This window comes from Podarcis vaucheri (genome assembly GCF_965113315.1).
Source record: "Podarcis vaucheri genome assembly, chromosome: 4".
Classification (NCBI taxonomy): domain Eukaryota; kingdom Metazoa; phylum Chordata; class Lepidosauria; order Squamata; family Lacertidae; genus Podarcis; species Podarcis vaucheri.
This window is the reverse complement of record NC_138762.1, coordinates 26,778,552-26,916,249: the sequence shown is the minus strand read 5'-3', so window position 1 is coordinate 26,916,249 and position 137,698 is coordinate 26,778,552. Positions and strand designations below refer to the sequence as shown.

Genomic DNA, 137,698 nt, shown 5'->3' with positions numbered 1-137,698 from the left:
AGAGGAAACATAGCTTGGTTGGACAGGAAAAACTGAAGCAGAAGTACCTTGCAGTTTGCTAGTAGGCACATCTGCCACGCAAGCTGCAGAAGCCTGGAGAAAGCTGCATGTGTCACATCAGTGGCCGGACTTCACTTTTCAGCAAAGTCAGAGCTGAACTTTCATCACCCAGTCAATGGCAAATAGCTTTCATCTGCTGTAATTTGCTGTGTGTCGTGAATGAGTATGGTGTAAAACAAAGTTCACTCTTTTATCCAATACTGCCTGTAGCTTCCAGGGTTTTTCCTTTTAATATAATTTTTTTGCCTTACTTTTTATTGATATGAAAGTGAAGATTTTTGTCCTTTTTTACTTGAACAGGCATTTCCTAGTTAAACGTTAATCTGAATGGGCCTATGGTGGGTCACACAAAAGCCATTCATCAGTGTCCTTTAAAAGGGAACAAGCTGTAAACAGAATAATGTGCTTTTCAAATCAAGACCAAAGAGACCATTGGAGTAAAACATCCCATTCTTTCAATGTCGTGGAAAATGTTACACAAAAACTAATTACATTCCAAAACATAACCATGCTAATAAGAATAATGCAGAAATCTTTGTGGTGTCCTTTTATTGTTTTATAAGGACAATGGATATTGTATAACACAGCAAGTGATGTTGACAACCTTGAAACTGATACAAGGTCGCATTGAGTTTGAGATCCTTTCTCTTTTGCATTAATGCCTCCATATAAAGCCTTAAGCAACGTTACTTGTGCCGCCATCTTTTTATGACCAGTATTCAATACTTCATGCACAACTAGAAACTATGCTTCCCTGTACATACATCACTTATAAGCAAAAATCCTGAGGAAATATAACTATTTCATTGTACTTACTGTACTCAATTCATAACTATGAGAGATACATGTGAAACAACCTCATTCTACCACACAACCTAAACCCAAGATCTGTAGACTACCTTCTGGATAAAACACAGACAGTATGTAGAAAAAACAGCAATGCATTTTTGGGAGGGCAGTAGGAGGAATTCATTGCATATCCGATTCAGTACCATCTAATAAGTGGTAAGGGATGATGGCAAAGTTTTGAGGGAGTTTCCTTCACTTGTTGTTTAGTCGTTTAGTCGTGTCCGACTCTTCGTGACCCCATGGACCAGAGCACGCCTCCTGCAGTTTGGTCAGACTCATGTTTGTAGCTTCGAGAACACTGTCCAACCATCTCGTCCTCTGTCGTCCCTTTCTCCTTGTGCCCTCCATCTTTCCCAACATCAGGGTCTTTTCCAGGGAATCTTCTCTTCTCATGAGGTGGCCAACGTATTGGAGTTTCAGCTTCAGGATCTGTCCTTCCAGTGAGCACTCAGGGCTGATTTCCTTCACTACATATTTTTATTTATTTTCTTAAATTTATATCCGACCTTTCTTCCATCAATGGAACCCAGAGCTGCAAGATCACAGACATACTGTCCATCCAGACCCTCACCAGCGTGAATTTCTTCTCCCACCATAACTGTGGTTAAGGGATATGTTGGCACATCCCAGTGAACAAGCCAGGTTCCCTGCTTATCCAGTATCCATCCATATTAGTCAGGATTCTTAACCAGAGTTTGAAGCAGGTCACAAATGCTCATTAAGTGAAGGACCTGGTTGTCCTTCACTGTGATTAAAGCATCCCTTAAAACTGCACAAGCTCTAAGAGAATAAATAGTGCCGGAAGTTAAAACTTCTTCGCACTGTGCGCACAAAAGCTCATGACATAACGAAGTGGTAAGAAGCCACAACTGTTGCAAGATCTGTGGACTATGCTGCAGACAGTTTACTCTTTTGGAATGCATTCCACTTTGCAGAATTGTGGTGGAAGCTCCACCTTGTGGCAAAGTCCCTGTCTTTTCTGCCAGCCTTGTACCCTACTCAGGAAATTTCTGTTTCTCCAAGCTATCTAACGTGTCATGGCCCCTGTGAGACTTATGTGAGCATAATATGGTGACTGTGGGCATGTGTGTTTTCTCTTGTCATTTTAGTCGCTTGAGCGTGAGGGACAAATAAATTTGGGAAGCCCAGTTTAAAATGTTGTGTTTGTGTATTGCACCATGACTGTGTATGGCACTTTACACTGTGGGGTCACAAAAGAAAAAAAGGAATTCCCATCCCCTGAAGAAGTGTGCATGCACACGAAAGCTTATACCAAGAACTAACTTAGTTGGTCTTTAAGGTGCTACAGGAAGGAATTTTTTTATTTTGACTATGGCAGACCAACACGGCTACCTATCTGTAACCATCCCCTGACAGTTTAGTATCTAAATGTTGACTGTGCATGGGAAGGCAATGAGAGGTAGGGAAGAGAGAGGCAGTGTTCACAAGGCAGTCATTTGCAAGCAGATGCACCTGCACACACCTAGGCTTAATTTCAGTTGCAGTTGAGGATTAATACAGCCACCTCAGACCCTACAATTGACTGGTGAGGCCTTGTTGGTGCCGCCACCACCACTGGGAGCTCTCTGGTTGAAGCTGACCTATAGCAGGGCCTTTTCAGTGATGCCTCTCCATTTGTGAAAGACCTTCTCTAGTGTGGCCTGTCTGTCTCCATCATAATTAACTCTCTGGAGGAATTTGAAAACATTCCTGTTGGACCTCCGGAACGAATTAAGTACGTAACCAGAGGTACCACTGTAAAAGAGAGGTGTTGTCAGATCGGTGTTGTGGGGAATGAGTTCTGAGGATCATGGACAGCAAGAGAGAAATGATGGAGTCCTAGGAAAATTGAAAGCTGCCTTATACTGAATCAGACCATTGATCAATGTGGTTTTCTAGGGTTTCAGGCTGGAGTCTTTTCCAGCCCTACCTGGAGATGACAGAAACCAAACATGGATGTTTTTTGCACGCCCTTTAGCACTGCATCCATCCCCTAACAAAGCGTTGAGACAAATCAGAATACCTTTGTGAGTTTAGGGTGATACAAAGAGCAAAGGCCAAGACCAGGGATGTCAACAAGGCTGTAGACAAAAGGTTTATTCTGGAAGTGCTAAGAAGCCACTGTGGGGGATGCAACAGCTTCCTGGGTTGTATGTATCACCATGCATACCTATGAAGTTCAGAGCAGCATCCGCTGGGTTCTCAGGAAGCCTTCTGTCCAAATACATCTTGGTAGGAACTCCTAAAACATTTTGCTTAGTGCTCTTGAAATATTTTTCAGTGCTCTTTCTTCTTTCTGTAACATTTGCCATTCTCCTGCTACTGGCTGAAACAGCTTTGTTTGATGCCTGCAATAATTTGGTATCTATTATATGACCTGAATTGAAGGGATCGTTGGTTTAAATTTCAGAAGTAAGCACAAATAACTTCAAAAGTAATTGATTTTCATAGGGGAGGGAATTATTGGGTAACTCCAATAGAAGCTTCTGCGAAGGTCAGTTTTGCATGGCAGAGTTCTGTAAATTGTTACAGATGCATTGTTGCACTTTGAAATTCTGGAACAAATAGCTTGCTTTGAAAAATGTGGGGGAAACAGAGAACAGAACAAATTAAATTACTCACAGCACAGAAGACACCAGGAAGAATGGCAGATGGTGTCAAATTAACTTCTTATGGACCAATTCAGAGATGAATGTTAACAGAAAACCAGAATGGCTACATGGATTAGTGGTGACCGGGCAACAATATAACCCAAAAATGTTTGCCATGATAGCTGAGGTCTCATGGATCACAGTGGACGAATTAGGAACATAGGAAGCTGCTTTATACCAAGTCAGACCATTGGCCCATCTAGTTCAGTATTGCCTACACTGACTGGCAGCTGCTCTCCAGGGTTTCAGGTTGAGGATACCTGGAGATGCTGAGGATTGAACCAGGGACTTTCTGCATACAAGGGAGATGCTCTACCACTAAGTACGGACCTTTCTGCACTAAAAACAAACCAGTTTAAAAGTGGTTGCTCTTGGCATGTGATCCTAGGAATGCTATAGTGTTTGTTACTAGGGTAATTACTAGGGTAACCAATGGGTCTTAACCCCTCAGTGAGTTAGGGACTTCCCCTGCATGTGAAGATAGTCTCTGGACGATAGAGCGGGCAAGACCAATAGTGGGTCCAACAGCCAATAAGACAGTGTCTACACGTGCTGTAGAGGGAAGTGAGGGGCAGATGGGGCTCGCTCACCTGGAAAGGTAGCCATCTAGGAGAAGGAAACTCTGATCCTAAACCTCTGCTGCCTTGCAAGATATCTTCCAGAGAAGAAAAGGCTAAGGGGTAAACCCTACACAAATCTGGAGCCCCTAAGACAATTGGATAGCACCTTGTATCCCTCCTTCCAGCAACTCCTGCAGCCAAGCTGGTTTCAAACATATTGCTCTGCTTTCCTTTGGACCAAATCTGCAACAGCAGTCTTGTTGTCTGGGCAGCCCAGGACCACCATACACGCTGCCCAGGTTTGCATCCCAGGAAAGTCACTTTGGTGCAGCTAACACAGTGGTTCGATTTCACCCCTGGAGGTGCACTCCATTGTCTCTCAGGACAGACAGATGCTAACAAGTGTTACTAGTGTTATAGGCAAATATGACAGGGAAATATTTTGAATGGGGACTTAATTTAAACTGAGTGCGGTAGAGATACTGAAGAGTGTTACAGGCTAGCAAGCGTTAGTGCTGCCTCTCATCTTTTTGTGAGCTAAGAGGAAATTGTTTTGTCTCAATTTTCCAATATTTCTCAGGGCTAACGGTACGATACCTTACAGCAGCAGTGGATAACACTTTGTCAGTCTGAGGGCTGCATTTCCCAGTGGGAGCTTTCTGGGGGCTGCATGTAAGGAGTGGGTGGGGTAGATGCAAAAGTGAGCATGGCAATGAGATGTTCCTCTTGCCTTTGGACAGTAGGATTCATTCCCTTCCATTTGCCTGGGCAAATAGAAATGCCTTAACCTGGTGGAGGAAAAATGTTAATGTCAGCCATTATGTCCTGTCTCTTTGGGGAGGTCATTTAGACTGGGGGAGCCACTGCAGAAAAGTTTCTCTCCTGTTGGAGATACACAATATACCTCCATTAAGGAAGGATTTCCTGTTTCCTTTGTGTGAGCCTCTTGACTTACTGAGTTCTGCTGATTCTGATGGCTGCATTGTGCATGGTTATTATTTATTATTTTGCTGTTTTTATTGGTGGCTTAATTGTCTTGGCCATTTCTGCTGTAGCCCACTCTCAGATTACTTCTGTGATGAAGAGCAGGCAATAAATATCCTAAATAATTAAGGAAGGTATTCAGGAAAGGACTTCAGCTTGGAAGGTTGATGGTCCTTCTATCTGAGGGGCTGTTTGGTCCAAGCCCAGCTTAAAGATTAAGAATTGTTACGAAGAGAAAGCAGAAGGGACCTTGAAGCTGCCTATCCACCATTACCTTCTGGATATTGCAAGATATATTGTTTTTCTGTTTTCTAGTAATTATTTCTACATTTGCATATATACATGTAAATTAGCATATGAATTTTTTTGGGAAACACCTGCCCTCTTTTGTCCTCTCTTTTGGTGATGCATGTCCCCTTTCTGGCCACTCTAGCCTCAAGTGAAAAGCTTAAGATTTGGGGAGGCTGATACGTGAAATCAATGCAGCAACCATGTGGGTGGGTGGGTGGGTGGTAATCACACGGGTCTTTCCTAGCCATCCTTTTCTTCTGCAAGGTTTAATATTTAGAACCATGGTTGAGCATCTGCTTTACACACAGAAAGTCTCAGGTTCAATCCCTGGTATTTCCAGGTAGGCTTGAGAGAGTAACTCCTTCCTCAAATCCTGGAGAGCCTCTGTCAATCAGTGCTAGTCAACACTGAGCTAGAAAAACCCAATTATTTGACTTTGAATCAGCCAGTTTCCTATGTTGCTGTGTTCATTTGTACCCAATGTTCAGGGCCAATCTAAGGTTTCTTTTATTGTCTCATCTGCACATGAAATCACACCATTTTCTTTCTCTCTCTAAATAATGTTACTTGCATTGACCCCTTTGGGTCTGATGAACTATAAATCTAAATAATGCCTGAGATGATGACCAAGGCATTTTTGCGGTACCAGGGAAGTCAAGGACATCTCATTATCCAGGCCTTCCATCCCTTCCCTTCTACTTCCTTCAGCTTTTGATTAACCTGCAGGTTGTGTAAACAGATCAGAGACTGAAGTGAGTTAAGGGGCCTATTATCTCAGGATAATGAACCGTGTAAATATGTGTTCGGGTGAGAGCCTATGTTGAATCAAGACATAGATTTTATCCATTTTCTGCCACTTGTAGCCAACAGAAATGCCACAGCCCAATTAACAGAGATGTAGCCAATTTGCTTGCATCTGAGATGATTAATCATCTTTTGCAGCAACATCACAGCTTACATGTAGTGGTTTGTTCCTCTGTCAAATGATACACCACTGATTCAGATAGATGGAGAGAAGGGTGTCTCTCCAGATCAGGGGATTTCAAGCTTAGGTTCTGTGATGAAACAATCAGTCAAGGTGAGCAAGCTGCCCCGAATATAGCTTTTTTACCAATAATGATCTTTTTCTGCGATCTGCAATTTCAGAGAAACATTCTGTAACATAGGAGCCAGCTCTTAAGGGCTGAGGTCCCTTTGCCCCCCTCCCCATAAAATATTTGAGGGGGCCAGGCCTGTGCAGAGTTGGTGGGCATTGCCATTCAAATGGTGTGCATGTGCCACATCTTGTGATCGATTATGCGGGGTGGGGCTTACCTGGGTCTGCTCAATATTTCACTCAAGTTGGCAGCCCTGTTCTGCGACATATTTATTTGGTGGCCTTTGCCAGTAGCAAGGCCCAGCAGGTCACATTGAGCTTCATAAATTGCCCTGGAAAAGTAGTGGGTCGATATCTACCATAAACTGTGATGTGCTCAAAAGGAATAGTTAGTCCCCCTGAACTGTGATATCCCATGGAAATTTATCCAGAGTTCCTCAGTGTTCAGTGAAGGCTCTGGAAAGTTTACTTATCAAAGCAAGAATATTTACTTTTGATCTCATGAAAACCCCTGCTGTTATACCCTTTAGATGGTTAGTTAGAGTAACAGGCCAGGACATGGGAGACTGGGGTTCAAATCTCTTCAGGCATAGGCAAACTAGGACCTACAGATGTTTTGAGACTATAATTCCCATCACCCCTGACCACTGATCCTGTTAGCTAGGGATGATGGGAGTTGTAGTCCCAAAATGTCTGGAGGGCCGAGTTTGCCTGTGCCTGCTCTACTGGGCCATGAAGCTCACTGGCTGACCATGGGCCAGTCACTGTCTCTCATTCTATCCTACCTCATAGGGTTGTTGTGAAGCTAAAAAGGGAAGAGGGAGAATTATGTGTATGCTACCGAGCTCCTTGGAGGAAAGGTGGGGTATGTCTGTAACAATCAATCAATCAATCAATCAATCAATCAATATTTGGTGATAGTGAACAACAACAACAACAACAACAACAGGCAATCTTTTCTTTAAAAACAACAGACCTACCGTTACTCATCTTCCCCTCTTAGTGGGGTACATTCTACCTTCTCTTTATCATCTAAAAGTTCCATGGTAGCTGCATGGTAGGAGTTGCTGTGCTGGAGGCAGCCCAAGATATTTTGGTGGCTGAGAAAATCCAAATAGAGTAACAGTGGTATATTAATAAATAACAACCCCCAGTTTCCAGTCCTTGAATGACACCCTGTCAAATTGTTGCCCAGTCCTACTTAATATGCCTCGGCTGATATAAAAGGCAGGATGCTCCCCCATTCAAATCACTATCCACACACCCAACCAGCTAAAAGTGTTCTTGTTGTGGCTACATCTTCTGAGTCATCATCTCAACCCTTCACATCTGACAGTGAGTACCCAAATGAAGAGGCCATGCTCCTGGTGTCTTTCTGGATTGCTGCCAAAGTGTTCCCGAACTCAAGCTGTAAATTCACAGATAAATAATAAAGGCCACAGTTTTAATGGGCAAAACTACACGTGACCATTATTCATGTTTTCTGTGGTTGGTTGGTTGTTTAAGTGTGCTTAACCTGGCAGCATTTATTTTGAAGAAAAATAGGATCCAATTCAGAATCTGCTCCTCATCTGAATCAGGGCCCAGCATAGTACTGGTTTTCTTGCCCCTGTTTAGTATAAATAGCTCTGCAAAGTGCTGTTTTACTGCAAACAGCACTTTCAGGGGCAAAGAGCAGCCAGTGGGCTATTCTGAGTGCAGGACCCCAATTAGACCTGGGAGCTTTTGGATTGGGATCCATGCAGATTAATAGCCCCACCCCACTAATAAACACCACCAGGTTAAGCACACATACCGCTTTTTCAGTGTGAGTAATTGACACAGGTAAAGGTAAAGAGATCCTAAAAACTGGGCATTTGATGCTGCAATTGTTATTTGTACCACTAGAGGTCAGAAGAAAACACAGCCAGAAAAAAAGAATTGCATGCAAATGACACAGGAAGCATCACATCAAAACTGCACTTTCCCGGGCAGCTTATGTTCCCAATTAACAAGACAGCATGTTTCAATTTTTCAAAAATAATTTTACGTTTCCGTTGCCTAGCAACCAGGAAGCACATTTTTAAAATAAAGCATATGCCAAGATTTTCCATTGTACTTTATTCTAGTTCACAAGAATACAACTTCGCAAGGGTGGTGGGGAGAGAACCACCCTGGCAGTATGTTAATTATGTCTTTGTCAAGATGCAACACTCTAGTTAAGAGCCTTATACTTTGAGACTACAGGTGCTTCAAACCAACAGATAAAAAAACCCCCAGATAAAACTATGTAAATTTTCACTGCACTTTTCCTCCCAGTTGGCAAACCAGATCTTCCACCCTCTGTTTTGCAAGTCAGTTGGCACAAGAAGTGATAAAACTAGATTCAGTCCATTTCCAGATGCCCATGTACTGTGGCTTCACTTTTGGTTTCCATTCAAGATGCTGACATTTCCTTCTGGCTGATTTTATGTGAGATGGTGGCTCCTTTATTTAGCGATGCCCTATCTTGGTGTTTTGTCCTTAGGAATACCCAGTCCCTTCTCTTATGAAGTTGCATCAGCAGCATAAACTATACAGTGGTACCTCGGGTTAAGTACTTAATTCGTTCCGGAGGTCCATTCTTAACCTGAAACTCTTCTTAACCTGAAGCACCACTTTAGCTAATGGGGCCTCCTGCAGCTGCCACGCCGCCGGAGCACGATTTCTGTTCTCATCCTGACGCAGAGTTCTTAACCTGAGGTACTATTTCTGGGTTAGCGGAGTCTGTAACCTGAAGCGTGTGTAACCTGAGGTACAAGTATATTCTACTTTTTGTACCTCCACACGTTTTCCCTGGTGCCCTTCAGCTGTTTAATAACTAATCCAGCAATCAGCACCATTCATCACCACACTGAAAGAGTAGGAAGACTTGAGTGTAAAAGAAGGATTAAAGGGTGTGTTAGGCAAAGTCAGCTGTGATGGTTCATGGTAAAAAAGGTAAAGGTACCCCTGCCCGTACGGGCCAGTCTTGACAGACTCTAGGGTTGTGCGCTCATCTCACTCTATAGGCCGGGAGCCAGCGCTGTCCGCAGACACTTCCGGGTCACGTGGCCAGCATGACAAGCTGCATCTGGCGAGCCAGCACAGCACACGGAAACGGCGTTTACCTTCCTGCTAGTAAGTGGTCCCTATTTATCTACTTGCACCAGGGGGTTGCTTTCGAACTGCTAGGTTGGCAGGCGCTGGGACCGAGCAACGGGAGCGCACCCCGCCGCGGGGATTCGAACCGCCAACCTGACGATCGGCAAGTCCTAGGCGCTGAGGTTTTACCCACAGCGCCACCCGTGTCCCTGATTCATGGTAAGTAAATCCAAAATCCACTGTCAGGCCATTAGGACAAACCAAAACATTGCAAACTTTGACCTTGGTTTGCACATCATGGTAGCCAAGGTTTTTCCTATGGTTACAGGTTGTGGTTAAGGAGAGTTCTTAACTATGATCCTGTTGAAATTTCGGCTTCGCTGCATTGCCACACTGTGCTAAAAGGATCAGGGAGAAGCAAAGTGGGTGTGAAATCATTTCTGGGAGCCAACACTTTGTCCTGGAATAAACTGTAGTTTGGTTTTCTGTGACATCCAAATGAAACCTATGAAGGAGCAAGCTTTTAACTTCTCCAGAATCTGCCTACCTCCCAAGTAGAGCCAAAACTATTTAAGTCTTTTATCTCTTCCCATATGCCATCTTAAGAATGTAGTGTAGACTTCATGGCTTTGACATTAAGGCCATATTCAATGCCATTCATTTAAAGCACTATGATATAGTCATGACTTCCCACAAAGAATTCTGGGAGCTGTGGTTTGTGAAGGGTGCTGAGAGTTGTTAGAAGGTTCCCATTCTTCTCAGTAGTTTAACTCTTCCTCCTAGGCAACCCTAACTCATCTACACCTGCTTTGTTTTACATCTAGCCTGAGAGAAAGTTCTGGAAAAATTCAAATGCTTTCTTGCTATTTTGGGACATTTTGGTTGGTCTAAGAGATATTCACCTGGCTGTGGATATTGGATCTTTATCATCTGAAGACGGTAAAGATTTGCAGCATGCTTCCAAGGCTTTTAATTAAAAGGATCTGTATATTAATTAATTATTATATATTAATTAAAAGGATCAATATAACATGGTGGTAACAGTATCTCAGACTGAAAACTGCATTTCAGACTTCTTTCAGAGAAAAGCCCACACTTCAGGATTTCAGTTAGCTTTTCTGCAAGAAAGTGAACAGTATTTTTTAATTTCAGTTGAATTTTCCATGCATTCTTATTGCTCGGTGCAGTGAAATCGTAGTGCTTCATAGGATGTGAATGACATTTATTTTCATCACTGCATCAGAAAAGAAATGTGTCCTGACTCCCTTCAATATGTCACCTCAAAACCATTTGGCAAGAAGGGAGAGAGATTTTCTGAAAACAACAGTGGCTTCCTTTTTTCTTTTTCTTTTTGCAACTGAATATATTTGCAGCTGAGTATTAACCTACAGCCATTACTCATCACCACTGAATGCAAGTTGATCTTGGACAAACAATTAACATGGCACATCGCAACAAATGGAAACGAATTAAAAATTAAGCTGCACACCACAGACTACAAACTCTGTTACTAAACCAGAGGGCAGTTTAAAACAATGAAAAACAAAACCCCGAACTGCTGTATTGGCTACTAATGTACAGAGCAATCCTAACTATAGGAAGCCAGTGGAAATTAATGTCGAGTTAAGTAAAGCCAGTATAAGCTTTGCACTCCCCTAGATTTTCCTTTGGCATAAGTTCTCCCATTTAAATCCCCTTTCAGGAGTGAGGCTGCTGCCAGCTGAGTCTGCCTGAGCCTGGTAGAGGGACAACAAAAAGCTTTTAATATACTGTACAATTTGACTTACATGACCCTTACTGCTAGTGTAAGTTCCGCCAGGTAACCAGATCATATAGAATCATAGAATTGTGGAGCTGGAAGGAACCCCAAGGTGGACAGAATGGGACGCTTCATGCTGGCAGATGGCAAAGACAAGCACTGGCCAGCAGGGCTGGGCAGAGGGCCACCTTTGCCTAGTCCAACCCCCCTACCCAGCCCAGTGCAAAGGTTGGCTTAGATTGCAGTCGCAGCATGTGCAGCTGCAACCACTGCATAATGCGTCCCAGTTTAGCCCTGCTTTTCCTCCCTTTGTTGTCTGCCCTGTGTTTGAATGTTATATTGTAAGCTCCTTGGGGAAGAGCCCTCTCCTCTTATCCTCTGCAAAATGTCATGACTACAGATGGCGCTATGTAAATAATTAGAATTGTAGCAAAGGCACTAACAGCTGCTGAAGTCAGGGCATCTTGAGAATATAGGCTTCCTCGCAGTTCCTAGGCAAGGCATTTTTTTGGCATTAATCTGGGGTGAAACTGCTTAAAAAATATCCCTTTGTATTTGAAAGGGGAGGAAAAATGACTCACTGGGTTGGAATTGTTCACTTCTCAATGCTGGCATGGAGGAGGTCCATCTAGAACAGCTCTTTTTTGTTGCAAGTATTTTCCTCCTATGAAGATAATAAACCTTGACATTCAAGTCAATTTGTCCCCTTCTGAGACAAGGCTCTGATGCTGGCAAATAGAGACACACACTGGCACGTAGCCTTATTAGTATCGATGGGAATTTTTGTAATGTAACAGGTTTAGAAGGGGCCAGTGTGTGTCAGCTACCGAATGCTCAAAGCATGGTTGGGTGTGCTATATCAAAAGTCCAATTTCAAGAATGACACATCCTTCAAGAAACTGTCCCAAACCATCTCTATAGTTATGTTGTATCATCTCAGTCTTCATGTTTTCCTCCATGATTGTAGAGTACGCACAGTGCATGTTGAAGGACTAGATGGACAAATAGTCTAGCCTAGTATAAGATCACTTCCTAGATTCCCACCAATGACCTCATTCTCCTTCCTGAGCAATTTCCACGCAGGCTGATGTCATTGTTGAAAGTCATTAGAAATTATTGCCATGTTCTTGGATTCAGTGGAGATGTCCAGCTACCGATGACTCCAAGAGACTCTGTAGGGAGGGAGCAGTAAGGTTTGGAACAGCATTGGCAGAGTTTAGTTCAGAAAACCCATCCAACTTCCTTTCCCCAATGCTTTATTTATCTGGGGCTGCGGGGTAAGTTAGGCTGAGAACCAGTGGCTGCACAGGTTCACACAGTGAGCTTCATGGCTGAGGTTGGTGGTACAAAGTGTGGGATATTGCTCTAGCGGAAAAGCTGGCTGGTGTGAGTAGGACTGGGAGAAAAATGAAAGTAAAATATATGTTAGAAGGTAATATCCACTTACTGTGTATGCAACAAAGTAGGTTGATTTTGTGGGGTGCTGGAGGCAGCGGGCTGCAGCTTAGAAGGCCACCTCTAGCTTTGAGTCCCCAGTGCCTCATCCCTCCTTGCAAATGTGCTCAGCTTAGGTTTTTTGGGGTTGTTTTTTTTGAAGAAAGTGTTTCTGGCACTTATCCTGAGTAATGGGAACCAATGTTTCAGTGCAAAGCATTAGATGAGACTGCTGCAGAGGAGGATCAATATTCACAATGAAGATTGCAGGTTTCACAGATCGAAACACATTCTGTTTCCCTGAGAATCAATAACTATATCAGCTACCAGTGACTTTCCAAAGTACCTTTCTTTTATGCAAGGTGGTGCCACCACAAATGCAATTAAGTACAAACATTTATAAATGCGCACTAAACAGCATATCTTCATCCTGGTTGGAATTGCAGTGTATTCAGTGAATTTAACTGCGCTGTTCTGTAGGTCCTTGAGACGTCTGTAAAACTAAAGCTAGGACAAATGGATCTGCATAGTAATAGTGAGAGAATAGCATCTGATGTCAGTATAAAACACTGTTTTCCTTCCTAAAGTAGCATACCAGCATGTCTAACACCCAGGGCAACAGGTATTATTATTATTATTATTATTATTATTTATTAGATATAAAGGTAAAGGGACCCCTGACCATTAGGTCCAGTTGTGGCTGACTCTGGGGTTGCAGCGCTCATCTCACTTTATTGGCCAAGGGAGCCGGCGTACAGCTTCCGGGTCATGTGGCCAGCATGATGAAGCCACTTCTGGAGAACCAGAGCTGCACACGGAAATGCCGTTTACCTTCCCGCCGGAGCAGTACCTGTTTATCTACTTGCACTTTGACGTGCTTTCGAACTGCTAGGTTGGTAGGAGCTGGCACCGAGCAACGGGAGCTCACCCCGTCACGGGGATTCGAACTGCCAGCCTTCTGATCTGCAAGTCCTAGGCTCTGTTGTTTAACCCACAGCGCCACCTGCGTCCCATTATTAGATATACATAAAACTTAATGTCAAGAGAGGCTTGAATGCCCCATCCTCACTTTGATATTTGAAAAATCAGCATAAGCAGCCAGTAAGAGTTAAAAGACAGCATGTTGGAGCCAGTGGCTGGGCGGGCCAGGATGTGGAAGAAAGGAAGCCTTCATGAACCGAGCCCAGAGCACTGACCCATCGAGCTCAGCATTGCCTATCAACAGAATCATGGAAGTGTAGAGTGGGAAGGGGCCATGAGGATCTTCTAGTCCAACTCCCTTTGAGGTGCTTTCAAACTGCTAGGTTGGCAGGCGCAGGGACCGAGCAACGGGAGCTCACCCCGTCGCGGGGATTCGAACCGCCGACCTTCTGATCGACAAGTCCTAGGCTCTGTGGTTTAACCCACAGCGCCACCCGCATCCCTACTCTGGCACTCGTCACGGTGTCCCGTTGCGCTAGTAGCAGTTTAGTCATGCTGGCCACATGACCCGGAAAGCTATCTGTGGACAAATGCCAGCTCCCTCAGCCTGAATCGAGATGAGCACCACAGATATGAATGCCGCACCCCATAGTTGCCTTTGACTGGACTTAACCATCCAGGGGTCCTTTGCCTTTAGCTTTGCCTTTACCTACCCCTAAAAGAATGCAAGGCCTTACACCCCAAAATGAAGTCTCCTCACACCTGGAAGAGAAGATGTATCCCATCATGACTTATGAAAGCACTTAATGTTGCAATTGTGCTCAAAGCTCTTTGGAGAGCTGCATTGTGCTATTATGATGGTTGAACAATACAATCCTCTGAGATCACCGAAAGTCCTGCACCTCTCACTTGTTGATTCTCTTCTGTGACTCTGGTAGAGAAACCTGGGGCCACATTAGTGGCCTGGTCAGGCCAGCTTGGCAGGCTTCTCACAGGAAGTAATAAAAATAGCAAGCGCTTTACTAGAAGCACAATAGGGTGACTGGCAAGTTTTATAACTGGTTCTTCTACATTTGTTAGGGGGAGAAATAAATCCCTGGTTTCTCTGGGGCTTTTCAGTGGTTCTTTTTTTAAAAGCAGTTTGTAAATAAAGCTCTTACATGTTAAGGGAGAGAATGAAGTGTGCTGCTGGTGGTTGGGCAGACTTTATAATTGAATGGCTGTCTCTCCAAGCAGGGTTCATGGACTCAATAATTCCACTTCCAAAAGGGATGCATTCTCCTGACAAGCATTTATTGTGAGTCCTATTCTGTATGAATGGTAAGATTTGAAGACTGCAGTGGGGAAGAGAGTAGGCTGCAGTGGAAGAATCCTAGAATCATAGAACTGCAGAGTTGGAAGGGACCCTGAGGTCAACTTTCTGCAATGCAGGGCTCAAGGTTTCACCCCTGCCCCAGTTACTTCTCTTACTTCTTAAAATTAGGGACATGAGAAGCTACTTTTCACCAAGCCGGGCCAATTGTCCATCTTGTGCTAAGCTCTCTGACTGGCAGCTCCACTCAGGCAGAGTTCTTTTGTATGACCCTCTGACTAAACACCAGGAAGGACTTTCTGACCAATCAGGGATGCTTTGGTTTAGATTCCTGCATTGCAGGGGGATGGACTTCCAAATCTATGATTCTATGGGTTCCGTTAAACTTGGGATACCAAAGATTGCATTGGGGGAGTTCTGCATGCAGAACATTTGTTCCATTACTGAGTTGTGGTTCAATTCTCCCCATACTCCACCTCTTTACATTTTATATCCCATCCTCTTCTGTCTCCGCAACTGTTCCTGTATAAGGTTGCCAAATGTAGATTTCAAAAATTCTGGTTCCTGTCAGGTCAAGGGGCCGTGGACATTGTTAGCAGGACCCACACATCGGGTCTTTTCAGTGCAGCTGGGCATATCACAAAACAGATTTCTGTGGAGAAGTCAGCCACCCACTGTCTTAAAATTGCTCTGAGACATACATACAAATTAGCATCTGCAGTGTTTAAGCAAATATTGCCATGAGCCAATGCCCCAAGGCCTTTAATTACTTAGCACCAGTGGAACTGGTGGATTGGACTCCACAGATAGTAGAGGTAATAGTAAAAGCTACCTGTTTTCTCCTGTGGCAGTGCTGGTAGATGCAGCTGGCTGAAGATTAGGGTTCAGTTGCCCATGCAGCAGTGAAGCTCACCAGGTAACCTTGGGCCAATTCCTGTCTTTAGGTGTGACCTAGCTCACAGGATAAGAGGGGGAGGGCAACATAAGGCAGGATATCAGTGGAATATAAATGGAGGGATATAAATGGAATAATAAACTGGCGGAGACCCACCAAAAACCACAGGCGGGAGAAGCCTGTGGACGTGGGATTCGGCTGGCACCTTTTGCGCCTCCCCTACTTGCGGGGGAACCCGGTTTCGGAGATCTGGAGCGACGTGGGGTGAGCGGCGCGGTGCTTCGAATCGACTGCTCTTTTTACGAAGCGAAGCCGCATTGCTGTTGCCGGAGAGCGCTGACTTTTTCCTGTGGACAATTGGACTTTAAACAACTACCCGTGAGTAGAACGGAAAATTGGATTATGAAACATCTTAATTTGGCACTGAAATGGGAAGGTCTAAACAGGAAGTCCGCCTTCCGCTTTTGTAAATAGATTGAAGCAGAGACATTGCAAGCTAAAGTCTGGAAAGTCATTTGTAAAGGACTAAATTTCCATCAGCCCCCCTTGGAAGTAGGAGAAGAGGGGGGAAATTTTAGACTGTTTAAACCTGCAGGAGAGAGAGTAAAGAAAGACAAATTTCCACCGTCTTGAACCTGGGAACGGGGTGTCAGAGACAGGCGCTTTGGGGAAGTTCATTGACTGTGAATAAAACGTTCTTTGACAGATAGTTAAAAAAGAGAAACATATTGATTCCAATGTTTCCTTTTGCATTTAAAAGGAACAAAATATCTGAAAAACGAAAGGAATTTGGTTGCTGGATCTGCTTTTAAAAAGATGGATACAAACAGAAATTGTTTCCTCTAGAGGGAGCTTGTGAAACTGTTGCTGGAGTCGATCTGGGGAATTCTACAGCTGTAGAGATTAAGATCGTGAGAACCAGACATTGACCTTGAACAAGAATGTGCCCAGAAGAAGCCTTAGTGCTTGCTTTTTGCAAGACAAGCGCTTTACTGGAACAGCTACATGAGAAGATGGATCTGATGACTGTTGCAGTTAGCAATTTTGGACAAACAGTGAATACCTATATAGAAACCACTCAGGAACCAACCCAGGAATTTGCTTTGACAGGGCAAGTTGTGCAGAAGACAAAGGAGGAGGTTGTTGCTGAACCTCAAGTAATAGAAATGGAGAGAGCCGCGGCCTTGCAGGAACATAAGTTGTTGTTTCTGACGACTGAACCTGGAGAAAGCCAGATTTGGAGAGATGGAGTACTGCTTGGTTTGGAGATGGGAAGTTGGATAGATCCCCCTATGCAGGGATGTTTTGACCTTTGGGATCTGGTTTCGGGCCAGGGGGAGTTTGGAGTTGTGGGGGCCCTTAACCTTGGAGGGACTTTGAAACATGCCTTCAAATATTTTTTGGATTTCAGTGCTGACTATGGAGAATGGGCTGACCAGTCGAGAAGGGATAAAGACATTGTCAAGTTGGAGTCTCCCTGAGATCTACCCCTCAGTGAGAAAGGAAGGAAATTAAGGATAAGATCAGCAGAAGACAAAGTAAAGTGCAGGTATGAACAGGAAGAAGACCTGCAGAACGGACATGGAAAAGACTTAAGAGCCTCGGATAGAAGGTCACCAGGTTGATGGACTATATGGAAGGGATAGAAAGGACTGACAAAACCCGAGACCAGGAAGAAGAGACGATGGATGAAGATTGGAAGAAAGTTTAAAAATTCATTTAGAGAATTATTGTAAAAGTAATGAGTGTTAGAAAAAATGTTAGAATGAAACTATTTGGCTTTAGTAGAAATGCTAAAAGGAATGTGTATAAATAAGTTATAAGTTTTAAGCTTTAGGGCTTTTATGGTAAGATAAGGTTAAAATAAATTAAGGTAATTTAACGACAGAATATAGTGAAAGATGGAAAGGGTTTGCTGAGATAATTAATAACTAGAATACAAAGAAGGGAGGTGCGAGGAGGTCAATGAAACAAGTTAACGAAAGATAAAGATTTGGGAATATTGGATTTGTTTTTAATTTTTTGTTTGCTTTTGTTTTTGGTTTGGATGTATTATGTGTTTTGTTTTTTCTTTTTTTTTGTTTTTTGTTTTTATTGACCTATATTGTTTAATTCCTTTTTTGTCTATCTTTTTTCCTTTTCCTTTTTTTCCCTCTGTAATTTTAAATTCTCAATAAATATCATTATATATATATATATATATATATATGGATGGAATAATAAACCAACCAAACAAATGTTTTTACAAAACATGCACAATGCCCATTTGGGTGGCATCCATGTTGTAAATATAACATGTGCTCTAGCAACTGAAACATAGGCAAGCACATCAATGTCTATAACTCGTCCTGTTGGCTCACCAGTAACTGAACTGAGCTGCAGTCTGTGTTAGGGTTAGTTCAGTACCAGAGAATATGCATTGCATGGATATATGCTGAAGGCGCAAGTTTAACCCCTGAAGTCTTCCGCTTATAAAAGGATCCCATTGAAGGAGCTCTGCCTAACATTTTGGGGAACCCAGAAGGGTCGTAGCTCAGAGTACAGCCTGCAGAGGATTCCAGGTTCAATCTCTGGTATCTCCAGATAGGGCTGACCGGAGAGCGACTACCAGTTAATGTCAGCAATTCTGAGCTAGATGCATCAAAGGTTTGAATCAGTATAAGGCAGTTTCCTGTGTTCCTGTATTTCCTATGTTCAGACTTTTCCTAGCCACTGCCTGTCCGAGTGGCCACTTACTTGCAAAATGGACCAAAAGGCATGGTGGTGGTTGTTTTTTTATGTTCAGATCAATCATTCTCCAAATACTCTCAGCCAGTGTGAGAAAGCTGTGACCTGCCTTGCACAGAGGAGCATGATTACGTAAGCCCAAACCAGACAGAGGGCACTATCTTTTGTTTTGGAACAGAGGGGTGCAAATGGGACCAGAAGCAACCCAGGGAGGAGTTAATTAAAGGAGGGGGGAAGAGTAAGGGGGTCCCATCTTATTTGTTTGGGGAAGCTATTAACTCTTCCGCTGTAGCAGTCTTGGAGGTGTTTGCTGTGATGGGATCATAGCCCACCCTCCTCAATCATCCCCCTCCCATGGGGTTTGGGTGGGGAATCACAGATGTCAGGAAAACTCATTTGGCGGCATTAATCAAAATGGATTAGATTGAGTGGCATCAAGGCTACCCTGTTAGCACAGCATCAAAGAGATGTCCTCTCTGCCCCAGTGGCCTGCATTGTCCACTGCTTTGAAATTCTGGAGCCATCCAAACATTTACTGAAGGGGCAGGGTTGCTGCGTTGTGGCTAAAAGCTCACTGGAGCCTAATCCCTCATGCACTTCTGTCTCCTCTGTTTACAGTATAACTGAGTTAAGTAATCTGGTGCATTGGGGTGTTGGTGGCTGGAAGAGTTCAGAGCCCCAATTAAGATCCCAGCCAGCTTGTCCGTTCCAACTGTTTCGTGATGGCTGGACTGCCACAGAGCCAGTTCGTGCTGGAATGAACAAATACGCTCCCACATTTGTGACATTGGTACAATGTTTCTAAAGCCAGAAGGTTTTATTGGCTGTTGCTTGAAGAAGTGCCTTTCTTTTTCCCTCTGCCCAGGAAGGAAAACAGATTGGGATTAGATTTTTGAAACAAGCCTGGTTCCCGCACCCCACTGTCGAACAGTGGGGGGCAGCGGCGTTAAAGTACCACAGATGTTTATTTGGAAACGTGTTCTGGGGAGAATATAAAATTATGCAGTAGATATGACATTGCAGTGGGTGCTGTATTTTTATTTTAAATGCCACAAATGAATTTATGCATTGAGTAAATACAGTCACCAGCTACCATACGTGTGACATTTCTCAGATGAAAGTAAGGCAGATATACATTAATATATCTGTGGCTTATGGCAATTGTCTTTCCTAGAAGACAATGAGCGTCATTGACTTGTGAGGCAGGTGGGTGAAGGGTTTGCCAACAAAAATAAGCTCGGAAGTGGGGCTGGGGGGGGCAGGACCTGACATTTCAATGGACACCAGTACTCACAGCATCAGGGATGGGGGGATATGTTATGCCCCTTCCACAAGAGTGTTTGGGTTACAGTCCATTTGCTTTCTGCCATAGAAATCGATGCAAGCACCATGGACAGGCAGGGTGCTTGCAAAGTGTTCCTCAGGGTTCAATATGCATGGGATTTATTCAGTGCAATTCCTTTTGGTTTTCTTCCCTAGACAACATCTTCCATTGACCCTGAGAGAGCTCTCCAGCTATTCATGCATTTTCTAAATTGTCCCTCATGATCACAAAGGGACATAGTGGTAGCACTCAGGGATATTTATTGGCTGTGTTGACCTTTTAACACTGTGACAAACAACACTCATTCATTGAGGGGAGTGAAAACAGGCTGTTTTCTAGTTTTCAAAAAAATGCAATTCAGCAATCTGACTGCCTTCTTCACATGGGGCCACAGACACGGACTCTCTGTCTGTCTCTCACTCACTGTCTCACTCACACATTCTACCAAAAAAAAAAAAGTGCTTGGAAAAGTTCACCTGATTTTTAGATATAGCAGCGTGATTACGTAAGAACATCCTGATGGAAATGACAGCATTTGTGGTGCTTATGGAGATTATCAGTGGCTATTAGCCACAATAGCTATGTATCTACCTCCACTACTGGAGGCAATATGCCTCTGAATTCCAGTTGCTGTTGGACTCAGATCCTTTTTGTGGGCTTCCCATAGGTATCATGTTATGGGAACAAGGATCCATTGGCCTGATCCAGCAAGCTCTTCTTATGTTCTGTGTGACAGCTAATTCAGGTAAACTCTCTAGATTCTTGCAGGCTAAATAGTTGTGTAGAAACTGGGGCTTCTCTCCCAATCCTAGCATCCAAGATGGAGCCATAGCTATGGGGGAGGGCTGGCCAGGATTTTTGTCCCGGGTGAAGCCTCCAGAGGGGCACCATTGAGGTTCCCATCCTCTGTGTGTGTACGCAAATGTGTGTGGGGGTGTGTGTGTGCCAAACTGGGTCTTTGATCTGGGTGAAATAAAGCCCAGTTTCGCCCCTGTCTAAGAGAATCTGCAGGGAAGGAGGTATCTTTTGAGATATTTGGGGCCTAAGTCATTCAGGGCTTTAAATACCAATGTGAGCAACTTGAATTGGGTCTGGAAATGAACTGGCAACTCATAGAATCATAGAATCTTAGAGCTGGAAGGGACCCCAGGATCATCTTGTCCACCCCCTGTAATGTAGGCATCTCAGCTAAAGCATCCATGACAGATGGCCCTCCAACCAATACTTAAAAACCTCCAAGGAAGGAAAGTCTACTCCATAATTAAAGAGGAGGCTCCAGTAATGCATAATTAGCCTAAAGCTACCTTACAGGGTTGTAGTGAGGATGAAATCGGGAGGAGAACCATCTGCACCACCTTGAGAGCCCATATAGAGTCCTTACATAGGTTCCCTATTGGTAGGAGAAAATAACAGAGGCCAACCAGAGAATATTGAGAAGCAAAGCAGCTAGTAAGCCTGATCTTTATTGATCTGTTGCAACAGGGTGCTCCCCTCACACACAGGAGAGGAAGAGGACCCCTTAAAATGCCGTGCAACAAGATCCTTGGAAGATAAAGGTAGCATAGACATGCAATAAATAAATAAATAAATAAAAATAATGCAGGGGAAGGGTGTAAGAATAAAGGTGTTGCACACATCCTATTTTCATCTTCTAAAGTTTGGAAGACATGAATTGTCCTTAGAAGTATTTTTTTAAAAAAAATAATAATCCTTGGTGGTCAGATTTGAGAAACTCTGCTTTATATAGGTTGCTGTGCTTTGTTGAAAGTCCCTTTAGAACATGCTCAGCAGTTTGAAAGACAAACAAACAAACCTTCCCTCTTATACAAACGATGTTTGTTAGCTTTGGTACCTGAGGCAGATTAAGTTTGGAATCTGTGTCCATGTTGTTTCAAACACATCCCAAAACATCCCACAGTTAATTGCTCAGGAAACTGCTGAAGAACGGTGTGGGAACTTGTGGCGGGGGAGATAACTTAATTTGAAACATTTAAGTGTCTCGGAGAATAGAATCTCTTATTTTGAGCTTTCAGTTTTTATTAGTTTCCAAATAACAGACTGCAAACCAGGACACAGAATGTTGTACTGGAGAGAATTAATTGTGTTCTGTCAGTGGTGTACCAGCAACTAGCATAATGGAACTGTTACAGTCACTTAACCGTGATGGAGTTCATCTTGTCCTTTGGACTATGGCAGAGGTATATTATTATTATTATTATTATTATTATTATTATTATTATTAATTTCACCTGCCTTTCAACCCAAGTTCCCAGAGCAGGTAACAACAATTTCAGATACAATATTAAAAAGAGTCTAAACCCCCAGCCACTCAGAAAACTAGGAATAGACTTTCAATAAACTTTCAGACTCTTGGGTTCTTACCCCAGATATTACAAGGTTTATCTGCTGTGAGCAACAACTTTATTTCCCTCTCCAAAGCTTTTCCCTTGCTGGCTTTATCCCATTAAAATTCTTGCCCTTGATAGTCTTTGAGTGAGCCTAAATCAAACACCTTCCCCTATTCTGACAAAGTCTCTTTTAACAGGCGTTCCAAAGAAAGTTTTCATAGTTCATTCTTCATCGCTTTGTTAATTATCCTCCCTTGGTAGGAGAGATAATGCAGCCCACCTACATTATGTCTTGGCAACTGAAGCTTTTTTTTTGCAGAGTGCATATTCGAAATAGGATAGAGGCGGAAATTGTATACACATCTACCTGGCTTTTAAGAGTTTTATACACTGTTGTATACGTTCTGGTTGTATAGGTCCTTCAATTCACAGCAGGTTAAGGGGGGGAAATAATTTATGAAATGACTCAAAAGTATGCTTGTTATGCCTAGCAATGGATTTTGTGGGATTTGCTGGGTATTTGAAAGGTATTAAGTTTTAATCTTGCGGAGCAATATTTGTCTTAAACCTGGTAGGAATGTGTCAGTACTGGCCCGGTTTTGTTGCTTTTTTAAAAAATGCACTGAAGGTATCTATGTGCTGGTAAATAGGCAGTTGGAGCATATATAACAGATTATATCTCATATGCTCTAACCACCCCTATTTACCAGGGATGGTCCCAGTTTTCTGGTGCCTGGCTCTGGTAAATCATTGGCCCGGCTTGGACAATTATGCATTGATTTATTGTTTCATGCAAACTTGGAAACTATGGTTACCAACCTCAGCCCAAGCAAGGTTATTAAACCAACTTCAAAGGAAACAAGGAACAATGTTTAAGAAGCAGAGCTCTGCAACAAAATGTGGCAGTGTATCCCTGGTGTACAGGGACACAGGTGGCGCTGTGGGTTAAACCACAGAGCCTAGGGCTTGCCAATCAGAAAGTCGGCGGTTCGAAACCCCACGATGGGTTGAGCTCCCGTTGCTCGGTTCCTGCTCCTGCCAACCTAGCAGTTCGAAAGCACGTCAAAGTGCAAGTAGCTAAATAGGTACCGCTCCAGTAGGAAGGTAAACGACGTTTCTGTGCGCTGCTCTGGTTCGCCAGAAGCGGCTTAGTCATGCTGGCCACATGACCTGGAAGCTGTACACCGGCTCCCTTGGCCAATAAAGCGAGATGAGCGCTGCAACCCCAGAGTCGGTCACAACTGGACCTAATGGTCAGGGGTCCCTTTACCCTTTATCCCTGGTATACATGCATCACCTGGTTCCTTTGCTCCTCTGACCCATCCTGTGTCCTTTCTCAATAAACTGAAGCCCACCCACCTACTCGTTTCACACTGCCCTCTCTAAGACATGTTGTTCAGAAACCCACACATACTAAAACACATTACAATAATGCCCATTGGAAACAAGGGAACCGTATCTGAATGCTCACTGGAAATAACGGGAGCTCTGAATGTCAGCTTTCATGACAGGGCTCCATTGAAATAAATGCAGGCTTCAGTGTTAAATGTAATGCAAACATGTTAACTACTCACTTGAATAGAATGGGAAATGGTCAGAAAAGAGTCTGGAAAATTTCATTATACCCAGTTCTCACTTTGGTCCTGATGCTGGAGGTGATGGAAGAAATCTATCCTGCCTTGCTGAATATGTAGCAAATAATAAGAAAGGTCAAGGGGAAAGGAAAGGAGAGACTTGGCTTGCTTTAATCTACTTTGGAAATTCTCATATACTCCATTGCTGCATTCAGATGGCACTTTATCCCGTTTTCCTGATGTTTCCTTACCTTGAAACCATGCCACACTGTTGTGGCATTTTGGTTGTTCCTCCTAATAAAAGTGTAGGTATCGTGGGGGGCCACTAGGGGGCGCATTGGAAGATGGCCAACAATACCATCTCTCCGACCCACACGGGGTAATTAAGAGGCTGTTATGGGAGTAGGCGGCCTGCCTTGTTGCCCCAAGGAAATGGGGAACACTGCCCTTGCCTGCTGTGCCCATAAATCACTCCCTAATTCGAAAGAAGGGGTGAGGGCCCTAGGCAGAATGCCCCCGTGTGGACCTCGGCTCTCCTGGACGCTGTCTCTGATCGCACACTAGCTGCAGCAATTTGGAATAATTAATTACAAAAGAAGCAAATGCATATATTTCAAGTGAAGAAGGGGAGTGAAGTCTGCTAATTTAAGTGACCTCTGCGAAAGAAGACGACAGGTTGGAGAAACAGGAATATTTTACGATGAAGATACACCAAAGGCTGGGTATGTTGACAACGGGACTGAATGGGGGGACGGACCTTTTTTACTTTCCTTCTATGTGATTTACAAGAACCCCTCCTCATTAGAATCGTCGGTTGAACTGACCCAAGCAGGATGAGTAAGGTCTGTGTGGAGATAAACTTTAACCAAAAGTGTGCTTTATGGAGATCGGGAAGCAATAAGAGCTTTTGGAATGGCGCAGCAATTAATTCGGAGTCGCCATCTTGCCAAAGGATTTATAGCCGAGAGAAGGAACGGACTTGTTTTCAGACTGCATTCCTGGTGAATCTCCTCAGAGGTTTTGAGAAAGGAGGCAGATTGGTGAAGATTAATGACGCTAAGACTGTTTTGATGTATGGAAGTGATGTTACATGGAAAACGTCTGGATATGGCTACTGGATAAAAAATAATATCGACGCAGGATTACAAACTGTCTAACCAGCTTGCGGAGATTATCAGAGGTCACAAAGAGAAAGGAAAAATATATGAAAATAACAACAAGAGATGTGGAAAAACAAGAAGAAAGGACTGGATAGTATTGTGAACATCATAAGGTTAGATTTGTGGACATTAAAACAGCAGAAAGAAGCAAGAAGTTGATTGGATCCCCTTCAGAACTTGAAATATGGGTACCCCCAACAAAAAATTTAAATTCGGCTGTGTAATTTGGAATTTATGTAATTTGGTTTGATTTGATGTGATTGGTCGGTTAATAAAAAATTATTCTTAAAAAAAAAAAAGTGTAGGTATCGCTTAGCTGTGGATTTGGGAGTTGTTGGGTTTTTTTTGCCTATGGCCCAACATGCCTGATTCTGCCTTTTTTATGTGCATTTTTTAAAAAGACAGTTTTGGAAGCATGATCTGCCAGTGTGGAAATAATAACAAGCTGCCATGGGGCTGCATATTTTCATTTGTAAAGAGTTTTCGGTTGTCTCTTGAATGTATTGCTGGAATGAGTCACTCACCTCAAATGGCTTGCCAAGGAAACTAAGTGAGAGCTGATGAATTGACTGCTGTCCACATAACAGCTCCATTGTAATAGCTTCCTCCACTCCCACCCCATCCTTTAATTGTACTCATTACACCATCAAGTGCACTTACCTGTGCAAATTCTCCAGAGGCACCACATTAAACTTTTAAAACTCTTATAGTTGTATTGCTGTCCTTTTCTTGCTGTTGTACCAAAGGGTAGTACAAATGTAATGCAGCTGATCTCATTGTTAAGAGCATGGGTAGGCAAACTAAGGCCCGGGGGCTGGATCCGGCCCAATTACCTTCTAAATCTGGCCCGCAGATGGTCCATGAATCAGCATGTTTTTGCATGAGTAGAATGTGCCCTTTTATTTAAAATGCATCTCTGGGTTATTGGTGGGGCATAGGAATTTGTTCATTTTTTATTATATTTTTTCAAAATATAGTCCGGCCCCCCACAAGCTCTGAGGGACAGTGGACTGGCCCCCTGCTGAAAAAGTTTGCTGACCCCTGGTTAAGAGAGTTAAGGTAGACCTGGGGCCCCCACATTTCATGCCACCTCCCTTTTCCCCTTTCTGGTGGTCTGTGGGAGAGAATATTTTCTCCCTCTTCCAACACTAGAGCCCAGGGCCACTCAAGGAAGCTGAGAAAAGAAAGTACAGGAGAGACAAAAGGAAGCTCTTCTTCACAATGGGTATACACTATGGAATTTGTGACCACAAACTGTAGTGATGGTTACTGACTTGGATGGCTTTAAAAGGAAATTAGACAAATTCATGGAGGATAAGGCTATCAATGGCTATTGGTCACGGTGATGACTGTATGCTACCTCCAGGATACTTCTGAATGCCAACATCATGAGTCTGTATACCAGTACCTGGAGAACATGTTCTGCTTGTGAGGTCTCCAGAGGCATCTTGTTGACCACTCTAGGAACAGAGTGCTGGACTAGAGGGGCTTTTGGTTTGACACAAAATGGCTCTTCTTATGGTGCAAAATTCCACTTTATTTATTATCCACTTTAGCTGTGCATTCATGTTATATCTGCCTCCTTCAGCACCATGATTAATGCAGGCCATCTTCCCTCTTTTCCAGGGATTTCCAATCCATCTACAACCCATGATTCAGATACCTTCTCTCCTCCTACCCTCCTGTCTCAGCTCCTTGTGGGTGAAGAAACTAGGGACTGAACTTGGGAGGATAAGCATGTAAATATGTTGTCTGCCAATGATCTCTACCATCCCTCTACACTTAGACAACATTAGTAACTTGCCTGTAGTAATGGGAAGGAGATGTGCTACTGCTGGACAGAACTATACTCATAGCTGTCAACTTTTCCCTTTTCTTGCGAGGAATCCTATTCGGAATTAGGGAATTTCCCTTAAAAAGGGGGGGAAAGTTGACAGCTATGACTATACTTGCCTCTTCTGAAAGAAGAAATCTCTATGTCTTTTCCACAGGCTTACCAAGTTTCTTGTCCAAGACATTAGCAGAGCCAAAATTCTCTTTTATGTTGGGGAGGGGATGACCAAGGGCAATAGTAGGTTTTGGAAAGAGATTACAGTTGTCAATCCCTTCCTGAAATCAGCATTGGCCCTAGATGTTTCGCTGCTTGAAACAAGAGTCCAAATGGCCCTAGACACAAGACTTTTAAAAGCCTTGCTGCACCATTCAGACACCAATTCTTGCTGTTGTGTATCCCCCAAACTTCTGTAACCGATTCACATTGTTGTATGGTAGACCCAGAGTACCTGGGATCTGGCAGGCACAATCCCCCAGTGTAAAAGGAGCTTGCTTTTTAATAGGGAGAACTTGAAAGGGCTGAATTCTCACAGCTTTGTGTATCTAGCTACAGTTGTAGCACAGACAAAAATAGCAGTGCCTAGTTGTTTGCAATAGTTGTCACTTGCCACTGATATCATCTATTAAGATGGAGCAGAACATGATCATAAAGTTCTGTGTGCTTCTAAATTGGAACCTTTATGAAACCGGCAATGGTTATATAACCATCATGCTACTTCATTAAATGTGGATTAATGTCAATAACATTCTTTTTTGTAGGCTTCCTTCCAAAGCAGAACAGCGAGATTCTTAACAATCTGACACACAGCGGAAGGAATATAATTGCCTTTTTTTTCAAATTTAAATGAAGTGCAAATACATTTCCATTTTGGGCTTTTCACTGCTGTGTTTGAGCCAGCCTTTCTTCAAAAGGTTTTGAAAAACCTACCTGGGGGCATGTGGATTATTCTGAGTTGCAAAACTGTGCTGTGTTTCCTAGGTGCCTTTTGCAAATTGTCAGATTCTTTAATCAAAATCAGAATATTTAACAGTATCTCCTGGGCTACATCTACTGTGTGCATGGGTGTGTGATTAGCTGCTTTCCCTACAGCCCAGGTTACACTGGTGAATATGCACATGGGTTTGTCTGAATTGCTCAACAAGACTTCAAGCTGGTTGCCTATTTAGTATTTTATGACCTACCGTATGTCAAAGAGTTGCAGTGAGGGTGGAGGAATCATGTCTCACCCAAACTGCTTCTGGGAGGAGGTCAGGAGAACCCCCAGAACAGCATGCAAGGGGAGAAAATACTTCTGGCTTGCATGTAGAATGCACTGCAAAGCCCAATCTTACTACTGGAGTCCCTTTTAGCTGGAAATGCCTGGAAACTTCTGCCCTAAAAGCATGTATTGCTCCCACTACACTAGCCTCTGGCCTCTCCCCTTCATAAAGGCAGCAGCGGACTAATATTTTCAAAACTGTAGTGCTTGTAATATATAGGGGATGGATATGCACCAGAGCCAGGCCAAGTTAAGACATGTTGAGGCTCTAAACTATGACTGGTTTAAGAGGCTCATAAGCAATACAAAAAGGTGTATTAATCTAACAGAAAGGACAATGAAAATAGAAACAATAAAGTTTTAGATGTGCAAATAAGTGAGGATGCAACTAAAAACTAAATCTAACTAAAACGTAACATTTTAAAAATATTCTTTAGAGGCCTTGCGTAATCTGATGCCCTAAAAACTGTAGTTTATTTATGCATAAATCCAGCACGAATTGAAGTTCTACCTTCACTACCCCTAGAATCCAGCAAAAATGGAGCTTTAGGGTCAGTTCTAACAGGTGTACATCAAGTTCATATTTGGTGTTTTGCATCTCCCTGTGTGGACAAATTCAACAGAAGAGTGTACTTGAAATAATCCGCATGTTATCTTTGCAGAGTTTGATCTGTGTTGGCTGATTCAGACATGCAAGTTGGTGCTGCAGTTGTCAACTGCTGAACATGTGGGAAGGGGTGTGGCTCAGGCCTAGAGCAATAAGTTTTGCATGCAGAAGGTCCTAGTTTCCCTCTCTGACATCTTCAGGTAGAGCTGGAAGGAATCAATACTGAGTTGGATGGGTCAGTATAGTGCAGCTTCCAGTCCAAAACCAGAGGAGATGACAGAGTGAATGCTCAATATTAACTTACAATGGTGACCAAGGATGCTATATGCACATCACCGCCAGCAGGGTTCATTGATGATTTACAGGTGACATCATAATTGCATCCCTGCTGAGTGAGCTTATCTGTTCTTAGTACTATAGAGGAAGTACTGTGGGAGGAAGAAGTGTGTAGGATCTGGGAAGAGAAGATACAGAGGAGGTAGACAGAGAAAGCAAGGAAGGATGGAACTGAATGGCCTGAGGTGTAACAGCCCATGGATTTTCCCCAGGTATGACATGTTATTTTATAAGAATTTAAAAGGGAGTGGTGAATTTAATAGAATGCTAAACATAACATACTTCAAGCCATAAGCTTTCTTTCAGTTCATAAGCCTGAACTGAACCTGCAGTTGACACACCTCATTTGAAAACCGAACTACATTTTCCGGCAATAAAGTGGTCTGACTTTGCTCTATCAAGCCTGCTTTCTCATGTGGAAAATATCAACAAGCCCTCAAGCTCAGTAATTTAGTGGAACTCCTTGAAGTGCTTACATTGTGCAGCAGGTGTGGTATGGTTGTGTGGAGTTATTGCATTGGGGAAAGAGATTTGTTGCCCCTGCTCTCACATTTCCTCAGTTAGGCTTGGGAAGCTGAGAAATGGCATCTGTGTGATGACTTCTTCATGGCGCTGCTATAATGTGTATGGGTGGAACTGACTTTTATTTTTTGCTAGGTAGAGTTTCTCTGCCAGAGTTTCCATGACATTCTATTTCGGCTGGCAGCAACAGCTACTGGCATGGAAACTTTCCTTTTGAAGAACAAGATCAACCATGGGATCAAATGCAGAGTGCTGCATAGTCATCACCTAGAGAATCTACCTAGTCTCTCCATGTGATAAGAAATAACACACCCATATGAAAGTTCCCATGTGGATGAGCAGTTTCCCAGTGCTACATTCTGGAGGTGCCCTGTGAAACAGGAGCAGAAGCATTGGAAAATTAAGGTGCCTTCTACCCACCCATATTCAGTCTCTGCAAATACTCCAGAAGGATACAATTATGGATGGTATCAATGGACTTTTCACCCACCCACTCATTTGGCAAGCAGAAGGAAGAAGTCTGAGCTGGCAGAAGACCAGCAGAAGTGAGTAGAGGATAGCCTCCACTCAGTCCAACACACAACCCCACAGCCCAGCATAATCAGGGGGTTGGACTGCAATCTGAAGCAGCTTCCATCCTAAACCCCAGCCAGAAGCCATATTGAAATGGATATAAGTAATCTGGTTCACTCAAGAGTACTTTGAGCTGATTATACTACTTTGGCTTTGAAAGAAAGGTTCTTTCATGTGAGCTTCCCTAGAAATAATCAGTAGGGATTGATGTGGTGAGGCATCACTGTGGAGCCACCCTCCCAATGCCAGTGCCACCACTGCTCACCTAGATAGCACGTGGATGAGGCAGGGCGGTGGCAAGGTCAGGGCTGCACTTCTGCTAATAGGTCCATGCAGCCCCCCTCAACGCCACCAAAGGTGCAGCGAGGCCAGTGTGGGGAGTACAGCTCCATGGCATTGTTCCACCATACCAGCCGCTATTGGAAATGCTTATTGAAGGCAATGAATTGATCTTTACCTTCAATTAAGCCATTTTGTAGTTTTTAAAAATTGTGTTCAATTACCTTGAATTAATGTAAATTGCCTTGAAATTACTTGTCATTGACAAACACCATGTATTTTAATGCAAAGGATAAGCAGACCTAAGGATCTTGTGAGAGGCACAAGGTTTTTGATATAGAGGTATTGGCGCATGGCATTTGGCATCTGAAGGTATGGGTGACAGTGATTGAAATGAGTGTGTATAGATAAGATCTACCAAGATGAGGAGTACTTCTCTCACTAGAAGGATTCCAGAAAGAAAAAGAAAGAAAGCCATGGAGGTCATTCCGCATTTGAAGTACAAAGTGGGAAGTGCTGTCTTTTGTGGGATGAAAGGGGCCTACTAGATTCTCCCTCAGAGCGCTGGCACATTAATTCCTCTGTTCCCATGTTTGATCTTTCCCTGTGCCTGTTTTAGCGGTGAGGATCTTAAAAAACAAATTTTCTATTCACAACACCCAGTATGCCACTATTCAATAAAGCCCTTTATTGAAATAAGCAGTAGGCAGGAATGAATTGATTATGTCAAGTATACTATAGAATAATATAATAGGCTCTTCTGTACCAAAATTATCTGAATTCTCACTAGGGGCAAAGACTTTGTTAGCCTGTTCCCTTAAAAAAAAAATTCCTCAGAACAAAGGGCATGGTGACTGTTTCTTTCATCACTCCTTCTGCATCTATCTCGTGTGATGTGGGTGGAAGCTTTGTCAAAATGGATAACTTTCAGGTTGGGTTCTGGGGTTGGAGGAATTATGGAAGATCTACAGTGTCTTGGTGTCAACACTATTCATTTGGGCACCTTGTTAAACTCTTTTTTATTTGTCCAGGAAATTCAAATTATTGTATTTTTTACTTATTTTTACTGGTTTTATTCCTCTCAATTTTAATGTTAGGCAGAGTGAGCATATCCTCCAAGTGTCCCTATTTTCCAGGGACAGTTCTGGAATCACAAAATCTATCCCAGCTTCTGATTTGATGCCGGAGTGTCAGGGAGGAGAAGCAACTGCAGGGGTCACTATTCCTTCCCCAGCCTAAAAGGCAAAGGTAAAGGGACCCCTGACCATTAGGTCTAGTCGTGGCCGACTCTGGGGTTATGGCGCTCATCTCGCTTTATTGGCCGAGGGAGCCGGTGTACAGCTTCCGGGTCATGTGGCCAGCATGACTAAGCCGCTTCTGGCAAACCAGAGCAGCGCACGGAAATGCCATTTACCTTCCCGCCAGAGCGGTACCTATTTATTTACTTGCACTTTGACGTGCTTTTGAATTGCTAGGTTGGCAGGAGCAGGGACCAAGCAACGGGAGCTCACCCCGTCGCGGGGATTCGAACCTCCGACCTTCTGATCAGCAAGTCCTAGGCTCTGTGGTTTAACCCACAATACAACCCCCTCCACCAAAATCCTGCTCTCTGTTACTTCCCCATGAAGCATGTGCTTTCATTGCCAAACCAGAGGAGTCTCAGGGGACAGATTTTTTTCTGTTTTTTCATGAGCTGAGCTAGATAGGCAATTAGGTAGCAGGAAGCTGGGATTTATTTTTCAGAAGGGTAAAGGTAAAGGTAAAGGTACCCCTGCCCGAACGGGCCAGTCTTGACAGACTCTGGGGTTTGTGCGCCCATCTCACATCTATTGGCCGGGGGCCAGCGCTGTCCGAAGACACTTCCGGGTCACGTGGCCAGCGTGACAACGCTGCTCTGGCGAGCCAGAGCCGCACACGGAACGCCGTTTACCTTCCCGCTGGTAAGCGGTACCTATTTATCTACTTGCCCCCGGGGGTGCTTTCGAACTGCTAGGTTGGCAGGCGCTGGGACCGAGCAGCGGGAGCGCACCCCGCCGCGGGGATTCGAACCGCCGACCTTTCGATCGGCAAGCCCTAGGCGCTGAGGCTTTAACCCACAGCGCCACCCGCGTCCCGTTTCAGAAGGGAATGCTATGCTTTAACATTATTTTATGGGTGTGTTTATGTTTTGTGTTTGTTTTAAATACAACCATTTTGAGGAACATGTGGATTTCTAAGATACAGTCATGGGCACTACAAAATATAAATTTTATGGAAGAAAAACCTGTGGTGCTCAGAATACCCATACTCCCCACTCCCAATAAAATAGACACAAAGAAAGCAGCTCTCAAAACAACAACAGGCAAGCTCCCCCTCCTGTAACCAACCCCTTCAAAACTCAATAAAAAAATTAATCACCCCATGTAGTTGGGACCAAGGAGTTTATCTGAGGGTGCTGTACATGGGCCTGGGAATACTTCAGAATAAAAAGAAATAAGCAAAATTTCTAAAATTCCTAGTGTACCGTATGAATAACACTGAAGCAAAAATGCTGCTGAGGGCAATGCTCTTTCCAAATATAGTGCATTATTTAGCCTTCGGGTTGGTATATTTACTTTCTAGCTGATACTGTTACAGTCAGTTTTACACAGGGAGGGGAATTCTGTACCAGAATGTGACTTAATCACAAATTAGGTACCATGTACACGATACTGTATGTAATGTTTGCCGATAAAGATAAAGTTAACTTGGGCCCCAATACATTGCTTTAGCAGCTACCCACTCAGCTTTTTTAAAGCAACCCACAGGGGGAAATGAAATGTTTTGTCTTACAAAATAGTTATTTCAAATTATTTTTTGTGGCAGTTTAGAACTTGTTCTGCTGGATGGGACTCCAAAGATCCACTGGATACATTTGAGGCACATCCAATGCACATTTAAAACACAGGACTTTCCTCCCAAAGTATTCTGGGAACTGGAGTTTGTTACGGGTGCTGGGAATTGTAGCACTGTGAGGGGAAACTACCATTCCCGTGATTCTTTGGGGAAGGTCATAGAACCATATTTAAATGTGTGGTTCTGCCCTAAGGAAACAGTGTTTTTCTTTTTTGTGCAGTGTGAAGTGGCTTCCTACTCAGTTTTGCTCCGTTGGTGAGTACAGCCAGATGTGTAGCAAAGTGTGGAGATTATTTATACCACTCTTTGAGGATCAGGCCCTGCCTCCATCTGAACTGACTTCATTGCCATAAATGTACATTTCAACAGATCTAGAGCAAACAAGGTTATCTGGCACTAATAATTCTTCCAGTGGGGAAAGTCATCCCATCAAAGTGCCCCAGGCTTCCTATAAATTATTTTTTACTCAGTCTGTAGGTTAGATGTTTCCTTTCATGCAAACATCAAGAGATATTTGTAAAACAAGTCTAAAGTTTCCTACTAATGAAATATGGTGCTTAAGAAAGCAGAACTGTTTTAATGAGTTTGTCTTTGTAAGATATATGCTGCCTTTTAGATCAGGGTATGATGAGAATAAAATAACTCGCATTAAGAGCTGGAGATTTGCAGTATTTTAAAAAAATGTATAGCAAATAAGAAAATTTGAAAGAAACAGAAGAATTAGAGAAAATGTAGCATACTCTTGAAATTGCAAGTCTATGTTGCTCAGACTAAAAGTTGCTACTACCGCCATAGCTGGGAGAGCAGCAAAGCAGCAGTGCCCCATCTTACAAATACCACAATTGCGGTAAATTTATGTAAGTTTTAAAACCAATTTAATTTTCATGGCTTTCTACAAAAAAATGGTGGGGATTGTAGTTTGCCCACTGCAATACAGCTTCCTGCCCAACAGCTGCTGAGCAGGGTAGTACGACTACTGGACCTAATGGTCAGGGGTCCCTTTACCTTTACTTACTTAAAGATGCCATAGTCTCTTGGTAGAGCAGTGCAGGAGATCACCGACTGTACTGTATGCAGTTTCCAGAAGCACTTCCTGTTACTTGGGTATATGTACAGTGACTTGCATGTATGGCTTGGGCATCTATTGGTGGCCTGTGTACTAACAAATTCTGACAAATGGCAGCTTTAAAAACCATCAGAGATTAAACAGCATGCACTAGCCATTCACACTGAAGTATATCTCATGTTGTTTGAACTCACCTTTAGTCATTTAAAGGTGATAAAAGAACTGCATAAGCAAACAGTGTAATCGGGTACCCCTCAGAAGGAAATAATAAAATGGAAAGTAAACATGGAGCAAACTATAACATGAGTGAATATGTGTTCAGTACATTTCTATGATGAGCAGCAGGTGTGAACTGTGTTTCCCTATGCTGGCTTTAGGCTAGATTGTGTACTCCTCACAGCAGGAGTTACGGTATCCTTTGCTTATGTTATACAATATTACACCATACACACTTATCACACTAATTAATAATAGGTAGCCTAGCAGTTCGAAAGCATGCCAAAAAAGTGCAAGTAGATAAATAGGTTCCACTCCGGTGGGAAGGTAAACGGTGTTTCCATGTGCTGCTCTGGTTTTGCTGTTCCGTTGTGCCAGAAGTGGCTTAGTCATGCTGGCCACATGACCCGGAAACACTGTCTGCAGACAAACGCTGGCTCCCCCCGGCCTATAAAGCAAGATGAGCGCCGCAACCCCATAGTCGTTTGTGACTTGACTTAACTGCCAGGGGTCCTTTACCTTTAGCCTTCGCTTAAATAAATATCCACAATTTACTCATATCATGTGCTCCCTGCAGAAGAGCTCTGTGTAACTCAGAAGCTTGCAGAATTTCACAAACAGTGTGTCTTAGGTTAGCCTCACAGATTACTCTTTTTCTGGGGCCAGTGTGGCACAGCCACTACAGATAGGGCTGGGAGAGGCCCCTGATTGAAACTCTGAAGAGCCACTGCCAGGTAAGATAAACAATACTGGGACTAGGTGGACCAATATTTTGATTCTGTATAAGGCAGCTTCCTATGTTCCTATGGCCACCTTCTTTGATTGCGCGCGCACACACACACTGCAGAGTGGTCCTCCGTTGGGAACACTTAGCAGCAGAGTCCTGTTGCACTCATTTCTTGCTTTTGGGCTTCCCATAGGCATCTGGTTGGCCACTGTGGAAGCAGAATGCTGGACTAAAATAAGGCTTTGGTCTGATCCCTCAGGGCTCTTGTGTTCATATCAAGAAGCAATCTTCTAACAATTAGTTCCCATTGAGAGATAGCACCTGAATATCTCAGGCTATTAACATTCTATTGCCAAGTCCAAGATTATGGCCAGGCATTACCTTAAGCCAAACCCATAGTGATAGTTCTATTAACAGAAATCTGATAACATAATAATATCCAGAGGCTGAGCCATGTTAGACTGTTGCACTAAAAACAATAAAGAGTCATTTGACTCCTTAAAGGCTGAACTTTGGGGCATAAACTTCCCTAGACGACACAGCCAATCAGATCCACAATCAATCAGAAGTATATAAATTGTGGCAAGCAACAGTAGAAGTGGTAAGCAGTGAGATCAGGGAAAAATGAAATGCAAGAATTACAGACCGTGACAATTGAACCAGAGGTAGAATGCATGCAAAACACAGAAAGTGACCCCTTAAGAAAGTGTGGTTGCTTTGCTGATTTAGTTAACATTTATAGTGGAAAACTTGCTTCTCTGTTCAGGCCAAGATGAATAGTTTAACTTCTTGATTGATTGTAATTTTGCATTCTCACCCTGAAGTGTCCCTTTGAAATTCTTTTGCTCGAGTATGACCACTTCATGTTCAGCAGCAGAGTGCCCAGGTAGATTGAAAAATGTTGTTCTACTAGCTTATGAATGTTGCCATTTTCATGTCAAATTTGGATGCATTGGTCTGTTTTTCCTGTGTACAAGGACATTGCTGACAGATAATGATATACATTACACTTAAATACAGGAGTATATTTACCTGCTTAAAATATTGGGCATTCATATATGCTGTCTTTCCTTTTTTTTGTCATTTCAGCCCCAGTTAAAGTCTTAAAATAGTTTAGGCTTTTGTTGGACATCAGTCCCATAAATGAGTCCATGCGTGGCTCCAAACTATTCTTATACATGGTAATTTTGAGGATTTGTCATGGGGTTTTTTACCGTATTTTTCGCCCTATAGGACGCACTTTTCCCCCTCCAAAAATGAAGGGGTAATGTGTGTGCATCCTATGGGGCGAATGCAGGCTTTTGCTGAAGCCTGGAGAGCGAGAGGGGTCAGTGCGCACCGACCCCTCTTGCTCTCCAGGCTTCAGGAGAGCCCCACCACCAGCCCCGCAAGCTCGGGGGACAGCGGGGAGGCGCAGCGCGCCCAGGCTTAGCTTCGTGCAGCTCTCCGCAAGCCGTGGGAGCCTGGCCTGGGCTCCCATGGCTTGCGGAGAGCTGCATGTTCTGGGGGCTGGGGTCGGGGGAAGCTCGGGCTTCCCCCACCCCAGCCCCGTGCCTGGGGGGGAAATAATTTTTTTTCCTTTATTCCCCCCCCCCCCCAAAATTAGGTGCGTCCTATAGGGCGAAAAATACGATATTGTTCTTTTGATAGTATTGGAACTATTCAGATTTTAATTGCTTCTGCCCCTCTCTGGGTTCTAAGGATAAAGAGTGAGCTATGTTGCAACCTGGCAGGCAGGGGCCATCTTCTTGTTATGATCTTAACGTATGCTGCCTTGGAAGCCTTTTTGGCTGAAGAGTGAAAACCCTTCAAATATATAAATTAAACAGATACAGTAATTCAAACTATTTGTCTTTCTGCTAGAATTATCTATTCTGACTGGCAACAGGTCTCCATGGCTCAGGGGTTTGACATCACTTATTGCTTGATATTTAACTAGAAATGTCAAGGATTAAACCAGGGACCCTCTGCATATTGTCCTGTTTCATGTGACCCTGAAGCCAGCTGTCCCAAAGCCAATCACAAGGACAGTCAGAAAGGCCAGGCCAGGTCATGGTCCAAAGTCAAATTCCAGGGGAACACAAAAAAGGCAGGTTTCAGGAGAAGTCAGTGGTCAATGCAACTTTCCCACTTTTGATTAGGTTTCTTTTTAGTGTTCACTGTGAGTCTTCACATTAATTGTGCTCTTCATTTAGACTTCTTTCACTTTCTCAAAAACATTTCTTTGAATTCATATTTACTTCTGGAGCAGCTTTTTTGCCCCGAAAAGCCTGATCAAAGTGTATGCATGCTGTCTGTTTGGAGAGAGAAACGTCTCTGCAATTCTCTTTGTCTGCAGTTATTTTGGTATGCTTGATGGGGCATAAACACCCACACAGCATCTCAGCAAAACGTGTATCATGTGCAGAGCTATTAGCCATGTATTAGTGCTTACCCATCCACCTTCCACTGCTCCTGGCATGACTTTCCAGATGGTCAGGCTACTAATGTGCTGCATGTACATAGCTAGAATGCTCTGCTGACAAGCAAGGAGGGCATGCAAGATTAATATTGTTGGCTGCCTTCCACGGCTGTGCCAAGCAGGGCTGAGCTCAAGGGAGGAATCTCAATGGCTGTAATCAGGAGGACCAAACTGTCCACACTCTGCTTTTGCTCAAGAGTGTACATTCTTTAAAGATGCAAGAGGCATTAATCGAGTTCAGCTATCCATTCTAGCCAGGCAACAACACTTGGGGTGAGAAGCTGCACCAGTGAGGGGTGAGGCCTGGGGAGAGTTTTGAGGACCGGCAAAGATCCTCACATCTGAAGTTCCCCACCCCTACTTTGGATGAACTTGTCTTTAGACAAATGAAGCCTTTAACAGTGCATCCCTATCCATGTTTTCTCATAAATCTTACAGTGTGCAATGGGGTTTACGCACTACTAGACTGCAGCCTTGTGAATCGTACCTCAGCTTTCTGCACATTAAATTCCAAAAGCCATTTCTTCTTTTGATTGATTGATTTTTACAATAATTTCTATACTGCTTTTCAGTAGGAGGAGAGAGTGATCTGTCGCTCGAATCCTGCTTACAAGCTTTCCACAGGCATCTGATTGGCCACTGTGAGAAGAGGGGGCTGGACTAGGTGGGCCATTGGCCCAATCCATCAGGCTCCTCTTACGTTCTTAATATAAATTCACAAAGTGCAGAATACAATAGAAGCCTGATCAGCAAACGGTAGAGTTTTCATTCCCTTTTTGCACATTAACTTTCAAGACAAATCCGTCCTTCAAGGTTGAGCAAGAAGAGTAATTTAAACCGATACTTTAGGAGTTCCTCAAAAGTTTATGTGTCTATGACACTTGCATAGCCTGAGGCTGTTGTACCACTCATAAATGTACACCACGTAGGCAGCTGAAGAATCCACAGAACAGATCTCTGATGGACTAAGTTGGCTTTTGAATTCCCAAGATGAGGGCTCTCCACAGAGAATGCCATGTCCCCAGCTGACTACCTCCCTATCAAATAAGTATTTGCAAAACATGGAATGTGAATTATGCAAAGTACTTCTGTTCCTTCAATGCTATGGTCATACCAATATATCTACTACTAGTGCTTGGTGAAGTGAAGGTGTTGCAAAATAAATATTTCAGTGGTGATATTCATTAGAATATTCTATCTTGATTCTGTAAACTGCCCTGAAAGCTCCACTGAAGGGCAATTGTAATATTAGTTGAACCAGACAGTAGTATTTATATTTAAAAATCACTTTAGTTGAATTTTTATTATTTTTGTACACCGCTTTGTAAACATGCATTGAAAAGCAGCATAGACGCATTTCAAATGGATGGGCAAAAAATACCGTAATTTTTGAAGTGAATACAAGGAAAACTAAAAAGGGAATTAAAAACTGTTTGGGATTTGTAGGAAATGATTATTCGCTCCCTATTTAAAATTCTCTACTAGCGTCAGCCCTCTTAAAGTGATAGGGACCTGTAGTAGTGATACACTCCTGAACATGACATTTATTGTGGGGCAGGGAATACCAAATTTACATTACTGTTTGTATAAGTCTAACCTCCCAGATACATGTACATTCATACAATTTGTTCAGCCTCAGTCTTACAAATATATGTTCTGCATTGGCCCCAAATCCCTCCACAGTATTGCCTTTGCTTTTCAGCACTATTGAGATTACCCAGAAGTTGCCACTGCCAGTCTGTGCTGCACTCTTGCCCTGAAAACTGCGCTTTTTCAGGGCCACGCAGGATCTAGACCCGAAAAAATCACTTGGGAGGGGGGGGCGAGAGTGAAGTGCAGGTCACGGGACTCGCCTGGGAGTGCATTCTGACAGATGCATGTCTCATTTTGGGATGTATCTCAATTCACTTGGGGAAGTCCTACTGAAGATGAGCCCTTCTCACTGAGAAAGAGACCACCCCCCCAAAATTTTTTAGCTTCCATCACACAAATGCTTGAATCTTCTGCTTGAGCCATTTGAAAGGGCCTATGGTTTGACCCCAGTTTAGGAAGGATCCTAGTAAGGAAGAACATTTTTAAACAAATGATACGGCCCTCATAAGGTAATAATGGATCACAGCAGGATCTGCCTGGCAAAACACGCAATCTGAAAAAAAGCAGCTTTGCGGTGGCTGGTTTCAGTCACAGTACGGACTTACTGGCAAAAGAAGACATTACAACCCACCAGCGAAACGAAACACAAACAGGTCCTACCACTTCTAAGGCCAACTGGGCAAGAGCCCCAGAGCATGAATGTTCCAGAAGAATAAAAGGGGATTTTCTCTTTGTGAAGAGTCCAGACAACTCTCACATTCCATTAGCAAATCAAATCTCTAGGATGAAACTTACATGAAATTCTTGGCTAAAACATGACTTTCACAAGCAAACCAAGTCAAATGGAGCAGCTAGGTAATTTCCAGGATTTGGGTGACTTTGATTTCTTTAAAGGTTCAAATCCTTCAAGATGGCCCTAATGCATGTAGTATTTTCAGATGCAATCCTAAAGGCTCTCTCACATCCGACATCCTACCAGGCTCTTGCCCAGTACCTGCTTTTCCGTCTATCCCAGTACCTGATGGGCAGAGGCTCCTCAAGATCTCAGACAAAGAGAGAGGTCTTTCACATTGCCTGCTGGATATTTTTTCACAGGAGATTCCAGGGATTGCAAACCCTTTCTCTATATGCAGCTTTGTACTATAGTGCTGTGGCCGCTCTCCTTGCTCCACATGGGGACACTGCAGCGGCAAGGCCAAGTCTTGCATTGGGTGGCTTAATTTTCATGAAAAGGGTTCCTGCAAGAGCATGAGGAGCGTACAATGAGTTCCTCTGCACAGATCACGCAGAGAAGCAGCCCTTGGTCAGAAACACACACTCCAGGGAGCCTTTTACATTATAGAATTTATCCCACAACACCCCTGCCAAAACAGGTATTTTGCAGGTTCTATTTGGAAGTGAAAAGCAACCGCTTGTTCAGCAATTGCATATACCATTTAAAAAGGTAGCAAAAAAATAAAACAGGTGCTTCCCAAAGCAGCTCTTGGGTACAGTTATTTAATTATTAACACAGTTGCATTGCTGGAGTGGGGGTTGCAGAGGTGTTTTTTAAAGCACCCTTCAGACTTTGCCCTTAAGCCTTTAGCAAGCCAAAGTAAACACAGGTTCTGCTGCTTGGATGCTGTCATCAGGTCCTGTTTGATGACTGCTCACTAGCAGGGCTAATGCATTCTCTCTTTTCTCTCGCCACCACGGAGTTCCTGGGAACCCGTGTCCCTCCGTGTATCTCTGAACACCAGTTGCTGGGAATCACAAGTGGAGAGAGCACTGTTGCACTCAGATCCTGCTTTCAGGCTTCTCATAGACATGAGATTGGTCACCGTGTGAACAGGATGTTGGTTGAAATGGTCCTTTGGTTTGATTCAGCAGAGATCTTTCTATGCTGCTTGCCTGCATTGGCAAGTGTTATGGAAGGCAGACGTTTTCTGAATGCCTCAGCTACTACATATTTAACCTGAAGCACCACTTTAGTTAATGGGGTCTCCTGCTGCTGCCGCGCTGCTGGACCATGATTTCTGTTCTCATCCTGAAGCAAAGTTATTAACCTGAAGCACTATTTCTGGGTTAGCGGAGTCTGTAACCTGAAGCGTATGTAACATGAAGCGTATGTAACCTGAGGTACCACTGTACTTGGAAGTAAGCCCTATTAAGGGACGCGGGTGGCGCTGTGGGTTAAACCACAGAGCCTAGGACTTGCCGATCAGAAGGTCAGTAGTTTGAATCCCTGTGACGGGGTGAGCTCCCGTTGCTCGGTCCCTGCTCCTGCCCACCTAGCAGTTTGAAAGCACATCAAAGTGCAAGTAGATAAATAGGTACCGCTCTGGCAGGAAGGTAAACGGCGTTTCTGTGCACTGCTCTGGTTTGCCGGAAGTGGCTTAGTCATGCTGGCCACATGACCCAGAAGCTGTACGCTGGCTCCCTTGGCCAATAAAGCGAGATGAGCGTCACAACCCCAGAATTGGCCACGACTGGACGTAATGGTCAGGCATCCCTTTACCTTTACCTTTAAGCCCTATTAAACATGGTAGAACATCCAAGTAAACGTGAACAAGATCAGCATTCTCATGTTGACTTTAGAAAGTTTAGAGTGTTCAGTGATTTTACAGAACGGTGCTAAATTAGGTATGAAGGCCCATTTGCTACTTTCAAGAACAATGTAAAGTGTAATTAACTCATTTATCCTGTGTTGTTTATTTATTTAGGATGTTCTCATGCTACCTTTCAGTAGAAACTCTCAGGTTGGTGTAAAATAATACAGTGGAAACAAGTAAATGTGTAAAACATTAGAAAAGTAAAACAGCAGAAGTAGCAATTAAAATTAATTGTTATTTATGAAGGGCACAGTCCATTGCAATTTTCTGCGCAAGCATCATTAAAATTAATAGAAGTTGCAATTAATAGAAGAGAGCATGATGGATTGTGCCATTTAAGTCACATGAGTAACAATTGCTTTCCTTAAAATGAAAATACAACCACCCCTAAATACCTAGGACTAGAATTTCTGCAACAGGTCATTAAAATTATATATTTCAGCGCTAAATTTATTGACAGGAATAAGAAACTTAGGATGAGGACATCTCTCCCCATGAAAGTGGAAAGTGTGAGATGAAAGAGCTGAACATCTGTAATGTTGGCATTTTCATTTTCACATTTTGTGTGAACTCTTTTTATCCTCTGCTGAAGTATTCTCTGTTGGCACTTAATTACTGCCAGGTATAATAATGACAGCGTTGTTTTGTTGGTGGCACACGCATAAAATAAAATAAGAATGATTGTGCTTGTACTTAAGAAATTTAAGATTCCTGGGGCAAATAACTGTTTTTCTTCAAATACTGATGCAACCAACCTTACTTAAAGCTGCACAAAGAAGTCTGGGAGGAACAGGTTTGGCTCCCTTTGTTGCCCAGAAAATGCTAGGAGCAAACCTTCCTGGCAGCAGGTTATCAAGTTACAAGCATTACATCATCAGAATATGTTCTCATTTGCAGAACTGTGGCCTGAAGCCATTTCACAGTTGGTTGCTGAGTGGTGCAAAGTTGTGCCCGTATAGCAGTTAACTCTTTCATGGGATATGATCCAGAAGAGCTGGTGTTAAGCCATAATAGGAGGAAGTGAACCACAGTGGGGGGACAACACGCTTTAAAGGGAGCTTGTTTGTTCTTGAGGTGTGTAAACTTTGGTAGGCAATTGCCTTCTTCATTGGATTCATGCCATGGAAAAGGGAGTGTTAACACATTAAGTTAAATAAATCACAAACTAAAACGGAATGCACATGCCTCAAGCCTCTGCTGAAGTGAGGCTACCTGCTTTCCAAAAGCAGAAATTGCAGGGTTTATACTCAGATACATGTGATTTGAGCTGCAGGTTCCTGCAGTGTTCCATTCTTTTTAACATTTAAATGTGAAATGCCCTCCTATGAGAGATACGCCTGGCACCGATATTGTATTATTTCTGGTGCCAGGTTAAAACTCTTTAAAAATTTGCCCAGACACTTTCAATTATGGGATTCTTTTACCTTGTTGAATAGTTTAATCTTCTCAGTTTTATTGCTGTATTTCGTACTGTATTTGTAGAGTTAAAGTCACGGTAGAACAGTTGCCATGGGCACAATACCACCTCACTGCTGCCCACTCCTCCCGCCATAACACTGCCTCCATTTCCTCTGTGGATTCCTCTGTGTCTCTTCCTGCCTCTCTCCCTGCTCTGTGTGTGAGGTCTCACTTACCCACCCATGTGCCAATAGCAGACTTTTATAAGATGTGGGGTGGAAGGACAAGAGAGGACATGTGTCCACCTGTTGACCACTGCAGTGAGGAGCTTCCTGGCATGGAGGGGGCCTCCTGCTGAATGTAGGATTGGGCTTTGAATGCCAGTTGTCAGAGACTGGCAGGGCTTTGACGTGTGTGGCGGAGGCAAGGGACCCAGGGAGTGACCCAGGAGAAGGGTCCAGTAATTTATGGGGTTTGATGCAGGAGCCAATGCAGGTAGGAGAGTCAGGGCAGTCCCAGGTGGAGGATGTGGTGGAAGAAGGAGAGTTGGTTCAAGTGAGGGACAGGTCAGTAAATCTCCCACCTTCTACTGCCCCACTGTCTCCTAGAACTAGGAGGAGCTTGAAAAGAGAAGTCTTAAGTTTTGGGTATGCAACCCATCAGAGGATGGTATAAAAGCCAGAGGAGGTGAGGGACCCTCTGCCGCTGCAACTGCTCCATAGGGCCCAGACCTGTGGATGGATGCCTAGAGGTTAGAAGCACTTTGTTTATCTGAAGCACTGTGGAAGCTGCTGTGTTTCTCTTGCCAATAAAGAGTTAACTGTCTGATGTGTGGCTTCCTTATCTGGGGTACCAGTGGACCAATTACCTACGTATTGGGAAGTGTTAATAATAATAATAATAAATATTTATACCCCACCCATCTGGCTGGGTTTCCCCAGCCCATTGCAGAGAGACACAGATATTTGGACTTTATGCAGCCTGTAGGATCTATAAGGCAACATTATTTAGAAGATTTATAAAGCGGAATTCATACATTCCTAAGACTTTATGTGGGTTTGTGTCTGATAAATAGTCCCATTAATTTCTATATCTGTGATTCACCAAGCACTTAGCATATGTTTAAATCCCATCTACTTCAAACTACTACATGGTAAAATGTTTTTGATTAATCTGGTTCTAAGTGTACAGTTTGGATTGATGAAACCATTGTTCAGATATTAAAGGCATTGGCCACAATCCAAATAAGCATCCCCATGCCGGCAAGACAGACTTCCTCTTTGCTGGCAACAGAATGGGAAAGAGCCCTGGGGGCTCCTAGAGCACCATTTGGGAAAGCCAGCATGGAAGCATATGGGGATCTGGATTGCAGCCATTACCTTTTAATTGCATTCATATATCCCCACTCTTTTTTCATACTCAGAGCTAGTATTGTCTTGGTCTGGCTGTCCATACATCATTCTTTTCTCCTTGACTTCTCTCTTTGGCTATTAGTGATGTGGGATTTACATTTGCTGACCTGATAAAATGTTAATTATAGTTCTGACGCACTTGTTGAAAAAGTATAGGAACCATATGAGAATTAATCCACTATGCTAATATAACCGTTTAAAAAAGAGAGCTAGGAGTAGCCAGGAAATCTTCTACTTCTTTTGTTCCTTAATACAAAAGAGCCTAAGAAACACCATCAGCCGTGTTCTGTGAGCTTTGACCAAATAGGTTGCTTGCTTGAATTAATGACAATGCAAAGAAGACTGTCCATTTAGGTCTACCTTTCCTATTTGGACATGCATCTTTGGGCAGCTGCTTATAAGCACTAGCTAGTGTATTTAAAAAATGTTTAGGGTTTTTTTTAAACCAAAGCCCCATTAATTTCAGTGCTAAGATTAAGCACATAAAAGTGTTTTACTCATGACATATACAATTTTCAATCTTGGTTTAGTTTAGTTTATTAGTCAACCGAAAAGGTTTAAACTTTCAAGAAACATTAACAACTTGGCACAAAATGTAATATAAAATAACAAAAAATCGTAGGACAGACCATCATTCTGGCCATCAGTCATTTGAACCTCCATAAAAGTGTTTGAACCTGGTAGTGAATCTAAACACAGTAAGGACATTGTAATCAGAAAGTAATAACTTAATTCCCTGAGTGTCATCAACTCCCCTGACCTGAGTTTAGCAACCCCTCAAGCATGTTTTTTAATTGGCAGTGGCACAGAACCATACAGCCTATAGGCATGTGCTGCTTTTGCAGTTCACTTTTGTACCGCCCTTCTATTGACTAGGCAAAATGTGAAAGTGGGGAAAGTTTGACATGGTTGCACTGTGAATGTTGTTTGTATTTACTATGGTTTTTGGCCCAAAGGCCCCCAAAGCAATGCCCAACATTCAATAAGAACAACATGGAAGAATGGCGCTTGCAATATTTTTGGCCTCTTGGGATTTTATAAGAATTGATTCAGTCCTGCAAGTACTCAAGATATGTTAAATCTTATATTTAAATACTGAATGTATTCTAGCTTATTGCAATATGTTTATAAGATAAAGTTTTTCTATTTAAAAAGGAATTTGATTCAGTCCTGCAAGCTGTAAATTTTGGAACATATAGATATACGTACAAACATCTTTCCTCACCAGATTTCATGAAAGGTTTCCACAACTGGTCAGTAGATTCTTACTGATATTTTATTCTTGGGTTATCACAAGTGAAGCCATGATTTTTGTTGGGGGGGGGCAGGCCTTTTGTTAGGATGGAGGCAGAACCTCAGTTAGCTATGTATTTTTATTGATGTTTATTGATGGGGAGGCAGCTGCCCCTCCCTGCCCCCCTTGGCTACGCCCATAGGTGCTCATAAGAAGAAAGTAAACATCCATAAGTACAATATTTTGGTTGAAACCTGCTCTAGATAAGCAAAACTAACATTGAGCACATTCCCGGTATGTATTTTTCACTAGGAATGGTATGTTAAGCAGACCTAGTAGTATCTTATAAAATACGAGTCAGAGGAGTTGCAGTTGTTGTCTCACTTGGGCTATGTACACTTTAGTGGCTCAAAGCGCAGTGAGGTTGCCCTCCCTCCCCTGCTGCATTTCAACGCACATTCTTGCATTGCTGTACAAACCAGGGAGAGGGTGGGGATATATTCACTCGAAACCTAATTTGTTTCCCTACACCAAACTCCAATTCACTGAAGTTCTAATCTGCGCATGCGCTGTACTTTGCACCTGCGCAATGACTGCCCGAAATAAATTCATGGGCCAGGGTGAGTAGCAAAAGAGAAGCTCCTGATTCATAAGTTGATCTTTTAGCCACTAGCTACACCAGTTCCTAGTCTTTTTCCTTGTCCTCAATGGAACTCAAAACTGTTTAACTCCTTAGATCATGCCCACCTAATAAATGGTGGGCTAAAGGAAGATTATGAAGTTGTTATAATGATACTAGCATAGCACTTGGAATATTTCATTGAATCATAGAAGAGTTGGAAGAGACCACAAGGGCCATCGAGTCCAACCCCCTGCCAAGCAGGAAACACCATCAGAGCACTCCTGACATATGGTTGTCAAGCCTCTGCTTAAAGACCTCCAAGGAAGGAGACTCCACCACACTCCTTGGCAGCAAATTCCACTGTCGGACAGCTCTTACTGTCAGGAAGTTCTTCCTAATGTTTAGGTGGAATCTTCTTTCTTGTAGTTTGGAGCTTCACATACATTATCTTAATAATTATTGTTAGAACTCTGCAAGATAGGCTTATATAATCCCCATACTGCGGATGGAAGGGGTCGATAAGGTCTGAGAGATAGTGGCTTTCCTACCACTGCCTAATGCCCACATAAGAAAGAGGGATTCCAAACTCACAGCTCAGACTTCTACCAACTACACCTTTCAACAACTGATTCTACCTGCAGTGACCACCGGTATGTAATTACACCCATTCACATCATCAAACACACTTGACACCTTTTACAAAGGCAAATGGCTTTAATCCGAATCTGAAAGTGATCTAGCAGCAGTATAATTTTAGCCCTTCATTCCTTGGAAGCACTCACATATCTGCATGACAGATGGATGCCTCAAACAGGAGCTGGCAACTTTTCTTCAAATACTTACATTTGGTGAGAGGAAGGCTTAATTGAGAGAGAAAAAGGAAATGGTTATTGCAGGGTGGACAGAATGTTCTGACTAGCTGAGATGCTTAAAAGCACAAATGAGTATCCAGAATGAACTGCAGAGATTTGCATCATTTGTGCTTTATACCTCTGATGGCACCCTACCTGTACCCCAGTGTTTCCTGAGGGTGTGCCGCACAAGTGCCGGATGTATGTCACGCAAAAAATAATGTGCTTCGTATTTGAATCATCTTTATAGGTGACTGCACATTGTAATGCAAGTAGATTCTGTGCCCACGAGGTGCCTCAATACATGCCAGGAAAATCCTGTGCAGCATGGAGGCTGCAGTCTGCCCATATATGGGCTGAAACATCATCCCATATGATTATGCTAGGATTCTTCACGTTCATCCCAGCCGCAGCCCAAGTAACTGGAAAATCCCAGAAGCAGGGGTCTTGCTAGGCACCATAAAGTTCCTATGGTACACATTTGCACATGCTAGTTTATATGAATAGATGTCTCTTGGTCACTCAAGATGGCTGGAGAATAGGGTTGTGCCAACAGTACACTTAGTGGTGTGCCCAATCACCTTATAAGGCAGCCTTTGCCAAAATGGGGAAGCCAAGGTTGGCAAAAGCTGCAGTAACCAAAGTAAACTATATTAAAAAATAAGTTTAAGTGGAGGGAAGGCAGCAGGGAAGATGGGTCTTAGCAAAAGAAATATGAGCAGTGCTATTTTTCTAGAAAAAGAGGTGCCGGAACTCACCATGAATGCCTCCATTGTTCCCTTATAATGGCAATGGTGCCCACCTGAGATGTGCTGGAACTGAGTTCTGGTGCGTTCCAGCTGAAAAAAAGTTCTTCATATGAGAATATGCAGGTTAGCAAACACCACCCCTTTCCCTCTCCCTCATGTTGAGTCAACACCTGGAGGGAAGGTGAGAACAGGTCTAGAATGGGCATAAGAGTATGCTGCCCATTTTAATCCAGGAAAATGTACTCTGTTTTTGTAAATGCTGTTGTATCCACCAGACATCCTGCCATTGAAAAGAAACTAATCTGCTTGCTTTTTTTGTTCAAGGAAAAAAAGGTCCCATTATACATAAGAAAACATGGCACATATTTTTGCGTTGTCCATTTTTGAGACCTGTCCTCTCTGCATCCACAAGGATTCAATGGTTTGTTACACACTTGAAGTCATTTGTGGAGATTGGCAGAAATCTGTTAAGCAAAATAGGGTTTAAGAATATTACCCTGAATGACTGAGTTCATGTGGCACTATTCCAAAACTGAATTGACTGTTTTTAGCATCCAGCGTCATCACAAAAATTTGTGAGCCCCACCCCACAATAGGTGCAGGAGATTACCCTATTTAGGTTTGCAAATTATATTGCACTTGGGCCAAAGATGACTAAATTCTGAGGATGAATGTAAAGTGGTTAGGGACACAGTCTTCCTAAGCAGCTAAAAAAGTATGTATAAGATCACATTCTGATCTTCACATTAACTAGTTGAGAAGAACAGCCGCATACATGCACACATATCCGCTTTCATACTTACATTCGCCAGCGTGGATTAGGAAAAAATACCACGCTATGGGGAATAAATCAAGCCACCCTCAGGAGGAATCTGTGGGGGGGGGGGAAGGATAAACCCACTTTTCATCTTAACTGTGAGTATAATGGTGATTTTGGAAAAGCACAGACAACAAATTTTACTTTCTCTTTTAAATTTAAATCCAACACAAAGTGCCTTAAAGTGAAGAAAAAGGAAAAAGGCTATATTCCACCACAACATAGTTGTCAACTTTTCCCTTTTCTTGCAAGGAATCCTATTTGGAATAAGGGAATTTCCCTTAAAAAAAGGGAAACGTTGACAGTTATGTATCATAATAACAATTGTTAACAGTTAACAATTACAAATGTTAACCTGCTCTATTTTGTATAAATGGGTTCCAAATTTCATTATACTTTCGCACAAACTTGATTTTCATGATTAAAACATATTTCAGCATGACATTTTAAGAGTTGACATGTATTCTTCTCTTCATCTTTAGATGAATTTGGCTGATGAACTTGGTTTTATCTGCTGGTGCTTATTCTGTTTTCTTTTGTAGTCTGTTTCTAAAGTTTATACTTAGTGGGCTGTGTTCAATGGTGGCTTTGCCTTCACAGAAAGCACTTCTACTTGCGCCACGTAGGCACCCAATTTTCACTGATACAGTGGTGCCTCGACGAGTCTCTTCGTCTTGCGTTTTTTTCGTCTTGCAAAGCACGGCTATTAGCGGTTTAACGGCTTAGCGGCTTTAAGAAAAAGGAAACAAACTCGCAAGAACTTGCAAGACGTTTTGTCTTGCGAAGCAAGCCCATAGGGAAATTCGTCTTGCGGAACAACTCAAAAAACGGAAAACTCTTTCGTCTTGCGAGGCATTCGTCTTGCGAGGCATTCGTCTTGCGAGGCATTCGTCTTGCGAGGTACCACTGTACTTCTTACCTGCTGAACCCCGCTCCATGAAAAGCTCCTCCTAAGGGCAGGGAGACCCACTGAAACAATATGGAATATGGTGCAGTGGGCTTCCGTAGGCAGGAAGGATGAGCAAAAAGTGCTTGAGTGGAAGCACTTTGCAGTAAGACAAAACCACCACTGGATATGACCCAATATTTCTTAGTTTAAAATACAACACTTGTAGAGAGTGGGGAGCAGAAGTGATTTTGGGGTAGCATGACCAGATCAGCCGCACTGGGTACCAGCGCCACAGGAGGTACCACAACAATGATGTAAAAGCAAGAGCAAGAGGTGTGTGTGTGGGGGGGGTGAATTTTAGTGTCACACAGGGAGCCGATGAAATTTGAGAACCCAAAGTTTCCCTGTGGGAGGATTATTATTATTTCTTAGAACCTACCCTTCCCCTCATGAGGAAAATAAAAATTGGTAAGGGGAGTATTGACGTTGTTATAATGGTACTGGATGTTCTGCCAACTTCCGAGTTTTGGGTTGTGGTGGCCTATAAACAATACAATTGGTATTGCTATTCTGAAGTAGGAAGGTGTGCCTGTAAAGAAAGGCAAAAATAATTGAAATAAAATATTTGGCATGATTCTGGAATTTGGGGGAGTAATGCCCTCTCCAATTCCAGGATGTGGGGTTCTCTATGTCTGTCGTCTCTGCCCCTTCATTAGGCTGGGGCGGAGGAGAATGTGAAAGACACCTCAGGATCCCTTTTCCCCACAGAAAATAATTGGGAGGTTGGCCTGGCCTAGCCTCCTGCAGTTCTCAGAATTGTGCCTTTTATTTCATTATGTTTTGCATGTAGCTACAGACTGCTACAGGCCGAGGCGTACTTCCTTTCCATCGTGTTCATACAAAAAAAAGAAGGGGAGGGGAACCAAAACAACCCCGGGGTGGTTACTATGCCAACAAATTACGGGAACTGGGTCTATGATTCCTGAAGGAAAGAAGGCTGCAAGTCTTAAGATGGCAGAGGGAGGACAACAAAATTGAGAAGCGTGCTCGTTTCGTGCTTTCACACTCCGTTCCCAGTCCTGCCGCCGCCTACACCGGAGCGAGGCGAGGGAGGCAGGACTGGGAGCGAAAGAGGGAGGAGAGGTCGGCTCCGAGGCCACTGATTGGCGGAGGAGGCTGGCTGCTGGAAACAGCGAAGTGCACTCCGTACTCAGAATCCATTTAAAAAGCTCGAGATACCGACTGCACTTCGCCCAGGCTTAGGAAGGGTAAATATTAGTCACAGGACCCGAAAGCTTAGCTGGTGGTTTAGGGCTTGCGGGGGAGAGGAGAGGCTGAAACAGTAACTTTTATTGATATGTTGCTGGGGAGGAAATAATTCGGGATCCGTTCCGTATTGCTGTGAGGAACTTGCAGGTGCCTGGGGTTTTCCCTGCCTTCTCCACAGACAGGTAAGAGAGGACTGTGGTGTTTGCCCTCCTCTGACTTTTTTTTTGCTTTTCTCCTGTTCTCTGGAAGTGTGTTGCAGCCGTTTAAAAGGCGAAGTGGGCTCACGGTGGCACGAGTCGTGGTTTGAGTGTGGCGATTAAGCTGCATCAGCCGGGTGCTTTTGCACCCAGACGCGTAGAACTTTTTAAAAGATCTGTCGCAATAGTGTGCTTGTGCTTGCTGCTGCATCTACAGCGGAGACGGATAAAAACTGAAAGCCCGAGGGCGCGCACTGGAAAGCAAGTCTTCGTGTGCTCAGTTAGCAGGGCTCGAGGGAAGGTGTGTTGTGCGGGTGCTGAATCTTTACAACAAATACAAGTTTTATTTAAAAAACAAGCCAACAAACCGGAAAGAGGTTTTAAAAGACTGAAGCAGACTTAGCTTGCAGTGGTGTATTCGGGTCCAGATGCTTAATTTTGATCATTGATGCAGTTTGAAATCTTCCAAAGTTCGGAATTTATGGATATACGAGGTATATGGATTTGTATGTATGTCTGGGTGCCTTTGGCTACAATGCCATTACAGTACAATACTTGCTTATTTGGGAGTAACAATTTGACACACACACAAACTCCTCCAGTGTTAATGAATCCGAGGCAGTCAAGGTGTTTGGTTAATGTATTCAGGATTAGGGTGCAATGTCTCTAGTAACTTCTAAAAAAACTAAATGGCATGTTCAATTACACGAGGAGAGTGTTATTTACTCAAGATTACCTTGATTTCATGGCCATAGGATGAATGGGCGGAAAGCAATTTGTGCAAATTTTATCATCATGAATAACATAGGATTTGGATGACTGAATATTTATGATGTGGATTATCTGTATGTACTGTACCTACTTGATAAAAACTGAACACACCACCTGTGCGTTAGGCAAGCACTGATAATGTACATGCCCAGTATTCCCACTTCTCCTTTGACATTCATGTTTCATGTGGTGTTAAATTAGTGAAGTGGGGAGAATGGATTGGCTGATGAACAACAAAGTATAGGGGAACATAAGAACATTGTTTAAACATGTTGTTGAGTTTTAAAACAGGGCAGATCCATTCAATAGTCTCCCTTCTATCCCTCTAACTCCTCCCACCCACCTGTCTGCTCCTTCCTTCTTCCCCAAGTTAACTTCACAGCTCTTAGCTGAGCTTTCTGTTTAGATCAGGTACACATCATACATTTAAGGGACACACTGCTCTGGGACTGTAGCTTGCTAAGGGTTGTCACTGTAGCTCTGTGAGGGGTGGACTACAGTTTCCAGGAATGGGGGTGGGAATGTACTTTAAATGCAAAGTGCATATGCAGCCTTTGTACCATTAAGCAGGGCTCATGTGTCCCAAGAAATAACTGAAAATCTTTATTAAAAGCTTGAGATAATAATAATAATAATAATAAAGATGTAATCCATGCAACCAGGCATCCTGCTTTTCCAGGCACATGTGCGCTATATGTACAGTTCAATTTGTATAGGCCAGGGGTCTGCAACCCGCGGCTCCGGAGCCGCATGTGGCTCTTTTACATCTTTGCTGCGGCTCCGGGGCAGATACTAGCGAGGGGAGGAGGCGCATTGTGCGCCCCGACACTCCTCACTGTGGCGGACGCTGTACTGGCTGTGACGTCACATGGCAGTGCGTGCGTTAGTCACGCACCGTCCCGACGTCACCTTCCCGCCCGCTGTCAGCTCGTGGCTCCGGAGATATATTTGTTTTAAATGTCGAAATGGTTTTGCGGCTCCCAGTTGTTGTTTTTTCTTCGGAAACGGGTCCAAGTGGCTCTTTTTGTCTTAAAGGTTGCAGACCCCTGGTATAGGCCCTTGTTGACACAACATGAACATATGCAAGTTGGGAGCAGGGATAATGTATTTGACCCTGTTTCTCTCAAGTGTATGGCATGTTGGAGGTAAGGGGTGCCAGAATATCTTTTGGTGCAAGACCCTCATGATTTTTAATTGGTCCTGCTCCCAATAAAGCAGAACAGCTAGCAGGGCAAGACTGGTAAATGTTCCCAGCTAATTCTGCAAATTGCAGTATTATTTCTCTATGGTCAAGCTCCCCACATAAGAGAAATTGAGTGATGGGGCAGACAGTGCTCATGTGCTTTTGGGTAGTTCTCTTGTGAATTCTTAAGTTGATGAACAGGATGAAGACACAGTGGCTCCTTGCCTGAATTGCCACAGATCCTAGGTTTTTAATTTTATGTGGCTTTTAGTGTGTGTGCATGTATAATTATTGTAAACCACTTTGATATTTTAAAAATGAAATTGCAGTATACAACTAATTAAACAAACAAACAAAATAGAGGCCTGATGAAATTGGCAGGAGCTGTTCTCTCGCCTTTCTCTTAGAGACCTCTTAGAGACGGAGGTTGAGCCTCCAGATTACTTCTCACCTCTCCTGCTTTCTACTGTGGTTCCTTAAAAGACATCATGACAGAGACCACAGAGCATTATTTTGAAATTTTAGTGGTTTCACATATGTTAGTTGGCATAAGGCATGATGGTAAATGAAAGCTTGCTTTGTAGAAATTGTTCAGGAACAGTTTATCCATGTGAAAGTATAACTCCAGCAAACCTGCCAAGGCCAGTTAGACCTTAGGTGATCTCCTGTGCAATTGTTGGCAGGCTATACAATGTTAGGCTGTTTGGGTCTACTGTAATTCTTGCATCCAATTTATTCAGGATATCAGAAATCCTGTGAGCAATGTAGCTTTCAACTTGGGCCCAGTTTCTTTTCCCTTGCTATCAACAACCAAAGCTGGGTGCGTTCGTTATGCTCCATAATGTACTACCTTTTCACTTTATCAGAGCCTGGAGGAATGTGCTGCCAAGAAGACACATTACTGTACTGTGTTTAAGACCTTATCTATTGATTTATATTTGGCTTGAATCTATTTGCCTTACTGAAATCATTAGGATACTAATTTTGTGCAGAAAAAGATTTTGCCAGGAGTATTCTTTTAGATCAGGGGTGGGAAACCTATGGTTCTTCAGACGTTGTTGGACTCGAGTTCTCATCAGCCACTGCCATTATGGCAAATGGTCAGAGATTATGGGAGTTGTAGTCTTAACAGCATCTGCAGGGCCACAAATTCCCCATCCCTGGTTTACATGAATAAGGTATTAGTGAGGGGTGAGGCAGCCTACATGTTACCACAAAGGCCTCTTCATTCCCAGTGAAGAACAGAAATTCCCAGTATCAGCCTCTGTGAAAGGCAGGCAAGAAGAGGCTTGGGGATTGGCTAAATGAGGTGTAGTTAGAACTTTCTCCAGTAGCATAGATATGCCTTGCCTCTGCTTGCTACAGAATATGTTCCAAGAAGTACCCAACTTGTACACTCCCTCAGTTATCCCAGGCACAGGTCCACACTGTAAAGCTTTGTATCTCAGCACTCTTTCTTTTAACCCCAGAGTCCCGCCCCCCCCCCCAAAAAATCCCCTGTTCAAACTGCAATGCATGGCAATTCAGGTTCTCCACAGATTGCCATTTGCTCTGATTCAAGAGGTAAAGAGCAGGTTTTCGCAGGGAAAGCTCTAGAGTGAAAAACAGAGTGCTTGGAAATGCAGGATGTGGTTTGGAGGAAAGGTAAGTATGGATAAGCCCTAAGATTCTAATTTAGGTTTATCGCTATCCAAACAACACCTGCCTTGTACAGCTAGGATCAGATAGACTCAGGACTAGTCTTCACACACAACAGTTCTTGTAAGCGATGGATGGGTGAAAAGTTAGAGATCACCACACCTTTATAAGATGAAGAGCAGTTCATTACTGCTCATTATTTAATAACTGGGAGGGGAGAGAGCCTGCTTATAAATCAGGCCTACTTTTCAAATCTCCTCAGCCCCTGTTTCTCTAAACATGAACATGGCCTCAAGGTTGAGGAAGCTTTCTCTCCTCCTAACCAAGAAGCTGTGTTGCCTCTCCTCCCCTATGAATCTGACTTGTGTCTCAGAAAAATGTCACTGTGTCCCTTGAAGAAGTGTGCATGCACACGAAAGCTCATACCAAGGTATCTGAAGAAGTGTGCATGCACACGAAAGCTCATACCAAGAACTAACTTAGTTGGTCTTTAAGGTGCTACTGGAAGGATTTTTTTATTTTGACTATGGCAGACCAACACGGTTACCTATCTGTAACTGTGTCCCTTGAGTACAGGAAGAGGGGGCATTGTTTGCTCTCCCTTGGGATAATCCTGTTGATGCTCATGGCTATCACAACATTGTTCTCAACACTTGACTTTCCTCCATAGGAATAATCAGATACAACCTTTTATCTCTGTGCTAACATTAGATGTATGGTTTTATTTTCCAAAGAACTAACATCTCAAAAAAATAGCTCTTGGCCAAGAGGTGGCCTGCACATATAAGGAAAATGTGTAGAGACCAGGGCTGGAATGCTTAGGTAATTGACTTGCCGGTTAGCTCAGCTGGTTAGAGCATAGTGCTGACAATGCCAAGGTCATGGGTTTGATCCCCATGTGGGTGCATATTCCTGCATTATAGGGCGTTGGACTAGATGATCCACAGGGTCCCTTCCAACACATATCTTTCTATGATTCTACTGGGACAAAATGCAACGCTAGACATTGGTGCAGACCCACCATAGAAACAGGAAGAAAAGGGGAATTAGGCCTACAATTGTAAACATACACACTGGATAGTAAGTCCCACTGGACAGAGTGTCACTGGCTTTTAAATTAAATTTTAAAATAAATAAAAATGATCATCTGCTTATTGGTTAAAAAATTTCTCCAACAAATATGCACAGGATTGTGCTGCACGTTCAAAAAAAGCACTGGTACAGACAAACTCTTAAATACTGTGGTGATGAGGTTTAATTGATCTTAGCAATCTATGTGGTTATCCATACACAAAAACATACTCTAATCATTGATCTGTCAGCATAAGGTGACAAAAGTCCAATTTTTGTAAGATTAATCAACCTGTCACACCTACGAGTAACACCTGAATCAGCACACAGTGCAGTAATAAGGGATCACTTTTCCCTACCTTTTTTGCTTGACTCCACTGAACCGCCACTGCCCAGCTGTGTCAGGCATTTCGTTGAGAACTAAATTGGACCCTGCTGCCTTTAATAACATTTTAATGGCTCAAGCCGTGTATATCCGGCTCCTTGTAGTGTTTTTAAAAGGTCCCCACCTAGCTTCGAATGAATGCTTCAACTTATAAAACAAAAGCTTGTGCGTGTGGGGTTGTTTTCAACTCTTTTATAAAACGCCTAATGCAAAATTCACACTGGTTTCCCTAAAATAAAAATGAGCTTCTGGCAGCTTTTCTACACTTCAGACTTATTTATACTCTGATTCTGGCAGTAATTATAAAGAAAATGTAGTACTGTATATATATTTTTAAAAGAGCATCAACGTTCTGCCTATACTTTCCCATGTGAGGTTCAGTCTTAAAAATACCCATAGATTCACAGTCCACCTTCTCTCTTTTATCCCATGGGAACCATCATAGGAACATATGAAGCTGCCTCATAGGGTGACAGACCATTGGTTAATCTAGCTCAGTACTGCCCGCACTGACTGGCAGTTGGCTCTCCAGGATTTGACAGAGTTTTCTCTCATGCTCACCTGAAGATGCTGGGGAGTGAACCTGGAAACCTCTGCATTCAAGCATAGACATAGACATAGAATTGTAGAGTTGGAAGCATCATCTAGTCCCACTCTGCAATGGAGGAATATTTCACCCAATATGAGGCTCAAATCCACGATCCTGCGATAAAGAGTCTCGTGCTCTACCGACTCAACAGACGCTTTTCAACTGAGCTACAATCCTCCCTATGGCCTATACCTCTGCTAAGCACCGTATTTTTCGCTCTATAAGACGCACCAGACCACAAGACGCACCTAGTTTTTGGAGGAGGAAAACAAGAAAAAAAATATTCTGAATCTCAGAAGCCAGAACATCAAGAGGGATCGCTGCTCAGTGAAAGCAGCAATCCCTCTTGCTGTTCTGGCTTCTGGGATAGCTGTGCAGCCTGCATTCGCTCCTTAAGATGCACACACATTTCCCCATACTTTTTAGGAGTGAAAAAGTGAGTCTTATAGAGCAAAAAGTATGGTAATTTTTTTTACTGTTCTACCCATTTTCACTGATCAGAGAAAAGAGAAGAACCCTGAAAAAAAAGAAACTACTTTGTCTTTTGACGCCCAGTACAGTCTGAAATATCATTCATGTGCAGCAGTAGAAACATGCCAAGCCCATCTGAGAAGTAGGCGTCCTCCTACATCTGATGTCAGATACAGACAGCACGTTCACAAGATTTCCTGTCCTTCAGGGCTGTGGTACAATTAATTACTAAGTTGGGCAGGTATGAACCAATTCAGCACCATAAAGCTATGATTTAAACAAACAAGCAAACAAGCATGAAATATTTTCCCATATGTATATACTATATATGAACATCGGTTCTTAACATTCCATCCGACAGCATACATTTAAAGCTCATTTTAGGCATATGACTTGCCCCCCAAAATCCCGGGGAACTCTAGTTTACACCACTATAAGGAGTTAGGTGTCTTCTAGTAGGAGATGTTGTATGGGCTGACTTGTCCATGTAGAGTTAAAAAAAAGAAAAAGTGGAGAAAGAATGGTTGAGCACATCTAATAAACTCTTGTGGGCACCATAAAATACCCATTTCACAGAATTAAATCTGGTCACACACACACACTTCTTGGGCACCTTGTGGGGGACTCCTGCTCTAAGATGTAGGCCCAAACATGCATGTGCATGAGAGACATTGTATGAAGGTATCTGATAGGGGATAACTTGTATAGAGAAAGTTTTGATACAGTAGAAAGGACACAGCATGGTATGGACTATTAACAGTTATCAACAGCACAGTCAGATGCAAACCAAGTGCAAAACAGCTAATGCAGACTAATTTTCTATATGTCAGTCACAGAGAGTCCCACCAACAGAGCTGGGGAAGATGTCATGTAGATTAATTGTTTCCAGCTCTTTCCCTTTTCTCTTTGTCCACTTTAATGCTGTGTAATAGTTTTGTGTCCTGCTGTACTAGTGTGCATAATCACTAGCTGTTCAAACGCTGGCCTCCCCAGTTAAAAGGATCTTGCTGTCACAATCTGTACAACGCAACATGCAATGAGAAGCGTGGTTTAAAAACGTAGATAAAGCTAACTCAAATTTTCAGTGTGAATCATTCAAACTATGTTGTTTTAGTACTGTTTTGGGTGTTTAGTACAATGTCGACAACATACAGTGGTACCTCGGGTTACAGACGCTTTGGGTTATGCATTTTCAGGTTATGGACCACTGGAAACCTGGAAGTACCGGAAAGGGTTACTTCCGGGTTTCGCTGCTCGCACATGCACAGAAACACCAAATAGTGTCACGCGCGTGCGCAGACGCAGCACTGCAGGTTACGAACGCTGCGGGTTGCAGACGTTTCTCCGTCACGGATTACGTCCGCAACCCAAGCTTCCACTGTATTTTCAGATTTAATGCTGAAAGGCTGTTTGCTTTGACATTAGGGAAACATAAGGAGGTCAGACCAAAGACCTTTCTACTCCAAGATCACCTTGTTCTTGGCCAACCAGTTGCCCATGGGAAGCCTACAAGCAGCAACTATGTCAAATAGCACTTTACCTACTTGTGATTCCCAGAAACTGGTATTCAGAGGCATATTGCCTCTGACAGTGGAGGGATGTGTGTGTATTCAATCAGTGAGAGAGTAATGGGAAAGAAAAGAAAGAAGAAACAAAGAACTGAAATTGTGCAAAAAAAGAGTGTATGGGTATATAAGTAATCAACAGTTTTCCATTAAATGTAAAAGTATTAACAAGACATTATACTTTTTATAAATAGATTCCAAATATAATTATATTTATCCATACACCATCTGTGTCTAAAAGCAATCTGTTGTATGTTGCCAGAGTTGTTATGTCTTCTATTCATTGATTGAAGGGGACCATGGTATTATCTTTCAAGTGAATTAATATCAGTCTTTTAGCAGAAGTAAGGGCACCGAGAGTCTATCTACATTGAACTGTGGTCAAACCCCGTATAGTTGATATATAGTTTAAAACAATGTTATGCTCTGAAAATATTTTATATTTCCCCCCCAAACAATATTTATGCAACTTAGTACTTTTCTCGAAAAAGGTAAAACATAACCATCATGGCTAGTAGTCATTGAATTGTGTCCAAGTGAGGACTTTTAAAGTGTGAATGTCTTTAAATTAGGGCTTCAAACCTTGATTAACGGTACAAACCTATGCATGTTGACGCAGCACTGTGATGAAATGGAGCTTACTCCCATAAAAGTTTGTGCAAAAAATAGAACTGTAGCCTAAAAGGCGAGATGCCTGAACAAGTAAATGATCTTTCTTTGATTGACAGCTTTATTTTTAAATACTAAAAGATGAAAATATAGGTTTGTGTTAGGAACGTGCAGAGGTTTGACACCGCTTAATGTACAAAAATACTACTCTTCTGCACATGTATACTTCCCGAAAGGTGTTTGCATTAGCCAGAGCTCCCTTAATGAGTTCCATTGTAGTTAAGAAAGATTGTCTATCACTGAATGATATGCCGCTTACAAGTGAGTATGAGTGTTAATGAAAGGCAGATTGGAACAGATGGTCTGTGCAATACAAAAAGTGCCACCTTATCTGCACGGAGTTGTTCCTGCTGGCAAGCAGCGCCAGTTTAGGGAGGAAAATACGTGCATCATTACCAAGTATTACATGCCTCGCTTGATGAGAGCACAGTATTGCCTTGAAAGTTCTGTTTTGACTAGGGAGGAAAAACAATAGCTTCTGCAAATCTTGCAATGTGACCTCAAGGTAAGCATAATTTTCCTGGAACTGATGCATAAACAGATTTTCTGCAGTTTTGCATAAGTGGAGTTTTGCATTGTATATGATGACCCAAATTCTGCCGCAGGTATCTTCCATTTTCAGTTTAGCCCCACAGGTTTCTAGAGCTTACTGAAACTTATATAGGATATAGGAAACTACATCAATATTGTTCAGGTATTTGAAGCACTACTTTATTAGAGAAGTAACGAAGAGCAATGTTAATCATGCTAATTACTACAGTCTCCCAGAAAACTCCAGAATCCAGTCCTTTCTAGAAGCATGCCAGATATGATTTGTGAGCCCCTTCTTCTCCCAACAGCACATACTATTGACAAAAGAGTCATCCTGACTTCTGGAAACTTGTCACCTGTGTGGGATAGCCACCTTTTGTTTACAAAAATATTGGCATCTAAGATGGAATGCCTCAGAGCATGTGTAAAATTCCTTTGCAATAGATAAACAAGCTTTCAAAAAGACAAAAGTGCCTCTGAGCATGCGCAGATTGCCTTTTATTTGCAGAGACCTGTCAAGAAACTGTAGAAACTGGTGTCTTGTGCTTCAGCTGCCAGCAGAGAATGGTAGTAGTGACCCATCAGACACAAAACTGCCTGAGAAGTGGCCTTGGATGACCTGGCAGGCAGGCAGTAACAGCAAATTTCACATACAGGAGTGAGATTGAAGAGTAGTCTGGGTCAGGGATGGGGAACTTATGACCCTCCAGGTATTCCTGGACTCCAGCTTGCATCAGTCCCAGCCAACATGGCAAATAGTCATGGATGGTGGGAGTTTGAGTCCAGCAGTACCTGGTGGATGGGTGAAATGTGTTCCCCACCAAAGTCTAGGAGGGTGTCTGTCATCTGTCCTCTGTCTCTGTGTAATTGATAGGTAGCCGTGTTGGTCTGCCATAGTCAAAATAAAAAAATTCCTTCCAGTAGCACCTTAAAAACTTAGTTGGTCTTTAAGGTGCTACTGGAAGGAATTTTTTTATTCTGTGTAATTGAGTTCCGCAGAATCTGCAAGCCTACTCCATGCTGTGATAGAAAAAGCAACTGGTCATCTTTCCCAGCATAGAAAAGAGAGTGCATAGAAAGAGTGCTTACTTTCTTGCTGTTTAGAAGCACCATGACATAAGGTGGTTAATGCTTACTTGAGTAAATAATTATTAGGCTATTAGTTAAATTGGCCCCAGAGGGCCAAGGGCTACCAGTGAGAAACCCAATATCTTGGAGCATTAGTTCTTTCCATTCAGCCACATTCTAGCTTCCAGAGTAATGGTGGCGTTAATGAAAGGGGGAACCTTTCTATGGATTTTAAGGTGCAAACTAATGAAGAGTTATAAGAGGGTGCCAACCTTACTAATAGAATACTATGTTTGACAGCAGTGTGCAGTGTTGTGAACTGATCTCTATTGAGAAAATTTTCAGATCTTATTCCTGAGGCTACTGTTGTAGCTTTGTGAGAAAACTCTTAAGTCCCCAAAAATGTTTGCACACAGCAAAGAAGGAATATTTTTTACTTCTTAAGCGTACAGACATACAAACGTTTGTAACATCTACTGAACTTTGCTCATTTGTTGTGACAAGTACTCTTAAATAGTTTATGATTAAAGTTAAGCATAAATGTGAATGTAACTACAATACTTACCCTTCAGTGTTTAGTATTGGGCTGCTATTATTATTATTATTATTATTATTATTATCCACCTTTTTTCTCAAATGGGACTCAAGGTGGCTTACAGATGAAAATAAGAACTGCTAAAAACCTAGAAAAAAATCATTAAAAAACAATTAAGCATTGATAGAATTAAAACTACATACATATATAAAATCTATTAAAACCATACTAGTAAAAACAGCACTGCACCAGACTACTTACACACCATACATTTAAAGCACATTATTCCCCCTCCTCCAAGAATTGTGGGAGCTGTAGTTTGCTAAAGGTGCTGGGAATTGTAGCTTTGAAAAGTAAACTAGAGTTCCCATGTTCTTTGCAGGATGTCTGTGCTTTAAATGTATGTCTTTTAAAACCAGACAGACCTTTTTTGTTCAAACCAGTGTCTAAGACTCTTTTGGACACACCCCAACCTGGGCTAGCTCCCAAAGAGGATTGTCTGTACTGTGCTTGCAGGTACTTCTGAGAAGAAATATTCTTTTTGTAGGCTGTTATCAGACACTACTTTGTCCACAGAGAGCCTCAAATTGGTCTCTTGGTGGCATGTAATAGATAGAGAGCCTTTTGTTAAGACAAGGCTCCACAACAGTGGGCCAAAGTCTTGCCTTCCTCACTTAGTCATCTAAGTAGTGCTATCAGATACCGCTAGACTACTCTGTTTATAAAAAGGAAGGCTAGGCTTAGCTCTCCACAACTGCTTGTTGTCATACAGAATAAGTGACAAGAACATTTGTTGTTATTACAAGTTGTTGCCTTAATTAAAAAAATTTCCCAGTAAATTTGAGGAGTAGAGGGTTTCATAGTTAAAGCTATTCCAATTAGGATTTTAGCCTTCTTTTAAAGTCCTTGGAGGGGCAGTACTTTGCTGCCTTGCCTAAATATTTCTGCAGCATCCCCCAAGTGTTTATCTTTCATCTGTCTCAGCAGTTAAATCCCACAGCTGTTAAGATGAGAAGATAAAGGATGTTATTAAAAATGGGAGAGCAGCACATTGCACATAATCAGATGTATCTAGGAGAAATGAAAATAGCACATGTGAGCAGTTACAAGCCAGGTAGAGAGGAGCAAATAAGTGTTGGAATATTGGAGAACAAGGATCGTCAAAACCATGAGCCGTAACAGGTCCAAACCTATAAAAATAAACTGCATTTACCATTCCCTAGCCATGCTACCATTCCATAAACCATATTATCATGTACCACAAGAAAACCAAAGTCTGATTCTGTTAGGAAGTAAGTGTTCTAATATTGGGAACTGAAACTGTAAGACAGTTGTCTTGTTGAAATAAAAAGACCATATAAAATCATTGCCGTCAAAGAAGACTTGTTTGTCAGGATGAAAGATGCAGTTACCACACAAGAAAAGTCTGCTGGGTCAGGTCCCATCTAATTCAGCATCTGAGCATAACAGCACTTTCCTGTCCTGCGGTTTTCAGGAACTGATATTCAGAAGTGGAAGTAGAACATAGTGTCATGAGTTTGTGGATGCTAGACACCCTAAATTCCTGGATTCAGTAAATGTTAGTATTTAATCAATGTTTGGAGTGTTATCTTGATGCCATTTCATTATCTAATGAAATCCTAACAAAGGCTACTTCTCCACTTAAGAAGTTAAACTTCTATATTTATTTCTTCATCGAATGAATGAGTTTGTGGAACCGATTCCCATCTGCTTTAGGAAATATATTGCATCGTTTCACCTCCTTAATCTGCATGTCCCAGAGAGAAGTCAACTCTTTGTAGAGAAAACCACTTTGACATCAGAGTTGGCCTTTGGTATTCTGGCTCCTTGGTCTGTTAATGGTAGACTTAGTACTTTGTTCCAACTGTTCCAACTGTAGATACAAAACAACCCATCAAAGCCACAGCAAGAAAATCTCTAGTGGTCTCATGCTAAAACATTCTCCCTAGTTAGAATCGTCGCTAGGGTGATTTGTCACACAACCAGGAGAAAAGGTAGCAAGAGGCAAGGCAATGTCTCCTCAGTTTGTTTGGGTACTACTGTTCCCCATCATCACTTAAGAGACTGGTTGGCCCATTCAAACTGGTCTAGTAGTTGGGTGGCCTTAATTCTCAGGTGTCTGTGGAGTTCTTTTGGAAGGGTTGACTGAAAATGGACCTGCTAGAATCTCTTGTAATACCTCTCCAACTAAGCAATTTTACCTGCTCATTCACACTCCTACAGCGACAATGCCAGAGCGCAAGTGGAGAAGGTCAAAGGTTCAGTCTCTAGTATTTCCAGATAAAAGGATACGGTAGCAAGTTGTGGGAAATACTTTTCTGCCTAAGATCCTAGAAAGCCATTCCCAGTCTGAGTAGGCTTTACTGGGCTAGGTGGACAAGTAGTCTAGAAGGCAGCTTCTTATATTCTCTATGTAGCTCTTCATAATTAGTATATAATCCCATCCCTGCCTGAGCCACTCACAACTTGCATAATATTTAACTAGGCATCTGGAGGCAACAAATCCCTTTAATTAAATGAATTGGTTGGTTCACCCCCTCCTTTCCTGTGGATTTAATTTAATGTGTACAACAATGTGTTCTGTCTTCTTGTATGTGATACTAGCATAAAAATAATAATTTATGAAATAGAATCCTAAATTATGCTGGGCTTCTCCTTTGTTTGTTTTGGATGTTGCGATTTTGTAAGTATATATTTAACTTGGTGATCTAATACACCGGTTTGCACTAATGTGTTACGCATTAACTCAGGTTTCACATCTACGCAGGGCTACTGGTAGAAATGACAGGCTCTCAACTCCTGTGTCCTCATCACCTTGTAAGTTTCAGCCAGCAAATAGCCAGGCAACAGCGAGCATTTAATGATCAGAAGCCAAACAAAACAAAATTTGTGCTCCCAGTGGAGAAGGGTTCATTTTGCAGCTGTGAGATACTTCCATATCCTGAGGAAACCAGTAGACTTTCACTCCACTGCTGCCTTGAAGATTTAAAACAATGTTATGTAGAGCATAACTTAATGACTTTCAGAGCTTTACTATTTTCTTCTCAGTCATTCTGTTTTAATTTCTTTCTTTTTTACTTTTTCTAGCAGTGTGGGGTTTGGGTTTTGTTTTGTTTTGTTTTTTAGCTATGCATGTGCCAAAGTTCTGCTTTCGGGTGGAGGGGCGTGCTTTGGAGTTACCATTCTTGCCCCTGTTTCTAGGGAGAGGCTTGCAAATGTCTTCCTTTCAGGCTTTCCTGGCAGTAGGCACCTCTTGGGCTATGTGTGCGGAACGGCTTCATAGATGCCAAGTTTCAGCTTCCTAGATGCTCTGGTTGTGTTGTGCAAAAGTCAGAGGTTCCTGCATACACTGTCACTTCCCCCACGCATCTCTCTGTCCTCCAGCCAGCCAAGCAAGAGGCAGAATCACAGTGCAAGGACATATTCCAGCTGGCAAAAGAACCCAAGGAGGATGTAGTGCTGGGCCACTGCAGCATGGGGAGAGGCGGTTTGGCCTGGAAAGCAGTGTGACCTGGGAAGAGTCCCAGGGGCCAGACAGAAAGCCCTGGAGGGCCACATTTGACTCTGAGCCTGGGATTCTCCACACATGTGTGTGAGTGCATGTACGTGATCTAACAATATCATGTGCAATATATAATTGCTCACCTGGTACAGAGAAGGCTCTTTTGCCTTTTGACAGCTGCATGATAATTCCTGCTGATGAACCTTTCCCCCAGCATGGGTATGCAGTGATGGGGAGAGCTTCTGCTAAATGATGCCCAGTTGGTAGCTCTTAAAAGCTCACAACCAATTCTAAGGAGGAAAAATGGCAGTAGCAACCCCCCCAAATTCATTTCCTTTAGTGTTGTGAAAAAGTGTATGTGTGGATTGAACTGAGGACTGGTTTAATGCAAGTTCACTCATTACAGTGGTACCTCGGGTTAAGAACTTAATTCGTTCTGGAGGTCCGTTCTTAACCTGAAACTGTTCTTAACCTGAAGCACCACTTTAGCTAATGGGGCCTCGCACCGCCACCGCGCAATTTCTGTTCTCATCCTGAAACAAAGTTCTTAACCCGAGGTACTATTTCTGGATTAGCGGAGTCTGTAACCTAAAGTGTCTGTAACCTGAGGTACACTGTACTAGATAAGCTTGTCCAATGTCTGCTAAACTGACATCTTTTAAAATTTTCCCAGGAATCACTATGATAATAACTTCATGCCTTAAAAAAACACACACAAAGCAAATCAACTGTTATTTCATGCAGCGGTAGTATCTGCTAGAGGGATAAATACCAGTGTGGTATTTCTTACAATGCACATGTAGAGTGTGAATGACCGTCCTTAAATCAGGGGAAGGGGACCTCAGTTTAGTGGCCCAAATGTGGTCCTCTAGCCTTCTCTATCTGTCCCTAGTGACTCTTCCCATGCCACACTGCTCTCCGGCCTTGTGTCACATCCCCTGTGAGTGCTTTTGCCTGGTTGGAATATGTCCTTGAGCTCTGATGATGATGACTGTTGCTTGTCTGCATGGAGGAGAGAGGTGTGTGTGTGTGTGTGTGTGTGTGTGTACTAGCCTACTGCTCAAAGGTAAATATTATATTCACTGCTCCATCCACTTTTGCCCCTAGCCCCATCCACTGTTGGAATCTGGCCTCCAAAAGGGAGTGTGGTCCTTGAGCTGAAAAAGGTTTCCCAACTGCCTCAAATGCTTGAATTTCTTTCTTGCTTTAGGGCCGCTGATGTCTGGCCATGAATATTTTAACAGGTGCATATATTTCCCCATGATGTTTGGATATTTGCTGCAGGAAACAAGCACAATTACTACACAAAGTGCTCTCAGTTTTGTGCCCAACGTAAGTCAAGGGAACTTGGGTACTGCCGGAATTTGCTCCCTTATTCCGCATTTGAGAGTTGGAGACTGGAATGTTTAAAAGGTCAGCATTACGAAATAGTTCTTAAAAAACAGACTCACTGTTTCACTTGCAGGAAAACAAAGCAGTAAAGTGAATTGCAACCACCCCACTTACTTCAATCGGTCCAGAAGGGGCACTGGGGTGTTAATGTGCTCCTTCTATTCTGAAGCTCCTCTAGAAGAAGATTGTTTTGCTGCTTGGTGTTGCAGCAATATTAGAGCTATGCAAGAGGGAGAAAATCCTCTTTCAATCCACTTTCTCCACACTGTGCACCAATTTTGTAAACCTCCTTCATGTAAACCAGGGGTAGAGAATAGTATTTAGGTGACGGTGAGGCAGGTGGATGTGGCAGGTGAGTTTAGGTATTTAGATAATGTTTTCACTTAACGTTGCACTGGATTTTTACAAGCGTAAAATAGATAATGCTTGGTTTATCCCCATGATCTCAGTAGATTGGTGGCATACAAATGTGATAAAATAAATGAGTGTGATAAAATAAATGAATCAAGACTTACCAGTTGTAGGAATGCAAAATTATGCACAGTTATGTTTGTAGGACCCACTTACAAAATATGAAAATAGAGTACAGTGTGGAATGAGCTATGTCAAATGATGGATTTTTATTGAAAAGGTGCGTTCAGTGTGGCAGGGGTAGGGATGGGAGCTGGAAATGAGAGAAAATTAAAGGGTGGCTAAAGCTTCAGTTGGCTAGTCTAGCAACTAGTCCTTTTTATCCATATGAAGTTAGATTTGCTGAGCTGCAGCTTAAAAGAAGTCAAGGATATAGGTAGAAGTTTGTATAAACAGTGGGGCTCTTAGTAACAAAGAAAGGCTTGCCACAATCTTTTTACTGTAAGATTAGAGCAAACACTAGTTTCCATACATGAGTATGTGGGAAGCAACTTTCCCCTATTAGCCAATAATCTATTTGGGATGGCAGTAGCTAATGGAAACCAACTTATTGTAAAATATTAATTTTCTTTTGCCCTGTATATTGTTAAATATTAATGTTTATGTTTTGTGTAAATAGATGGGTTGCTTTGACAATACATTCATATCTCATTTTAGCATCTAAAAGAATAAAGCATGAATTGTAAATGTGGTTGTATGGCAACATTGGGTACACACCCCACAGGGAGGCAATTTGATTTTTAAGGGGGGCAATTCGAGAATGAGTTATTAACAGTTAAGGGCCTTTTAGGCTTCCTCCATGTGAATAGGAGTTCACTTTGTAGCCGGTTGGACTTTGCTCTGCATGAATCTGCCATAGCGGAATAAAAACCCAGCTGCTAAATTGCCTATTATTATCTTTATTATTTATTAAATTTATATACTGCCCTTCATCCTTATTGTGCGTCGTAGGGAATGAATATCATGCAAAGTCATTTAAAAAATTACTTGTGACATACTACTAGTCCTAATGTGAGTGACTACTCTGTGTGGCATTATCAGTGTTGCTCTATTTATCCCATGCTACTTAATGTGGAACATGTTGGGTTTCTAGGTTGCAACATTTTACAGGGGAAAACTTGTTTTTAGGATTACCAGTTTGCAACCCAGAAAGCTAAAACCACCTGCATCCAAGCAAAGAAAGCTGCAACTACCCGCATCTGGGAATTAGTAAAACTATATGCTAGTTCCCTGACAACCCCAAGAGCAAATTAACAGAGTGTTATATACTGGAGGGTATGTAAAACTTTCTCTAAGTTCCATTTACCTTTAGATTTTGGTACAGCAAGCATTTGGAAAGACTACAGCATGGTGCTGAAATGTAATTATTTCCCAAAGCATAAATTTACTAGGAAGACAGACATACTGTTCCTCAGTAGCATTCATAATTCCAAACGGCGGAGCATTATGAATATAGACTGCTGAGGCGACTATTTAGTGTGACTTGTTGAGCTGCAATATAAGAGATTGGAAGTGTTGATCTGCCACCTTTGAACATATTAAGCATATTTTTCTTGGTTTGATGCTTTTGGAATAATGTCTCTGTCGTCTGGGGCCGCTTGTTACAATGGTCCACTTTTTACTCTCCTATTTGCCGGACTTCTACTCTTTCGTGGGAAAAGCAGCAATGCTTCCAATACGGTCTGTGAAAAAGATTTTTCCCACTGTTTTATAATGAAAGCCTTTTTATACAAGCCTCGTCTGTGCTATGAAAAGTTACCCAGATCTGACAAGAGGCACAATCTGCCAAGCATTGCTTCTCAATGACTGTGGCTCATTTCCTTGGAGCAAACGTCGGATGCACCGTGTGTAAAGGCACTCCTGTGGCACATAGAGCTGAAAAGGTGGGGTGGGAGCACCTGTACGTTTAGAAGGAGATGAATCAGGCTTTCCTTTCTATCTGAAAACAGGTTTTACAAGTACTTGCTATTAAGGTCCCAACAAAGGTTACAGTGCCAGTTGTGCCTATTAAAACATAGCTAAATGCCTTTTACTGCCAATGCAGAGAATGGGTCGGTGGGTGTGCTCACATGCACACATGCATGCATAGCACCTGTGCACATCAAAGCTCCTGCTGATGGGCCTGGTTAGGTGACTCCCACCCGTACTGTTTTTGCATCACAGTCAATAAAGGATAATATTCCAACCATCTCAGGAGCCAAATACAGCACCGGGAGTTTACATATAATTCCCAGCAACAGATCGCAGATCAGCTTGTGTGTCATGAGGCTGTATCACTCTGCACAGCAGAAAGCCCCATGTCTGCAGAACTGCAGTTATGAAAGCGCACAAGGAGGAATTCTTTGGATGGAGTACTCCAGCGGAAGGGAGTACTCTGCAAGAAAGGAACACTTTGCTAATTGTGCAAACAGCCATGGCCAACAACAAATATAGGAGGGGCAGATGGATAATGTTTGTCACATCTCAGGACCCTTGCAGGTGTACTGCTGCGGGACACGATGCAGATACCCTATGGAATTGCAATTCTGCTGTAACAGTGACTGCAAGAACCGGCTGCTCCATACAGGTAAGCAAGAGGGTCTTGCCCGTTTCCTGAACTTCTTTCATCTCCCTCTCCTCGCTTTAAAGTATGCCGAGCACTCAGACATGTATCAGAGTGTCTCCTCCCATACCCTTTGCCTTCCTTGGGGAAACTGCACTGGTTTAACAAGCCTTTCTTGCTCAAAGGGACGCAAGGCATGTAAGTGCTGTGGGGACATGGGAGAGGGGGCTGCTAGCCACAACCCAGGGAATACAACTTACATGTGTTAGGGTGGGTTGTGGGGAACACATTGCTAGTGAACACCATGCACTCCCTTCTTCTTAATGGAATTGTTGGCCAATCACTCACGACTCTTTCTTCCTTACAGGATCAGAGCCAGGGCACATGGAGCAGAAAAAGCTGTCACTGGAGAAGGGGGTACCAGTACAGCTCATTATATTGCATGGGTGAGTATTGGCTCAGTTGCTATATTGTCTCCTCCAGCAGGCTGAATTTCCAAAATCTGAGGTGTAGCCAGTAAAGTCCTACTCTGTAGACCCGTTGAAATTAATGGAACTAAGTGAGTCACGCCCATCAATTTCAGTGAGTCTGCTCTCAGCAGGACTAGCAATCCATGCAGCCCACTGATAGCTGTGGTGGTGGGGGTGCCAATAGGAGAATGGGGGCTGGGGAATGTGGAGCAGAAGAGCACAGAGATATTGCACTCCTTCTTGAAGATGCATTTGCCAAATGAGCACCCACTCATTCATCTGTTGCAATAGCTATTCGTTATTCGTTCCTACGCCCATGTCTGTCTGTCTTGTCTCTCCACAGGCCACCAAGTAGCCACTGAACATGCACAGGGGAAAGGATGTTTCTTACCGCTACCAGTGCAGAACACCAGGCCTCCAGCAGCAGCAACCAGTGGGAAACCTGTGTTCCTACGTGGGGTTGCTGCCTTTTAAATATCCCTGGGCTCCTGTGCCTCTCAGAAGCACATGACAGACAGAAATGCAGCAGGGGCAGTAGCACCCTTGATGCAGATGCACTGAGCTGCACTTGTTGCTCTACTGCCCGTCATGTCACACAGAGTGGCAGGAGTCCTATAGCCAGTAGCAACCCCACGTTGCTAGGATGCTGTCAGTACTCCAACACTGAAACTGTTCAATAAAAGCTTGTGCCAGTGTCCGCTGTGTTTTTGTCCTGTTGATGGCTGTCCAGCGTCTTCACTGTGGGAAACTCGCAATAGGAGGAGGAGGGCACTGGGCTTTCCATCATCACAGCCCTTCTAGGCTGACTGACTGTGCGGGAATCAGATCCACACCTCTCCTTTTACACTGCATTGCTCTGTCCTACTGCATTGCTAAGTGGCTGGATGTATTTCCTTCCGTGAGCTTGCTTTTGTAATGTGTGCTCTTCCCTGTCCAAGTGGCTCTCTCCCACTCCCCCTGGCTAAATGGTTGTTCCCTAAACATAGACAGCAACATATACTTATTGTGTGAAATGTTACAAAAAGCATCTGTACACATTCTCAGAGCTAGCCCAGCCGTGAGGTTGGGTGAGGTGTCTGCTGCAGATGTCACTCTCCCGGAGCGGTGGCATCCTGTTTGGCTGCCCAGTGTTACTGCTGATTCCCCCAGCCTTTGGGGGCAGAGAGGGACTGGTGACAAAGCTATGCAGAATGCCTCTCCTTCTGCCCTTCTGAGGGCAGGCACTCTGCCACTCAGCTTTGCCACTAGGCGGGAGATCTCCCACCCACCCAGCAGTGTGATGGAGCTTTGCACCAGCTTCTCCTGAATGGAGGAGCCCATACAAAGCTCCACTGGCAGGTAGGAGGGGAGGGGGGATTGGGAATAGATCTCCCCACCACTTCCCGGCGGGGGAGTCTCCTTATGGAGTTTGCGCCCAGTGGGGCATTTCACCTCGGGTACTGACCTGCCATGGGTTCCCTCTCTACATTCTTGATGTTGCAGGGACCTTGTTGTGAACAAACTGGCACTCCTTCCTCTGGTCCTAGCTATTTTCCTGACCAAAGCAGGGGTGGTACATGTTTTTCAGCCCAAGGGTTACATTCTGTTGCAGAAATGTCCACAGGGCCACATGGTAGTGGAGGGTGGGGCCAGGTGTAAAAATGAGTGGTGCAATGTAGGTGATGCTTATCTTTCTACACTGCGTTGCCTATACATATACCTCTCTCCATCTGAGAGGTCCTTTTCGGTGGCTGCTCCCAGATTGTGGAACTCCCTTCCACCTCTCTGCTTTCCTTTTGCCAGCAGACAAATATGGTTGGCCACCAGCTGGCTGTTGCAGCAGGGTCTTCTGAGGGGGTTGTACTTTGTGTGTGCGCGCATGCGCTTCTAAATGCTTTAATGTGTTTTCAGTGCTGTTTATAATAGGGTTACCATTTGTTTTAATATTTATACTGTGTGTGTGTGTGTGTGTGTGGTGTTTGTATCTGCCTTAATTTATGCTGTGAGCTGCCCTGCATTGAGAGAAGGGTGGAGTATAAAATAAATAAATCCAGACAAGCTAGAGGCAGCACCAGAGTTCAACAACATATACCAGTCAGGCAAAAACAATCAAGGAGGACACAGAGCAGGGGTGGGGCCTGAAGGTAAGGGGTGGGGCCTGGGGAGACTCTTGAGGGCCTGATAGAGAGGTGTGCAGAGGCACATCTGCCCCTGAGTCTAAGATTCTGCATCCCTGCATTTAAAGGGGTATCCCAAGGGATACCAAGGAATTTGAACCCCCATCAGAGGACAGCTCTGGATCCTGTGGTTGCTTTTCTCCTAATGCCTAGGACACAGGAGTCTTGTGGTATGGTGAGCTTATTCTTTCCTCCTGAGGGCATCCCATGTGTATGGGAGGAAATACAGAATGGGTTCTGTTGACACCAAGTGTCATACCTAACCATGGTGCCACCTAGGTGTTACATAGGTATTTCTGCCTTCCCTGCTTGGTGTGAGTAGAGGGCAATGTCATGAGTGGTGGACAATGGTAGAGTCACTAGTAGTAGTGTGGATTGGTGGGCAGTATTGCTGCATTGTTTCTTCTTCACATTGGCATTGTCTTTCTTTCTTCTTTGCTGCTTGGAGTGCATAAGGTTGCAACTCTACTATGGCAACGTAACATTGGCATAGCCATGGCCCAATGGCTGGCCATGTAGAGTCTGTGAGAAATCGGAGGCGTGAGATGGAGCATCTGCAAAGCTAGAGAAGCTAAGCAGAGAAGCCTTTAAAAAAATGCAAGTGTGGGATTAATCTCACAACGTTGAATGCTTGAGAAATATGTGCTGAATTAGTCACTGGGACATCAAAGAGAGTTTTAATGAGATTGACATTTAAACCATTTCAGATCATTGTACAAAAGAGATTTTAGTCTTTAAAAAAAAAGTTAATGAACATAGAATAGAATAATGGTTTTCCAGCACAGTTCTGGGAAACACCAGGTTCCTTGGAAGCTCATGAGAGATTCCTCAGTGAGAAGGAGTGGTGGACAAGCTTGCTGGAGATTTATCTTCCCTGATATGTAGATTCACGTACGGTGCAAGCTCAATATGTACATAGGTATGGTGAGGTCAAACAGGCCTGTTCTGGGCCTTCCATAGTCTCTGCCCATAACCCATACTAACTGGGGTTAGGGTGTTGTAGTGCAATGACCTATTTAGGGCCCTATGTTGGCTATCCCTGTCCAAGATAGTAATACCAGCAGGATAGGTCTTTGGGACAGGTATCTTGTGTTACTTCACTTAATATGGTTTTACAGGGAGAGGGATTTTTAGATAGTAATGTGTATGACTTAAAAATAAGGCAAGCCAGCACCCTTGCTCATTCTATGGACGTGGGGTGGTATTCAACTAAGTTTTCCTTAGCGTAGACCCACTGAAATTAATGAGCATGACTAAGTTCATTATTTTCATTGGCTCTGCTCTGAGCAAAACGTAATTGAATACCACCCCAAGTCCATAGAATGAGCAAGAGTGCTGGCTTACCTTATTTTTAAGTCATACACATTACTATCTGAAGATCCCTCCCCCTGTAAAACCATATTACGTGAAGTAACACATATTAATTACCATCTAAAGTGCTGCCCCCAAGACCATTAAATCCAGTGTGTGTATTCTGGTAATACTTTAAGACTAGAGTAGTCTTTCCCAACCTTAGGTCAGATGATGTTGGACTACAATTCCCATCATCCCTGATCATTGGGGTCATCTGGCTGGGAGATGTCGTGAATCAACTTATGGGGACCCAAGGTTGGGAAAGACTGGAAGAGTGTAACATTATCCCGTTGTACCACTGTCCTCATGAAGGGGTTTCTCAACAGACAAGTCAAGGTAGGAAAGACTCATTGAAACTTGAAAGGTTGGAAACTTCCATAACAGAGGAGAGAAACTACTGGTTGAAATTTTCAAGTCTTCCTTGTTGTGAATGGCGTTGAATGTTAAAATGGGGCAAAGGGAACAGGAAACGGTCTCTTTGTCACACTTTAATGTGACTGTGTCACACTTCCTGTTCCTCTGCATTTCCATCTTGAGCAAGAAAAGTTATTTTTCATATTCCATGCTGAGGGGACTGCGCATGATCCTGATGTAGGGACAGCTTGTCCATCTCTCTGTTAGGTTGCAGTCCCATGCTCACTGACCAGGAAGTAAGTCTTATTGAACTTGTGGGACTTACCTCTGAGTAGCACATGCCCAGGATTGCACTATGAAAACTATTTCACAACAGATGGAGATACTGGGCAACAAGCAGTGTGAAGCTCTTACATTTCCTGTTACCTTTGCCTAAGCCGAAGAGGCTTAGAGGGAGAGATGATGGACATGGTAGGAGCTACTATGCATGACTAGAGCTACCCCACCTGCAGGGGCTGCCCCATCCAGTGACAAAGCTCAGGTCAAGGAAAATAGATGAAATATAAACCCAGTTGAAAATATCCCTGCATCTGTAAATGGAACTCAAAGTGCACAGTTAAGCACTTGATTTTGGTGGGATTTAACTTTTGCTGTGTCTTTTCGTACACATCTAATTGTCCAGAGCCTTTCAACATAGCAACCGCAGAGGCAGCTAAGGTAACCAGCTTCTTGCCAAATTCATTGGGGTATTTTTCTTGCATCATGCAACAAGAGCAGTTATGATGTTGCAAAATGCTTGTGTTGCTGCAATGTTCTTCTCTTGCTGCAATATTGCAAGAAAAGAAACTGCAAATCTTTCAGCAAGCACACATTGTATGCAATTTTGAGCAGCCTTTCAGACTGCAACTCTCATCAGCTCCAACCATTATGACTAAAGGTCAGGGATGATGTGAGGTGTCGTGCAACAGCACCTAGAGGATGTCAGGTTGGGAAAGGCTGAGTTAGAGAACAATTTGTTAGTTAAGCATAAGAATGGCTCATTAAGGCTACATACATGCTATTCCTTTAAAGCACATTTGAAACATTCTTTCCTTCAAAGAATGATGTGCTGTAGTTTGCTAAAGGTTTCTGGGAATTGTACCTCTGGAGGGCTAAACTACAGTGCCCAGAATTCACTGAGGGAATGAATATGTTTCAAATGTGGTGTAAAGGTAAGAACATAGGAATAGCCTACTGGATCAGGCCAATGGCTCATCTAGTCCATAATCCTGTTCTCATAATGACCAACCAGACCATGCTGATTGTATATAGTGTGTATACAACCTAAGAGATGTGTTTGCTGGACAAAAGATAGGTAAATTAAAGGGATCCCTGACCATTAGGTCCAGTCGTGACCGACTCTGGGGTTGCGGCGCTCATCTCGCTTTCTTGGCCGAGGGAGCCAGCGTTTGTCCGCAGACAGCTTCCAGGTCATTTGGCCAGCATGACTAAGCCGCTTCTGGCGAACCAGAGCAGCCCACAGAAACACCATTTACCTTCCCGCTGGAGTGGTACCTATTTATCTACTTGCACTTTGACGTGCTTTCGAACTGCTAGGTTGGCAGGAGCAGGGACCGAGCAACGGGAGCTCACCCCGTCATGGGGATTCGAATCGCAGACCTTCTGATCGGCAAGTCCTAGGCTCTGTGGTTTAACCCACAGCTCTACCTTCAAAATGTGGGGAGTTTACAAATGATTCCACACATACATTGTATAGTGCAACTTTTGCCAGTCTGGTGTCCCCAGATGTTTTGAACTACAAAAATAGTTGTGAAGTCCCAAACATCTGGAGAGCGCCTGGTAAGGAGGAACCCTTAGAATAGAAGGCTGTGGGCGTTCAAGATAGGAGCCTGCCTTATATGCCCCCTCTCCCTTCACTTGGAACATTGTTTCCAGTCTCCTGGGATAGGACAAGTTTAAAACTAAAACAAATCATTAGAAATATAACTTTGCTAGATTAGACCAAAACTCCATGAAAATCAGAAAGAGCCAGTTACTATTGTTCTTTATATCTCTTTCCATCTGTAACATGATTCCCCATAACCTAAAAATGCTTTTCGTTTAGCATGAAACCTATTAGCCATAATTGCTTTTAAAACCCGGTTATGGAAAACCAATCTGTGAGATTAAAATTTGAAGAAACTTGACCACTTCCATTTATCTGTTTCTTTTCTTCCTTGACATGCATGGTTTCTCTTCCCTGTTTTTTTAAGCATGAAGTCATAAGTTGAGACAAAAAAAAAGAAAGAAAGGTAGAGTTGCAGTCTGCTTAATTAGAAACAGGAAGTTTTCTTTAGATTTGAGACACAATGATCTATTTATTAGAAACTGCTCTTCTGTAGTATGGACCGTTTCTTCATGTCATGCTGCCTGAATTATGCCTGTTGAGGATGGGAGAACAATAATAGTGTCACAAGCAAGCTCAATGAGGGTATAAATAGCTTTCTTCCAGACTGAAAGGCTGAATCCACCATTAAGTTGCATGCAGCTGCACGGGTGAAGGTGGGTGGGTAAGAGCAGCTCTGACAGAATATAATGGTAACCTGGTACACAGAGGTCCTGTTTCTCAGATTGCGTCACTCCACAGGGCCTTTGTTCCCCAACCTAAATTGCAGCTCTGTGCCAAGTGGAGCAGGGTGCAATAAGCTCTCGGCAAATGTGAAGAAGGATGGTACTGATAAAGGATGAAATCTCTATTGCACTTCAACCATTAGTTTGGGGGGACAAGTTAGTTTCTAACCTTGAGTTCATGCATGTTGTTAATTGAGAGAACATTTGGGGATTTTTAGCAAAGAGTTAGTAAGTTCTTTTTACATGCTTCTTTCAAATTAAAAGGGCAATCAGGCAATTTCATATAGGCTGATTATTAACTCATTTTTCACATTTACCCATTCCTCCGGAATTGAACAGGTGGCCCTTTAAGAGAAGGGGTTATGAAAAATATCTGCTTTTAATGACTGCATTAGGACATAGCAAAAAATGTTTTAATCGCAAAAAAAAAGCATAGACAAGGAGATCAGAAGCCTTCGTTTCTGTTTTTAACTAGCTGCTGCTTAGCTTTATGTGCAAACCCAGACAAACTGTGATTAGTCTTAACTATGGCTTACTGCAAGGATGGGGAAAGTGAATGCAAGGAGCTGGAGTCAATATCTGAAGGGCCATGGGTTCCAAATCCGTGGTTTACTGAAAGGAGACATTTTTGTACTCTGGTTCATGAAGCTAACTTACTTTAATAAACCATATGTGAGGAGGCACTTTCACAGGAATTCTCTTGCCCACAGTCATGTTCCCACACTCCATTTTGCCCAGTTCAGTATACTTCACCACCTGTCTCCTTTTCCATCTTCTCCCTTATCCAAACATCTTCATTCTGTTTCTCATCCCCAACCCCTCAGTGTCATCCCATTTCATTTTATGGGACAGACTCCAAGCTGTTGATCTTCACAGCAGGCTAGGTAGCTTCCTTGCAAGTAAATGCAGACCTGAGGAAGGCATAAATCAGCTTTGTGGCAGATCAACTCCAGAAGAATCTCACCAGCTGGGGCTGTTTTTATTCCATTCTCCTTGGAGACATGAGAGTGGCCTCTGTTACCTGTTTCAAGAATGTTGGGAGTGGGCCTGGACATTCTCAGCTGTGGTGTGAAACCAAGTGCTGAGGGAAAGTCCTGAAGTTTTCTCCCCGAGTGGGCATTTTCTGACCCCAAACCTATTTTTCTGCAAACGTCTGGAGCTTGAGGACTGTATCAAACCCTAAATCAATTATATTCATCCAGAGGTCGTGATTCTTAGCATACCTACTGTCAGTTTGGTATCCCATTTTTTCTCCATCACATATGGGCTCCCAAAGAGAGAAGACTAATACTGAAGTTCGTTGAAGAAACTTAGGTGAAAGTGCACAGAGCAAATGCAAATATGCAAAGGGAAGAAAAGATGAAAAAGTGGTAAGAAAGCTGTAGGGAGGGGAGGAAGTTTACTGTTCAGAGTGGAATAAGGTGCAAGACTGGGATTATTGAACCAGTTCAAGCAGATTCCCCGCCCCCCCCTTGTAATCCACAGGAGAACACTTTTAATACAGACATCGACTTCATACAAGACATGTGGTTTTGGTTTGACTCATGGTCTAGTTGTACATTTTCCAAGAAAAAAACCTAAAAAAAACTTTTTAGACATTCACAGAAGTTCCCAGGTGGAATATTTCCCATAGGAGAAACAGATACAGAGTTATCAGCACTACCTGTTTTCTTCAGAGAGTCTTTTCAAAGAGTTTCTCTAACCAGGGAAAGGGTGGGAACAAGACTTGATAGCCACCCGCCACTGGCGTTTGTTTACCAAAGACATAGTGTAATGTGACGCCACTACATAGAACCAGATTGTGCATGTTAAAACTCAGTTTCAATTCAAGAACAAAAACCCAGGACAGTAAAATGGGGGGGGGGGAATCTTATTTTAAAAAAGGAACTAAAATTACTCCAGAAAGCAACTGAGTTGTCTTACCATCTTCACATCCAATTTTTTTAAAAAATCCCAACAAGAAAGTACAAACCCCAAGCGCTCTCCCTTCATATTTAAAAACGCCCGTGCCAAAAAACAAAACTTAGGCATTTCTGTCAATCCGCATGTCTATCTCCCTGCCATGAAGCTGGATCCCGTTCATCATACTGCAGGCTCTTTTGGCAACTTCCGGGGATTCAAATCGGACCACGCCGCACCCTTTGGACTTGCCATTCTCCATTTTGATGTCTGCATACATGACGTGGCCACACTCATTGAACTTGTCTTTCAGCATTTTCCACGTGAAATCAAAAGGAAGATTTCTCACAAAAATCCTTCTTGGCTACACCGGCGGCGGCGGCAGGTCCTCCGGTCCCGAGGCGCCGGCGAAGCTTCCGGCGGCGAAGTTCCCCCTGTCCATCTCCATTGTTCTCTTGAAGGTGCTCCCCATGGTGAGCCCCATCCTGTCTAGCCCTGCCCCATGGCGGGCCCCATTCTGTCCATGTTGGTTGCGGCAGCCCCCATATGGTCGAGACCCATCCTGTCCATGTTGCTGGCCGCAATACGGTCCAGTCCTATCCTGTCAATGGAGGCTGCCCCGAGGCGGTCCAGCCCCGCGGGCATCCTGTCCATCACGGGGCCCATCCCTGCGGGCCCCATCCCCGCAGGGACCATGCGGTCCATGCCCAGGCCCATCCTTTCTATGCCAGAGCTCATGCAGTCCACTCGGGCGCCCATGCGGTCCATGGTTGTGCTGACGCAGTCCATGGCGGAGCCCATGTGGTCAATGCCCATCCTCTCCATCCCCGTCCCCATGCGGTCTATCCCAGAGCCCACACGGTCCATGTTGGACGCCAAGTGGTCTATCCCGAGGGGAGCCACCCGGTCAATCCTGTCTATGCCGGAGCCCATGCAGCCCAGCACCAGCCCCATCCTGTCCATCTTGGAGCCCACTCTTTCTATGCCCAAACCTGCCTGCCTGCAGGGCATGAATGATCTCATTGGGGATATTTGGGTTATTGAGGATGCTGGGAGGGATGTTGATCACCCCAGGGCCACTGGGACCAGGGCCGATCCCCATCCCGCCACCAGATGCAGCCATGGCCTTCTGTACGGCTCTCCTCACATGCTCTCCATCAGGATCCTCCTTCACTTTCAAGGGCCGCGCGTTGAGGCTGTGCTTGTTGAGAACCTCCACAGCCTTCTTCATGCTCTCTTCCATCTTGGACTCGACAACAGCACATCCCCTTGACTTTTCTTCAGCGTCCATTAAGAGCTCCACATATGTTACCTCACCAACTTTCTCTTTGACTAGATCTTTGAGGTACTGCCACTTCACATTAAAGGGGATGTTGGTAATGAAGGCTCAGTATCTTTTTGAAGGGCTGGCATAGGGCTCAAAGCGACTCCCTCCTCCACGCTTGGCACTTTTCTCCTTCCTTTTCTCGTTCTGGTTTGGCCATTCGCCTTCACTCTTCTCTTGGGGACGCCATCCCCGACGCCGTTGCCAGCCCTGTTGGCTGCTGCCATCCCTCCTCCAGCCAAGGCCCCGGCCTCCGCCATCTTGGCGCCGCCCTCCGAAAATGCTGCCGCCACAGCCGCCACCATTTTCTGCTCCTTCTCAGCCTGTCACCCGTGCAAACCGTTCAAACAGATTTATGTATATTTCTGCTCTACCACAGATATATAGCCTTTTGGTAAATTACTGTCTGTCTGACTCTGGTCTCTCGCTGTGAAATGGGAATAATAAAGATTTATTGCACAGGGTTTTGAAAGGTGAACACAATAAAAGCTAAACAGTACATTGCAAATTAGAAGTGCTATATAAAGTATTTACGGTGCTAGGGATTAATATGAATTGCTAATATCAAAACACATTTGCATTTTTAAAATTATTTTTTCTTCTTTTAGACAGAATTCCCCCCTTCAGTATAACTTGTTTCCCGTCACCTTTCTGTAATCATTTCACACACTGCTTCAGTTTGTAATCCTCTTCACTCCTTGTCACATGCATATTAAACCTTCTTTAAATCAGAGATTTAAAATTTTAAAACATGCCTTTCATTTTGTTGCTATAAATACCAGAGACCATCATCAACACACACTAACCGCTCTTTTGCCCTTTACCAATTGGGATTTTGTTCTCCAAACTTGTTCTGTTTTTTAATGTCTACACTTGATTCTCCCACACTTTATGGTGTTTGCAGAAGAGTTTATTGAATTACATATGTTATTGTTCAGCTGGGGACAAAAGAACAGGTTGCAAATAATAAGAATGAACTGCAGCTTTTTAGAACAACCTACAAAAAGTGATTGTTCAGTTTCTTGTACCTCCATTGCTTAGGTGCAATGCTTGCATAACCCTCCTGACATTACTTAACCATGCTTAAGCAGTTGTGAGCTGTCAGGGGTATCACACATTGCTTCCCTGCCTCCCGCTTAAGGAAATGCCATCAGTCTTAACCACAGATGATCAGCAGTTCCCCATGGTTCAAATTAGGGTTTTTGCAACCAGGATTTGAATCCTAATTTCAACCCCTACTGGTAGTCATCACTATCAATATAATGCCTAGCCTGAGTTAAACAGTGGCTAACAGAAATTCCCATCCCAGAAGGGAGAGGTGGAAGAAGGGTATGTGCAGTACTGCAACCTGTGTCCAGTTGTCAAACCATGGTTTGGTGATGGCTGGTGCTCATAGACTCACACCTTCCTCTGCTTCTCCTGTCCCCTCCCCTGGTTAGCTTCAACTTAAATTTGAACCATTATAACCATGGTTACCACTAACCGTAGTTTGCTTCTAAAATCAGAGACTGAAACCAAGATCTGAAATTGGTTTCAATCTCTGGTTTGAAAGCAAACTACAGTAAACGATTATGTTAATGCATGTGTAATCTGGCACTGTAGTTAACACTACCAAGGAAAGAGACAGGGTTTCAGAGTGCTGATTCCCAAGTATATTCCAGGTTCCCAATAGCATGTACAGAGCCTGAATCATAGAATAGAAGGGATCCTGAGGATAATCTAGTCCAATCCCCTGCAATGCAGGACTGTGCCGCTGTCCCTTACCTCGAACCGGCAACCTTGGTGTTATCAGCACCACTCTCTAACCAACTGCGCTAGCCTGCACAAATTGATTGTATGTATGATATATGTATATATATACAATATATATTGTTTCTGAAGTTATCCTGAATGTAATGAGAAGGCAGTTTCAACATGCATGAGCAAGACTCCCCACCATGTACATGTATAGAAACTTTGCATATTCACCAATGTCTCGACTACCCTTTAGAACAGGGATTCCCAAACTGTGGTCTGTGGACCACCAGTGGTCCATTGAACTTCATTCAAGTTGTCCTGCAGCATGTCTGTGGATTTGTCATCGTACACAACACTTCAGTTGCATTAAATACACATAATGCTTTTGAACTGTACATTATTGGTTCTTTTATTTCTTATATTTTATTTCATAGAATTCAGATTGTGAGGCAGAAAATACTATAATATGACAATTGCTAAAACAGGTATAAAAACCTATCAGTTGCCTGCCATTAGATAGGCTAGATCCTTTGTGATTATCAAGTGGTTGGTCGGGGTGGGGATATGAGAGCCGCTGCATTAGAACATGTGAAATTTTAGAACTCAGAACAGGCTATTTAATTTTCAGGTTTTAAGTAAAACATTTCTGCAAATGAGAACACAAAGTTCTCAGTTGTGCAGTTGACAGTACATGGGCAATTAACAGCAGGTAATTTATATGTTAAAATATCTTCAGTTTCCTCTTCCTCCAGTGTGGCTATTTCTTAAGCCACAACCAGCTTGAATTGACTCAGCAGGAACTGCGATAAGGGCAAGATTTTACAGGGGGGCAGGGGGGTTATTTTTTCAAAGTGCAATCCTATACAAGTCTCCACAGAAGTAAATTCCATTAATTTCAGTGAAGCTTACTCTTAGGTAAGTGGGTATAGGATTGCACCCTTAGGCTGCTGCTTTTTCAAAAGATTTTTTTTTTAGGTCTAGCGATTTTGCAGGGTAATATGAACCACACAACACTCTTGAGTTTTAAATATTATTTTTAAAGAAGCTTTGCAAAATTCATTTTCGATATGATTTAAAATAAAATCTTGCAATGTTTCTAATGTTGCTAGATTCTGAGGGTATCTTAAAAACAAAACAAAGCACCGTTCCCCGACCCCCACCAGGGAGAAAGCTGGATGTCCTGGTTCACTTTTTGTCATTTATATTGGCTGGGCTGCTACTCTTGTTATCGGCTGTTCAATTGATAATGAAATCCAAACGGAGAGCCAAACAGCCTCCCTTTGTCTCTGGCAGAGTCGGAAGAAAGGCGGGGTGGGGGGGGGGATGGGGCACTTAATGAGTGTTTGCCCAAATGTAAATCACCCTGTTTTAAGTGAGATGCGTGATTATTTTATCCCGTGCCCCCAGCCCTCCCCTCCGGGTCAACTTTCGTTGTATCTTTATAGATAAAGGAGCATGGACTGTGCCTCTAGGGTGAAGGGGCCACAGGACGGGCATCAGCTCCTCTTTCACTGAGGAGACAAGGGTAATTTCTCTCACCACGAGGGGGTGGGGAATTGATGGGAAAGAATAGAGATGCGATAGATCGGGCAAGGTTTTCTGACACCACCACTCCACTTGATGGATTTATAATTGGTTTTAGTGGTGGCGTTTAAGATAGCGTTTTAAGGCTGCCCTCCTATGTCAGGGAGTTTTAAGTCCCATTCACGTCCACGGGACTGGACTTCTAAGGTGACTCGTATAGGATCGCGTCATGCGTGCTGCGTTGGACCTTTAATTGTCTGCAAACCGGCCAGAGTCATCGGTTATATGGGTGGTATAAAAATGCAAAGTTGTTTTTACAGCTGCTGCTGCTGGGGTAAACTCGGAGTGGACTTTGGTGCTGAAGGGGCGCGAGCTCTGTTCAGCCCTGGTGCTAAAAACAAGCTCCTCGGTTAATAATCCTTTTGCACCAAACTAAGGGTCCTCGGTAGATTTCCAGGAAACTTAAGAAGTGTGCACGCACACGAAAGCTCATACCAGTAACAAACTTAGTTGGTCTCTAAGGTGCTACTGGAAGGATTTTTTTTTTAGTAAAACAAAGACAGCCCGCTAAGGGCCTATCCGCAGATCCCTGGGCGAGAGGGGGTCCCCAGGGGCGACTTTGCTAACGTGGCTCCTTGAGCGAGGACAAAATTTTGCGGACATTTATTTTCCATACCAGTGCAGTTGGCCTTTTCTTGATCTTCGCAGCAGCTACCCGTGTAAATACACTGTAGGTGGTGGTAGTTGCGTTTTGGCGCCCCTTTGGCGCCCCATCCTGTGCGCTTAGGCTAGCCGGGCACCCCCAACCCTTGCCAATACTAGTCAGGTCTCTGCCCTCATTGCCCTGCTTGCTACTAAGGTCTTTCCTCCCCCTCTCCCTCTCCCCCTCCCTCTCTCTGTTCCGGTTGCTGCCATAGTGATGCTTGGGAGCAGATTAGCCTCCTATACCAGGGGTGGGGGTGGGGAGGCAGCCGCCGCCACCACAGCGACTAGGAGGCGTGTTTATGTGGGAGGTTTCTGCCGCTGCTCCACATTCATTTCTCCGTCCTCTTCTCCCCTCCGGTGTAAGGGGGTGGGGGGTGGGGAGAGGCTACCTTAGAGGATCAGAGGTGATCCAGCTCCTCCTCCTCTCGATCCTGGCTGTGATCTGCTGTCCGGCGTGCAGGCGGAAAAGTTTAGTCCAGTCCTCCTTGCCAGGTAACCGCAGCTGCCGGAGGGAGGGAGGGAGGGAGGGAGGGACGGCGAGCGCATGGCTTTCCCCGGCTTCCCCCGGCACATCTGCTCTGTTGGGGGTTCTCTTTTTTCTTCCTTTCCTCGGATTAGGAAGAAAGGCAGAGCCTAGCAGGTGCCCTATTGGAACTGGAAGTCTGAAACTTCGGAAAGCTAAGAGGGAGAGGGGGAAAGACTAGGCAGACTCCTTATCTTTTGCAGGTCAGTGAGGGAAGCGATTCCTTGAAAGCATTTTTTAAAATCATCCTCTTCAGTAGCAATTGTTATGTGCATTTTTCCCCCTCTGCATTTTCTTCCCATAGTGTTTTTTTTTTTAAAAAGAAGTGTGTACAATTAATTAGGTACTGATTTGCATTATAATGCAGCATCTTAAGCGCTAACTTACCCACTTCCTGTCTGTACTGTTCTTTTTATATATATGTTCTGGGGGCAGCACAACTTTAGACATGTTTATTCAGAAGTCAGCCCCACTGTTTTCAATGGCGCTTACTCCCTAGGGTGTCTAGGATTGCACATTTAAAAACAATTGTCATGTTTTTCTGCGAGAGTCCTTGACTTAATCCAGCCCCCCAATTCCCTTCCCCCCATTTTTACTTTTAAATATAAGAACTAAAAGGATGCTGAGATGGGAATCCTTGTTCTGAACTCCCTCTAAAGTTATTTGAAAAATTGTTCTAACGTCATTTAAAGCAGCTCTTTGTAAGTATTTATGTTCAAGCATGTGTATGATCAGTTAAGCTGTGAATATGGGACTAGGGTAACAGGGGAAGATGGAATTGCAAGAGTTGTTAAAACATCTCCTGGGAGCCCACACTTAAACTCCCACTACTCTTACTGTGACACAAGTTTTAAATAAAAGAAAATACAACTCCTACATAAGGAAAAGATGGACTTAACAAGGCTGGGATAAGTTTGAGGAGGAGGGTTCTAGGAATTTCCAGGTTACTTTATGAAGCGTGTACTAGATAATGCTTATGCAATGTATTTTTCTTCTAAGGGAGAAATTAAAACTAGACTGAAAAACTTATTGGGTGTTTTGAATTTCCAGTAATCCACACACAGAAGCTTAATTTGTTACTTGTGTATGTGGGCTGAGGCATGTTTCATATTTTTCACTCTCTTTAATGTTTATTAAGCTCTGAATTCTGAACGTGTTAGTTAAATTTATTTTATTATTTTTATTTTAGGATTCTTTATCTTATCCTTTCAACAAGTCCCAGTGGTCAGTCCCAAACATCTTTTTGGCAGGCACAGGTCCCTCCAGCAGGTGCTTTTGGAGAAATACCGCAAAGAGTGCTGTGGGGCAAAGACAGGGATCCTGAGAAATACCGTAGGTCTCCTAGGAAAAACTGACTACAGAATTAGGCCCCATTGATACAGCAGCGTGAAGGAAATCCAGTGGGAGCTTGAGCTGGATCCTGATCCATGAAAAAATTCCATTGATGGACCCTCTTTTGGCCCTTTGGATTCTTTCTAATATCAGTATCCCAAGCCTGCAGAGCAAATGCCCCCCTTGTAATATAATACATTGGACGCTCGGGTTGCGAATGTGATCTGTGCGGGATGCATGTTGGCAACCCGCAGCTTTCGCAACCCGTGTCTGCACATGCGCAGGTTGCGATTCGGCGCTTCTGTGCATGCACGACCGATGAAACCCGGAAGTAACCCATTCTGGTACTTCCGGGTTTCGGCGTTCTGCAACCCAAAAAAAACGCAACCTGAAGCAGCTGTAACCCGAGGTATGACTGTAGATATAATTAATAACTCAGATAATGTTTGTGTCCTCAAAAAGTATTTCTCAATTCCACGAGAGAGCCTTGTTTAAGAAATCCTTGCATTTTACACAAAAGAATCCTTTTTTTCTATGGAGGAAAAAACATGCTAAATGCTGGCTTTGTTTTCTTGGTGCAGGCAGTGCAGACTACTGGAGAACTAAATCCACACCACAGATGTGAAAACAACCCCAAAAGATGCACCACTGAAGAAAAGCTTTGGTTTGGTGAGAATGAAAGAGACAAGGTTTTGGATGTGAGATATAACCCCATATATCCCGATGCTTACGCAGAAAATATGACAACGTATCAGAATGGCTGTGGAAACGGCACCTCTGTTACCTGTATGGTGATGGATAATAAGGAATCGAAGCACTGCAATACCTCCTTAGGTCAGAGTGGTGACACAAGTCACAGCTATGAAAATGAAGGCCAGGATGATAAAGTCAGCCCTTCCAAACTCATGCACTTTTTCTCCACTCCTCGGAAAAGATCTGGCTCCAATGTGGAAAGGCCTCGTTCTCTGATAGTCATGGGGAACCCCTCAACATGGAATGCCCTGTCTTCCATTAGGAAAATAGGATCTTTCAAGAAGTTGAAATCCTCCGTTCTCCAAGGAATGCCAGCCAAGGAAGACTCTGACACCTTAAATGATAGCGTGTTGGAAAATAATATCAGAAAGCGTGTCCCAAACAATACGCTGGTGAGAGTTCAAACAAACAGGTATTCTTATTCAGGGCCACTACATGACTCGCAAAGCACAACAGACAATGCTTTTGTTTCTGATCATTCTGACGGGGAGGAAGGCGATGATTCCTTCCTGAGGAACACTCGCAGGTCACGCAGCATCAGGCGTGCCTATGGGATTGGCCGTATAAATTTATTAGACACTGATAAAATTCAGGGCCATCAGGACACTACCAGGACGGTATCCCCTGTCATACAGGAGGCCCAGATTTGCGAAATAGTAGTGAAAGATTCTGAAAGCAGCAAAGTCATCTACCGGAGGAGCAAAAGCACAGATAACCTGAACTTCCTGAAAAAGAGCTCATTCAAAAGGAAGTCGACCTCAAACCTCACCGACCTCAAAGTAGTGAACGAAAAGCAGACTCCACAGAGAACAACAAGTATTTCTTCAGCGGACTCTGACAAAGCCAGCAGGAACTCGGAGCGCCAGTCGAAACGCTGGAAGAGCCCAATCAGGGCGAAGGATTTCGACAGAGTTTTGAAACTTGTCAGCAATGTTGCTGACGTTGCGTTGAAGAAAGACAGTCCCAAGAACGAGATCCCATCCTCTAATGAGCCGAACCAGAGGACTAGATCAAACAGTCGGCTGCATGATGATTACTCACGTCGGGTTTCCAGCAACACTGAGAAAGACAGGCGGAGGTGTGCGCCTCCCAGGAGCAGCCCAGACTCTACCGTTTCCACATCGAGTGTCCAGAGTTCTGAGGATGACAATGTTGCGGCTAATACATTAACCCTCGAAGGCAGCGATCTCAGGATGTCGTCCTGTGACCTTCCAGATTCGGTGTCTTCGCCGCCTCCACTTCAGGACGTTGGGACAATCGCGAACGAAGTGTTTTACGAAGACTCTGATGAGCCAAGAAGTTCTCGCCAGTTTACATGCAGCAGCACTGAGCATCCTGCCACCCCTGCCAGACCTGTCATCCCCAAGCCTCAGAGCCCTTGTGCCGAAAACCTCAAGTGCAATATGGATTTCCGTTGTCCTGACAGGAACAGCACCTTGTCACTCAGCTCCGTGGAAAGCGAGGGAAGAGGGGAGGGGCCTTCTGCCAAGCTAGGGAAGAGCCCTGTTTGCTTCCAGGATTCGGTGCAAGCTGTGTTCTTTGACGACACAAATGAAGACAGTGGCATCAGCAGCCACTCTCAGCTGAGTCTCAATTTAGCTGTGAGTGTTGATGAAAAGAAGGAGGAGGTAAGGAGGAAAGCAGGCCCCGTGCCTGTAAGGAAGGAGTGATACTCCACTTCTGGGGTTAACTAAGTATTGACTACTACTCATGTAATGTCAGGTGGCTTAGATAACTTGTGTGTATGTTTTAACCACTCTTGCAGCTATATTCTCTGCATATTTACTCAGAAGTAAGTAAGTGTGCAAAGAAGTGTGTAAACAACTCCATTTCGAAGCTGAAACTGGAGTAGTTTGCCCTCCTGTGCACATTAATAAAGAAAGCCATGGAAGGGAGATGGCTTATGTACATTTTTGAGGGCAGCACTGTTGCAATTTGCAACCTCGCCACCTTGTGACAGGATCAAGACCAAGCAGGATCCAGCTAGGTGAGTCCATGGCTGGAGCCCTGACAAAAGACACATAGTTAAGCCACATGGTAGCGGCCATGGTGCTAAACAGTTAAGGGACCTTGAAGTCACTCCCAAACATGCTAAAATTATACAGAAGGCTTCATGATGACAGGAGCTGCATACACAGATCTTAACAGGTTGTTGCAGTTCTACCATGTTTGAACGGTGGTATGTGTTGGTACATTATTTAAAGGCGCAGTTAGGGGCATATTTCAAAAATAATCCATTCTTTACTGAGCTCTGTTTATGAATTGGCAGCTGTGGGTGACATATGATTCCAATAATTAAGAGTGACCCCATGGTTAACTTTCTTAATCATTTCAGATGTATTCCTCATCTGTAATCCTTGTTTCAATAGCCCTGTTCTGTATAGCGCTTGAATGTCGTAACAGTCATTATTATAGTTGTTAAGATATGCACATGACATGCAGGCGTCTAGTCCTGTTGGTTTGGAGAGAATAATTTAAAAGAAAGTTCAAAACGTTTGGGGGGTTGGTTAGAACAGTGTTTCCCAACCTTTTTTGGGCAATGGCACACCTGTTTAATGAAAAAAATCTCGCGGCACACCACCATTACAGCCCCGTGACGTCAGCGCGCAGCGTCACGCCGGGAGGGACGCACGAAAGTGAAAGTTTTCAATTTTTTTCCTCCCCCTTGCCGGGGAACCTCCAAGCTTTGGGGGGGGGGAGAGGAGGCAGCAAAGCGAGGCAGGAAGGAGAGCGCGGCTTGGCTGAGTGAGCTTTGGCAAGGGCAGGGAATGAGAGCCGCGAGGCGGGCGCTGCAGACGGAGGCGCTGCCCGCCGAGCTCGCAGCTCGCCCGTCGAAGCCTGCACGATCACCCGCCGCAGGGAGCCGGGGGCGGCGGCGCGGTTGCCGGGCAGCGGCGGGGGTGGTGGCGGCGGTGGCTGCTTGTCGCCCTCCTGGGCGGAGGCGGGCACGGTGGGCACCGGCCCGGCCAAGGGCCCCTGCTTGGTGCCGTCGGATGTGGGAGCTCGCTCGCTCGCCGCCCCGCGTGTGCTCGCCGAGCGGCGATAGGATGTAGCGAGCGGCGATGGGGCTAGCCGGAGAAGAGAGGGCGAGCCCCCTCCGCTCCGGCCCTAAAAAGGGCAAGCCACGCCCCCTCCAGCCAGCCAGGAGGCGTGGCCGGATGGGATTCCCCTGCTCTCGCGGGGGCTGAGATGGGATTCCCCGCTCACGTGGGGGCGGATGGGATTCCCCGCTCACGTGGGGAAGGGCGTGATGCCCGCAACCCCACCTCCTGGGGCAGGCCCAGTGGCGAGCGGATGCGCAGGCCCAGTAGCGAGCGGCGATGGGATGTGGGAGCTCGCTCGCTCGCCGCCCCGCGTGTGCTCGCCGCCGCCGCCCCGCCTCTCACCGCCCGACTCGCCCGCCTCCACGGAACACAAGGCAAAGTTCCACGGCACACTAGTGTGCCGCGGAACACCGGTTGGGAAACACTGGGTTAGAACTTCGATCCAGAAAGTATTTAAGTGTCTTGCAATAGAACCTTGTTCCATTTATCTTGTCCACCAACCCCTATCTCTCTTTTCATATGCTCATTGGCCTTTGACACCGTATACCAGGAGTGGCTAACCTGTGGCCATCCAGATGTTGGAATCTAACTCCCATCACCCCACCCAGCATGGCCAATAGGGATGATGGAAGTTGTAGCCCAACAACATCTGGAGGGCCAAAGGTATTCTTCCCCCAACACTCACCCTGTTAGGGAATTCCATTCCTGGAATATTCAAAAGCATTTAAAAGAAGTAAATTTTGGGAGCAGAACTATGTTAAGTAAATACATCAGTGTGTTAAATTCCCAGCGCATCCCAACAGCACAAATATACCTGTAATTGTGTGAGATATTGAGCCACAGAAGTGCTATATCTTTAGCAAAATCTGAGAACAGAATTTGTGGAGCAGCAGGGAAGGAAGCACTGCTCTGTGGCTTTCTGCTGCACTCAGGTTCCATGCTTTTTCTTATTTTGCTTCCTGTTTCTTAACTTGCAACGTATACCGGCAGTTACATCATTGCAATATTGCAAGGAGGTTAATTAGGTAAAACTCCTATATCCCTTTCTGGTGTAAATATAAAGCAGCTGTTGGTGTTCCGAAGGTCTATGTCAAACCTTCCGAGTGCATCTATGATACATACTTCAAAATACAATTTAGGCTAAAACTTGCTACGAGTGAAAGGAATGGTGTAAAAATAATGCAGAAATGTTGTGGCTCAGCAAGACTGACCTACTTGCTGTAAGTAGCAGTTAGTAAAACCAAAAAGTGTGTGTGTGTGTGTGTTTGTGTGTTTCACTTTCTCAGGCTACTTCTATTAGCTTAATTTGTTATGTTGTAGTTTCGCATAACTTCATTAATTCTACAAATCACATTCCTTCCCCAAACATTCTGTGGCCACTTTTATAGAATCTGAAAGGTAGTATTCAACTCAGCTTTACTCAGAGATGACCCACTGAAATGAATGAACATAACTAAATTAGGTCCATTAATTTCAACGTGTCTGCTGTGAGTAAAACTTAAGTCTAATACTACCCAATGTTTTCCATCGCTTAGATCTCCTGTACATTATTTTGTAATACTTAGCTGTAACTGGTTAGATACTTTTATTCTTTTGGAACAACATGTATCTAAAATGTGATATTGCAGATGTGCGAAGGGAAGAGCCACCTCTAGCACAATAGCTGAATCACATGGTGGCAGGCAAAGAGGAATAAAAACATGCTCCACTGTATGGAAGGATGAAAGAATGTCAGAATAGTTCTGGCTGTTAAGTAATAAAGCTTCAAAATGCACTGCAAAGCCTACACAGATTCTGTCACTGGAATAAACGGTAGAGATCTGCATAAGAACATTTATGTGAAGAGAGCCAGTGTGGTGTGGAGCAGTACCTGGGAGACCAGGATTACAAGTCCCCACTCAGCCATGAAGCCCAGCAGGCGATCTTGGGTTAAGTCACTGCCTCTTAGCCTAACCTACCCCATAGGGTTGTTGTAAAGATAAATAAGGAGAGAACTATGTACATACATCACCTTGAGCTCCTTGAGGAAGCAAGGGAAATAAATGTGATAATAAAATGAAATACTACTACTACTACTACTACTACTACTAATTTATTTATACCCCGCTCAGGTGGCTGGGTTTCCCCAGCCTCTCTAAAATACAGAACACTAAAATACAATAACCTATTGGAAGACAGAAGTGCCTGGCGTGCTCTGGTCCATGGGGTCACGAAGAGTCGGACACGACTAAACGACTAAACAACAACAACATTAAACATTAAAAGCTTCCCTAAACAAGGCTGCCTTCAGATGTCTTCTAAAAGTCTGGTGGTAGTTCTTTTTTTTTACATCTGGTGGGAGGGCGTTCCAGAGGGCGGGTGCCACTACCAAGAAGGCCCTCTGCCTGGTTCCCTGTAACTTGGCTTCTCACAGTGAGGGAACCGCCAGAAGGCCCTCGGCACTGGACGTCAGTGTCCAGGCAGAACAGTGGAGGTGGAGACTAAAACTAAAAAATAAAATAAAAACTAAGTATGTAAATATAGTCCCTTGGGCACGGGGGGGGGGGCGCATGCATTAGGCGAGGTGAAGCCATTTGCTTCAGGCTGTGGATCTGACCCCTTCCTCACAGCTGCATGGGTGCAATGGTGGGAGCAGGGAAGGAGACCTGGGGAGGAGGTTGTCATGAGGGCAGCGGCAGGGCGTTTTGCTTGGGCATAGCGCAGTGATAGAATCATAGAATTATAGATTTGGAAGATGCCCCAAGGGTCATCTAGTATAACCCCCTGCAATGCAGGAATCTCAGTTTGCATCCAGTAGGTCCAAATTTCAGTCCCTGGCACTTACAGCCAAAAAGGATAGCAAGTAGCAGGGTCAGGAGAGGGCTCTGTACAAGACTTGGCTAGCAAATAGACAGAAATGTACTTGGTGGTTCAACACATTCTGGGTTCACATCCCCCCCCCCATGCTTTGCTGTGACCCAGAACCTGCTCTGTACCAAATATTTGGGTTGTAAGTCTGCCTCTTTACTGATACAGTGGTACCTCGGGTTACATACGCTTCAGGTTACATACACTTCAGATTACAGACTCCGCCAACCCAGAAATAGTACCTCGGGTTAAGAACTTTGCTTCAGGATGAGAACAGAAATCTTGCGGTGGCGGCGTGGCAGCAGCGGGAGACCCCATTAGCTAAAGTGGTGCTTCAGGTTAACAGTTTCAGGTTAAGAACGGACCTCCGGAACGAATTAAGTTCTTAACCAGAGGTACCACTATATTGTAGCTTAATTGACTGGAAGAGAGTTTGCATGTTCTGCCTTCCTGAGAGCTAGTAACGTTTGAATGAAAGCTTGTAAGTCGTGCTCCTGATTCTGAAGCAAAGTACCAAAAGAAGACCTATGTTGGCGCAGGAAAATGCAGAAGACTTAAGTTGCAGCCTTTTGAGGCTGCTGGATTATTATGCAGTTCTCATACTTGGTGAACGTGTGAAGTCATGCTTTGAAACTGATAGGAAAACCAAGATAAATGAAAACAACACTGCACATTTTCTTCCATATTGTACCAGGGTCCTTTGAAACAGTCTGTTTGTGTTCTCAACCTGCCATCTAGTGGTGAGATACTTTAGAGTAGAACTTGCCATGCATATTTGACAGGTTTGATTTTCAGTTTGGAGTTTTATCAGCCATCCAGAAAACTCCCTGAGATATGCACAACATCATGCTTTGCTTTGTAATTTGAGACTCCAGTGCGGAATTTTGAAACTTCCCATAACTTGATATGAAGCATCTGGAATAGCTGCTCAGTTTTATTTTTATTTTTTTAACTACCTAAAATCCTATTGGATGGGTCGGATTTATGTAGTTCTCAGAATTACAGTCAGAGATTGGAGAAAGAATTTTAGTTCCTTCCCCCCTTTTGCTGCTTCCCCACTGGTGAAATCTAGATGAAAGAGTCATTGAGAGCCTTATCCTCCACAAATGTGTCTACTTCCATTTGAAAGCTGTCCAAGTCAGTGGCTATTGCTACATTGTCTGGAAGCAAATTCCATCATTTGATTGTGTGGTATGTGAAGGTACTTCATTTTGTTTGTCCTGAACCCCCACACCCCACCATACAGCTTCGTTGGATGACTCTGGGGCCTAGTATTTAGGGGGCAGAATTCATGGTTATCAGTTCAGAGAGTGACAATCCAACTTCATTCTGTTCTCCTTTCATGGGTTGCAGGATTGCAGCTCGCAACATCAGCAGCAAAAAAATCCAGGTACTATTGTGATATGGTAGCAAGAACATAACCTTATTCATGGCCACCATGCTTCTGTTTGTTTATCATGCCACAATTGGGCGTTTACTTCTACAAAAAGAGAAGTAAAAATTTACACAGGAAACATTTACCTTTCTAGTATGTACTTTGTAAATGAATGTGTAACTGGCTAGGACTTTGTCCTAAAAGGTACAATATACACAGTTAAAATAAAATATATAATAGAATAGGTCTTGAATCTTTCTATTTCATTTTGAGAATTTGAAATACAGTGGTACCTCGGGTGAAGTACCGTATTTTTCGCCCTATAGGACGCACTTTTTCCCCTCCAAAAATGTAGGGGAAATCTGGGTGCGTCCTATGGGGCGAATGCAGGCTTTCGCTGAAGCTTGGAGAGCGAGAGGGGTTGGTGTGCACCGACCCCTCTCGCTCTCCAGGCTTCAGGAACACATCCGCAGCCTAGGCAGCCCTGTGGGAGTTCCCGCAGGAATGTCTAGGCTGCGGATAGCAGCTTGCTTCCCGGAGCGCTGGGCGCCCTGAAAGCAGAGCGCCCGGTGCTTCGGGAACACATCCGCAGCATGGGGAGCCCTGCAGGAGTTCCCCACAGGGCTCCCCACGCTGCGGATAGCAGCCTGCCACCCGGCGGGCGGGGCACCCTGATGCAGAGCGCCCCTCGCGTGGGGCAGACATCGGCCAGCCCCACAAGCTCGGGGGACAGCAGGGAGGCGCAGCGCCGCCATCCCACTGTTCCTCGACCTTGTTCAGTTTCCCCGACCTGCTTTTGGGGGGGAAATAAAGGGAACTTTTCCCCCCTTTATTTCCCCCCCAAAAAACTAGGTGCGTCCTATGGGACGGAGCGTCCTATGGGACGAAAAATACGGTACTTAATTTGGTCCAGGAGGTCCGTACCTGAAGCAAAGTTCTTAACCCGAGGTATTATTTCTGGATTAGCGGCGCCTGTAACCTGAAGCGTATGTAACCTGAAGCATATGTAACCTGAGGTACCACTGTAGTACCTGTTCTCGAGATTGCAACTTTAGATTATGTTGGCTGGAGGTGGTGGTGGGGAAACAGCTTTGAATATTTTAGTAAAGTGGGAAAGATTTCAACAGCTATCTTCAATTAATTTGCCTACTATCTAAAAAGCATTTTTAAAAGGCATAATAAGCAACTGTTCTCATAGCAACAACTTGAGATTGGGAGGCAAGGCCACTGCTGCAACTTGGGTTATGAATCATTCTATCAATTCTTTGTTCTCATCAAACTGAAATGAAACATTAAAGGCATTAATGTAATAACGGAGTTCCAGTCTCAGGAGATTAGAGAAGTATCCAAAGCAAAGGAGGGTGGGAAACCTTCTTTGGGCCATTAATGATAGCATTGTTCTTTTCTCGCAAACTGCCTTAGCCAGCTTGGATGTTAAGAACTTTGCATTCCTTGGCACGGCTATCAACCAAGAAACGCCAACGAAATGGGCATGGGAACTGGAATGAGCGCAAGCTGAAAAGGGAAGTGGTCAGTGACAAGCTAACTTGAGCAGGAGAACCCAGAGAAGTAGGCAATAAAGGGAGATGATGATATGTGAAGTCATAAGAAGAGCAGAGCCCTGAAGCTGGAAAAGACCAAAGGCCCATCTAGTCCAGGACTCTGTTCCCACAGTGGCCAACCAGGTGCCTGTGGGAAGCTGAGCACAACCCCACTCTTCCCCACTTGCAACTGGTATTCCAAAGCATAAAAGTCCTGTTTTGGAAGAGCCTAAAGAGGCCATGTGCAGGTAATTTGGACCTAGCCTGGGACTTAGCCTTGTCTAAGAATGCAAAATATGTTGACACTTTGCTGTGCCGTGAAAAATGCTGGTGGATGTGATCCTGGCTTTAAAAAGAAAATCACCTAAAGGACTCTGATGACCACCAAGCCACAGTCAGATGGAGAAGATGCCAGTTACGTCCTGGTGTATAACCATGAAACACTTTTAATTCAGCTTAATACCAGCAGCAAGAACTTAGCATTTATAGTTTGGAAGCAGAAGTTGGAGCCGAGCGGATTTGGCCACAAAAACTTGTCAAGGTAATGGCTACAAGATGTCAGTTGACAATTTTCCCTAATAAGATGAGTTAAGATTTAAGGGTCCTGGTGGGGTTGAACTGCTGAAGATAAGGATGATGTCTCTGTAAGGCTTACCATAGAAATAATATCTTTGATGTGATGTATGTCAGGGTAGGCTATAACCGCAAAACATTGTTCTTTTCTTGACCAGCTACAGGCACAGAATTCGCAATGGTATTCTGTTTCATCATAGCAGGTAGTGCGTATCTGGAATTAAGCAAGTGTTCATTGATTTGTTCTTACTAGTTACTTAGGCAAGCAGAATTTTGGCAGTTATATAAAGTCTCAAGCAGGTGGAGCAGGCTGTAGACTCCATAGGGAGAGTGCTATTTTTTTGCTACCCTGTTCCCATCTCTTTCTATGTGTGTATTAGCTCTACAGCAGGTGGACAATGGGTTGGGGAGATGCATGGATAATTTTGTTCTTTCACTTCAGGTGTGAAAATGTCCTAAGCTTGGCACTGGGAAGGTGGGTGGGAGCCAGTTTGCTTTGATCATAGGCTGTGGTTCTATAAAGTTATTTTCAGGTTATGCATAATTGCATATACATTCAATCTTAATTTCTTTATAAAAAAAATCCTTTCCAAATATCCTACCTCTTGCTGTTCTTTTTCTCTACTTTTAGACCCTTTCAGCAGGAATTTCCTTTTAAAATGAAGCCCTGTGTAAGTTGCCGATTCTTCTTGCACAATGGAGGAAGTATATTCGAAAGGTTAGGCAATCTAGCACTGAGGAACGTGTTTCATTTTCCAATTTGCTTTTGTACACACATGAATGGTACACATTGGAACTCTGCATGTACACTGAGTATTCCTTTCTCTCTCTCTTGTGGGTAGGAATTAAAAGGAAAGTAAGTGGTATTTTAAGTTTTCTTGCACAATTTTTAGTGATGGACTTAAGTGACTTCTGAGAGGTTAGAAAGCCAGCTGTGGGCAGACTGCATCCTGTCACCTCACAGCTACTACCTTTCAGTTCTTCAGGACTTTAAAACTTTAAACTCTTTGCAGGATCTTTGGATCGCACATGTATGCCTGTCACTCCCTTGTTCAGCACTTGGGACTGGTTGACCCAACACATGTTTACTGCTGAATGCCTGCAGCATCTGGCAATGGCATTGTCACAGATAGAACTCTCTCAGATCAGGCAAAAGGTCCATTTTTAAACCCCTGGTATCTCCACGTAAAAGTATCTCAGGTTGGCAATACCCTGCCTAAGAACCTTAGAATGCTGTTGCCAGGTGGGGTATACTAGTAGCCACTGATAGCTTTATTCTCCATGACAGCCTCTCTCAACCTTGGGTCCCCAAGTTGTTGTCGCACTGCAAGCCATCATTCCTAGCTAGCAGAGCCCCGTGGTCAGGGGTGATGGGAGTTGTAGTCCAACAACACATGAGGACCCAAGGTTGAGAGAGGCTTCTCCAGGGGATGGAGAACCTGTGGCCTCCAGATGTGTTGGGCTCCCAACTCCCTTTAGCTGTCAACCCAGGGTGTGGCAGCTGTGAAAGGCAAATCCCATGCTAGGGATCACTGGGAAAGGAATTGAAAATAAAACTAACAATAATCAAAATACCAACATCTATGGTGCAACTGCATTTGGAATGCTGTTTGCGGTTCTGGTTGGCTCACTTCAAAAAGTTATTGTAGAGTTGGGGAAAGGTTCAGAATATGGTAACCCAAATGATCGAGGGGATGGAACAACTGCTGAGGAAAGGTTGCACCATTTGGAGCTTCTTATTCTAGGGAAAAGGCAAATGAGGGGGTGACATGATAGCATTTTATAAAATTATGAATGACATGGAGAAAATGGATTGGGGGGGGTGGAATTGAATGAAGAAACTGCCTGCCGGAGGAAGCGCTTTTGTGAGGGGCCCCTTGAGAGGGGATGTGGAGAAACCTAAAGTGGATTTTTCTGCACATGGGCATGTTCTCTGATTCTACATTTTGGCTGGCAAAGAAGGTTGAGTGGGTCTTTAATCTCTTATAAAGAGAGATGGTAGAATTCAGGTCTGTGTGAGAGTCATGCTGTACGCCCTGTAAGCATGCTTCTTTAGCTGTAAATTTGGGAGGAAAGGTGGATAAGCTTTCAGTAGTGATTGAAATGGGACGCGGGTGGCGCTGTGGGCTAAAGCCTCAGCGCCTAGGGCTTGCCGATCGAAAGGTCGGCGGTTCGAATCCCCGCGGCGGGGTGCGCTCCCGCTGCTCGGTCCCAGCGCCTGCCAACCTAGCAGTTCGAAAGCACCCCCGGGGGCGAGTAGATAAATAGGTACCGCTTACCAGCGGGAAGGTAAACGGCGTTCCGTGTGCGGCTCTGGCTCGCCAGAGCAGCGTTGTCACGCTGGCCACGTGACCCGGAAGTGTCTCCGGACAGCGCTGGCCCCCGGCCTCTAGATGTGAGATGGGCGCACAAACCCCAGAGTCTGTCAAGACTGGCCCGTTCGGGCAGGGGTACCTTTACCTTTACCTAGTGATTGAAATGCACTTTGCACATGCTCTCAGACAATTCCTCTCCTGTATTGTAGGACTTTGGTGCTGAATGTTTCTTATAGGCCTTTTGTCAGGGGAGCCTTAGCACAAACTGAGTCCTAGCCAATGTACACTTTCTCCTTTTGAAAAAAAACCCACATGCGTGCATATGTATCTCATGATTCCCAGTGAGTGGCAGTCAGAGGCCTACCACCCCCAACAGTGGAAGTAGAACACAACCATTGTGGCTGGCAGCTGTTGAGAGTGGCTTGCCCGAAGCCACCTAGTGAGTTCATGGCAGAGGCAAAATTCAGACAGGGGGTTCCCTTATTTCTTAACTCAATCTTGTAGCCACTATCTTTAGTGCAGGGATATGGAACCCTTGTCCTGTCCAGATTTGGGCTACAGTTTCTATCAGCGCCAGCCAGCATGGCCAATGGGAGTTGTAGACCAACAATGTCTTGAAGGCACAGGATTCCATGTCCCTGCACTAAGCAATATACAAATGTTTCTAAGTAAAATACAGAAATCAAAGTAAGTTGCACTTCTGCGCAGCCAACTCAGAACAGGCTGTTCTCTACTTCTGTGATTTGGGCAAAGTGGGCAGGTCATAATCTCTTCTGATTGTTCACCAGGTTTTATTGCTTAAGACAGGGCAATAATAAATAGCACACAAAAAGAGGACATGTGACGTGTCCTTTCCCCGGTTTTAAGGTACAAGGTCATGGAAATGAACACTTTGCCTGGCTAAGCTACGCTGTGAGTTGTGCTTGTCTTTCCAGCTCATTTGTGAAATTAAATGGGAACGACAGAAGAATGACTTTAGTCAACTCTTTGATGTCCCAATGTGTGTGCGGGGCTGTTATGTCTGTGTCCAATGACAAAGTAAGTTGATTGTTTCGTATATGATTTTCCTGCCTGGGTATATAATTGTAAGGGCAAGCCTTTAAGTGATGTGAAGCAATGCGCAACTCTGTTTAAATTCAGTAGGGTTACTTTGATTTTAGACAGCAATATGGATTTATACGACAAAAATATTGAGTCTGAGTGACTTCTTTATGAAATGAAATAAAGATGGTACAAGAATGTCTCCAGTCAGCTTTTCACTATCTTGAATGATTTAACACTCCAGAATGAAGGACTTACTTCTGAGTAAACATACTTGCCTGCAGTTTTGTGCAGTTAAAGGTAAAGGTAAAGGTACCCCTGCCCGAACGGGCCAGTCTTGACAGACTCTGGGGTTTGTGCGCCCATCTCACTCAAGAGGCCGGGGGCCAGCGCTGTCCGGAGACACTTCCGGGTCACGTGGCCAGCGTGACAAAGCTGCATCTGGCGAGCCAGCGCAGCACACGGAACGCCGTTTACCTTCCCACTGGTAAGCGGTACCTATTTATCTACTTGCACCCGGGGGTGCTTTCGAACTGCTAGGTTGGCAGGCGCTGGGACCGAGCAGCGGGAGCGCACCCCGCCGCGGGGATTCGAACTGCCGACCTTTCGATCGGCAACCCCTAGGCGCTGAGGCTTTTACCCACAGCGCCACCCGCGTCCCTTTTGTGCAGTTACCTGAGAGTAAACCCTATTGAACATAGTGGGGCTTGCTTCTATATAAACATGCACAGGCTTAGGCAGCGTATAGTACATGTTTACTCAGAAGTCCCACTGTATTCAGTAGGGTTTACTCATTAGCAAGTGTGCTTATGATTGCAGCCTTGGTAGTTGTGATTTTTAAAAACACACCTTTAGTTGCTATATGTGAAGCTACTCACTGTCACTGTTTACTGTATTGCTTAGTGCAGAGTGTTTCACTTTGGTGCACCCCAGATGTTTTTGGACGATGCCTGTCACCTTCAGCCAGCATGGCCAGTTGGCAGGGATGATGGAAATTGTAGTTCAAAAAATCTGGAGAGCCTCAGGTTGGGTGAGGCTGATTTAGCCCATGAAAATACTGTTGATGGAATATATGGCATAATAAGATACTATGGGGAGGTTCAGGGAGCTCAGGTGACTGACCAAAATTAATTCTTTTCCAATTACGGTCCATGTAGAATCTTAATTTAAAACTCATTTCAACACAGAATGGAAGCTGTGGTTTATATCTGCTAGTTTACCCATTTTTCCAATCCCAGCATGTTGCAAGTCAAAAACAAGACAAAGTGAATTAAGCCAGAATTTAATAAATCTTATTGGCATACCAATATCAGGGCTACAAAGTAGGGACAATGTTGTTGATCACAGAGGTTGTAAGATGTTACACCTTAGAGAAATGGATGGTTCATAAGCCGATAAAGATTTGATGAAATGGCCAAGTTAAGTATTGTACTTTGGGTGGGGCTGGGCCAGCCTGTAGGGTCGGGATGTTGCCTGATGTCTTGTACCTGGGTTTTTATTCCATTGCCCAATATAGTGAAGGTGAGAGCTGTCTTCTCCTGGCCTCCATCCCACTTCTGCCATCTAGAATGCTGCAAGCACTGCTGTCTTGCGAGAGGAGCAGCTTCCTATGATACTAAATATTACAGTTTTGTTTTTAATTGTTATGCTTTTAGGATAACATGAAAAATATTTACTTTGCAACTAATACTGAGGGTTGCAGTGCAGTGGATCTAGTGTGGTTAGTACAAAAAGAAAAAAGAGAAAGGCTCCTTAGTATAGTAGCCATTACAGAATAATTTGTGGATGATCAAGGTATTAATGCTCTGGGAAGGAGCATTATCCGCAAAACTGTGAAAGGAGTGGGAGTCTACTTCTCATTTTCTGTAATGGCACCCTTCAAAGCAACAAATGTCAGTGTTAAATAGTAATTGCAAAATAATAGTAACTTCAGACACTGGGATGCATCAAACACTTTTACTTCTATCAGTTTACTGGTAGATTCCCTTGTATGTATGCACTTCTTTCTTTTGTCACGATCTGGACAGTAATGTCTGCACCTTCATTTACATTGGAATTTTATGTGTATGTTTGACCCACTTTCATTGTGGAAACAAACAATGGGAGCTGTATCTGAGCTTTCTTTCTCTGAAGGAAATCACCTTCAAACCGTTTAAGATTTAACCTTGTGCTTAGGTTTCATTGTGGGCAGTTCTGCTGCAGTTCTGGACTAGAGGGCAACATAGCAGTCCTTTGCTTTCTGCTCACAGCATCATAGTTAACTTCCACCTTGTTGCCTAGTGCAAGCAATGAGAGCATCTGTGGCAACTGCGTCGGTTAGGGAGATGCAGGCAGCTACCCTTTCCCAGGAGACCGAACTCTCTGAAGGCACTGCCCAACAGGTGATGCTCCCTTGGCAACAGCTCATGGTTTGTCTAGAGTGGGATAAACGATGAGTTGGGGCATAATACAAAGCCAAACTATTGGCTTAGCTCACAGCAGCAAAGCAACAGGGGAGGAGCAGAGCAACTGTGACCTGTCTGGGAGCCCCATATTTGTTTATTTGCAATAAACCATGGTTTGGCTTAGTCCTTTGTGCAAGCTGGTGGACTACTGAGATAGGCGGACCAATGGTATACAGCAAATTCCTATGTTTCTAGCTTATGAACAGTTCTTTTTGTAGGGTTTTAACTTTCCAATATTTGTTTATGTGGTTCCATGATATGTATTGCTCTAGCCACTGTATGGCATCCTGGGATGAAGTGTAGCTAATCATTTGAACAAATAAATAGCTCCAAATGTCTGGAGGGGACCAGATTGGAGGGAGGCTGTGAAGGATATAGCTTATTACGTCTTTTAAGTGCTTTTGGTTTATTTGACCTGTTCACGTTTAAAAAAGGTTGTTACTGATGATCACTGGAAGAAGGCCCCATACCAGGATGAAGAAAGAACAGACACTCAAAAGGTCACACCCAGAAGATGGGGCTCTGGAAAAAGATCCCGCCCTCGGCCCCTCTCAGATTACGGCCAGTTGGCAATTAGGAGTTTCTCAATACCAGAAGATTCCGTTGCTATGGAGTCTCAGAAAATGGATTGTGTGGATGCTGACACTGAGCCCGGATCGCCTTCTGCAGTGCCGGGAACCTGTATGGTAGCCAGTCAAAGAGCGCGCAAAAGAAGACCCATCTCTGTCATTGGTGGGGCCAATTTCTATGAGAACCAAACAGAAGAAATAACAGACCTCCTTACACAAGTAAGACACAAAATGCAGAATCAAAAGATCCTCCTCCATCTCCTTCCTTGCCTGTAACCTTCAAGTTAGAATTAGTGGACAACCTCCTTTTCCTTCCTTCTGCTTATCCCAAATCACCATCATTCTTCTAAAAAGCATGACATCAGACTAATTAATACTTCTCAATGGATGATTGTTCCTTTGTGGTGTACACTAACTTTCCTCCTTTCTGGATGCTGATACATGAGGCTTAGAAATATTTATATCTCTGTGTATATCTGAGTATGACCTATGTAATCAACAATACAGGTTGTTGTTGCATATACATTTCAGTATTAACGTGTATTACCGTATTTTTTTGCACCATAACACTCACTTTTTTCCTCCTAAAAAGTAAGGGGAAATGTCTGTGCGTGTTATGGAGGGAATGCCTACGGGTGGCATGCCTACGGATTTTCCTCCTCTAAAAACTACGTGCGTGTTATGATCGGGTGCGTGTTATAGAGCGAAAAATACGGTAATTGTGTTTCTTAGGCCTTTGAAAGTGTTTATTAGTTTAGAAATATTTATGGGCACTAATTCTGGCATTTGACCAACAACCTTAGGGAAATGTGCAATAGAGTTATTAAGGGACTCTCTTATAAACCAGAGTGTTAAAGATAGTGCCTTGTATCTAGCACTAGTGACTACAAGGCTTGTGGCACCTTAAAGGCTTAACACATTTATTGTGGTATAAACGTTTGTGAACAGAATGATACATAAAAGGATCCTATAACCATGCAGGCATATATCACCCCTGAGTACTAACAATTTACCAATTCATTTATTTACCAATTCATTTATTATTCTTCATTCAGAAGAAAAACCAAAGTGACAGACAACACAAGAGTAAAATCTAAAAAGCAATCCTAAGAATCTGATGTAGCAGACCTCAACATTTACAGACCCAAATCCACATTTACAGACCCAGATCCACCATGCATGTACCCAGGGACCCATTTCTTCATTTTGTTATGGTATATTTGTAGAGCCATGATCCACTAGTGAGTCCTGACCTACCAGCTGAAGATACATGTATCTGATGAAGTGGACTCTACAGAAATATATGCCACAATAAATGTATTGATCTTCAAGGTGCCAAATACCTTAAATACCTTCGTTCTTTTTGCTACAGCAAGCTAACATGACTACCTGTCTCTGGAGTTAGTACTAGGTGACATGTTGCAGAAAGGACCAGTAACATATGTGAAATTTGACTCATTGTTGACTTCTGGTCCAGTTGTGTTCCTATACCACTGTGGGCTTAGCTCTGTCCTGATGCAGCTTTTCAAACTCTTTATCACTAACCAACACTTAGGATAGCTTGCAGAAGTATGCCAAAAGCTTTGTTCATCCCATGGCACAATCAGAAGTGGACAGGAATTCAGTGTGGGCTAGCTTTTTCATGCACAGCCTGAGATGGTTGTGTGAACTGGGCCTGAGACATGAATTAGCTCTTAGGTTATTTCTCCCCAGATATGGCTGCAATTATATCTCTGCATACCAGCAAAGAATGTTACACGCTAATCAAAGTGACATTGACCTAGCTAAATTTGAATACTGTAACATTTTTAGAGGTTGTACAGAAGCACAAGTCCCATATCTGCTTCTATCTTGGAAAAAAGCAACTTCTAAATTTGCCCTTTCTTTGTGGAATAGGTAGTCCATGACTTCCACAGTATAAATGTGTATTTTGATCCATCTTTTAAAGCTAGAAACTTAATACTTCTCTTAAAAGATGGTCTGTAAATAGTTGGGTTGTTACTCTTTAACAAGGAGCCTGTTTTGCTGTACTACTGACTTTGGTTCAAGTTATACAAAATATAATTTGTAAATGAATGAGGTTTGGACAGAATTAACTGAAATTTCATTTTCTAACATTCTGGAAGATTTAAAAAGAATGTACCCTATTTTTATTTTTCAAGTGTTCTGACATACAGACATTTCCATTTCCTTTTAGAACACCTTCTTCTGGGAAGCTCTTTAGCAGTGGGAAAAGGAAACATTCATATAAAGATACAGCCTTCTCACTAATTTAAACTACAATAGAGAGCTGTATTGTTTCTTTTGTGAACATGAATGGGTTTCTAACAGACATCTTATATATGCGGAGAGCTTCAGATGTGCCATTAGCCTTCAAATATTCTAAAAATAAAAAAATTGTCTTGTTCTTCCTTCATGAAAAAAAGTTTTGCTTTGGAAGGGCCTTTGCATGGCATCCAGAAATCTTCACTTTGGCATTTATTAATTCTCCTGTGATGGGTCTTTGGCTTCATACTTTACAATAACTCTCATCACCAGATTGTCATGAAAAGATTACCAGAAATGGAGTCTTCTTACTATGGATGTGACGGGAATGTTGTTTCACTGTTTTTTTTTGTTTAATAAGCTTTCCAGCAAGGCAAGATATTTGCTTTCCTCCCTAATCCAGATTTTCTGCAGTGTATTTAAGGGGGAAATTCTTCACACTTGTGATTTCTCCTCCACATAGGATGCTATCCAGACTTACTGTTCCTGACAGCATAGTCTATTCTGAGTCTGACTCTGGGCTTATCCACACTTAACTTTTTCTGCTCTTTCCAGGCGTGGTCTGTGATTTAAAGCTCTATATCTGAGCACCCCCCCCTCCCCAGAGCTTTTCCTGCAACCCCCCCCCCCCACTCTTTAAAGCTCAATAGGAGCAAACGCCAATCTGTGGTAAACCCGAATTGACATTTGCTACGAATCAGCTTTAAAGAGCAGGTTTTTGCAGGTCAAGGTAAAATAAATCAGAGCATTAAAGTGTGGACCCTCATGCCTGGAAAGACTGGAGCAAAAGGTAAGTGTGGAGAAGCCCTCTTATATAGGTCTCACCCATATTTTGTTCTCATTGGATAGCATTCAGCAAGTCTGCCAGTTTACTGGCACTTTTAAAACTTAATCTTCTTGTAAAATTCTACTTTGCTGAATTTCTGGAGACAAATTCAAAGGTACTGGACCACTTTAAAGGTAGGTATATTCTTATTATTACTGATGCTAAGAAGAGGGATCAATTCTCAAGGCTTGGATTTTGTTCAGCACAAATGTATTAATTACTTAAAGAAGAGTTGAAGTGAAACACTTGGTAATATCCTAAGTATAAACAAATTCACAACAAGCAATAAATTAGCTTTTTCTTGAAAGTAAGACCTGCTGAAAACTGGTATTTGTTTTTTTAATTGAACTGTTAGATAAGGGAATTGAAAGAGATTTCTATGAATCACTATATATGATGCATTTAAACAACAATAATAAAACACAGCAATCAAACAATTGCTTGAGCGAGATTTTTGTTAAGATGATATTTTTATTTAAGAGAAATCAGGAGGAAACACACAAGCTCCAGCAGAGTGTCAGAAAACCCAAAGCAAAGCCCTTGTTGACCTTTATTTTATTTGCTTGGGAATTTGATGCAGGGAAAGCTCTGTTCTATAAGAATCCTTGTTTCGCGCTAGAGGGTCAGTTAAGGTTTCCAGAGAGGCAGCTTTTAAGTTTTGATAACTAGTATAGCCTTCTGAGAAGGAATATGTGCTTGAAAGGCTGTGAAAATGTGAAGAAGAGAGTAGCAAATAGAGTTTAGTGTGAAGGTTTTTAATGCAAAGCGTGACTGGGAACAAACACTTTAGAAAGTGCAATCAATGTGTGCTGGGGGGGAAGGCAATGAACAGTATTTGTTTTATTATATCATATTATATAAGAAAATAATCAAAGTGCTTACATTAAACACTTAGAGAATCAGTTGCATGGAATGTGTTACTTAAAAGTGCATTTATAAACCTAATCAGTACTTTTTAATATAGGGAGAAAGATAGAAGGGCCGATAATAAAAACTCAGAGACCTTTTTCCTTTCAACTTCGCTAAACCTCTATTGTTCAAGTTTCACCATCACCTGCAGGTGGTCACCAGGGAAAGAGCTTTTTCAGTTGTAATGCCTTAGTTCTGAGAGCTACCGTAGTTAACTGAGTCAGCCAGCCATTCTGTCCTCTGTAATACTCCATTTCATTCCATTCACACACACACCTGGTTTTTTGTTCTTCCCAACAACTAGTTAGTATTCTATGCCTCCTGAGCATGCTCAGCACACATTGGGCTGTAAACCCCTTAGGGTTTATTTCCCCTAAAATGGGTTGTCGTTTTTTGCTGGGGGGAGAGAAGGCATTGCTTCTGCAAACCTCGTGGTTTCCCCAAAGCATGCTGAGACAGATTATGATGATGATATTAATTTTATTTTTACCCCACCCATCTGACTGCCCCAGCCACTGCTTTGCATAAGCAGCAACACTCACCTCCAAACATCAGAAATAGAAGGAATGATGGACGTTTACAATTACATGGAACCCTAATGTTGATTTACTGCAGTATAGTGCTGAGAACACTTTTCTTTTGCCTATGTAAACCACTTCATTTCTAAACAGTGTTTTCTGCACAGCTTCGTTGGACTTCCAGGTAGATTTCTTTGGTAACAAGCTTTCTTTGTTTTCCTTTTTTTTTTTAGCCAGTTGCACGCCCTCCGGTACCAGCGCATCAGGTTCCTCCTTACAAAGCTGTCTCAGCCAGATTCCGCCCCTTTACCTTTTCTCAAAGTACACCCATCGATCTGGATAGAGTTGGATGTAAGCGGCAAATGAGAGCATCCAATGGTGAGTTTCACAGGAGGCCAATGGAAAATAAACTTACAAGTTATTCAGTTGTTGCTCTAATCAGTGGTGGCACCCAGATTGCTGAACTCTCTCCCAAAGAAGGCCTGCCCAGCCCCATCTACTCTGGCAGATTAGCCTTTCATTTGGATTTATGTTTGCTTTATATTACCTGATTTATGATTCTTAAAATTTGGGTCATTTGTATCCTGTACAGTTATACTTTTTCGTGGTTTATGGCATGGGTAGGCAAACTAAGGGCTGGATTGGGCCCAATCGCCTTCTAAATCCGCCCTCGGACGGTCCAGGAATCAGTGTGTTTTTACATGAGTAGAATGAGTCCTTTTATTTTAAATGCATCTCTGGGTTATTTATTTATTTTGTAAAAAAAAAAAAAAAAAAGCCAGGCAGCGTCCGTGGGTCTCAAACCACTGGAAGCAATTAGGGGATCTAAGCAATGCTTTGGTTGATGGAACCGCTGGGCTGAGCTGGCTTGTATCTCTGGGTTATTTGTGGGGCCTGCCTGGTGTTTTTACATGAGTAGAATGTGTGCTTTTATTTAAAATGCATCTCTGGGTTATTTGTGGGGCATAGGAATTTGTTCATTTTTCCGCTTCAAAATATAGTCCGGCCCTCCACAAGGTCTGAGGGACAGTGGACCAGCCCCCTGCTGAAAAACTTTGCTGATCTCTGGTTTATGGTGTTGGTTTCGGTGTATTTTGGTTAAAATAATACAGGCATACCTCAGAGATACTTCAGGTTCAGTTCCAGACCACCGCAGTAAAGCAAATATCTCAATAAAGCAAGTTTAACTTCTCCCACAGGTTGTTGTGAATGTTAAAAATGAGAAAACCATTACAGCAGTTGTTACACTGAAATTCTTCATTTCCCCCCATGCAAAACCCTAATATCATCACTGTGAGGCTTATAATGGGGTTAGCCACTTCCTACAGAAAAAGACCATTGCTGTTTTCACACACAGATTTAAAACCCACCATTGCCCAACAGTGAAGATGAGGTGTGTAATGTCTTGGATGCCAGGTCTTGTTCCTTAAGGACTTGAATAAAGTCATGCTTTTGTTTGGCAACTTGATCTGGAGTCTTGTGCATGGCTTAAATCCCACCAATGCAATGAGATTTAAGAGGCCCAGCTGTGTGCAGAATTATGCCTTGGTTTCCGGATGTTTGAATGGGATGGTCCCTTGATGTACCAGTCAGTGAATGAAGCAGGCATATGCTTTTTGTTCTCCAGCTGTGTTTCTCAAGCAAGCCAGCCCTTTCTTGGGATAAGGATGGCTTTCCTAACCTAGTACAGTGGTACCTCGGTTGTCGATTGTAATCCGTTCTGGAAGACTGTTCGACTTCCGAAACATTCGACAACTGAGGTGCAAAGGGAGGCCTGCAAAGTCAATGGAGAAAATTGGAAGGAAACAACACAGTGGAAGCTGTTCGACTTATGAGGCATGTTAAAAAACAAAAGCATTTACTTCTGGGTTTTTGGCATTCGAAAACCGGAATGTTCAGCTTCCGAGATGCTCAGAAACCGAGGTACCACTGTATTGTATTCCACTTGCTTTTGGACCACATTATCCATCATCCTTGCCTGGTTGGGACCAATGAATATTCAGAGTCTGATAGTATCAGGAGGGCACAGGGTTGGGGGTGGCTGCTTTAAAGGGCATTTAGACAAACTCATGGAGGAGAAGCTTCTCAACAGCCATGATAGTTAAGTGAAACATATTTCAGTAACAGTATCCCTCTGAATACCAGATTCTTGGGACGCAAGCAGCTTGAGGAGGGCTCTTTCCTCTGTTCCCTGCTTCCTAGAGGCATTTGACTGGCCACTGTTGGGATCAGGATACTGGGTGAATTCTCAGTCTGGTCCAGCAGGGCTCTTTCTATGTCTGCTGATACAGAAGGACAGAAGACGATATCTTCATGACTGGGCAGCCACTTTCGAATGTCAGAGAAATGCAGATTCTTATCAGCAAGAAGGGTAGAGACTTTCATTTAATGCCTGGCTTCTTGTTTTCCATTACAGCCAGCAACTTTCAGGAAACCACGTGACTTCTGTGGCTGTTTGGTGCTGTTTGTGTGCAGCAGGGGCCTCCAGGGTCCGGGTCTTTTGAGCTGGTCAATAGTGTAAGGATGTGGGGGCTAGAAATGTCTCAGCTAAAAGACCGACATAACTGAGCTGCATTGTCTCTGAAAAAGAAACAAGACCAGAGTTTTGCCAGTCATAGAAATGCGTCAGGCTGGTGTTGAATGCGGTTTAGGGATGAGTGGAACGCTCTTTCAGTACCAGATATTACCGTATATACTTGGATATAAGCCAACTTTTTCAGCATATTTTTTATGCTGAAAAAGCCTGCCTCGGCTTATACTCGAGTGAGGCGGGCGGCTGCAGAGGGACGAGTGGCGAGAAAGGAGCCCTTTCTCACCGCTCGTCCCTCTGCCGCTACCCGCATCTCGCAAGGGCAGGCACAAGAGCCGCAGCTGGGAGAGGCGCTGCTCTGCACTGTGCCTCTCTCAGCCGGGCTCCTATGCCTGTTCTTGCGAGCGGCAGAAGCGGCGGCGGAGGGACGAGTGGCTGCTCCTTCCTCCTCCACCACCTTTGCCACTGTCAGCGGCAGCGGAGGAGGAACGAGCAACCCAAAAGGAGCCCTTTCAGGCTGCTCCTTCCTCCGCCTTTGTCCCTGTCGGCAGCGGAGGAGAGAGCAGCCCGAAAGCAGCCCTTTGGGGCTGCTTGTTCTTTCCCCTTCGCTGCTGCCACCCCCAGGTGTGTGGTATGGTGAACCGGCTTATACTCGAGTCAATAAGTTTTCCCAATTTTTTGTCCTAAAATTAGGTGCCTTGACTTATATTCGGGTTGGCTTATACTCGAGTATATACGGTATTTATTTTTTAATAGGCAATCCCAAATGCAGAAAGATAAAGAGGGCAAGCCACACTTATTAGGAATATAGGAAGCTGCCTTAGAATCATAGAATCATAGAATCATAGAGTTGGAAGAGACCACAAGGGCCATCGAGTCCAACCCCCTGCCAAGCAGGAAACACCATCAGAGCACTCCTGACATATGGTTGTCAAGCCTCTGCTTAAAGACCTCCAAAGAAGGAGACTCCACCACACTCCTTGGCAGCAAATTCCACTGTCGGACAGCTCTTACTGTCAAGAAGTTCTTCCTAATGTTTAGGTGGAATCTTCTTTCTTGTAGTTTGGATCCATTGCTCCGTGTCCGCTTCTCTGGAGCAGCAGAAAACAACCTTTCTCCCTCCTCTATGTGACATCCTTTTATATATTTGAACATGGCTATCATATCACCCCTTAACTGACTCAGCCTTATACTGAGTCAGCCCATTGGTCCATCTAGTTCAGTATTCTCACTGACTGGTAGCAGCACTCCAGAATTTCAAACAGGAGTTTCTCCCAACCCCCTGGAGATTGGACCTGGGACCTTCTGAATGCAAAGCAGATGCTCTTCTACTGATCTAGGACTCCTCTTCTTTTTAAATGCTTTTTATTGGATTTTAATATATACTCACAAACATCAATAGCTGGAGAAAGTAGCAACAAATGCACCATCATCTATAAATCATACAATTGACCATTACATAAACAGAGAATTTATATGTGTACCAGTGCACTATTATAAAACCGTCAGCTTTAACTAAGTTCCCTTATTGCGTTAGGGAAGGGATCAGCAAGACTATGTACAAGTCTTATTGTATTAACGAAATCCATTTATATGCAGGAGGTGGGGTTTGACCATGTTCTGTCTTGTTTACATGCATAATAAAGTTAAGCCACACTGAGATGAACTTGTTCTTTTTACTCTGACCTCAAGAAACCCATAATATATACATTAATTTCTCTAAAAAGCCTGTTTCTTATAATCTTATTGTACCAATATATGATATCTGCACCAGCAAGGCCCCTCCAGAAACAGGTAATAATCATAATAATAATAAAGAAGAAGAAGAAGCCACTCTGGCCGGCTCCCAACAGGATATTATTATTAATAATAAAAGCAATAAAAGATCAAACATTAAAAACTTCCCTAAACAGGGCTGCCTTCAGATGTCTTCTAAAAGTCAGATAGTTGTTTATTTTCTTTACATCTGATGGGAGGGCATTCCACAGGGAGGGTGCCACTACCAAGAAGGCCCTCTACTATAGCAGCCGTAGCTGCCATACGTAGATGAACTAGCAGTTCTTTATTATGAAAGTTCATGTCTGCATCCTCAAACATGCTCAGAAGGGCAAGTTGGGGGGAGGGTACATCATAGTTGCCTGTAATTGCATTGATTTCTTGGAAAACAGGACGAACGATGGCTCTTCTTCATTCTGAGGTTTTTATACCAGATGGGCACAGTACAAGCACTGGAAAGATACAAGTCCAGACCCTGCGTGTTGCACTGGTGTTGCTATTCCCCACGCTGAGGAACAGCTCTTTACAGAAATGTGCCACATTCCGATGCGTTGATTCTGCTTGACTCAGCTGCGTGAAAGCTGACATTTCAGCTCTGGGGGTGGTATAGAGTCCTATCTCTCTCCCCGCCACCCCATGTCTCCTATGCCACAGAACAGCTACGCTGTAGCTAAGATGTAAGTCAACAGGATGCAGAAATAGTTCCTGTGCTTGCTGGTGTATGCAGATGTAACATTTTCAAAGTGGTTGCGGTGGTTTTGTTACAGCCCTACTTGTCCACAGCATATGCACGTTTCCCACCTGCCCTCCTGTAGTATGTGCTTAAATTGGTTTCGTAGGCTTTTGGCACCCCTCAAGCTGGAACTGAGAAAACCTCAGCTCCTCCTTTCAGAAGAACCAGCAAGGCTCATTTAGCAGTTCAGTTCTTGTGGTTGCTTCTTGGAGCCATACAACTCTCTTTACCCCACCCCTCTCCCTACAGCAGTTATGTAACTGATTTAAGGGGGAGGTTTTTTAATAAGATGAAAGATGAACGTTATCTGAAGTAAGCCAAGGTGGAAAGAGGCCTATCCCTTGTAGTGCCTTGCCTTCTGATTCTCTCCCTAAGGGTGCTTGCCTGGTGCTTACATACATGATTTTGGTGCAAACACTTTCCGCCCAACATTTTAAACTCCCGTGATGCTGTTACTCAGCTCCTGAATTTTTCTTGGCTCCAACTATATCACATGCTACTGTGTTAGCTGCTACTTTATATGCTCCCACTTTGTTCTGTTTAATTGTTCTTTTTCTGACATTTCCATCAAGCTGTCTATTTTAGTGTGGCTTATTAGGCACCTTCATTGTACTGTTTTGGACAACTACTAAAAGTTTAAGCTAGCCTATTCAGACATGTCATTGAGTATATTTAACTGTTGATTTTGTGTGTGTGTGTGTGTGTGTGTGAATGAATGACTGCTCTTTTAAATATATGTTTCTATCACTATCTTTAATGAATATTTTATACTATTTTATCTAAACAGCATAGGGTTTGTTTTTTTAAGTGGTATATAAATCTTGTTAAATAAAGAAAAATAAAATGACCTGACTACACTATTATCAGAGAATCTGTCTATAATCTGGGTGGGTGGAAGAGACCTTTGCTGGTACAAACGCTGCCTCCCAATTGGTGTATCTCTCTTTTGTGGGGTAGCTATGCTTGCAGCATCTGGTCTTAGCTCATGTTGGATTATAGCTCTAGCTCCTGGGCCTGGCTCTGACTAGACCTACCTGGAGACTAACCAGGAGACCTACTCGGGAGGTGCCTTCTCCCTGGTACATTTCTAGCTGCTGTACTTAGGCCGTGATATGAGGAACCAACCTCAAATATTCAAACAGTAGATCAGAAAAGGGAGCAGGAGAGTAAGCAGAAAATTGTTGAGAACAAAGCTCAGAGGAAAGGCCTTAAAAACTGGAGAGGGTTTGGCCTGTGGGGTCAGCTGATAGTATTCAGGCCGGCTGGCACTGCAGATTTGATGACACCCTTGACCCACAGCACTTGTCAGGCATCCCAAGGAAGCAAGAGGAAAGGGAGCCTGGTTCTTGATGGCCAGTCTTGAGAGAGAGCATGCAAACAGAATAAGCACAGTGCCATATAACCACCTACAGGGAATACCTGCGAATTTAGCATTTGCCATTTACATTCTGCCATAATGTTCTGGCTGCACGATTTGCACCAAGTAATGCATTTTATTTTATTTATTTTTACATGTTTGGGGGGGGGGGAGAAGACTCCAACAATTTGCAAAGGAAGCTTGGAGTTTAAAAAACAAACGAAACAGCAGGAGGGATATATTTGAATGCACAGCAGAAGCCTAATTGAGAATAACAAGAATAAATCTGCACTATAGGCACTTAAGTCCTGAGCTGGCTGTGCATGCAGTATGTGCATGAGAGCTGTGTGTCCGCTGGGGCAGGTGTTTCTTTTTTATAACTTCCTCCCTAAGGGTACCCCATGATGCCAACAAACTCACAGCTACACTGAACAGGGAGTGAGCTGTCAGTTTCCAAGTAGCTCTCTGTCCTGAACTGCAGAAACAGAAGCTCAAAGCGATGAATAAGCTGTTTCTGCATTTTCAGTCGATTGCAGCCTCTCCCTGGTCCTCCGTGATTTTTTTTTTTAAGGACTAAGCCTTACATATTAAAAACCAAGCTGTGCATTGTGTATGGTCTTTTTTTTTTGGATGGCAGGATGGTAGCCAGAGGGGAAATGGCCCGGTTTTGGAGCCTGGAAAGCCTTCAGATAGGTATGTTTGAGTAGGAGATAAGCTCCATTTATTTCCTATGGCATTTTATGTTTTAAACTGTTATAATCATGGGGCTTGACTTGGTTTTAAAATAATGCTTATACTAGCAAGACTAGCAGTTGGACCAGCACAGGAAGAATAAGATTAAGTACTACATCGACTTTTGGATTTCTGACATTCCATTAGAGAGATAAGAATTGCTCATTCATGTCTGCATTGCTTACTCCAGGCAGTAAACAATAGAGAAATGGCTACAAAGAACAAGAGATGAAAAACTAGCTATACAGAATCCAAGCTTACATATTGCAAAGGAAGACTCAACTCCCCGTTGGTTGTTTTTAATAGGTGCTTCCTTTTAAAATATCTGCATATAAGTCTTCACAATTTACCATGGCTTTAAAAAAGAAAGAGTGGGGGGGATGAAGCTTTCCAAATGCAGCCTTAGGCTGTGTGTTCTTTACAGATATTTATGAGAGTTGTTTTCCAGTGTTCCTGCATTGTAAAAATGGGCATTCTTGTATAAGTTGTTCAACTTTCATTTATGTTTGCAATACTGTATTTTGGGAATATTTCCTAAAAGGGAAATTTAGCAATCCTGTTATGATATAGTTGGAGATTTAGATAGTGCATTTTAAATAAAGTTTGAAATTAAGAAATAGTGTTGATCAGAATAGCAGACTTGCCTTCATAAGCAATGAGGTCTAGAAGGTAAATCAGCTCACTGTTTAAGTTGGAAAATTAGGTCTCCCTTAAAAAAAAAGGCAAAGCTTGAATTTTTCAAGTTCTAAAACCAGGACATGGACAATATGGGTGCATAGAACACCCTTTTTTCTAATGCTGTGTCATCATGAGAACCTAGTGGCCAACTTTTTGGCATACCCATATAACTGCCACTCTAACATAGTCAGTACTAAGCTCTTCTTTGGTTTGGTGTGGTTTTGCCTCTACACCAGCCTTTGCCAACCTCCAGATGTTGTGGACTACAACTCCCATTAGCCCCAGAACAGCCAGTGGTCAGGGACAGTGGAGGTTGTAGTCCAAGCATATGGAGAACACTGCTTGGTAAAGGTTGTTCTTACTATTGAGTCTGAGAGCCAGCAACCATATAGTTATAGCAAGGCAGGTATACAGGCCTGGCTCTCAGGCCCTCTGCTCCTGGCCTTAGCTTTCCTTGAAGTCCAGCTACCTGTGCTTCTTCTGGTACCTGTGCTACAGGTTGTGTCCATCCATGATCTAGCAAGTCAGATTGTACTCAGTCATTACACAATTGTCTGTTAGGATTTGCACAATTGCATGCTAGTAGAAGGCAAGAACTCTTCTTATTGGGATTACCAAAATCCTATATACAGTGGTACCTCGGGTTACAAACTCTTTGGGTTACGTGTTTTCAGGTTGTGGACCACAGGAAACCCGGAAGTACCGGGTTACCTCAGGGTTTCGCCACTTGCGCATGTGCAGAAGCACTAAATCGCACTTTGTGCATGCGCAGAAGCGTCAAATCGCATCACACACGCGTGCAGACATGGTGCTGCAGGTTACGAACGCTGCGGGTTGTGGACGTGCCTCCATCACGGATTACGTCTGCAACCCGAGATTCCACTGTAGTATGATAATGTGATTTTAAAAGTCACATTCCTCCATCCCTTGAGGAAAAGAGTAAGAGTTCTCTAAGCTACTTGCAGTCACCCATATCCATATCTCTGCTTGGTACGTCTATGTATTTCTACATTTGGGTTAACCACCACCCTTTCCCAGCTGGAAGCCTTTACAGTGCTTTCACCTCTGTGCAGCTCTGTTGGTTCCTGCAAAAGCAAGTGTGGTGTAGTGGTTAGAGTGTTGAACTAGGACCTGGGAGGACAGGGTTTAATTCCCCATTTAGCCACAGAGCTCAGGGTTGACCTTGAGCAGTTATAAGTCTCTCAGCCTAAGCTACATCACAATGTTGTTGTGAGGAAAAAATAGGAACGGGGAGAACCAAGTTATCACCACCTTAAGCTCCTTGGAGGAGAAGTGGGATATAAATATAATAATAAATGAAAATAAACAAGTTCTACCTTCTCTACCACAGCACTATGGCAGTGGTCTGGTTCGAAGCATATTATCTTCCCAACTTCCTGCATGGGCAGGTGTCTGTCAGTAATTACCCTGGAAGGGTGTTAGTTTTGAGGTTTCATTAGTGTCGGCTTCTTCATATAATGCCATGGCTGCTTTTAATAATGGATTGTTTTAGCTGTAGTTGGCTTTTAGGTAGCATACATATATATTTAATTGTTTTTCTTGAATGGTTTTCATGGATAACAAAGGTAAATATAACAACTTTGTTTTCAGAGTCCTATCTACAGGTCAGTTACATTTGATGTCAGACATTGCATTTGATAAAACATAGGCTGTAATGGTTTTCACCCATTCTAAATGTTCCATGCTGTGTTGGGTAAAAAAGTCATCCACAAAAGCTTTAAATACACAAATTAAACAGAGACCCACTTCTGTTTAGGAGGGAAAAAATGGTGGGCTTTTTATTTGTCAGTCTGCATGATACAATTCATGCCCAGTTGCCATTTCTGAGTGGTACAAAAATGACATGGTAGACAGAGCAGGTAAAATTCTGGACTGTACCACACTTTAGGTAGGGGCAATTCCACCAGCTTGTCCTACATAGTAACATAGAACTCATTATCCAAGTGTAGATAGGTAAAATAGCACCATCCACACACAAAGAGAGAGGTATTAGCAGGCTACCCAAGGTGTGCAGAAGTACAAAAATATTTAGGTTGGTGGGGGAGAACATGACCCTAAGTCAGGGGGAAAGGACTTCAGAAACAGCACAATGAGGACTAAGTATGCCCAGTAGCCATGGGATGTTGACCAGCTGTTTGGCGAGAGGACTAGAAAATAGACAGGGAAGTGGAATGGAGTGGAGTGGGATGGAATGGAATGGAGTATCATGACAGAAGGCATGGCTTGCTGAAACACTAAACATGGAGCACTCCAGACTTTCAACTGCAAGCCTCACTGGCTCTGTATAATATGTAGATTTTCTCTTACCGTATGTTCAGATTTTTCTCTGCTCTAACATTTCCCTTCCGACAGATACTTTATGGTTTATTTAAGTGGATGTGAGAAGTTGTAAATCAGGCTCCATGTCTTTTTATTAGCAGGATTTTTTTAATTTAAAAAGTCACAGAGATGAGCTTTGACTGTACATAATTTATCAATATTTCACTGTCCCTGCCAGGTGCTACTGATGGAGGCACTGAATCTTCTGCCTTAGTGGATGATAATGGTAGCGAGGAGGATTACAGCTATGAGGACCTCTGCCAAGCCAGCCCTAGGTACTTGCAGCCCGGAGGGGAGCAGCTAGCCATTAACGAGGTAAATGAGGCGAATACTTTGGTGCATGATTTTTCCCCGAAGATCCACTGTTTGAGTTTCTTGGACAAAGAATCAGATCTGTGGGCCCATAATCTCCTCTTCTTTTTGGAGAACTTCCAAATTACAAACTGTTTATCTTTCACCATTTTGAAAAGCAACCATCTCCATGGATAATACCTAGAAGCTTCAGAAAAGTGGCTTGATATCTCTGTTGCTGCAGGTGTTGCTTGCATCTACACATAGTTACTGAAAGCATTTGTCTTTGGCCATCCCTACAGAAACCTTGCCCTTCACAAAACGTTTCTGTTTCAGCTGATAAGCGATGGGAGCATGGTCTATGCAGAGGCACTCTGGGATCACGTGACCATGGACGACCAGGAATTGGCCTTCAAAGCCGGGGACGTCATCCAAGTCCTTGAAGCTTCCAACAAGGATTGGTGGTGGGGCAGAAATGAGGAGAAGGAAGCCTGGTTTCCGGCAAGCTTCGTCAGGGTGAGTAAAGCAAGAACTCACGTTATTTTATTCTTCTTCCGGAAACTACTGAACCACCTCTTTACGCAATATTGTGGTCTTGGGCGGCTGGTGCATTGCTCAAGTTTACTAGTACTTCCTTTCCCACTGCAACACGTAGATTGCAGTGATTATTTTCAGTCCTAATTTTCCAACTTCATCTACGTCAAACTGTTAGAATCACTGCTGTCCAGAATGTCCTCCTCCTCTCCTTCCTTTTTCTTGCAGGTTACAGTCATTGCTTTTGCTATACAAATCGCACTGTGACTACAGGGGGACCCAGCAGATGCATTATCTGAAGGGCTCATTTTTTACAGTAGGCTATCCTTTAGTTTAGGGACGCGGGTGGCCCTCTGGGTTAAACCAAAGAGCCTAGGACTTGTCGATCAGAAGGTCGGCGGTTCAAATCTCCTCTACGGGGTGAGCTCCCGTTGCTCAGTCCCTGCTCCTGCCAACCTAGCAGTTCAAAAGCACTTCAAGTAGTGCAAGTAGATAAAGTAGATAAATAGGTACTGCTCTGGCGGGAAGGTAAACAGCGTTTCCGTGTGCTGCTCTGGTTTGCCAGAAGCGGCTTAGTCATGCTGGCCACATGACCTGGAAGCTGTACTACGGCTCCCTCGGCCAATAAAGCGAGATGAGCGCCACAACCCCAGAGTCGTCCACGACTGGACCTAATGGTCAGGGGTCCCTTTACCTTTACCTATCCTTTAGTTGCCATTGTTGTTTGTACCCACAACCAAGTATTTTGTGGAGGAGAAGGAATCAACTCAGTGAATCCAGCAAAAGCTGGAGGAAGAAATCCACATAGAGCATTTTATTTCTCTGTCCTTAAAAGCGATTATAAGAATATAGGAATCTGATTCCTGTTTTAAGAAGAGATTTATATTCCACTTTTCAGGTCATGCGTTCTTTGCTACAATGAAATGCAACATACATATTCAGTTTCAGTTAAAAGTAAGGCCACCTGAGCCTCTAGAAACAGCATAGAATTAAGGATTACTCCTAAGCTATGTACTTGCTCTCTCAAGGGAAGTGTTACCCTGTCTAGAACAGGCCCAAAGTCCCAGTTCCTGAATCTAGCACCATTGACCCACTGGACCTCTGTCTTGTCGGGATTTAGATTTGTTCATTGGTCTTCATCCTGCCCATTGCTGCCTCCAGACCCTCGTTCAGCACCTGAACTGCCTCTCCTGATTCACATGAACTGGAGCGAGAGAGGGAGCTGAGTGTTATCCACATATTGATGACACCGTGCTCCAAATCCCCAGAAGGCAGCATGGGATCAGGCTTCATGTCTGGCATTGAGATGTGAGAGTCGGCATCATACTTCTGTTTCTGTAATGATATAAATGGGTAAAAGAAGAAGAAAGGGTCATGAGTCAGTAGTTTCAGACTGGTATCGCCCTTCCTCCATGCGGCCTGTAAAAAACCTTTACTGAATTGCCCAATTTTTGCCAGTGTGAGAAACAGACACCAGTCTCCCTGCATTAACAACTATGCGGTTCAAATCCACAAAGTGTCACATGTTTGCACACACTGCAATCCCGAGGTCCCCTGAGTACATCACACTCTTCTTATAACAACCGCAGTAAGAGTTAACCATGTTTTCAGTCAGACAAAGGCCAAAACCAACTCCTGTCTTCCCCCACAGCAATTTTTTGAAACAAGCAGCACAGTTTCTTCTCTGCCAGCTCAATACGCAGCCACTCAGCATTCCACGCTTCCTATCCTTGGGGCTATTTCTTTTTTAACTTAAGGCATAAATAATTTATCACTTTAAAAAGCCTATTGTAAAGACCAACAGAGTCGGTACAAAGGTTGAAAAGGTTTTCTATAAATGATAGGTTGATATTAATTGGAAACCGCTCTTTGGATCATTTGTTTGATATTGCCCATTTTCACACAATCTTGTTTTTAGATGGCAGTGATTTAAAACCTCTACCTATTTTTCCTCCTATTACATTGGAGAAAGTCCAATCTGATGCATTTCCTGTGAGGAGTGTGCTGCACATAAAAGAAAGGACTTCCTTGCCCAGAGCTTACGTCAGGGAGGGGGAACATGTGGCCCTCCAGATGTGGTAGGATTCCAACTCCCGTCATCCCCAGCCAGCATGGCCAAGGATCAGGAACTGACGGGAGTTATAGTCCAGGAACATCTGGAGGGCCTCATTTCCGCCACTGGTTTAAATGATGAAATTATTCTCAGGGCACCCTGTTCACTGTAATAATAACTACACCAAGCTGAGCAGATCCAGGCTTGTAAACGGTACCTCGCCAAGTTAATCTGTGTTGCATAAGACTCTCTTCTAAGTTGGTTCTTAGGACTCGCTTGACTACATAATATGGGTAAGCTAAATGCTGAGAAATCCCAGTTAATTTCAGTGGGGCTTTTCTGCAGAATATATAGGAGGCTGCCAAATCAGATTATTTGCCCATCTAGTCTGATATTGTCTCACCTGAGAGGCAATAGTTGCTCTCCAGGATCTCAGGAATACTTTTCATCACCTGCTCGCTTTTTAAAAGCAGAATGCCAGGGAGCTTGCCTGGGACCTTCTTCATGGACTCTACCACTGAACTGTGGCCCCTCTCCAACTGTATGGAGCTTTGAGCCATACTAGGTAGCATAGGCACAAAGGATTATCTCCAGGGTTGTCCCAGGCGGGCTTGGTGCCCACCCCGCTCCACCTCATCTGTTCTGGAGGTCCCACAACCTTCTGGAGGGCTCTTCAACTCAGCTGCGCTTCCTCAACTCAGTTGCTTTCTCCTTTCTTATGTTTCCAGCTGCGGGTCAACCAGGAAGAACTTGCAGAAAACGGTGGCGGCCTCCAAGACGAAGAACCCAATGCAGACCCTGTGAAGCACCGCCAAAAAATTGCTGAAAACAAGGATCAGATGAGAACAAACGTGATTCAGGAAATAATGAACACGGAGCGGATCTATATCAAACATCTCAAGGACATCTGTGAAGTAAGCTGCAAAATGCTGGAGAGGAGTTGCTTTGCAGGGGAGGAAACAGCTGTGTTTATTGGGGACCATAGGATGCTAGGCTCCTGGTCCATCTAGCTCAGTATTGTCTGTTCTGACTAGCAGTGGATATCCAGGGATTCAGGCAGGGAACTTTCCTAACCCTTTCTGCAAAGGGGCTATGGTGCCGAACTTTGCCTTCAGAAAACTTAAGGTGGGCATATGCTGCATTTTTTGGGTTGCTGCAGTACTTCACTTTCTTGGCCTGGGAAATTTTGTGTAGCTCCCTGGCAGCTGAGTGTTGTTAACTGTTTAGCTGCTTTCTTGGGGCACTTATTTGCTTTGGTTGAATGGCAAAATGATGGCTTATAAATAGGATTTCTCTGTGAGTGGGTGCTCTGGTCTTACAGTCAGATTGGTTCTATTTTGTACTGGAATTCAGACCATGCAGCTTGGGTTTGGGAAAACTTGTATGGTTATTGCTCCTCTTGAGTAAGGGTTGCAAGGGAGAGACAAGGAAGTCTTAAGATGAAACTTTCCTTTGTTGACTACCAAGCTTGATTATTTGAGGCAACATTTTATTTCCAATCTCTTCATCTTTGACAAACCAAAGAATCCTGCTCTGTCATTTCCAGGGGTACATTCGGCAGTGTCGGAAACATACAGGAATGTTCACTGGGGCCCAGCTGAGCACCATATTTGGAAATATTGAAGACATTTACAAATTCCAAAGAAAGTTCTTGAAGGATCTAGAGAGGCAATACAACAAAGAAGAGCCCCATTTGAGTGAAATAGGATCCTGCTTTCTTCAGCATGTAAGTTGGGTAATTCTGTTGCATTAAGTTGATTAGCTAATGAATGTTATGCCAGAAATGCAGTCATGTGAGCCAGGGCAGCTAACAGTGTGATAACACTACAGAATTAAATGCTAGGCTGATCCTTTAAGGCCCATAGATTGCATGCACCCTTAGCCCAATTATACATACAGATTATGGGGTGTGTGGGGTGGGGTGGGAGGAGAGATAGGATAGCATAAGAGTGTGAGAGAACATATTCTCCAAACCTGCAGTGCTGCAAACTCCATCCCCTTTATGCTTTGGTAATGCCCACCACTGACCCTGTATCAACTCTCCATCAGCTGCAGCATCACCTTCCATTCACTTCTCTCATTGTTCAGTTGCCCTTCATAGCAAAGAGATAGAGAGATTCCCTGCCTCTACCATAAGGCAGACCCTCAGTTTTACAATACCACCATCCAAATAGGTGTTGTTGATTCCTTCACATATCGGTATACTGTCACAGATGTCAACATCACACATGATAGTTCTTTCTGGAACAGCTATGATAAGTCTCAGACTTAGTTTTCGTTCCTATGTAAGATCTTTACAGAGGAATTGGAAAATGTGATTGGAAAATGGATGAGAACACCAAACGGATGAAGCTTTCAGCCTCCTATCACCTCAAATAAGTGATATGGAAATATGTTAAATTCTCAGCTCCTTTTGGGATCTGGCCATTTTTTTTATTCCACCCCACTCCCACATTCTCATATGAACCACCCCAGATGCCTGATGGCATTGGGAAACGAGTAGTGTGAAGCAGTGGTATGCAGGTGCACTCTGTGGCATATTTGGGAGACACTGTTGCTGCAGAAATCTGAGAAATCTGCCACTGAGTCTGTCCTACAGACCATGAGAATGGGCCCAGTCTTGTTCCTACATTCACTGAGAAATCTTTGTGATGGTTTAGGTCAGGCGTGTGGAACCACTTTTGTCTGGCAGGCTGGATCAAAAAGCGGCTACCCTTCTGCAGGCCACTCTTGACAAGTGACCGAGTCCACTCGCCTGTCAATCACCTGCTGTCATGTGACATCAGTTGCATCTGGGCTTGCTTTTGGTGCTGTTTTTGAACAGCACCGAATGTAAATTATGTTGCAAAGGAACAACTGGGAGTGCCCTCCTAAGACATGGGCTCCCAATTGTTTCTTGGAAATAAGGTTTGCATTTGCAGCTGTTTAAATTCAGCACTTAAGGCAAGCAACTCTGAGCAGTTTCAAGGCATATGGAAGGGAGCAATTGGAAAAGGGGATGGCTACAGGAGTGGGTGTGCCAATCATTTCCTTGATATTTTAACCACAGTTTGGCTTTTATTCTCTCCCCCACCCCATTTCAGCAAGAAGGCTTTGCTATCTACTCTGAGTACTGCAACAATCATCCCAGTGCCTGCATTGAGATGTCTAACCTGATGAAGCAGGGCAAGTACCGCCACTTCTTTGAGGCTTGTCGCCTGCTTCAGCAAATGATTGACATCGCCATTGATGGTTTCCTTCTCACGCCTGTTCAGAAAATCTGTAAATATCCCCTGCAGCTTGCAGAATTACTCAAGTACACCACTCAGGAACATAGGTAAGGCGAACATTATGTTTTTGCCAAGGGGACCTCCCCAAACTCACTTCCAAACTAACCTACAGCAACTACCGCCCTCTCATTCTGCTTAGTTCATTCTCTTTAGCCTGGAAAAGAGATGATTAAAAGGCTTTCACATAGATGGTGAACTAATTTTGAGGTGGTTGTTTTTGCTCCAGAGAGGAGAACCAAAACCAATGGGCTGAAATTTTAAGAAGGGTTTAGATCAGGGGTAGCAAATGAGGTGTCCTCTAGATGTTGTGGACTACAACGTCCATCAGCCCCAGGCAGCATATCCAGTAGTCAAGGATGATGAGAGTTGTAGCCTACAACATCTGGAAGGTGTACCACATTGGTGGTCCCTGCTTTAGGCTAAACTATGGAAGAACTAGTTCTGGCAACACAAGTTGTTCCAAGAGTAGAACAGACCGCCTTGCTAGGTGGTGGACTGTCCTTAATTAGATGTTTTTAAGCTACTTTATTGCTACCTTTAGTAATGTAGTAGTTGTATTTCCTTGGACTAAACAGATGAATTTTGAGGTTCCTTCCAGTTCTGTTACTCTATTTCCACAAACGTTAGCTCAGATTTGTATATCCTTTTCAAATATGAGCTATCAGTGACATTGGAAGAAGACCAATACTGCTTCTGCACTTGACGAGTGGACAGAAGTGGTTAAATTGTGTTGATGAGTAGCTTCAGCATATTAACTGGCCATGTCTACTTTATTCAACATAATTCCCTGACACAGCATCCTTCAGCCACAAATCACTTCAGTTTTTCTTAGCCCACATGAAGTCAATGGGATTGGCTATTTTTAAGTGCAAGTTTTCTGTTTTAAGTAGTTTATGACTCATAACCTTATCGGTTAGGATATGTTTTTTGCCCTGTATGTCTAGTACAAGTTCCCCTATTCTTAGTGTAGAAGATTATATAAGTAGTCAAATAAAGAGGAACATGATTTTACAGAATTGCAAGGGGATAAGATTAAATGTAGTTAATTATAGCCTTCAGTTATATATTTATGGCCAGTATCTGCATGCATTTCCTTTAGGGTAGGGTTTATTCGTCACTGTCTTGGGCAGGATTTTTGTGTGCTTTTAGTTTAACATTTTCACAATAAAAGTGCTTCTGTGAGCCTGGATAATATGAGGACAGCTGAACCCTGTAAAAACTTACAGGGTTGTTGTGAGTTTAAAAGGGCAGGCACTACATATATGGGGTGACAGTAGCTCAGTGGGGCTGCCAATCAGAGTAGACAACACTGCACTAGATGTCCAAATAATAATCTCACCGGGCACATATTAGCTTTCTGAAACAAATCAGGGGGAAATGCAAGCTGTTCATTGTCTGTAGGCTGTTGTCTGGGCTTACAGACAATGATTGTAATGGTCATGTTGTGGTTTTCCCATCTGTGCACTGGGTGTGGGTGTAACTAAAATGTAAGTGCAGGACGACATTTGCTGAGGTGGTACAGCCCTCTCCCAGGATCCCAGGAGGCTGATTGTGTCCTTGAGAGATTCTGCATCTCTGTCTGTCTGCATATGGAAACCCAACATGACAGCAATAACTGCTTTTAGCACTTTCAAACTAATGATACCCTCTGTACATGCAGATATGATAAAAGTCCAGTGAGAGGGCTGCACTGCCTCAGCTGTAAGAATGTGTATCACACAATTGATGTCGATGTGTGGTGGCCAGCAAGGGGAGATGGTCAGCAAAAACCTGCTCTGAAACCTAAAATTAATGTGCAGGGGTCTGGACACTGAGGCAATTAAGCATGTGATCCCATAAAGTTTTGGTTTATGTGCAATCAGTCCAGGAAGTAACACTGCTGATGCCACACTCTCTTTCAGTAAAGTAATCCCTTTCATTAGCTCTATTTTTCCTCCCAGCCTGCTCCTGATTCAGCTGTTGTGGGGGTGGGAACTCCTTTGTTGTCTGCTTCCGTCCTCAACTTTCTCCTCCTTCTGCTTCTCCAGTATTTATTCATTAATGTCTTAGAAATCTCCATGAAAAGGGTGATCCTAGCATCATGAAGAAAATAGGCCAGGTCTCTCTCTCTCTAATGGAGTGGTTCATTGGCATACTCTCTGAATATATACAGTGTGTATATATATATATATATATATATATATATATATATATACACACACACACAAGCTTTCGCCAGCCTGGTGCCCTTCCAATGTTTTGGACTACAGTTCCTATTAACCAAAGTATACCCCGCTCCTGCTTGTCACCCCCCTACCATTCCCCACATGCTTCTCTCTCTCTCTCTCTCTCTCTCTCTCTCTCTCTCTCTCTGTGTGTGTGTAAACTTTCATTTACAGAAATGTTTTCAGACAGTTTCTTATGGCTTCAACCTTTATATCACACAAAGCTTAAACCTAGGGTAATGATTGCATTATTAACTCAGAGGAGGGGTATGCTCAAGCCCAAAGGTTAACAGATGTTTTTATCCTCTTAACACTTAGAGAAATAGAGCGAGGGCACACATGGCATTTGAAATCCTGGTTTATCAGCAAACCTTGGTTAGCATAGCTACGCTTAAGCACCATGCCAGCATAAGCCTGTACTGTGGTTGGGAAAAGTCAGAAGTAGAATGATGCTATTTATACCGGGCTTGAATTCCATGCACCTTAATGCTCACTGTATCATGACATGAGTGCTGCTTTTCTGAATCGTACCCAAACCCTTGTGGCCTGGCGCTCTCGTTTCTGCTGGTGTCTAGCTGCATGGCTCTCACAAGCCGAGTTCAAAGAGGATAAAATGACTGACCCATGCCTGCCTTCATTTTGCAGCGACTATAATGATATAAAGGCAGCATATGAAGCCATGAAGAACGTAGCCTGTCTGATCAATGAACGCAAGCGAAGGCTAGAAAGCATAGACAAGATGGCCCGCTGGCAAGTGTCCATTGTCAACTGGGAGGTAAGGGTGCACTTCCAGGAGGTTTTCATCTCAAAAGTCGCAGACAGTTAGATCCAGTCTTGGGATTAGAATACAAGCATTATAATCAATGGGACTTAAGACAGACGGGGTGGCTAACCTATTACCCACCAGATAATGTCGGATTTTTTTATGCTTGTTTCTTTAACAATTGGTCAAAAAGTGGTTTACGGCACAAAACGGAACTAATAGGAACAAAAAGTATAACGGATAAACCCAGCTGGTCAATCAACACACTAAAACGAATCACAAACAGCAGCTTATGGATTCTCAAAGCAGCATCTCAGTGAACAGAACTGTCACACTCAAAAATGCCCAATGGTATAGAAAAGTTTTTCTATACCATTTCTTCAAAAGAGAGCAATTGATGAGGCCAAACTAGTCTCCAGGGAGAGGGCAATTCTACATCAATGGGGCAACTACTGAAAATACTTTGCTCCATAATTTTAGGTGTCAATTATTTTGTAGTCATTGAATCCTATGCATGAAACTGAGAAGACATGAGTAAGACAGCCCCACCCAACCTGGAACTGAGTTTGCTTAAACCTAGTTGTCAGGGGTTGATTAGCTGCTTGTGCTTAAAATTGTGCCCCCTCAGAGTTTGTGCGGCCCCACAAACCTCTGTGTGTGACAGAGCTCCTCAGACATGTCTGCTCTAGTCACTAGTAGAGTCTGACAGTGGCTGCTTGCGGAAGCGCTTCCAGCAAAGAAGCTCCTTAACGGAAACGCGTCTCCTGGACTCACGACGTGACAGTTTCCGGCGAAGTATGGGTCTCCCTGCAGTTGCTTCTGACACCTCCCCGCTATTTTCGCTGGACGTGTCTCTCACCCCTTTCTCTCCCCTGCTGTTTCCTGCCTGGGCTGCTGCGTCTCTCTCAGCATTACTGAGATCCTCCTCCAGAGACCCCTCGCTCCCCCTACTGGTCCCTGCTTTGGTTGCTGACTCTCTCCCAGTCTCTGGGAGCCCTACCAACTCCCTTTCCCCTGATGTCAGTTCCCTGACATCCACCTCCCCTCCAGGGCCCCCTTCCCCCCCGCCCCTACTCTCTCCTCTGGGCGGTGAGGAGCTGAAACCCCGAAAAGAATCCTCTTCATCTTCAGACGTCTCCAACATTTCCCTCCATCGGTCTTCGTTCCGGCTCGCTGAATCCTCCTCCGCCTCGGAATCAGAGAACCCCTCCAACTCTTCTTCTTCGTCGGTGGTGGCGAAGTATTCCCTCCGGAACCTCGCCACTGGCTGAGGTTTACGAGGGAATCTCTGATGAAAAGTTTCTATCAAAACCTCGTCATCTACATCCTCTGCCCTGACCCAGGTGTTTTCCGACTCCGGCTCCCCTTCCCACATTACCAAATACTCTACTTGATCTCCCTTCCACCTGGAATCGAGAATCTCCGCTACATGGTAGCTGTGTTCTTTTTCCTCCATAGCTGGTCCCCTATTGACCCTCCCTTCTCTGTCCCCTTTATACGGTGACAGCAACGACCTGTGGAACACTGGGTGCAGCTTCATGTGGTTCGGTAACCGGAGTCTGAAAGCCACTGGGTTGACCTGCTGCGTGACTTCAAATGGGCCCAGCCTCTTGGGTCTTAACTTCTTACAACCTCCTTTGAATGGTAACCCTTGGGTGGACAGCCACACCTGGTCCCCCACCCTAATGCTTTCCCCTTCCCTTCTGGTTTTGTCTGCCTGCCTCTTATATTCCTCCTTCGCCCTGTTTAAATTAAGTTGGAGCTGGCGATGGATCGCTTCCATTTCTTCAACGAACTGTTCTGCGGCTGGAACGCTCCAGTTCTCCCCTTCCCCCCCTGGGAAGGCTCGGGGATGACACCCGTGATTAGCCAAAAAGGGGCTCATCCCCGTGGACACGTTCTCTGCATTGTTGTAGGCAAATTCTGCCAACGCCAGCTTCTCCACCCAATCATTCTCTCTGTCATTCACATAACACCTCAAATATTGCTGGAGGACACCATTAGCTCTTTCCGCCTGCCCGTTGGTTTCTGGATGACGGGCAGTTGAGAAATTCACCTCTACATGCAATAAGCTCATGAGCTTCCTCCAGAACCTGGAAGTAAATTGTTTCCCTCGGTCAGAAACCACCCTCAAGGGGGCGCCATGCAGCCTAAACACATTTTCCACAAACAATTTAGCGGTTTCTTCCGCTGTGACCGCATGTGAGCAGGCTATAAAGTGGGCCATCTTGGTTAACAGGTCTACCACAACCATGATGGCTGTTTTCCCTCTGGACCTGGGCAGATCAGTCATGAAATCTATTGCCACTGCCTCCCATGGCCTTTCCGGCGTGGGTAGTGGTTCTAATAAACCTGCCGGTGCCCGCCTCTCCCCCTTGGCTCGTTGGCATTGGTCACACCCTCTCACATACTCCCGCACATCTTCCCTGACCTTGGGCCACCAGAATTCCCTGGTAACCAGCCACATGGTTTTGTGTTGCCCAAAATGCCCTGCTGTGGGGCTATCGTGCAGTTGCTTGAGTACCTTTTCCCTCAATTCCCCTTCAGGTATATATAACGCTCCCTTGTAGTACAACGCCCCGTTTCTCTCCTCAAAACCCCCGGGTTTGTCTCCCTCCCTCCTGAGACCCCTGAGTTTGTCCTGGGCGTATTCATCCTGCACTGTTCCCTCTACCAGTTCCCTTTGCCCCACCAATGCCGCCCCACACACCCAGCGGTCCTCGGGAATGACATGGGTCTCTTCGGGTGCACCCTCCCCCTCCAAATATTCAGGTTTGCGTGAGAGAGCGTCCGCCCTAACGTTCTCTGGGCCTGGCACGTAACAAATCTCAAAGTTAAATTTGGAGAACTCCTGGGCCCATCTCAACTGCCGTTGGTTGAGCACTCGCGCAGTTCTCCAATACTCTAGATTCTTATGGTCCGTGCACACTTGAACCTTATGTTGTGCACCAATTAGCAGGTGCCTCCATCTCCGGAAGGCCTCATGAATCGCAAGAAGTTCCCGGTCGTACACCGTGTAGTTCCTCTCGGATTTGTTCAGCTTTCGCGAAAAGAAGGCACACGGTCGCCACTCTGACTCCTCCTTCCCCGGCTGCAGAAGAAGCACCGCCCCTATGGCTCTGTCAGAAGCGTCTGTTTCGACCCTCAGCTTTTTTTGTAAATCCACATGTAGAAGTTGTTCATCAGAGGCGAAGGCCCTTTTCAGTTCCTCAAACGCTCGCTCCGCCTCCCCCGTCCAAACAAACTTCTTTTTACTGCTGAGACAGTCCGTGATGGGCGCCGTCAGGTGGGCGAAGTTTCGGATGAACTTACGATAAAAGTTTCCAAACCCTAGGAACCTCTGCACATCCTTCTTGGTTTTGGGTGTTTTCCATTCCAGCACCGCTTGAACCTTGCCGGGGTCCATGGCCAACCCCTTGTCTGACAAGCGGTACCCCAGGAATTCCACCTCCTTGGTATGAAACTGACACTTCTCCAGTTTCACCCACAGCCTGTTGGCTTGCAGCCTGCTCAACACTTCTCTGACGTCTTTCACATGTTGCTCCTCATTCTCCGAATACACCAACACGTCATCTAAGAAGGCCACGCAATTCTTGTAGAGCAAAGGCCCCAGTACGTGGTTCATGAAGGCTTGAAAACACGCGGAGCCTGTTTGTAATCCAAAAGGCATAACGAGGTATTCAAATGCCCCCAAAGGGGTAAACATGGTGGTCTTCCATTCATCCCCTTTCCTTATACGTATCAGGTTGTACGCCCCCCTTAGGTCCAGCTTTGTAAAAATCTTTCCTTTCCGCACCCTGGTCAAAATATCATCAATCCTGGGCATAGGAAAAGCCGCCGGCTCTGTCACTGCATTTAACCGCCTGAAATCACATACAAGTCTCGGCTTGTCCGTGTTTTTTTTATCCACAAAAAACACTGGGCTACCCCCCGCTGCCTTGGACTCTCTGATGAAGCCTCTCTTCAGGTTCTTGTCAATGAACGCTCGCAACTCCTGCATTTCCCTGTCTGACATGGCATACAACTTGCCTACAGGAAGCTGTGCTCCAGGGAGTAAATTGATCTGGCAATCAAAGGGCCTATGCGGGGGTAGTTGGTCAGCTTCCTTCTCGCTGAACACGTCGCTGAGATCAGCATACTGTGGTGGCACCTTCCCCTTCCCCATTACTTCAGTCCCTGCCAGGGTGGCTTGGGCCCCTGCTGACCCCTTTTCCCCCCTGCAGTGTTCTAAGCAATGTGCTGAACCGAAGGAAACCACTCTTTGATGCCAGCCCACCAGCGGATCATGTAGGGCTAGCCAGCTCATTCCCAAAATAATGGGAGTGCCTCCCAAGGTGGCCACATTAAACGCTATCAGTTCTGTGTGCCTTGCCACCCTCATTATCATTGGGACGGTCTGCAAGCTGACTCCTCCTCCCAACAGTTCCCTGCCATCGATCGTGGTCACCTGCAGGGGGTTGCTTAAAGGGATAGTCTGTATCTGGTGTTCAGCAGCAAACTCCTTGCTCATAAAATTGCAGGAGCTGCCTGAGTCCAACAGCGCCTTTATTTTTAGGGGGTGTCCATTTTGCAGCTCTAGCGACACTTCAATCACTAGAGCAGGTCGAGGAGCTTCTGGCACGGGCACTTTTACTGCTCTTTGGCCTGGCTGCAGTGCCCTGACGGTGGCAACCAGGCGTTGGCTTTTACCTGCTCCGTTTCTCCCTGCTCTCCCCCCTCAACCGCTCCCACCATCCCTTGCCATTCCTTCCTCTGGGGGCAGACTCTGGCAAAGTGGCCTGGCTGTTGGCAGAGATAGCATTTCCGGGCTCCTTTTCCCTCCTTCTTCGCCCCCTCACTGGGCTTTGAAACTGCGCGCGCGCGGGCTGTTCCGATTTCCATCGGCTCTGCCGGCGGGAAAGCTGGCTCAGGAATGTCTGGAATGCGTAACTCCTTCCAACGTTCCCCTCTCCCTTCCCGCCTCTCCAAGGCTCTTGCCTCCTGGCGCGCTCCAATGGTCAGCGCAGATTTGGTCAGCTGATCCATAGACACCGCCCTGGGGCTCCGGGACAGCTCGTCTTTCACAGCCGAAGAAAGACCTTCTTCAAATAGCATCTGAATGGGGGCTGCCGATAAATCCCACCCCAATCTGTGAATCAGCATGGTAAATTCAGTCCAGTACTCACGGACAGATCTGCTTCCCTGCTTGCAAGCCATTAGCTGTCTGCGCACCACCCCTTCCTCAATATCGCTGGAAAACATGATATCCATTGCACGAAAGAACTTCATAGTGTCCTTTAGGATATCATTGTGCGTTGCCATCAGGGGTCGAACCCAGTCCCGCGCCCCCTTCTCAAGATGCCCAATTACGAAAGCAACTCGCGATTCCTCATCAGGGAACTCATCAAACTGCACATTCAGGGCATATTGCATCTCTGTCCTAAAGGCATGGTAATCCTTGGGGTCCCCCCCAAACTTCTGCACCAATCCTGGTACCTTTCTGGGGAACTGAGTGGTTCTCCCCTTTTTGTCTGCATCCTGAGCCCTTCTCTCCTCGAGCCTCGCCGTCTGCAGCGCAAGTTGGACCTCCAGAGCTTGATACCTTTCTTCCAAGCTTGGACCAGCTCCAACCCCTGCCTCTCCGGTTCCGGCTGGGTCGCTCATGATGGCTTTCTCCTGCACAGGCAGCGTACAAAGACTGTCAGACTGCTGTCAGGGGTTGATTAGCTGCTTGTGCTTAAAATTGTGCCCCCTCAGAGTTTGTGCGGCCCCACAAACCTCTGTGTGTGACAGAGCTCCTCAGACATGTCTGCTCTAGTCACTAGTAGAGTCTGACAGTGGCTGCTTGCGGAAGCGCTTCCAGCAAAGAAGCTCCTTAACGGAAACGCGTCTCCTGGACTCACGACGTGACAGTTTCCGGCGAAGTATGGGTCTCCCTGCAGTTGCTTCTGACACCTCCCCGCTATTTTCGCTGGACGTGTCTCTCACCCCTTTCTCTCCCCTGCTGTTTCCTGCCTGGGCTGCTGCGTCTCTCTCAGCATTACTGAGATCCTCCTCCAGAGACCCCTCGCTCCCCCTACTGGTCCCTGCTTTGGTTGCTGACTCTCTCCCAGTCTCTGGGAGCCCTACCAACTCCCTTTCCCCTGATGTCAGTTCCCTGACACTAGTTATCAGGGAACATAGGCATGCTTAATTCTGTTGTGACCAAAGAGTCCAGAGATATCCATATGCAAAAAATGCCAATATATCTCCGTCCAGCAACTGTGATCCTCAGATGGAGCACTGCTGAAAAATATCACATACCCCAGCGATGTGCTTTAGAAACTGGGCTTTTAGTGTTGAAGCTCCAGCCACCTGGAATTAGTTACCAACTGAAATTAGACAAGCATGTAGCCTCTTGATATCTAGGTGGCTTTTGATGACATTTTTTAAGGTGGCTTTCCCTGAAGTGACCCAGACATATTATGGAATATTAATTGTAGCAATTGTTTTGTTGCTTTTAGTTTATTGAGTTTGTAACTTTTTGTTTGTTTGCTGCAAACGTTTTCAGGGGCAAGACATTTTAGGCAGAAGCTCAGAACTAATCCACTCAGGAGAGCTGACGAAAATCTCCAAGCAAGGCAAGAGCCAGCAAAGGACTTTCTTTCTCTTTGACCACCAGCTTGTGTTCTGTAAGAAAGATCTCTTGAGAAGAGACATGCTGTACTACAAGGGCCGGGTGGACATGGATGAGTTTGAAGTGCTGGACATTGAGGACGGCAGAGAAAAGGACTTCAATATCAATGTCAAAAATGCTTTCAAAATTGTAAATAGTGCCACAGAAGAAGTCCATCTATTTTGTGGGAAAAAGCCAGGGGACAAGAAGAGGTGGCTGGAGGCCTTTGCAAATGAGAGGAGGCGAGTGCAAGAAGACAAAGAAATGGGCAAGTATTGTCTTCTGCTGACTTCTCTTATTTCTGTGCTTTGTGGAAACCCTTGTTCAGCTGTATAAGCAAGTTTATTGAGTAACAGTTACCGCTGGAACTGAGCAGTGGGAAGCTGGCTTGGGGGAGTGAGGGGTAGGTGGGGATGGATGGATTGATTGATGTACAAGATTTTTTACTCTCCCTTCACCATAAGGTCCCAGTGTGAGTTGCAACATTAAAACTTTTACAAGAATGAATAATGTGGTTCTAGACAGAACAGTGTGAATTCAGCAAAAGAGGTGGATCCCACAAAACCAACTGCCACCCTCCCAAATGGAATTTGCTGCAAAATAGAAGCTTTTGAGTTCTGGTGGGTTATCTCAACAAGCCAGCAATGCCATTTAACAAACTCTGAAGTTGTAGACACAAACACAAAGCAGCACATGAATTGGCGACAACCTCACTAATAGATGTTGCTTTCCAACAGTCTCTCACATTTTCAGCCTCACTGATAGATGGTTTGCTGAAAAGTAGCAGTTGCCCATACAGTCATGGCTGCTTCTACAACATTCTCTGCATGAAGCTCTCATTCACAATCCCACACCTTGTATAGGATTTTTGAGCACATGACACGGCCTTTAACCTGCCTCTCATTCGTGGGGTTTGGATACGTCGCCATACAGTAGGGAGGCTAAATAAAATATGGATTAAAACCTCATTCCCAACTGAAATCTTGGACTCCAAATGCTACGTTGGATGTTTTTGAGCACAATTCAAAGTGTTGGTGCTGACCTTTAAAGCCCTAAATGGCCCTGGTCCAGTATATCTGAAGGAGCGTCTCCACCCCCATCGCTCTACCAGGACAATGAGGTCCAGCGCCAAGGGTCTTCTGGTGGTTCCCTCACTGCGAGAAGCCAAGTTACAGGGAACCAGGCAGAGGGCCTTCTTGGTAGTGGCACCCGCCCTGTGGAACGCCCTCCCACCAGATGTCAAAGAGAAGAAGACTTTTAGAAGACATCTGAAGGCAGCCCTGTTTAGGGAAGTTTTTAATGTTTAACAGACCACTGTATTTTAATACTTTGTCGGAAGCCGCCCAGGGTGGGTGGGGAGACCCAGCCAGATGGGTGGGGTATAAATAATAAATTTATTATTATTATTATTATTATTATTATTATTATTATTATTATTATTATTATTATTATTTGCTCTTCCTCCACCATCACCCCAAAGAAACTCCCACTACCACCACCTTTTCCAGCTCTGCAATACTCCGAATGTGGTTGAACGATAAATTTGTATAACGGAATTATGATATCAGTAGTTTTATTTTAAATTGAGATACTTTTACAAGGTACAGTTTCTGTTATCCGGATAAGGTCCACATCCAACCTGCAGTTTACAAAGCTGACTGCAGTCTCAGGGAACTCACTTTGTCCAAAGCTTTTTGAAAGTCCAGTACAATGTATCAGCTGGATCACCTTTATCTTATGCTTGTTAACACTCTTAAATAACTCTTAATAAGGTAATAAGAAAGGACCTTCCCTTACAGAAGCCATGCTGGTTCTGCTTCAGCAAGGCTTGCCCTTCTATATGCTTGGTTATTTTATTTCAACAATATTTCCCACCAGTTTTCCCAGGACAAACACTAAGCTAACTGGACTGTGATTTCCAGAATCCCCATCCTGCCATATCTCTTGTTAAAAATTGGTGCTGGAAATTGAACCTGGGACCTTCTGCATATGAACAATGGGAGAGACCTTTTACTTACTCAGACAATTGGTCCAGCTAGCTCAGTATTGTCTCAGGCTCTAAAATTCCTCTAAAGCCACCTTCTACTGTTCTACATCCAAACTGGTGCCGCATAGATAATCGTTAGATTACAACTCCCATTGTCCTCAGTCAGCATGGCCAGTGGACAATGGGACTTGTAGCTTAACAACATCTTGGGATCCAAAGGTCAGAAAGGTTGGCTCTCAGCTGACTGCCAGTGGCTCGCCCAGTTTTCAGGCAGGTATCTGTTCCAGACCCTCCTGGAGATGCCAGGGGTTGAACTTCGGATCTTCTTTAAGCAGAGCATGTGCTGTACTGCTGAGGTTCTCCTTTGAATGCACCATTAAGCTGAGCCATTTCTGTGTGACATTTTAACCTGAAATTATTTTCCCTGCAGTCAAAAACCTGAGACGTGTTTAAAAGTACATGGCTTGTTTTTCCATTGTAGGAATGGAGATCTCAGAAAACCAAAAGAAACAAGCCATGCAAAATGCACGGAAGTCAAGACACGGAAAGATGAAAGGTGACTCTTTCGCTACCCCCACCCCGACCAAAGGCTAATTCACACAAGAAGCTTTTCTCCTTCTCGTGAGGAGTCCTGCCTGTCCTTGGGCATGGTGGGGAAGGTGGTAGCCCATGGACCAGACAATTATAGCTCCAGGTGACAGCAGTTCCCATGCTTTCTGTGCCTGGAATCGCAATGCTGTCTGCTGGCTGTAACTGTGGCGTTTTGCATGTACCATTTATCTACCTGTGTGTACGACTGTGTGTATGACTGTGGACATTTGCAATAGCTTGGGTGCAGAAACAAACGTCTTTGTGCAAACTTTACACCACCCCCGTCTTTGCCCCCACAAAAGTCTCACCCCTGGTGTCAATACTTTCTTTCTACAGGTGTCGGATACAGTGGGTGCCCGATGCCGCCCCCCCACCAGAGTTTACATCCTATCCACCAGCGTCACATCACCGTGCCCACTAGCATCCCACAACAGCAAGTCTTTGCCCTGGCAGAACCGAAACGGAAGCCCTCTATTTTTTGGCACACTTTTAACAAGCTGACCCCATTCAAGAAATGAGCAGCTGGAAGATCCCTGGACTATAGAAGGTTACAAGGCGAAGGAAGAGCCACTTGCCGTCAAAGAATTGGTTGGTCCAGCCGGAAAACTCTGAATTCTGGAGGGAAGGAGTCCTGATCTTCCTCTGCTTCAGTGAGAAGGACTTGCCGGCGGTTTAGTGGAGAAGGCTGTGGCTTGATGTGAAGCAAAGGTTGACTTGTGTCAATAAACATTGCTAAATGAGAAACCCACCACTTGGTCGCAAGGGCAGAATTGCTGCTACTCTTGAACGGTGGTGCAGGGTTATTGTACTTGCACCAAAGGAATGGTTTAAATATCTTAGGTCATTTTGCCTGTCTTAATAATAAATTCATGGCCAAATTTAGAAATAGGAAGGATAGTATCCAGCCACCTCCCGCTGGCACAGCATGTTGGCAGAAAAAAGAGGTACCATCTTCTCTGTGAGCACCAAGCAGGCGTATGGATCTCTGGGATCAGGTTAGCTGCCACCGCAAGAACTGCTGAGCCTCCGTCCTTCCTATTTGTCTTAGTTCACTGTCCTTATTTCTTGTTAATTTAACCAAGTAGGAGTAGGACTTCCTGCAAGGCCTTAGCATCTTCCTGGCAAAAATGGGAGAAAATGTTCACTTGGTGACATAAATAGATAAACATGCATTTTTACGTGCTGTTGCAAATGACGAAGGAAGAGCCCAATGCGTCTTGGGTGGATCCTTATGAAAAGCGGTACTTTGCTGCATGCATTGAATGCACTTCAAGAAACTGGTTTCGTTTTATTTTGTTACCTGCTGCTGTTTTAGCCTGTGAAAATTGCCTCTGTGCTTTCCAATATGCCTGCTTTTTACACTATGAGAAGCTGAAGTGTTCTCTGTTCTTAATGGCGCCAGTGCAACTAATGAATAAGAGAAACAGAAATCTAGTTGTTAACTCAAGGGAGACTTTTGTCACTCTCCTGTAAATTGGGCAGAGAATCTCTAGTCCTTGAGTGGTTGCTGGACTTCAGCGTCCACAGTCCCTGACCACTGGCCATTCTGGCTGGGGCTGGTGGATGTTGGGAGTCTAATAACATCTGGAGGGCCACAGGTTCCCCACCCCTGCAGTAAATATAGAATCATTCCAGCTGGTTTCTGTGACTCCTAGAAAAACCTTCAGAATATCTCCAAAATGCTGTTGATTTCATTATTCTTGCCTACATCAGCCAAGCCAAGAGGGTTGTTCAGGGGTTGTTTCTTTGCAGTCAAAATGATCCCACACAATGGAACAATTAGTGGCATCAGAAATTAACTTTGATCAAAACTCAGGTCAAATGTGGCCGGTTTATGGCTTATTAAAATTATGTTTTCTTGTTTTGCTTTGTTCTGTGAATATGAAGCTGCTTTTAATACAGCATTTACAGAATATTCTACCCCGAGAAAGCTGTTATAAATTGAAGTTTATAGCACACACTACTATTTCCCTATCTCAGTAGTTCTATATTAATGCAACATTAGCCTAAGTATTATTAACACAGTGGAGTGGGACAATTCTATTTCAAAGGTTGTTTTTCAAAAGATATCCAGTCTATCCAATTGCCAGTTATGCTGATGTCCAGAACTTTATCTGATAATGAAGGTTGATTCAGGATTTTTAAAAGTTATTTATTTTTACTGTGAATACAACTTGGGGGGGGGGAGAAAGGGGGTAAATCTGTTAAAATATATGAAGGACAATGGGCTACAGCCAAGGTTATTTAACTACAGGGTGAAATATAAAGCCTTTGGCTGACATCCTAAGCATATTTACTAGAAAGTAAATCACAGTTGACCTTACCTCTCGGTAGATGTGGTTAGGAGTAGGCGATTTATTAACTTCCAGTTTTCTCTCTCTTGCTCCCTGCCGCCAGCACACAGAGGATATAGACTCTGGCAAAAGTGTGTCACCTTTAAACCCCATTGATTT

The 137,698-nt window shown here is 43.9% G+C and overlaps 1 protein-coding gene, 3 long non-coding RNA genes and 1 pseudogene across 12 annotated transcripts; 1 reads left to right on the top strand and 4 right to left on the bottom strand.

Annotated features, from left to right (window-relative positions):
* Positions 1-2,901: 2,901 nt before the first annotated feature.
* LOC309531067 lies at positions 2,902-10,581 on the bottom strand. The gene is made up of 3 exons (XR_014219048.1): positions 10,496-10,581; positions 7,472-7,591; positions 2,902-3,257 (listed from the first exon to the last, which is right to left on the bottom strand). It is a non-coding gene; the product is annotated as an uncharacterized lncRNA (long non-coding RNA).
* A 32-nt stretch (positions 10,582-10,613) lies between these two features.
* LOC309531045 lies at positions 10,614-14,596 on the bottom strand. Its single transcript, XR_014219016.1, has 3 exons — positions 14,468-14,596; positions 11,934-12,748; positions 10,614-10,711 (listed from the first exon to the last, which is right to left on the bottom strand). It is a non-coding gene; the product is annotated as an uncharacterized lncRNA (long non-coding RNA).
* Positions 14,597-29,142: 14,546 nt separating this feature from the next.
* Positions 29,143-135,993, top strand: SPATA13 (spermatogenesis associated 13). 8 transcript variants are annotated; one of them, XM_082220239.1, is made up of 13 exons: positions 29,143-29,294; positions 86,335-88,134; positions 102,121-102,474; positions 107,007-107,151; positions 117,098-117,234; positions 117,547-117,726; positions 120,526-120,711; positions 121,344-121,523; positions 122,881-123,113; positions 125,916-126,045; positions 132,563-132,935; positions 135,136-135,210; positions 135,582-135,993. In XM_082220239.1, exons 1-13 carry the CDS (start codon positions 29,280-29,282, stop codon positions 135,761-135,763), a joined length of 3,990 nt encoding a protein of 1,329 aa, XP_082076365.1. In that variant the 5' UTR covers positions 29,143-29,279; the 3' UTR covers positions 135,764-135,993. The 8 variants fall into 8 exon arrangements, with proteins under 8 accessions (XP_082076365.1, XP_082076369.1, XP_082076366.1 ...); XM_082220240.1 differs by lacking the exon at positions 29,143-29,294 and adding an exon at positions 51,049-51,407; XM_082220241.1 differs by lacking the exon at positions 29,143-29,294 and adding an exon at positions 77,943-78,079.
* LOC309531049 lies at positions 76,412-77,721 on the bottom strand. The gene is made up of 2 exons (XR_014219028.1): positions 77,246-77,721; positions 76,412-76,519 (listed from the first exon to the last, which is right to left on the bottom strand). It is a non-coding gene; the product is annotated as an uncharacterized lncRNA (long non-coding RNA).
* LOC309531044 (heterogeneous nuclear ribonucleoprotein M pseudogene) lies at positions 78,182-80,389 on the bottom strand (annotated as a pseudogene). Its single transcript has one exon. The product of its transcript is annotated as a heterogeneous nuclear ribonucleoprotein M pseudogene (transcript).
* Positions 135,994-137,698: the final 1,705 nt, after the last annotated feature.

Coding starts and splice junctions, on each gene's coding strand:
- SPATA13 (XM_082220239.1), top strand. Junction 107,152..117,097: donor GCAAATGAGAGCATCCAATG/GTGAGTTTCACA, acceptor TGTCCCTGCCAG/GTGCTACTGATGGAGGCACT. Junction 132,936..135,135: donor GCAAGAAGACAAAGAAATGG/GCAAGTATTGTC, acceptor TTTCCATTGTAG/GAATGGAGATCTCAGAAAAC.